Source organism: Setaria italica, chromosome V, assembly GCF_000263155.2.
Source record: "Setaria italica strain Yugu1 chromosome V, Setaria_italica_v2.0, whole genome shotgun sequence".
Lineage (NCBI taxonomy): Eukaryota > Viridiplantae > Streptophyta > Magnoliopsida > Poales > Poaceae > Setaria > Setaria italica.
In genome coordinates, this window is record NC_028454.1 from 45,576,961 (window position 1) to 45,683,366 (window position 106,406).

At 46.9% G+C, this 106,406-nt stretch overlaps 15 protein-coding genes and 1 long non-coding RNA gene across 19 annotated transcripts; 6 read left to right on the forward strand and 10 right to left on the reverse strand.

Moving 5' to 3' along the window:
- Positions 1–14,935: 14,935 nt before the first annotated feature.
- On the reverse strand, positions 14,936–16,078 carry LOC101766395 (tropinone reductase homolog At5g06060). Its single transcript, XM_004971109.4, has 2 exons — positions 15,860–16,078; positions 14,936–15,789 (listed from the first exon to the last, which is right to left on the reverse strand). The coding sequence occupies exons 1-2, from the start codon at positions 16,042–16,044 to the stop codon at positions 15,042–15,044; spliced, it is 933 nt and encodes a 310-aa protein (XP_004971166.1). The 5' UTR covers positions 16,045–16,078; the 3' UTR covers positions 14,936–15,041.
- A 12,496-nt stretch (positions 16,079–28,574) lies between these two features.
- LOC101766810 (tropinone reductase homolog At5g06060) lies at positions 28,575–29,865 on the forward strand. Its single transcript, XM_004971110.4, has 2 exons — positions 28,575–28,819; positions 28,890–29,865. The coding sequence occupies exons 1-2, from the start codon at positions 28,635–28,637 to the stop codon at positions 29,635–29,637; spliced, it is 933 nt and encodes a 310-aa protein (XP_004971167.1). The 5' UTR covers positions 28,575–28,634; the 3' UTR covers positions 29,638–29,865.
- A 2,352-nt stretch (positions 29,866–32,217) lies between these two features.
- LOC101767625 lies at positions 32,218–37,623 on the reverse strand. Its single transcript, XM_022826751.1, has 18 exons — positions 37,065–37,623; positions 36,839–36,983; positions 36,561–36,755; positions 36,182–36,447; positions 35,708–35,802; positions 35,103–35,446; positions 34,699–34,836; positions 34,405–34,486; positions 34,238–34,314; positions 34,033–34,148; positions 33,830–33,947; positions 33,608–33,724; positions 33,434–33,525; positions 33,183–33,249; positions 33,005–33,086; positions 32,814–32,905; positions 32,549–32,692; positions 32,218–32,467 (listed from the first exon to the last, which is right to left on the reverse strand). The coding sequence occupies exons 1-18, from the start codon at positions 37,418–37,420 to the stop codon at positions 32,321–32,323; spliced, it is 2,673 nt and encodes an 890-aa protein (XP_022682486.1). The 5' UTR covers positions 37,421–37,623; the 3' UTR covers positions 32,218–32,320.
- An 827-nt stretch (positions 37,624–38,450) lies between these two features.
- On the forward strand, positions 38,451–40,780 carry LOC105914337. Of its 4 annotated transcripts, none has more exons than XR_002677761.1 (3): positions 38,451–38,785; positions 39,151–39,211; positions 39,536–40,780. It is a non-coding gene; the product is annotated as an uncharacterized LOC105914337 (long non-coding RNA). The 4 variants fall into 4 exon arrangements; XR_001164007.2 differs by lacking the exon at positions 39,151–39,211 and having other exon boundaries at positions 38,454–38,785; positions 39,536–39,743; positions 40,190–40,780; XR_002677759.1 differs by lacking the exon at positions 39,151–39,211 and having other exon boundaries at positions 38,455–38,785.
- A 177-nt stretch (positions 40,781–40,957) lies between these two features.
- Positions 40,958–47,731, reverse strand: LOC101768024. Its single transcript, XM_012845741.3, has 11 exons — positions 47,452–47,731; positions 47,225–47,321; positions 46,353–46,425; positions 45,396–45,497; positions 45,070–45,319; positions 43,527–43,645; positions 43,383–43,448; positions 42,935–43,132; positions 42,210–42,328; positions 41,926–42,031; positions 40,958–41,847 (listed from the first exon to the last, which is right to left on the reverse strand). Exons 1-11 carry the CDS (start codon positions 47,594–47,596, stop codon positions 41,293–41,295), a joined length of 1,830 nt encoding a protein of 609 aa, XP_012701195.1. The 5' UTR covers positions 47,597–47,731; the 3' UTR covers positions 40,958–41,292.
- A 4,031-nt stretch (positions 47,732–51,762) lies between these two features.
- Positions 51,763–52,731, reverse strand: LOC101756389 (protein LURP-one-related 11). The gene has a single exon (XM_004972266.3). It carries the CDS (start codon positions 52,678–52,680, stop codon positions 52,072–52,074), a length of 609 nt encoding a protein of 202 aa, XP_004972323.1. The 5' UTR covers positions 52,681–52,731; the 3' UTR covers positions 51,763–52,071.
- A 2,556-nt stretch (positions 52,732–55,287) lies between these two features.
- Positions 55,288–56,226, reverse strand: LOC101756798 (protein LURP-one-related 11). Its single transcript, XM_004972267.2, has one exon. It carries the CDS (start codon positions 56,159–56,161, stop codon positions 55,556–55,558), a length of 606 nt encoding a protein of 201 aa, XP_004972324.1. The 5' UTR covers positions 56,162–56,226; the 3' UTR covers positions 55,288–55,555.
- Positions 56,227–63,693: 7,467 nt separating this feature from the next.
- On the forward strand, positions 63,694–64,439 carry LOC101757603 (protein LURP-one-related 11). The gene is made up of 2 exons (XM_004972268.1): positions 63,694–63,942; positions 64,059–64,439. The coding sequence occupies exons 1-2, from the start codon at positions 63,694–63,696 to the stop codon at positions 64,437–64,439; spliced, it is 630 nt and encodes a 209-aa protein (XP_004972325.1).
- A 3,137-nt stretch (positions 64,440–67,576) lies between these two features.
- On the reverse strand, positions 67,577–68,519 carry LOC101768822 (protein LURP-one-related 11). Its single transcript, XM_004971115.2, has one exon. The coding sequence runs from the start codon at positions 68,465–68,467 to the stop codon at positions 67,862–67,864; it is 606 nt and encodes a 201-aa protein (XP_004971172.1). The 5' UTR covers positions 68,468–68,519; the 3' UTR covers positions 67,577–67,861.
- A 2,790-nt stretch (positions 68,520–71,309) lies between these two features.
- LOC101758004 (protein LURP-one-related 11) lies at positions 71,310–72,030 on the forward strand. The gene is made up of 2 exons (XM_004972269.1): positions 71,310–71,558; positions 71,647–72,030. The coding sequence occupies exons 1-2, from the start codon at positions 71,310–71,312 to the stop codon at positions 72,028–72,030; spliced, it is 633 nt and encodes a 210-aa protein (XP_004972326.1).
- A 1,378-nt stretch (positions 72,031–73,408) lies between these two features.
- LOC101758416 (potassium transporter 6) lies at positions 73,409–77,844 on the reverse strand. Its single transcript, XM_004972270.1, has 7 exons — positions 77,665–77,844; positions 77,077–77,545; positions 76,906–76,956; positions 76,529–76,789; positions 76,349–76,401; positions 75,858–76,227; positions 73,409–74,232 (listed from the first exon to the last, which is right to left on the reverse strand). The coding sequence occupies exons 1-7, from the start codon at positions 77,842–77,844 to the stop codon at positions 73,409–73,411; spliced, it is 2,208 nt and encodes a 735-aa protein (XP_004972327.1).
- Positions 77,845–79,069: 1,225 nt separating this feature from the next.
- On the forward strand, positions 79,070–84,298 carry LOC101769242. The gene is made up of 13 exons (XM_004971116.2): positions 79,070–79,472; positions 80,336–80,519; positions 80,607–80,675; positions 80,818–80,916; positions 81,378–81,457; positions 81,536–81,764; positions 81,919–82,314; positions 82,395–83,053; positions 83,420–83,504; positions 83,579–83,630; positions 83,726–83,775; positions 83,837–83,884; positions 83,969–84,298. The coding sequence occupies exons 1-13, from the start codon at positions 79,201–79,203 to the stop codon at positions 84,143–84,145; spliced, it is 2,400 nt and encodes a 799-aa protein (XP_004971173.1). The 5' UTR covers positions 79,070–79,200; the 3' UTR covers positions 84,146–84,298.
- A 667-nt stretch (positions 84,299–84,965) lies between these two features.
- Positions 84,966–85,680, forward strand: LOC101769644 (major pollen allergen Art v 1). The gene is made up of 2 exons (XM_004971117.2): positions 84,966–85,097; positions 85,191–85,680. Exons 1-2 carry the CDS (start codon positions 84,998–85,000, stop codon positions 85,508–85,510), a joined length of 420 nt encoding a protein of 139 aa, XP_004971174.1. The 5' UTR covers positions 84,966–84,997; the 3' UTR covers positions 85,511–85,680.
- A 1,521-nt stretch (positions 85,681–87,201) lies between these two features.
- On the reverse strand, positions 87,202–87,549 carry LOC101758827 (rapid alkalinization factor). The gene has a single exon (XM_004972271.1). The coding sequence runs from the start codon at positions 87,547–87,549 to the stop codon at positions 87,202–87,204; it is 348 nt and encodes a 115-aa protein (XP_004972328.1).
- Positions 87,550–88,900: 1,351 nt separating this feature from the next.
- On the reverse strand, positions 88,901–89,644 carry LOC101770049 (rapid alkalinization factor-like). Its single transcript, XM_004971118.4, has one exon. The coding sequence runs from the start codon at positions 89,472–89,474 to the stop codon at positions 89,136–89,138; it is 339 nt and encodes a 112-aa protein (XP_004971175.1). The 5' UTR covers positions 89,475–89,644; the 3' UTR covers positions 88,901–89,135.
- Positions 89,645–91,468: 1,824 nt separating this feature from the next.
- LOC101770451 (heavy metal-associated isoprenylated plant protein 35) lies at positions 91,469–93,431 on the reverse strand. The gene is made up of 3 exons (XM_004971119.3): positions 93,275–93,431; positions 92,963–93,038; positions 91,469–92,692 (listed from the first exon to the last, which is right to left on the reverse strand). Exons 1-3 carry the CDS (start codon positions 93,299–93,301, stop codon positions 91,809–91,811), a joined length of 987 nt encoding a protein of 328 aa, XP_004971176.1. The 5' UTR covers positions 93,302–93,431; the 3' UTR covers positions 91,469–91,808.
- Between the last annotated feature and the right edge of the window lie 12,975 nt (positions 93,432–106,406).

Sequence of the window (106,406 nt, forward strand, 5' to 3'; positions counted from 1 at the left end):
CCAGGGCCATCTTGGCCTAATTCGAGGTGGGTGGTGATGACTTTCGGTTTAAAAAATGTTGGTGCTACATATCAGAGAGCCATGAACTACATTTTTCACAAACTCATTGGCCTCCTGGTGGAGATCTACATCGATGACGTTGTGGTCAAGTCCAGAAGCCACGAGGAACACCTAGCCGATTTGCGACAGGTGCTAGAGTGTACCAAAAAGCATGGTCTCAAGATGAATCCCAACAAATGCGCTTTCGGCGTCTCCGCCGGACAGTTCTTAGGATTCATGGTGCACGAACGAGGTATAGAAGTCAATCAGAAGACCATAGCGGCCATCAACAAAGTCGTCGCTCCACAGAACAAAACTGAGCTACAGTCTCTAATCGGCAAGGTAAACTTCATCAGAAGGTTTATATCTAATCTATCTGGACGGATTCAGGCGTTCACACCGCTTCTGAAGTTGAAGCCAGACCAGGAGTTTGTATGGGGAGAAGAACAGCGCAAGGCGCTAGAAGACATAAAGCGATACTTGGTCTCACCCCCAGTCCTGGTTCCCCCTCAAACGGGCAAGCCGTTTAAACTATATTTATCAGCCGACGAAAAAGCTATTGGGTCGGCTCTAGTCCAAGAGTTTGAAGGCAAAGAGCGGGTAATCTATTACGTTAGTAGAAGACTCCTGGATGCCGAAACAAGATATCCTCCAGTGGAGCGTTTGTGTTTGTGTCTTTACTTCTCGTGCACCAAACTCAGGCACTATCTACTGTCGGCAGAATGTATAGTCGTATGCAAAGATGATGTAGTAAAATACATGCTGTCATTGCCGATATTGAAGGGACGAATCGGTAAGTGGATCTTAGCTTTATCGGAATTTGACCTACGATACGAATCGGCAAAAGCCATCAAGGGTCAAGTCATGGCCGATTTCGTCGCCCAGCACTGTGGGCCGGAGATCGCTTTCGTGGAACTAGCGCCTTGGCAGTTATTTTTTGATGGGTCATCATGCGGAGTCGGATCAGGAATCGGCATCGTTCTCATATCGCCTCGGGGGGCAAGATATGATTTTTCTCTGCCGATAGAAACCGCCGCCACAAACAATCAAGCGGAGTACAGAGCCGTATTAAAAGGCTTACGATTATTGAGGGAAGTCAAGGCCGATTCTGTTGAGGTCTTCGGAGATTCGATGCTAATTGTGGATCAACTAACCGGAAGGGCTGAGTGCAAAGATGACATATTACGAATTCATCACGAAGATTGCTTACAGCTTTTAAAAGAATTCAGATCGGCAACAATCGAGCACGTCCCAAGAGACCGCAACGAGGAAGCAAACAGACTCGCTCAACACGCATCTGGGTATCGGCCGATTCCAGGCGCCATGGCCTTAGAGCTTGCAGCTGGCGATTGGCGTAAAGAAATTGCCGATTACCTGAAGGATCCGGCTAAAAAGGTGGAACGACGAGTGCGCTTTCACGCTACCAAGTACGTATTACTCGAAGATGATCTATTCTACCGAACGATCGATGGTGTTCTTCTTAAATGCCTTGGAACAGAAGAAGCCAAGACTCTAATGGGAGAAATCCATGAAGGGGTATGCGGAGCTCACCAATCAGCACATAAGATGAAGTGGATGATCAGAAACAACGGGTACTATTGGCCTACGATCCTCGAAGATTGTTTCAAATATTATAAGGGTTGTCAGGAATGTCAAAAGTTTGGAAATATCCAGCGTGCACCCGCATCGGCCATGAATCCCATCATCAAACCATGGCCGTTCAGAGGGTGGGGAATAGACCTCATCGGCCAAATTTATCCACCATCGAGCAAGGGGCACAAGTTCATTCTGGTTGCTACCGATTATTTCACCAAATGGGTGGAGGCGATCCCACTAAGGACCGTGACGTCGGCTATCATGGCCGATTTCGTAAGGGATCATATCGTCTACCGATTCGGTATCCCTCAAACTATAACAACCGATCAAGGAACAATGTTCACATCGGGAGAATTTGAGGAATTTACGACCGATATGGGCATCAAATTGCTAAATTCTTCTCCGTATTACGCTCAGGCCAATGGTCAAGCAGAATCTTCCAACAAAGGAATAATCAAGTTGATCAAAAGGAAGGTTGAAGAATACCCAAAGAAGTGGCACCTATGCTTGACCGAAGCCCTGTGGGCATACAGAATGGCTTGTCATGGGGCTACCAAGTTATCTCCCTATCAGTTGGTATACGGTCACGATGCAGTACTTCCATGGGAGTCGAGGGCAGGATCAAGGCGCATTTCACTTCAGGATCAGTTGTCGGCCAATGACTACTCGGTTCTGATGAAGGAAGAACTTGATGATTTGGCCAGCCAGCGACTAAGGGCTCTGATAAGTATCGAAGAGAATAAAAAGAGAGTGGCCAGGTGGTACGATAAAAAGGTCAAAGTCAAGCAGTTCTCCCCTGGAGATTTGGTATGGAAGTTAGTACTACCGATCGGGTCGAAAGATCCTAAATTCGGCAAATGGTCTCCTACCTGGGAAGGGCCGTATAAAATCGGCAAATGCGCTCCAGGGAATGCCTACATCTTGGAAACAATAGAAGGAGAAGAATTCACTAGAGCTCTGAATGGGAGGTACTTAAAAAGATATTACCCAAGTATATGGGTCGATGCCTAAGGAATCAACACGATCATACATGACTGATACGATTCGGTCTTAAGACACACATAAAGTCGACCGGAACGGCCGATTACATTCATTCGGTACGGGCGACGCGTCACATGGCCGACAAAATGTTTAGTCGCCCTTAGAACAAAAAATACAGCAACTAATTATTCTTTTTCTTACGCTCCCTCTCAGCCCGACCTAACTCTATCATGAGTCGGATGTATTCTTCCTCTATGGCCTTCATTGAAATCTCCGCTTCGACTTGACGGGGGAGATCTACGGGAGGGCGCGAAGTCCCCGCTCCCGCATCTTCAAGAACGACTTGCCGAGGGAGTAGATGACTCCTGTCGATAGGAGGTCGCCGGCTGCCGTTCCTCTCCACGAAGTCCAGGATCGTTCGGGCCTCCGTGGCAATATTGTCTTCAAGATCGCCACAACGATCGCTCCTGACAGGTGGAGATTGATGGTTACTTTCACTCACCACGGAATCGAAGACTACGCGAGCCTCCGTGGTAATATGATCCTGGAGCTCCTCTCGGTGAGCCACGATCAGCATCTTGTCCTCCGACGTTAATGGATCTTCGGAATGAATGCGCTCAATGGCGCGCACGAGCTCGGGGTTAAGACATTGAGGCTGAAACAAAGAAGGAATGAGGGGGGATATTCTCTTCCTTAGGGTCTAAAAAAGAAAGGAAGGTAGAGGTCAAAGACTTCACCTGGTTAACAGAGGAAGAAGAAGACGACGAGGCCATGACGAAGAAATTGCACCGATGAGAAGGGGCAGAAAAGTTAAACCGAGAGCCAAGATTGATGCTACCAGGAGTAAGCGCCAAGGTTGGTATTTATAAAAGAATGCGTGGAAATCTGGTAAAGCTACGTCCCATCGGTAATAAGAAGGCAATAAATAGAAAGGGCGTCGCGAGGGGCGGTCAAAGAAGATAGTAAATGATTCGTACAAAACGGTCAGTGTTTTACAGATTACCCAGAAGGGTATCGATAGCCGTGATGGCCCGACGCCGGATCTGATCGGCAGAGTCAAGTACCCGTTGGTCTTCTTCCGCCGACCCAGGAACCTCCGATGCGCTGCGATGGAGTCTCAGTGCCTCGTGAGCAAAGCGTTGCGTCTCCCGTGTCAAATCGGCAATAACAGAGGGTAGCTCTTGGAGTTTGTTCTCTTCGGCACTGATTGCCTTGGTCACTTGCTCCATTTCCTTGGCAAGCTCCGCCCTCCGGCGCTTGAGACGGTCTATCTCACCTATGATCGCCGGGCGGGAATCTTCTAGGACATGGATACGCCGATTCGCCTCTTGAGCCTGACGCTTGAAAGCGTCTTCCTCTTCGCGAGCCTTGGTCAGCTTGGCGCGATCGGCCATGTGACGAAGGGCTCTGAAGACCGGGATCCTCATAGACTCGATGAAGGCCGCCGGCGCCAGGGCCTCCTCCGCCTCTTCTGGTACTCGTCCGCTGACGTCATTGAAGAGCTGCCGAATCGGCGAAGCGTCTTCTACTAATCGGCCGATGTCCCCTTGAAGGAGGGATCGGATGCTGGAAAGTTTGGCTCGGACGTCATCAGGAACGGAACTCAAGGCGACTTGGCGAGAAGCAACTTCTTCGTCGTCAGAGAGGGCGACCGCAAAAGAAAAGAGACTGTTGTCGGGGGTATCCTGTTCCTGAAGATAATAAAGAAAAGAAATAAAACAGCTGTAAGAAAGAGCAAATCAGCTAAGACAGAAGCAGAAACAGAAAAATACCATTTTGAAGCGAATCTCCTCATGTTGCACTTGAGAAGTCGCCATGCCTTGCTCGGGGGCCTGCGCCATGGGTTCGTCAGATGAAGAGGACTCCACGATAATCGGTGCAGTATTTGGACCAGCCTCCTGACAAGAAATCGGCAATCGAGGAGCGATTGATGTGCCGATTGCCTGTGTCAGAAGTTTGGATAAATACGTTACGTGAATGCCCGAAGGAAATCGGTACGAGAAGTTCTATACCTTAACGGAAGGAAATGGGGGCGCGTCAATAGCTGGAGGGGCTGCTGCCGATTGTGGTACTTCTGTAGGGATGCTCTGTGCAGTTTAAGGTTAAAGAAAAGTTAATATCAAAATAATAATCAGAGGCAGCGTAACTCAGTTTTACCTGTATGGCCTCCAACAACAACGATGCGGCGGCCGCCCCAGCTTGCGTCATGGTTTGAGTATCGGCACCTTGAATGACTTGAGAAGGTGGTACGGCCGAAGTTTCTGCCGATACGCGCACAGGAGGATCCGCCGATCCCGTACGAGCCCGGACTCGGCGACTGGTCTTCTTGGTGGTCCTTTTATGAACTTGTTTCAATCGGCCAATAATCACATCAACAGACGGGGCGTTGTAGCCGATAAGGGGATAAGTAGTGTATGGATGACTCTCTATTAGTCGTCCGCTGCGGCTGTGTGTTGGAGGGATCCGATTCTCGGCCTAAAATAATAAAATCATTAGTACTCGATCGTGTTAAGAGGAATAAAAGGGAATAAAAATCGGCTATGTGAAGTACCTCGGCGTTTGGATCAATGTTGGTCGGGTCCAGAAGATTGCAGTATGCCGATGCTGAGTTGCAGAAGAGGAATTGCTTCCAATCAGCCCACCAGAGTTTGAACGGCTGGACAGCAAATGGAGCTACTAGCCAGTCGTTCAAGTTAATTGTACTAGAGTCTGGAATTCGGTCTCGCAACCGACCGTAATCTAGGCCAGATGTGAGATCATCTCTAAACTTGATTTTGCCAGCAAAGTACACCTGAATCGGCAGCTGACCCATGCCGAATTGTCGTGCTGCAGCAGAAGGGTTGTAGAATTCGTACGTAGGGGCATCCTTCCCTGAGAAGAAGTTGGCCGGTAGGATCCCTGGCTTGATCAACCCTTCATAGAGATCTTCATCAAACCGGCCAGAAGTTGAATCAAAGCAGGAAGGGAGCTCGAAGATGGGAATGTCTCGCTGATATGGAAACCAGATAGTTGCGTCCTCATTAAATCCATTATAAAAACACCGAAAGTACTCGGCTACCTTTGTAGCGGAACACGCACAACCTGGAAAAGCTGATGCTGCTTCACCATAAGACATGCATCGGCGGCGCTCGGTAGGGTCTTCTGCCGATTCAATATTGGGAAATGTCATGCGGTCCACTGGCTGCCGAGTGATCCTGTTCATATAAAGGTTCAACCATAAATTGACGAACCACCAAGGCCCACCTGGGTTGCCGATTGGTTCTCCCTTGGAAAGTTTTGTCCCGATTTGGTGGAGCATGTGGTACACAGCACCCAGAAGATGTTTCCCGAGAGGAATGTGGCTTCCTTTGGACAGTGCCTCGGCTAAAGATTGGGTGTTGGTTGTTGGGCCGGCGGCTCTTCCACAGAAGAGGTGTTTTTCGAGCCACATCATCAGGAAAGCGGTGTGCTCCCTGTTATCAACAGTACCGGTCTTCTTATTATCATTAATAAAGCCCTTCCAGCCGCCGATTCTTCTTGTGTCCAGCCGATGCGATGGTACGGTCAGAAGTTGGAAAGGCGTGTCAGGAGAGGATACATCCAGGCCGGTCAAGAGGACCACATCGGCCAGAGTGGGGGTCATGGGACCGTGTCCAAATAAGAATGCATTAAGTGCGTCAGACCAAAAATAGGAAGCCGCCATCACTAGCGGTTCGTTTTTCTCCATTTGCGACAGGGAAAGGTTGATACATTGGCCGATTTTGAGCTCATCCCACGAGACGCTCCTTGATGCGGCTACCCGTTGGTACCATTCCCTCCAACCTGGGGTTTCATTCGGCCAAGATCTAAAAGTGCTGGCCCATTGATCTAAGTTCATATCAGATCGTTTGAAAGGTATCCGATCAGTTTCCAAGTTTATGAGGTCTGCTGGATCCGGGTCTCCCATGGGACCAAGGCAAACAAGGCCAGGACTACCCGTGAGATGAATAGTAATTCTATGTCTAACCGCCTAAAAAAGGAAAAGGGGCATAAGAAATATAAAGAGTAGATCTAAGATAAATACGTTACCGATAGAGGAAAGATTCGGTATTTACCTCCGGTATAAAATTCTGAGTAATCGGTGTGGTCGCCGATGCAGATGCGGATGATGGAGTCGCAATGGGGATCGCCATTGGGATCTCTGATGAAGCTCCTTCATCTGCGGATGGAGTGACGGTTGTCGTCACCGTTACCGAAGGTGCTACCTCCACCGGGGGCATTGTCCCTGAAGCATCGCGTGCTGGGGAATTACCGGAGGGAGTCGCCATTGAAGGGAAAGGGGAAGAAGTGATTGGAGCTGAAACTGGAAGACTTCGATGGCAAGATTGAAGAAAGAAGGAGGTGCGCGCGCTGGAAAAGGAGATGCGAGCTTGAAGATGAGTTGCGGTGAAATGATATTTATAGGGTGCCTGAAGAAAGGGTAAAGATGGAATTTTCACCGCGCCGGCGCATCGAGTTTTTCGGGGTAGTGGCTGTCGTGGGCGCCCGTTTCAAAAAATTGCAATGATCAGCCGGGAGACCGCGAAACGGAAGGATATTTTCACTGCGGCCGTTTCGGAGGAGAGGTTATAAAGAATTTCGAAGTAAAAGATTATGTTTTACTCCGAAACTGGGGGGCATGTGTTGACGCCGGATTTCGTCATCAGTAGAATCGGCGCCAAGGAGGAAAAAAGTCGAAGAAGTACGGATGAAATCGGTCAAAAGATGCTATAATGCGGAATCGGTCAAAAGATGCTATAAAGCAGAATCGGTCAGTAGCTCTTACTTCGCTTCAGGGTGAACGCGCTAGATTCTCAATCGGCAATCCTTTGCTGATAAGAAATCGGCCGATCAGGAAGGTGGACTAAGGTGGGCCTGTATGGGCTTGGAAAGATGGAGGGATAAGGTGGAGTTCAGCCCACGAAGCGTGGAGTAATTAGTTTAGCACGGATTGTGCTTGTAGATATTTGTTTTCTGTTTGAATTAGAGATAGAGTTCTAGTCGGTTAAGAAGATTATTTGTACGGGGCTATAAATAGCTACCTTTGTAAATCTGTAAACACAACAATCAATCAATACAACAAGTTACTTTATTCTTCATACTTACTTTCGAGCAGGCGACTTCGCCATCACTTTTCTTTCTCACGAGTTCGTGCGGGTTGGCAGGGCTGCATCATCTTGATCTCCGGCCGATTCTGTAAGTTCCGTTTATCGAGTAATATCTAAGCTTTAACTTCCGGCGCATCGCTGTTGTTTCGTTTAGATTTATTCATCAGTTATCGATATCGACTAGATTCATAGGTTTTTACCTGTTTTCCTAGTTTTTATCACCTGTTATCCCGCTAAGAAATCGGTAGTATCGGCTTTTATTACTTTCTATTGTCAGATCCATCTGTTGCCGATTAAATCTTTTTCTAGTGTTGTTATTACGTGCTTTGTACCGATTACTTTAAGTATTTTTCTACCTACAAGGCTACAGGGATCGTGCTGTCTTATAGCCGATTTCATTATCATAGTAAATCGGCCGATCTGCCGATAAGCTTCCCTCGATCGGAAACTTAGCCGATCGTAGTTACTGAATTTGACACGTGTTCTTCCTTGCCAATCAACAGGTCAGATTGGCTGGCACGCCGCGCGAACCGCACCAGGGCATTCACCCGAACAGGAGCTAAGCAGATTCTCCCGGGTCGTGTGTCGGTCGCTGGGATTCGGTTTGCCGATTTCTAGCGCCAACAAAACCATAGATTGAAAGAAACTTAACAGTGCAAGTTAAACCATTACTAAGAGTTTAAAATATAAACCAGTCCGAGGCAAGTAATTAAACATCTAAGTTTATTCGGGGGTATCATGAGACTCATAAGATACCCTAGTTCTTTGGAGCTTCCTCCTCGGTGGGTCCTTGCTGGGTTTCTGGAAATAGCAACAAAGGATCCCCTGAGTACGAAGTACTCAGCAAGTCTGACCCGTCTAACCAATATAAATACTTTTTGTATACTGTATGATAGCTTTATGGTGTATTGGCTGACTCACATTTTACAGAAAGAGCTTACTATAAGTGAAACCTTAGTTTTATCTTTTACTTCAGTTTGAGTTTGTTACCTGACCAGTCTAGATGACAAAAAATATTTTAGCAACCAGATGGAACTAAGTCATACAACATATTTATTCAAAGCAAACGGTTCCCTTCTCTTTCTTACAGTACGATGCTTAAACAATGATCAAGTGCATTCATATCCGAGAATTGCGACGATCCGGACCGATTTATATCCTGCAAGAGATACCCGACTACCAGCTATGTACAACTGTACCGGTTGTACATAACTACCTTTCGATTAGCTGTACCCAACAATCGGAAATATGACTACTCGAACCCAGGGACGCACCCCCACATGGGACCCCACGTCTGGCCTGATCTCCAATGTGAGTTTCAGGCAACGCCACTGCCCTTCCACTGCATGCCAAGCACGGGTACGAAATATTTTCAATCAGAGAGCCAACTAACCTACCGGGCTTGCTGGTTCCCATATGGCAGTAAGTAACCAGGTAATATCACTTGATCACTGGTTAAAACAACGAACGATCCTTAATCAAATTAACCGAGTAGACGGAACTATAGAACTCAAGACTCCTTTCTTGGTTCCATCCAAGCTTCCGTCCACTACCTTCCAAAATAGGTCATTTCCTTGATATACATATGTATGACAATGTTACCTTAGGTTGCTGAGTACCATAGGTACTCAGAAAGGATAAAGGTAGCGCGACTATGCTTTGCTAAGCATCGGATACTTACTAAATATTTGGAATAGGTGGCAAAGATATCCTTAATAACAAGGTTGGATTATGCATAAAAGTAAGTTTTCAATCAACTCCTAGACTTAATGCATTCATAAAGAAAATAACCAATAGTTGGACACGTGAAATAATAACTCCAAAAGTAGATAGGCTTAATGCACCGGGGCTTGCCTTGATCCACAAAAAAGTTAGTATCTCCAGACGATCCTGCTTCACAAGGGACCAACTCGACAACCTCCTCAAACTCCAGAGGTTCTTCAGAAATTTCCAGAAATTCCACTTCTCGACCTTCAGTGTCTACGATAAAATGCATGCATGAGTCAGAGATGCAAATTTTTTCTAAGCACAAGACTATACAACTTCCTTCATGATAAAGTTGTAAGCCAACAATGACTTAGGCAACATAACTTCATAATAAAGTTGTAAGCCAACAAAACTCTACCCATAACGACTAACCCACGATTTAAACTTCCTTTATTTATCCCATTTTAAACCTTTTCTTTTTATTTTTGAAAAGCATTTGAATTAATTTCTAATGTAAAATAAAATGCAAAACTATAGATAACCATTTGTTTGGAATTAATAAAAACATTATTTAGAATTTTATTTATTTATAAAGCTTAAGCATTTACTTAAATATTTTAAGGAAAAGCATTAAATCAATACTTAATCTTTATCTTTTTATTTAAAAACGTAAGCCTTTTCTTTTATTTTTGAAAAGCATCATAATTATTTTCTAATATTAAACTTCTAATTACTATACATTATGGTTTATTTGTAATTAGAAAAGAATTATTTCATATTTTATGTATTTTGGAATTATTAAGTATTTATTTAGTACCTTTAATTGAAGGCACTAAATAAACACCCAAAATTTTTCTGGGTGAAATTAAGTTTTAACAATTTTAATGTATAAAGGAGATTAAAACAAACTTAGTAAAATTTATTTCACTATTTTTGGGTACTTCTACGAATTTTGGTGAATTAAATGGTGTAACAGGTAATTAAATCTATTTCTAAAATCAAAAATTCCAAAGCTTATCCGAATAAACCCCCCTGAATTCTTTTCTTACCGGCCCTCCCCTACCCACTCTCACAAACACGTGGGGCCAGCCGGCCAGGTCTTCCTGCCCGACGCCACAACAGGGCGCCGGGGCGGGCAAGACCGGCGGCTCGCCGGCAACAGGGCCAGGCCTGGGCGCACCCGCGGGAGGCGGCGGCCCCCTCGGAGGCGACTTGAGTCGGGCCCTCCACGGGCATTGGCGGCCATGGCCGGTGGCCGGCCGGCTCTGGGTGCAGCGGCGGCACCCTACAGCCTCTACATGGCCTAGATAAGCCCCGCAACCCAAGGAATCGAGCAAAAGGGGCAGCACAGAGAAACCCACCAGAGGACAGTGGTGGCAGCCAGGTGGACAGGAGATGCGGTGGGTGTGGGCTTGCCGGCGGGGAACTGATGAACGGAGCGGCGTGGGGCGTTGAGGAGGAGCTGGCGGAGCTTTGGGCGGGTGGAATTGCGGAGAGGAGCGGCGGCGTGGTTGAATCGGCCGGCGATGGCACTACTGCCGTGCCCTGCTTCGTGGTGGTGAAATGGCGGCAGGGTAAACAGATGAGGATGGGAGCGGTACAAATACAAGTTTTCACTGCGTGCATGAAGGCCACATCGACGAGCTGCAGGCGTGCGTGGCGCGGATGTGGCCATCGCGCTGGCCGGTGCTCCAAGATGCCGGCGGCGGCATGTCTCTACTCCTCTGCTCGTTTCCCTCTTTCTTCTTCTTCTTTTCGTCTGAATTTCAGACCTCAAAATCGACCAATCCGAATCCAATCTCTAAACTAACCCTTAAGAAATCTTGTAGAGTAATCCAAGAACTTCAATTGATAGATTGGCCTCTACCCGAGATGAGCACCCTAACATCGAGATTTTGAAGCTCGAAGTTCGGCCAAAATTTCCTGTAACTGAACCTCGACGATTCAATTTCGTCAGGTTCCGAAACAGGGACTTCTGCCCTAATTTGAGCTCGATTTAAATTGCACAAACTCCTTCCCTACAGCTTGAACCTTGCCTATCCTTGTTCTACAACTAACAAAGATTCTATTTTGCACAAGAACCCATATAATGTTTACACTGGATGTTTCTGAAATTTGCTCCAAACATTGCTAATCGATGTTGTTTTTCAGACTTAGGATTATTTCGGCGAGAAGGCTGAAATCTGCTCATTTGCTGATTTTGGGCTTCATTTTAAATATTAAACTTCTACTTTCTCTGGCCAACAATATTTCATTTTCCTTCTCCATAGACCATATTTCACTAATGTCCAAAAACATCTGCTCACTTACAAGAAAAATTCTCCAGAAATTGGCTCCAAAGTTGTGTACTCAATATTATTTTCAGATTTGCGTGTTTTCGGACGATGCATAGTAACTTCATCGATTCCATCTTCGATTATATTTCTGAGAGGTTTATGACTTGAATTAGACTTCAATATTCATTCCTTTGAGTTCTGAATACTCTCAAGACTCGATTTCATATTTTTATCAAATTTGTCTAAATTTGCAACTCCAATTTGTAGATTTGGTCAACTTCGGCTTAAAGTTGACTTTGGCTCAAATCAACTTCCTTCAATCCAAATTTCACCATTAGCTTCTTAATGTCATACTTAAGTTGTCACTAACATTGGGTGTTACAGCCATCTAGTTCTGGTTAGAAAAAAATGCTTGGGATAATATTTTTCAAGTGGTGGTGATGCTCATGTATCTGCTTTCAGACTTGGTGATGTCCCTGGTACTTCTTTCTCCACCCCTCCTCCTGCTTTGCCTCCCGCTTTGTCAAGAAGATCATCTGCAAGTGCTTCGCTGCAAGCAGCAAGCACTAGTGCAACTAGTATGGGTATTGGTTCTGAACTCTCTATCTACTTGGACAGTGACACTGTCACCCATTTTGATGATAGCTTCAGTATCTTGAATTGGTGGCATGAGCATAAATGAACTTATCCAGTTCTATCAATCTTAGCTAAAGATGTTATAACTATGCCTATCTTTAAAGTATCATCAGAGTCTACTTTTAGTACATCTGGCAGGATCGTTGAGGAGAGGCGGTGTCAATTGAGCTTTGAGATGGTGGAGATGATCTCTTGCGTCAAGGACTGGGAGGCTGCAGAAGCAAGAATTCAGAACCTGGTCAGGAACTTGAAGATAGTTTTGCTAATTTGTATCTAGATGTTCTTGATGATTCATATGTGTAACTCAAACTTGACCTGTAATAACTTTGTACTACTTTAATGTTTATTTAATTAAGTTGGGCTGCACTCTTTTTCCTATCTAGGATTTTTCACGAGGTGTGAGTTTTACATAGATAGATTTTTAATGAGGTACCCATTGCACCAGCTCAAACTTTTGAAATTGTTTCTCCTACCTTTGGTTGTGGATTGGATTGTGGTCTAAATGTGTTATGATGTGAATTCTGCGTTGATGAAAATTTTTGCATCTTCTTAACTTGGAGTTTTGGTTGAGTGGTGGCTGGCCTATAGTGCCTGGCCCGGCACTAACACGGTAGTGCCAGCCGTGCTAGCGGGTCGGGCTGGCACGAAAAAGTCATCAGGCCTAATAGTGCCGGATCTATTCGGGTCGGGCCAAATCAAGCTAGAGCCGAGCTAGTGCCGGGCGGCAAAAGGAGATTCATGCATGAATTCTCGCTTGTGCTACGTAGAGCTAAACCTAGCCTTCTTCCTCATATGTCTCTTTGCCTCCAAGCCTTGTAATTTTCCTTTTGATAGTTTCTTCTGGTCTGTTTCTTTCTTTTTTTGCCTTGTTGTTTCGATCTGTCTGAACATCTGTTTTTTTAATATAATCTTCAGTAGGGGCTTATTGAAATTCTAATTGTCTCAAAAACCCTACACAGCTGCCTATCATGTGTTCTGAACTCCGCTTTCCTACTTGTTGGTACTTAGAGGTTCATTTAGGCAAGTTTCTATTTTCATTGCCAATACGTAAGAAGACGGGATCTTGGAACAGTGTGTAACGGCCCAAAAGTGGCAGCCAACAGTATTGACTTGGAATTTTCAATACCGTGAGCAGCTATAGTTGGAAAAATTATCAGAGCTGAGGTGTTCTTTTGCAACTTGGTAGTTTTTCGTGCTGAACTGCACCGTGGACTTGACTATTCTTTGTCGAGCAGTATCGGTTGGGGCCTTGGGGGAAAGCTCTTTGTGATGGTGGCATGTGGAATATACCACCCGCAACCAGCATATGGATTCCTCGAAGGGATTGACAGCCAACGCTTGATGGGACAAGATCTTTGACCATGTGCACAAAAGTCTTGGCAACTAAAAGCTGCTTCTAGAGTTGGTTGACTTTCCAAGTTTGTAGTCTTTTCTTACTACGTGTGGCATGGCCAGTGGATTAAGAAATAATAAACGCCATAATTATAGTGCTGTTAGCTACACTATAATTCCATTGTGAGTTCTGCCATGGTAATTGTCCTGGTTAGTGCCTGTTGTCATTGTCAAGGATTAGAAAGGACGTACTTGGATGAGCTCTGTCAAAACTCATATTGACGATGCAGGTGCCAAGGACGTACTTGGTAGGTGCAGCCTATGCAGCATTCTGCTACAAGACTTCTGTGGTGATGAGTTGAGTGCCTTGGCATCTTTCTCCTCATTTTTCCAATCTGGGTCCGGAATAAAGCTGCACTTGGAAAAATTAGTGACTGCCTTGCTTTCTGTTTAAAAGATATCTACTTTGGTTGGTACAAATCAAGAACCGGTGCGTACTGCGTAGGCTAGCTAGACATGCTCGGCGCCTGTTTTTGACGGGTTGTTCGTTTGTTGGTCGTGTGCATGAATGATGCCATAAATGCTCTATGTCATCCAGTCCCCTTTCCATCCAGTTGCAACCATCCTTCTTGAACCTTGACCAATTTTCTTTCTTCTTTTCCCGGACGCATGGCTAGCCAATGACATATATGAGATCTTGCCGTACATGTCATTGACACAGTCTGCAGTGTAGATGATCGAAAAATGTATTAGTGATGTGAAAATGAGTAATGAAAGCAGGCATATGAAAAAGAAACCCTACGCTGTGAAGAGCATTTAACAACTATGGCAGTTGGTAAAATTTGTTGAACTGTATATATATCGTCATATTGAATCATAACATTAGCTCGAGCATTGTACTAGTTTATATGGTATACAACGAGTTTAATTTCATCAAAACGCTAAGCAGTTTAATTAATATAAAAACCATCAGTTCCTGTCAACGCAGGGTTAGGCCCGGAGGTTTCGGCGAATACATGAGCGTGGATGTTGGTAGGTGCTACCGTAGTGAGTGGAGTGGTGAGGATGAGTTGGTGTCCCAATCCAACCGGTCGGGTGTGGCAGTTTTGAGTGGAATGACTACCCACGTTGATGTCCCAATCCATTCGGGTCAGTCTATTTTGTTTTTATTTTGTTTTTTTCTTGTAAAGATCTTTATTGGAACTCTTTCTTTTTAATATATATAATCGGCAACGGTCGTACCGGTTCGATTCGAAAAAAAGATAATTTAAAAACCGAAACACTGAAGAAACTGAAAGGACACAAGCAGTGTAATCAAGCGAGCCAATTCAAGCGCCGTCGACGCAGCTACTGCTAGTGCTACCAAGGCCTAGGCGGCTATGGTGCGGCCACCGTCGGCGCAGATGACCTGGCCGGTGATGTAGGACGCTGCCGGCATGCAGAGGAAAGCGACGAGCGATGCGATCTCCTCCGGCTCGCCGCTGCGGTGCATGGGGACCCGCGCCATCTCCGCCTCCCCCATCTTCCGCGCCACCTCCGGGTCCAGCTTCAGTCCGCTGCTGGCGGCGAAGTCGGTGCGGACGCCCCCCGGCGCGACGCAGTTGACGCGAACGTTGTCCTGCGCCCACTCGACGGCGAGGCTCCGGGTGAGCTGGTTCATGGCGGCCTTGGTGGTCGAGTACACGGACAGCGCCGGGTAGGAGACGAGCCCGCCGATGGAGGACACGTTGACGACGCTGCTCGCTTCGCCGCCCGGCGACGCCGCCGCGGCCGCTACGAGGAGCGGATGCGCGAGCTGCGCGAGGTGGAAGCAGGACTCGAGGTTGGTGGCCATGAGGCGCGCGTAGTCCTCCGCCGTCGTCTCCGTGGCGGCGCGGAACATGGCCTGCCCGGCGTTGTTGACGAGGATGTCCAGCCGGCCGCTCAGCTCCTCCCGCGCCGCGGCCACGAGCCGCTCCCGGTCGCCGCGCGCCGCGATGTCGCAGGCGGTCGCCGTGACGCGCGCGAGGCGGCCGTCGGCGCCCCACCGGCGCAAGCACTCCTGCAGCTCGGCATCGCCGCGGGCGCAGGTGTGCACACGCACCCCGAACCCCGCGAGCTCCTCCACGATCGCGCGCCTGCAGGACCGAAGCGAAGCATCAGCAATACGGCGAACACGCACTCACGAACGCACGTGTATAGACTTACCCGATGCCCTTGCTTCCTCCGGTGACGAGCGCCGTCTTGCCGGCGAGGCTCCACCTCTCCTCCCTGCTCCGGCCGCTCGCCGCCATGTTCAGAGCTTGCTCGCACACGATTTCGACTTGTTTTTGTCTGAGGCGAAAGGATACGTATATGGATCGCCGTCGTTGTCCGACGAGTATATATCGCATTCGTGAGCGGTCATCAAGTAGGCATGAGCCGATCCCAATTCCACTGCGTTGGATTCTCCTCCACAGGATGCGTCTCGGTGGATGCCGGCCGGCTCATGTGGCTGGTGCTTTCGCTCATTGTTTTGTCATGGAGCCCTGAACCAGGTGCAAGCAGGAAATAAGCTGATTTCTGTTAGGTTTTTTTAAGGTCAAATTGGTTTTCTAATTTTTAGAGGCCCTACACCGTATAGATGGCCAGATGGGCTAGGCCCGCTGGGCGGCATGAGGCCCGACCCTAACACAGCCCGGCATAAGGTTAAAAGTGCCTGGGTCGGCTCAACCCTATGCTCGGGCCAGTGCCTGGGCCGCAACCTCGGCACGCTAGGCTAGCGCAAGCTATGCACAGTTTTTGGACCGACCCGATACACCAACCACCCCCCCTCCCCAACCGTTTGATCAGCCAATCAGGTCCTCCCGACCATTGGGGGAGGGTGTATATAAACCGACATCGGTGCCTTCCCCGACCAGAAACCCTAGCCTGCCCATTCCTCTTTCCCGTCTCTGCCTCCCTCGACTCTCTCTCACCCTCTCACACCTCTCTTGCCCTCTCGTCTCCTCCCACTCTGACGATGGGAAGCCGGTGTTGGCCGCCACCCTTGCAAGAAACCCTAGCCTCCCAGCTTGCCCGCCCACTCCTCTCTCATGTCGCTGCCTCCCTCGACTCCCGTCGCTCTCCGCCTCTCTCTCTCGTCCTCTCGCACCTCTCTAGATCTGGATGACTAGATCCACTCTCCAGCCGCTCTCATCATCTTCTTGCTAGATCCGTTGTTCGTCGACCTCACCGGTCGCTCTGGTGCTCCGGAACGACCTCTAACCCTAACCCTAACCGTAATCTGCTTCTTGCTCTGGTGGGTGGTGGCCGGTCTTTCTAACTTTTTGTTTCTACAGGTCGTCACATCCGCCGTCGCGAAGCTGTTGAGGGACTAGAGCTCCGGTAAATCGATCGTTCGTCAACCTCGCTGGCCGTTCTGGGGCTCCGAATTCGCTCGTTCGTTGAGGGACCAGAGCACCGGCGACGGACAACGACAACGAGTTCTAGGGCCACACCTACAATGATGAGCTTCGGATGTTGGGCTAGCGTCCAGATGACGAGAGTGACCTAGAGACAGAGCAGGAAGAGGTGTTCGGTGGCAGCGCTGCCGAACCAATCGACATCGCTAATGGCGGTGACGATGGTGATGGTGAAGTAGAAGCTGCTGCTGATCCAAACATGGTGAGCAGCAGCACCAAGAGGAGCCGTTCCACCACCTCTAAATGTTGGAAGGATTTCGAAAAGATCTTCAAGGACATCAATGGTAAGAGGGCAAGGGTCTCTGCCAAGTGCATTCATTGTGGCATTGTACACACTGCTCGATCTACTATTGGCACTAGCCATCTAAACCGGCATGTTGAGAAATGCCCAGCGAGGAAGTCAAATCTTCGTGTTTTCCAGTCTTTGCTCCAGTTCAATTCAGATGGAAGTATCCGTCACTGGGATTACAGTTCTGAGGTAGCTCATACTCAGCTATGTCGAATGATTGCTAGACTTGATCTTCCTCTTAGCTTTGGTGAATCTGCTGCATTTGAAGAGTACATTAAGCTTGCTTAGAATTCTAGATTCTCTACTGTCTCTAAGCAAACCACCACTAGAGATTTTAGCAAGTACTTTAATGATTGTTGTGCTAAGATTATTGAATCATTAACTAGTGCTTCATCTATGTCTATAACTTCTGATATCTGGTTTGGTAATGCTAAGGAAGATTACCTTAGTGTGATTGCTTATTATGTTAATGTTGATTGGCAATTAGAGAAGAGGATAATTGGTTTTAGGCTCATTGATGCATCTCACAATGGCCAGTTGATTGCTGATCGTGTGACTGCTGTGCTTGAGGAGTATGATTTGATTTCAAAGGTGTTTTCTGTTAATTTGGATAATGCCTCTGCTAATACCAATGCTATTGAGAAACTGAGTCCCAAATTGTCTGCTTATATTGGTAAAGTGTTCTTGCATAAACTTTTTATTTGTCATATCATTAATCTTATGATTAAATCCGCCTTGCATTAGACTAAGCGATATCTTGAAGTATTTAGAACTGCAATTTCTTTCATCAATTCTTCTAACCAATGCATTGCTGCATTTAAGAGATTCTGCCTTGCTGTGAATGTTCGTCCTAGAAAGTTTGGTTTGGACATGGATGTCAGGTGGAACTCCACGTACCTCATGCTTAAGCATCTGATCCCTTACAAGCAGACATTTAATGTTTTCATTGATACTAACTATCCTAGGAGTGAAAAAGATCCTTTACTTTTGATAGAAGATCACCGAACTGTTGCAGAGAGTAAATTATCATTCCTTAAATTGTTTTATGATTCTACTGTTCTACTTTCTGGTGTTTATTATCCTACGTATCCACTTATATTGCATCAGCTTATTTTGATTGCTAACCATCTGAAACATTATGAGAATGATAAATTGATTAGGCATGTGGTAGTTCCTATGAAAGATTACTATCTTAAGTACGCTTTATTCTGTTACATTCATCTGGGATCCTGAACTAAATTGAAAGGTTTTCAAAATGTGCTCAGGTTGTTATCTAGTCTTATTGGTACTGATTATTGTGCTTACTTTACTGATGTAAGAGCTAAACTTTCTACTGCATTTAAGCTGTATGATGACAAGTTTGGTGCAGTTAAATTGCAAAGGCCTCCACCGTCATCTAGTTCTGGTTAGAAAAAATACTTGGGATGTATTTTTTCAAGTGGTGGTGATGCTCATGTATCTGCTTTCGGACTTGGTGATGTCCCTAGTACTTCTTTCTCCACCCCTCCTCCCGCTTTTGCCTCCCGCTTTGTCAAGAAGATCATCCACAAGTGCTTTGCTGCAAGCAGCAAGCACTAATGCAACTAGTATGGGTATTGGTTCTGAACTCTCTATCTACTTGGATAGTGACACTGTCACCAATTTTGATGATAGCTTCAGCATCTTGAATTGGTGGCATGAGCATAAATAAACTTATCCAGTTTTGTCAATTTTATTTAAAGATGTTATAACTATGCCTGTTTCTACCGTATCATCAGAGTCTGCTTTTAGTACATCTGGCAGGATCATTGAGGAGAGACGGCGTCAATTGAACTCTGAGATGGTGGTGATGATCTCCTGCGTCAAGAACTGCGACCTCATCGAAGTTCTTCCCCGCAGCAGCTAGAATCACCTCCCCGCTCGCCGGCGCCTCTCCTCCCGGCCTTGCGTTTTCGCGCGCCGGGAGCGGCCCCGGCCAGCGCCATCCGCCCCTGCCCACACGGCCGCCGCCTTGTTTGGAGGCAGCGACTCCATGGCGCTGAGGGCTCCGTTCCCGAGCTTCGCCTTCTCCTCCCAGTCTCGTGCGTCCAGCTTCGTGGACTCGAGGTGCCTCTGCTGACGGGCGACCGCGCCGTGGCCTCCGCTGCCTCGTCCGGCACAGGTACGGACGCACGGTGAACCGCGGCATCACCTGCGAATGTTTTCACGGACACAGAGTGTCGACATGAATCTTAGAGACGCTCAGCATTTAGGTGTGAGGGGAGTGGTGGAACATTGTTGTTTTTAGTCAGTTTCTTTAAATCTTTGTGTATATGTCAACTTGGTGATGATATCATTCCAGTACAACGATTTACTCAAATGTAAAACCTGGCGGACTCTATGCTATCAGCTCCCATCGAAAACTTGAGAACACCCTGAATTTCAAGTTCTGGTTTGCACTGTAGAATTGGGTTCTTCCGATTTTAGTCTGTTAGGCTCAGGCATCCTATACAAGCTCTGTTGGAGTCCACAAGCTGCAAGAACATGCCATGATCAAGTTAACTGAGATAAAGAAAGAAATAACCTTCAGAAGAGATGCAGTCTACTCTGGGATCAAGTTTCAAAAAATCTCTGTTGAAGCAGAGGAAGGAGACAAATGGAAAATCTTGAGCTCTTGCTGATGCCTAAACAGAAGCTCCCTACCTAGCACCAGCACCTTTGTGCTGTACAAAATTCAGCAGATGTCAATGAAGTAACTCAAGCTTAATTCGGTCATGAGAATATGATGTAGAAAGGGATTGTTTCTATATAATTTTTGTAGTTGGATATGACCTTGGCACACCATTCAAAAAGAGAATATTTTCGGTTTTTATGTGTTTCATTCCTGACAGGAAACACATTTGGAGCCAATTTCGGCAAGCACTCTAACAGTTCGAAAAATGATTGTATGTGTTTACTAAGCATTACCACTACATAACTGTTCATCTCCATCAATAATCCTCAGACATATCTGGTGATGAATATGTAAATCAACCTCCATAAGCGCATATTAGTTGTTTGCTGCCATATACACGTGGTGATTTCGGGAATGGCGCAAAGGCATTGCCGGATAAAATGAGTGAAGACTCTAATTTCAGTTGGTAAGTGGAGTCAAACTTGATCGACACTCATCATGGTGTTTTGGTTTCCTCCAATACTTCAGTTCCGTGGCTCACACATAGGATCCTTGGAAGAGAAACACAAGCTAGTTAAACTTTGCATAAGGCATGAGAGTATATATAACAGTCTCTGGTAGCTGCCCTTGATCTAGTTGTAAACTGCATTTGTTACTGCAAGTCATCCGAGAAGTGCTTATATATCATTCATCTATTATGAGTGCACTCCAGAATCATGAGGTTCATTTCATATGCACCACCGTCTTGTTTGCCTATGCCTGGTGCCAATCATGTGATCTGCACGAAACGGGCTGCACTGGTTGCATTGTGCGTAACAACCATGAGTAAAAACCTTGAAATGAACTAAATTAACTGTAACCCGATGGCTCATGCTCTCTTTTAGTGGACTTTGTCTCCGAACCATCCAAGATCAACATCAGAATTTGTATAGCGAAACCCTTATGCAAATATATTTCATTTTTTCCCTTACCCACCTGATACAGTCTATTTTTTTTTTCATGGACCCATGGCCTAATGCACATACATTTTCCATTCACAACTGAACAGCGAACAGCATCAGTGTCGGTTCTAGTGCTGAACTCGAATTTTATTAACCTTAAACATCCGGACCAAACAAATTTCAGCCACATGCCTTTGGTTGATATTTGAATTTACATGTCACTTAATATGCGTAACAACCCCCGTCAGCAATTGATAGTTTGCTTGTTGTAACGTCCCGTTTTGAAAACATGATCAAATCAACATAATATGTTGGTTGTCGTCAAGAGCCGTTTGTTGGCTCTAATTTCAGTCGGTAAGGGTAAAATAAGGATTTGAACTGCCGGAATCATGGAAGAACGTGGCCAGATACTTCACAGAATTACTGGGATTCACACAGCTATACAAGTCAATGCTTAGTATCTTGATTTCCTCCCATACTTCAGGATTACACATGTTGCTGGAACTCGTGCAACATTTTGAAGCGCTTCCATTAGTAGTTGACAGCTAACCCCTTTATTTGTTGAGTTCGTCCTAGCTAGCCTGTAAAAACATGCTTTAGTTGCTACAAATCATCAAGGAAGTGTTCATATATCATTCAGTTATCGTGTGAGTGCACTCCAGAGTCCAGAATAAGAGGTCCCTGATGCTGCTGCTGTTTTGCAGTATAACATCCTGATCCTTCTAGCACCGCTGCCCTCATGCAGTTCGCCGGCCGGCGTCGCAACCATGGCGGCTGCTTGTGCATGTCTGTCGACAAATCGGCGTCAACGCCAGGACCTAGGCCGTGTAGCAACGGCGGCCTCCATCCCAAAGAAAAAGAGTGGGCTAAGTTAACTGTGCCGGCCCAGGGAGCGCTCGTACTACAGACGCCGCCAGGTGAAATCTCCACCGCAGGATTTAGATCCAACGGTCTGGATGACCCCAGGCCCGGACGGTAAACGAAATACCGTCCGGCCTGGACGGTAAATCAAATACCGTCCACCCCGACCTGGGTGGCGGTGCCGCCGGTACAGTTCGCCGGCGCGCTTCGCCGCCGTTGGCGCCACCAGCGACCCAACTGCTATGGAAAATCGCTACTTCTTCCTCGTCGTCCGTCCTCCTCCTGTCCGCGCCCATCTCCGGCTCCATAGCCTCCGCTTGCATTGCCCTGGACAGCGCCCTCTCGCCACTCGCCACGCATGTGGCGTTCCCGGCACTGCACAGTCACAGTTCGCCGGCACTGCACAGTCACGGTGAGTGAGGTTCGCCGTTCCCTTGCCTTGAACCGCGCCCGTATACGGCGGCGGAAGCAGATCTGCTCGTCGTTGAAGATCGCCTTGAATCCAATATCCTCGCCGAGGTGCAACAAGGGCTGCGCTCCAGCCCCCTTGAGGGTGGTGACCGCGCCCAGGCGTCTGCACCCATCTGGCCATCTACAAGCTCCCCATGCACGGCGACGGCGCGGCTGCAACCACGCGCACCGTTTCAACATGTCTCTTTCCATGAAGATGGAACTCATCTGTCGCTGAAAGGCTGAATTCTTGGCTGGATACAAGATGAACATGACTCAAGTTGTCCATCAGTATGCGAATTAAGGGTAGTGTGATTTGTGAAGATCAAGCGAAAGATGCCTCGCCAGTGGAGTCTGTCTCAAGTCGTGTCCAACAATAAGACCATAATTTGTTATGCAAAATATCACACTTGAACAGTGAACAAAAGTGTCAGATAATGGTGCTGCGCTAAGTATTATTACCATTTGACATCCTGATAAAAATAGTTTTTTAGGTATCAAACTTTATCATCAATTCACAACATATTTATCAGCTACTGCCATGGCTAATTTTGCAAACAAAATATGAGTGACCTAGCATTGCGAGTAGAGCCGAGGGCCACGTTGGGTGAGTGCAAAAGAGGATTTGAACGATACATTGTTCATTCATCATTGAACTCTACAAGCCAATGCTCGGCATTGTGTTTTGGTTTCCTCAAATGCTTCAAGTTTACAGAAACACAGGTTGCTCGATCTCCGACATGAATTGGATCCAGGGCTAGGACTATGCATAATGGTAATTGGTACCTGACTCCCATGTTGAGTTCATCCTAGCTATCCTAGCTACTCCCTCCGTCCGAAATTACTATTTATTTTAACTTTTCTAATATGTACATAGATATATACTATGTCCAGATACATAGTAAGATATATGTATCTAGAAAACAGAGGGAGTAGCTTTATAAAATCATGCATAATAATCAGTTATCATGTCATGGGTTCTTTTCGCATGCCTTGTGCTCCCTCTGTCTCAAATTATAGGTCGTTTTGACTTTTCTACTCCCTCCGTTCTAAGGTCATTTTGGCTTTTTTAGATGCATAGATGTTGTTATGTATCTAGACATAGGGTATATCTAAGTGCATAACAAAGTCTATGAATCTAATAATGTCAAAACGACCTATAATTTGGGACGGAGGGAGTAGATACATAGATATTACCCCCTCTGTCCTAGAAAGAATGCAACTCTCGCTTCCCGAGAAATCAACCAATTTTAAATTTGATCAAATTTATACAAAATAGTACTAATATTTATCGTACAAAATAAATATCAATAGATTAATCATGTAATATATTTTCATACTAAATCTATTTGGAGACGTGAATGTTAGTACTTTTATTTATAAATTTGATCAAATTCGAAACTGTTCAACTCATCGAGAAATGAGAATTGTATTTATTTTGGGACGGAGGGAGTATTATGGATTTAGACATAGAGAATATCTAAGTACATAATAAAATCTATGAATCTAGGACAGAGGGCCTTACTGCCAATGTACCGATTTCGATCATGTGATCTGCAGGAGAAGGGGCTCGATTATTAGAGCTGCACTTTATCTTGTCTCATCAGCTTCAGTCTGTGCACATCGAATTATCTTATAAGAAATGATATCTATGTAGAGTTTGACAATTATTACTACTTGTTCACGTTAAAATACTGAGAACATAAACTCTAGACATCAAACTCTGGTACTGTCACATTTTTTTTGAAACACTTGGATTGGCTGCAGCGCTTTGTTGTTGAAAATTCTTCTGTTTCTCTCCTTCCAGATATTCCAAACCACGTACATTGCTATCGCTGCCATTGATCTTCTCACCTTGGTTGGAATTGGATTCAGATTTTGTTCCAACAATTCTGAAATTCAGTCATAGTGGCATCTGGTGTACTGAATACTGGTGCAGCCCAATTGACCACCAGATACCAAACCTCTTTAGCATAACAGCATTGCAGGCAGACGTGATTAGCTGTTTCGACCTCCTGATCACATAAGGGGCAAATTGCAGAGCAAGGCCAATTCCTTGCTAGAAGCTTGTTAGCTGTGAGTATTTTCTGGTGCATTAGCAGCCACGTAAAGAATTTTTGCTTTCCTTCAGTGTGTGCTCGCCATATGTCATTCCCTGTAAAAGGTGGATGGGTACTAATGAACTGTGCTTTATATGTAGATTTTGCTGTGTAATCTCCATTTGATGTCCATTTTCAACGAATGCAGTCTTCTTGATCATTGAGTTGGTAATCTTGTACAAGGTCCCAAAGGTCCACAAATTCTATCATTTGTTCAATTGTATTCATCCTCCAGAGCCCCCTAGTCCAATTTTGGTTGTTTAGTTCCTCATTGACCTTTCTGTTTTTCTCCAGGCCAATTTGAATAAGTTGGGTGCAATATCTATTGCAGCTTTTCCATTTAGCCATGAACTGTGCCAGAATTTTGCTTTGTTTCCATTGCCGATAGTTACTACTGTAGAAGATCTGAAAAGTTGTTTGTCAATCTGATCACTAGGTGGTTGAGTTCCCACCCAAGGTCTTTCTTCATCTGTCCACTCATACCACAACCATCTCAACCTCAATACTCTACTGAACCTTTCCAGGTCGAGAATGCCCAATCCTCCTAGATTTTTGGGTAGCATCACTTTCTTCCAAGCAATGAGACAGTGACCCCCATTTGCCTGATCAGTGCCTTTCCATAGGAAATTCCTTCTTAGCTTGTCTATTTTCTTAATTTCCCATTTCCTAAGTGCAAAAATAGTTAGAAAGTAAATGGGGATTGAGGATAGGATTGTCCTTACAAGGGTCACTCTTCCTGGCCTGTCAATGAGTTTCCGCTTCCAAGCAGGCAGCTTATTTGCAATTTTATCCAATAGTAGCTGAACTTGCACTCTTGTGAGCTTCCTGAGGCCTAGAGGCAGGCCGAGATAGGTGCATGGAAACGATTTCAGAGGACAAGGCATGTTCTGCAAAACATCTTCCAAATTGAGGCCTTGGCATTGAATTGGGTATGCTGCACTTTTAGCCAAGTTAATATTTAATCCAGCTGCTATACCAAAAGAGTCAAAGATGTATCTTATGGTGTCAATGTCTTCTCTTGTTGGGTGCAGAAACAATGCAACGTCATCAACATAGAGGCTCAATCTAATTTTGGCTGCTCTGTTGTTTAGTGGTTTCATCCATTGATTTTCTTGTTCCATTCTAATTAACCTTTGCAATGGTTCCAATGCCAGAATGAAAAGAAAAGCATAAGGGACAAAGGGTCCCCCTGCCTGAGTCCTGTTCTGTGCTTAAAAGACTGTGTTCTTACTCCATTAACCATTCCTGAGGATGTGGCAGTGGAAAGTAGAATGGATACCCAATTCCTCCATCTGGCTCCAAAACCCATTTGTTCCAAAACTTCCATTAGATAGTCCCAACATACAGTATCAAAGGTCTTGGCAATGTCGAGCTTGAGAAAAATTGCTGATTGTTTCCTTCTGTGCAGTTCCTTATGAGATTCTGAGTGTATAAGAAATTATCATGTATGCTTCTTTTCTTGATAAATGCACTTTGGTTTCTGGACACCAGACTTGGTAAGTACTGTGACAGCCTTATAGCTAGAACTTTAGAGATAATCTTTGCCACACTGCTTGTCAAACTGATTGGCCTGAACTCTGAGATTTTGGAAGCTTCAGTTGTTTTTGAGATCAGGGCTATATGGGCTGAATTAAGTAGTTGGAAATGTTGCCCATATAATATATAGAAGAAGTTGACAACAACCATCAAATCTTCCTTTATAATTTCCCAACACGTTCTATAGAATTTCTCTATGAAGCCATTAGGTCCTGGAGCAGCCTCCTGTTTCATTTCCATTACCACTTTCTTCACCTCCTCTTCAGAAAATTCTGTTTCCAGGTCCTGCAGATCATAAGAGGGCATGTTGATAACCTCCCAGTTCAAGGTAGCAATCCTTAGTTGCATATCTCCAAGGAGCTTAGAGAAGTGCTGTTGGAAAGCTCTTTCTTTATCTTCCTGCCTATGCAATGCCCCATAAGAAGCCATCTGTCACAGTCCATTGGCTTACATGTTCTTAGTTCATTCAGAAATTGCAATTTATCTGCTTCACCTTGTGGCCCATACACCCCTGTCATGCACCATGTAACAGGCGTGGTCCTTGCTTCCAATTTAACGGTTACAGTATTATATCCAAGATGATGTGCCGTTATTGTATAGTAGTCTTCATTTGCAGCTATGAGAACTCCCCCTCTAGTATCCTGTGCTAGCAAATATGCATAATTTGTTTGGAATTGCATCCCCAAGGTTTCTGTGACCATTAATGGATCAATCAACTGCATCTTTGTCTCTTGCAAACATACAATAGTGCATCTGTGTTCCTCCACAAGGTCCCTGACAACCTTTCTTCTTGCCCTGTCATTTAGCCCCCTTACATTCCAGTTCAGTACTAGACAATTTTGTTCATTCATCGGCAAACAATTGCTCTCTTTGACAGAAACTGCTCCATAGGAATGCTGACAATTCCCTTTCTGTGTTCAGGGTAATCCCTCTGTTGGCGACGAGAAACCCCTCCGGACACTGCTCCTACCTAGCAAAATAGAGAAAGAAACCGAAGACAATATCTAACACTGAAAGAAGGATTACAGTTAGGCTAGTCCCAGTGCAAGGTTTCATTGCACTATTTCCAAAGATGCCACATCATCCCATGAGGTGTATTCTCATGAATGAAACAGGGAGTCCCAGTGCACAGTTTCATTTCACGATTTCATAGGATGCCCATGACATCTAATTGTGAGGCATGTGATTGGATATGGTTAGATGAAATAAAACTCTATAGCCCCCAATGCAAGTTTCAATAGGTTTCATAGTCTTGGAAACAGTGTATACACAGTTTCATCCTGATAAAACTCCTTTCCTCTCTCACTTCATAATACCATGTCATGTCATCACATATGCTGATGTGTCACCGTATTTAATGTGCATGAAATCTCTATAAAACTCCCACTGAAATTAGCCTTAAACATACAGACACCCAACGACCACAAGCTACAGACACCAGTCCAAACTGAAAACGAACTACACCACAACACACAACATAGCAGGTACAGGTACATGGATACAGCCCCACACTCCCCCCCCACCCCCACCCCCCCACCCCCCAAGATGCTGTTGGAGAGGTGTCTATTTATGCCTCTAATGCCAGCGCATGAAAGGCCCATCTTCCATATTGTTCAGATCAAAAGCTTCTCTGAATCCATTCACTGTAGTTTTCACCAGTGGGTCAACAAATTGTGTCCTGAATTGGATGCTGTCACTGTCATCAGCTTTCTTTTTCTCATTGAGTATCCCACACTTCTTCATTAGTGGTACTGTCACATTAAAGGTTGAATATTAAACCATGATACTAGAAGAAAAGAGACAGTATCGATCATGTCTCATGTATGTTCCTTCATCTAGCACCGGACGACGGTTGGGGATCGCGACGGCTGCGGCCAGGTCTCGTCGTGGCCGCACTCCACCAACGGTGCAGAGCAGAGCACCTCGTTCAGGGACCAACGCTGGCATCGTGACTCCTCGCCACGCGGATTCAGTTCAGCGTCATTGTCGCGTTCGACGCCACCAGCTGTCGCCTCCGCGGTCACGGCCACCGCATTGGGGACCGACGCCTTTGCCGTCCGCCGCCATCATCCCCTGCGCCGCGCTCCGCTCAGCGGTGGCCGCCACATCCTGTCCGCGTCCTACGCTGCCTGCCGGCGGCGTGGCACGGCCCTGTGCGCGCGGCCGCCAACCACGGACTAACAGTAAACATATTCAACGGAAGACAGTCACAGCCACTTAAACGAGTGATCAGCTAGGAATCGGTGAAGAGGACGATGACGGGAACACGAACGATCGGTGAAGAGGCGTCTGCACGCCGCTCGCGGAAGAGGAATCTGATGCTGCGCACCGCCGACTGCACGAGGGAGAAGACCTCGAGGAGGACGACGCCCTCCGGTAAGGTTGCGGCCCAGGCACTGGCCCGAGCATAGGGTTGAGCCGACCCAGGCACTTTTAACCTTATGCCGGGCTGTGTTAGGGTCGGGCCTCATGCCGCCCAGCGGGCCTAGCCCATCTGGCCATCTATACGGTGTAGGGCCTCTAAAAATTAGAAAACCAATTTGACCTTAAAAAAACCTAACAGAAATCAGCTTATTTCCTGCTTGCACCTGGTTCAGGGCTCCATGACAAAACAATGAGCGAAAGCACCAGCCACATGAGCCGGCCGGCATCCACCGAGACGCATCCTGTGGAGGAGAATCCAACGCAGTGGAATTGGGATCGGCTCATGCCTACTTGATGACCGCTCACGAATGCGATATATACTCGTCGGACAACGACGGCGATCCATATACGTATCCTTTCGCCTCAGACAAAAACAAGTCGAAATCGTGTGCGAGCAAGCTCTGAACATGGCGGCGAGCGGCCGGAGCAGGGAGGAGAGGTGGAGCCTCGCCGGCAAGACGGCGCTCGTCACCGGAGGAAGCAAGGGCATCGGGTAAGTCTATACACGTGCGTTCGTGAGTGCGTGTTCGCCGTATTGCTGATGCTTCGCTTCGGTCCTGCAGGCGCGCGATCGTGGAGGAGCTCGCGGGGTTCGGGGTGCGTGTGCACACCTGCGCCCGCGGCGATGCCGAGCTGCAGGAGTGCTTGCGCCGGTGGGGCGCCGACGGCCGCCTCGCGCGCGTCACGGCGACCGCCTGCGACGTCGCGGCGCGCGGCGACCGGGAGCGGCTCGTGGCCGCGGCGCGGGAGGAGCTGGGCGGCCGGCTGGACATCCTCGTCAACAACGCCGGGCAGACCATGTTCCGCGCCGCCACGGAGACGACGGCGGAGGACTACGCGCGCCTCATGGCCACCAACCTCGAGTCCTGCTTCCACCTCGCGCAGCTCGCGCATCCGCTCCTCGTCGCGGCCGCCGCGGCGTCGCCGGGCGGCGAAGCGAGCAGCGTCGTCAACGTGTCCTCCATCGGCGGGCTCGTCTCCTACCCGGCGCTGTCCGTGTACTCGGCCACCAAGGCCGCCATGAACCAGCTCACCCGGAGCCTCGCCGTCGAGTGGGCGCAGGACAAGGTGCGCGTCAACTGCGTCGCGCCGGGGGGCGTCCGCACCGACATCGTCGCCAGCAGCGGACTGAAGCTGGACCCGGAGGTGGAGCGGAAGATGTGGGAGGCGGAGATGGCGCGGGTCCCCATGCGCCGCATCGGCGAGCCGGAGGAGATCGCGTCGCTCGTCGCTTTCCTCTGCATGCCGGCCGCGTCCTACATCACCGGGCAGGTCATCTGCGCCGACGGTGGCCGCACCATAGCCGCCTAGGCCTTGGTAGCACTGGCAGTAGCTGCGTCGACGGCGCTTGAATTGGCTCGCTTGATTAGACTGTTTGTGTCCTTTCAGTTTCTTCAGTATTTCGGTTTTTATATTTTTTAAACTTCTTAGCGTTTTGATGAAATTAAACTCGTTGTATACTACATAAACTAGTACAGTGCTCGGGCTAATCTTATGATTCAATATGGCGATATTTATAGTTTAACAAATTTTACCAACTGCCATAGTTGTTAAATGCTCTTCACAGCGTAGAGTTTCTTTTTCATATGCCCGCTTTCATTACTCATTTTCACATTTGAGAGATAATGATATTTTCATTTTTTTACTACTAATCCATTTTTCAATCATCTACCTGCAGACTGTGTCAATGACATGTACGACAAGATCTCATATATGTCATTGGCTAGCCATGCGTCCGGGATCTAGTGCTTCAATGATTAGCAGCTAGCAACAACATTCTTTTTCATAACGAATACGACATGCTTAGTATAATTTCATTCAGATAGAAGGAACACACATCCTAATATCATTTTGTTCCACATATCCTAATATCCTATCAAGCTCAAACACTTTTTTTTTCCCGATATAGGTAGTTCTAGTTTATTACTTCTTAAAACCAAGCACAAACACTGGAAATTATTTGTTCGTTTAGCAGAAAGAAATAAGATTGTCCGCCGACAAGTGCACATAGACATGGCCATACAAGAACAGACGACGATTGGATGCAGGAGCGTGCAAAAAACCGGGCGGTCAAGCAGGGATGTTCATCCAAACTCTGATGATACCGTAGGCCAGAGTGAGGATCTCCTTGACGTTGTCAGCGAGCCGGAAGAACCAATCGTTGCCGTAGTCGCTCTTGCTTTTCTCGATCACCCCCGTGAAATTGAGGAGCTGGGTAACCAGGTGAGCCACCTGGTATCCACGAGTCGCCTGCAGCTTCGTGAGCTGCTCGATCACCCAAGCGATATCGATGGAATACCAAGGTAGTTGTGCGGCGCCAGACCCAGCGCTGGATTCCAGGGCGGCCGAGGCAAAGCTCTCCTGGCAGCTAGAGCTACTCGCCTGGGCGCGGTGGTGGTAGTGACAAGGGTATCCAGGAGCATACGGGTAGCGCCAGGTCGTTCCCTGATGCTGCGACATCCTCCAAGCACACCACTGACAGTAGCGGAGTGGCATGGCGCTGCAGCATTGATAGATCGTCATCGTCCTTCAAAGAGATGGAAGGAGAGATAAAGATGAGGAGAATGAGTGTACTTATATTAGGCGCAGGGGGAAAGCGCGTGCACAAATTTGGTCATCAGTCAAGTGTTAAACAAAGGGATTACGCGCAAAACCTTCAACTAACTACTGTGCAGTTTCCTGGAAACTTCGTTCCGGCAAGATTTGGAAGTACATTACTAGCATTTGTTATCAACATTGTCATCTTTCCAATTTGTTTTTCTTTCATTTGAACTCTTGTTGGCAAAATTTAAAACTATTCGAAAAGATGTTGCTTCAAATACTAATTATGGATCAGGCCGGCATTCAGGCTTACGGTAACGACGTAACCGCGTGGAACAAGAGAGACATGCATTGGAAGAATGACACAGCATTCAAACCACGCAATGCCTCATACTGATGAGGCAATACAGAATGGACATCATCATCTAGATAATTTCGTAGCAACTCATGAGAGAATGGAACCTTCCCATGTAACGTAACCGCGTGGAACAAGAGAAGGCAATACTGAAAGGTCTTGCTCGCATCGGTTGGTAGGTATACGAAAGAAGGATTCGAACTGCAAAAAGAAAGGAGCCATAGCTCAGATCGCTTGTAATTTGGTCCTCTCATGAACTGAACTGAAAGAAATGAAGTGCAGGTTCGTCACAATATAATCTCTTAACCTAGCTACCAGCGTGCTCTTGGTCCACCCGTTCAGTTCTACAGGAAGCCCTCGAAGATGTCTTCCGCGGCCATCGCGTACATGCCGATCCATCGCAGCGGCACGAAATCCTGTCGGATTTACCAAAAAAAAAACCGAAATCCAGCCGGTTCCGTCCGCAAATCGTTTCCATTTCGGTGTCGGAGTCCGATCACGATGTTGTTGATGATTTATGGCCGTGCTTGTTATGGCACCATAGCAGCAGTGAAACCGCTTCTCCAACAGCCAAATTCACCCATGGCTATGGCGGCGCTCAGGCCAAGCCCAAGCGGGTACGACATCACGGCCGAGACGACGGGGCTACACCTGAAGCCCCGGCGGCCCGGCGGCCAGCCGAGCGTACTGGTCCTGCGCTTGGCGGTGACGGAGACCCACAACTGGTTCGGGATAGGAGGCCGGAGCGGGCGGCTCCGCCGTCCCCGGCGCCTGAGCAGAGACATACGGCTGCCCTTGGCCAGCTCCGGCCCCGACTACCTCCGGAGCGGCGACGACTGCCGCCGCCTCATCGCCCGGACGACGATGCACGATGTGCCGGCGCGACAAGATTCAGTTTCTGCCACCGGATTACAGGGCCGTGCATGACATGATGCTCTCTGACCCTGAGAGCTCATGCTAGGCTCTCTCAGCTGGCAGCCACGGGGGCAAGCATGAACACTGACCAGCTACTGTCAAATTCAGGGCCTGCGAAACTGCAATTCAAATCTGATTTCAAACAAATTTGGACAAACGGAGGCACCGTGTCTGTACACTAAATTAGAGCTTCCAGTAGAGGCCGGCGCGGTGGAGGACGCCGGAGACGAGGGCCCAGAAGAGGATCTGCGCGAAGAGGACGTAGAGGAGGATGCCGACCCTGGTGGAGTGCCATACCTTCACGAACACGTGCTTCCTCACCCAGTAAACCTGCAGGCGTGCGTTCGTTGCTCTCATCAGCTGAACTGAAGAAACCAAAGCTTCAGTTCCAAACTGCAATCTCAGCTTTACCAGCGTGTTGTTGGTGCCCTCGTAGTACCACCCGTTGAGGAACCCCTCGAAGATGCCCGCCGCGGCCATCACGTACACCAGCATCGCGTTCATCCCGATCCACCGCAGGGGCGCGAACGCGTAGCCATGGTTCAGGATGTCAACCTGCAAGAGCAATTTTCAGGTTCTGAAGAATGCTACTTATCATTCAGGGGATGGTTTGGATGTTTTATTTGTTTTTCTAAACAATTTTCAGACCCCCGATGTAAGATATCGATTTAATTACCAGGAAGTAGAATATGGAGAACACGACTCCAGCAGCGCCGGCAGTGACGCAGATGTAACTGAATGTGTAGAGTTGTTTATTAAGTGGAATTGCTGCAAAGGAATGTGTAGAGCTGCTTGTCAAGCAGGATTCAGATGTAATGTCACTCACATGAAGATGAAAAACATGAGTTATTATTATGCTTTTTTTACCATGTGAGAAATGTAGAATGATTCCAAGAACAAGAAGAGCTATGCCCATGGTAAACCACTGCCTCAGCCTCTCTGTATGACTCTGAAATTTCAGAAACAAGAACGCATGCTAGTAAGCGTGTTGCAGTCTCTGCTTTCTGACACCACAATATAGATCTGAAACGAGAAGCATAATCACCTTCATATGGACAAGCACATGCCCGTAGTGCACACCAATGATCGTACTCAATACCGCAGAAAATGAGCTGCAAATTGATGAGATAGTAGTGTTAACCTGAATCAGCAGATGAGAATTTCCATTCAGCAGGCCATACAGGCAGGTTTATCTTTCACATTCAGTTACTACTTACTATAGTCATTTTAAGAAGTTTCAACATTGAACATGCTAAAACAACAGATGTAGCATGAATCTGACATAGTGACAAGTACCTTAGTATCCCTTCAGGTTCGAATGGCGCAACACACCATGCTGGGGCATCGTTCTTAAAAGGCCCCTCATGTGGGGAACTATCAGTACAGGCCTGCATGGACCAGGACAGTAGTTGATAAACACTGAAAATAACAGTAAAGCAACAGCAAAGCGTTTAGTCAGAAAACACAAACCTGGTGCCTTCTCCATGCCGGTCTCTGGTACAAGTGATTGATGCCAAGAATTTTGCGGTCAATGTAACCAACAGCATTGCAAGGAGGGCTTAATATCCCCCTTGTACCACAAGTCACCTAAACATTAGGGAACATTACAGTGAGTTGCAGTGTTTCACAAAACAATTGGTAATTAGCTCATTTCTGAAGCGCAAGAAATAAATTATGAGAAAAATCCCATACTGTTAAAACTTTGCCGTAGTTTGGGCTGTCAACATTTTGCACTCTGAATTCCCAGTCAGGAACATAAATTCCATAAACAAGAGATAGGTAGACCACTAGAATGCAGCATGCAACAATCCTTGCAAATGCACAGATCATGCAATTAGCATGTAGAAATGAAACCTGTCAGTGTGAGAACTAAAAGGAAATAAAACCTTGCATACCATTGGGAAAGGTACATTCTGAAGATAGAGAAGCCTGAACTTGACTGATCCTGAATCTTTGCATCTTTTGTAACAATCTCTAGAACTGCAGCTACCAAGTATGCAAGAGCAATCCTCTGGAGGAGCAAGAACCGGATTACTCTTGATAGCACACAGCCTCCTTTTGATTCAGATATTATGAAATTTTACTGGGTTTCATTGATACCTGGAGAATTCCACCCCATCTTACGTGCTTCATGTCAACTCCATATGTCAGTTTATCCGGAGCATGCGAGTAACCGCCTGAATGTATTCATCAATTGCTAGTCAGCTTTGTTGCTAGAGCCTAGAGACGTGCAATTGTGAGGATTTGAAGGACATTTGCAGAATAACCTTGCAACAGGATCCCCCAAAAGAGCAGCTTCAGTGTCCTGATGACTACTCTCCTGATGGCTTGACCACGGTCAGGAATTCTCTGCGTGTTTGTGGCAATACAGGTTATACCAACGAATATTGAAACAGCATCAGTGAGGAGCAGCTTTCAGTATGCGTTTATGTTGATCCGTGTTGAATTCAAACTTGACTGATGGCGTCGTGGCGTATAAGAAAGCGTCGAAAGGGACATCGATTGATACAGACAGGCCATGTACACAGTACACCAGTAATGCGAGAGAAACAGGATGGAACCTTGAGGGAGAGGGGAATGGCCATGCCGACGATGAAGAGGAAGAAGGGCATGACGAAGTCGGCGAGGTTGCAGCCGTCCCACGGCGCGTGCCCGATGACCGGCCACTCGCCGCCCGCGCCGTCCACCAGTATCATCAGCTGCACACGGACGAACAGACGTGCTGACATGACATCCAGAAACACTAAACACTGACAACTCATCACTCATGACTGATTCCTTCCTACAATCTATCCATTGCCCCAGATTTCCAATAAGAATTCTCGATTCTGTCAGTTAGAAATAACAGCCAGGGGCTAATTCTGACTTGCAATTGTCAGTAATTCCAGAAACCTTGTTACTACTACGAACTTCGCCGCAATGAGGCAGCCTGAAGGAGCAAGTGGAGAGAACGAAAGCCACTTACAGCGACGGTGAGGCCTCGGAACACGTCGAGGGAAGCAACCCGCTTGCTCCGGCGAGGCGCCTTCTGGTTGCCGTCGTCTTCATCCACCAGAGCAGGCTGCCGTTCAGGATCCTCCTCGGCGGCATCGCCGTGCGGCCGCTCAACCTTCTTGCCTCCGTCCATGGATCCCCCACTACCCAAGCAGCCTCCAGTCCCACTGCGTCCGTCCAACACGAACAGGGCGGGGGCAGCACCCGCCGTGCAAGTACTAGTAAGCGGCCGAAAGCTGCGTGACGCCGACGGGGCTCGGATATATTGGATAAGAGGAGGAGGATCCCCGATTCCTTGAAGCAATCGCTCACTCGCTCATCAGCTGCCGAACGTGCTCGCATGTCGTGCTCCGGTGAGCCAGCGAGTGTCGCCGAGGCACCAGACAAAACCAACCAGCCTTGCTCTCTCACACGGCGAATCATTGATCCATTGGGCACACTGACAGGCTGACAGGTGGGGTCACGCACGTGCTGCATCTTTTTCTTTTCTTTTTCTTTTTGCCGTGCCGGGTTTTTTGGCCGTTGCGCAGAACACGCCGAGCTCGGTGGAGGGCGTCGTTTTCGGATGGATGCGACAGGTTTGGCGATCGAGAAGATTGGGGTTGGCTGGGGTTTGCCGGATGAGCTCGGTGCCCATCTCAACGTCACTGGCCCATCGGAATGCACGAGTCCTTTCAGTAGACAGTGAAGTGAGTGAATGCTGCAGGTTTTAGGAGAATTACATTTACTTCTGAACCTGAATTTTTCTCCCCTGTGCAGTCGTTTGCCATTCCACTCGATCGTAGTGTGTGCGTGTCCGGACTTGAAACTTATGCTTGATGTTGCAGGCACTAATGCACTATGGTGCCATGAGATAAGCCATGTGAAATCGATATGTTATTACTTCATTACTTGCAGTAACCCAACGGGATAAACAGAACAAAGCATGCGAGATAGCATGTATAAACGACCAAACGAATCAGCAACAAACTAGTAAAGCGACGGCTAAAATGGGTTCTGATCTGAACCAGCCGAGCCCAAGGCTAGCAACGCAGCAATACGCGTGGCTACTGCGACGACGAGGCGATCTTGACGACGGCCTGCGCGGAGATGGGCGGCAGGCTGAGGGAGCAGAGGCTCTCCCAGGAGGCGGCCACGGTGGGCGCGTCCGCCTCCTCCTCCTCCCCCCTCGCCGCGGCCTCCTTGGCGAAGGCGCCGTGCATCGACCCCACCACGCTGCGGGCGGCCTCCCTGGCTTCCGGTAGCCGGTCGTTCAGGAGCTCCGCTGCCACCTGGAGGAGCGCCGACATCCCGAACTCCTTCATGGCCTCGATGTCCTGCGCGAGCACCAACCACGCAAAAAGGAAGGATTTTGAATCTCTTCTCTCCGAATTGTGTCTGTGTTACACTCGAATTGCGAAGGATTAATTTGATTTGAGTTGCGGCGTACCATCCTGGCGGCGCAGTGGGAGATGGCGACGGCGGCCTTGGCCCTGACCCTGAGGTTGGCGTGGTGGACGTACGCCTTGAGCTTCTTCAGCAGGGGGAGCGGCGGCATCGACGCCGCCATCGCGCGCATCGCCTTCTCGGCCTCCTCGCACACGAACCGCTTGTCCTGGGACGCCTTCAGCAGGAGCTGCAGCAGCTGCAGGCAGAGGCAAACTCAGATAAGCTGCGGCAAACAGATAAGGTGCTGTTCCTTTGTTGGGGACGCGACGCGACACGTACCAGCTTGTCGAAGGCGTCGTCGGAGACGGAGGAGAGGAGGTTGCCGCAGGAGTTGAAGATGTCGGTGCAGGCCATGATGGACGTCTTCAGCACCGCGCTGCGCGGGTTCTTCATCGTCTTCACGATCGCCAGCATCACTTTCTCCCTGCCAGATTAGGCACGGATCAAGTCAGGGATTCCTCAAAATCCCACGAAATCAAACGAGAATGTGGGTGCAACGGCTTACAGGATCGGGTTCAGGAGCGCGGAGTGGTGGATCGCGAGGCGGCGCGCGTCGTTGAGCGCCTCGCACGCGCGGATCCAGTCCTTGGAGTCCAGCTCCGCGACAAGCCCCGCGGCCTTGGCCTTGGGGTGGGCCGCCGCCTCCAGCTCCGCCGACGGGATGTACTCCACAGCCTGCTCCCCCGCCGCGGCCGTGGCCCTGGGCGCCGAGTTCTCGTCGTTCTTCTTCTTCTTCTTGCCGCTCCCGGGGGAGGCGGCCTTGACGGCGGCGGCGGGGGCGGGGACGGCCACCTTAGCGACCTTCTTGGGCCGCTCCTCGACGACGGCGGGCATCGTGTTGTCGAGCGCGCGGAGGGCCATGGGTTCCTGTTGCTGGTCAAGCTCACCGGAGGCTGCTGCTGCTGCTATTCTTGGAATGGTTCTCGGGGATGGAGATGGAGACGGGGAGAGGTGGCGGCGGCGGCGGCGGCGATTGATGCTTGTGGAGAGTTGGGGGATGGAAAGGTCGATGAGACGGATTGGAATTTTAAATGCGGAGGGTGGGGAGAGGGGGGATGGAATGCACGGCTGTGTCCAACGGCTATAAAATGTTCAAACCCGCGAGTGAACGTTGGGAGCTTGTGAAGTTGTGATGATGTTTTCTTTACCGTTGCAAAAAAAAAATGGTAAACGAATTTTTCGAAATAAAAGGTGTGGTCAATTGGCTCACTCAATGACAGAGTGGGGTCATCTGAGTCACTGAATGTGGGCCAGAATGGCAAATGGATTGTCATCCACTTGAATTAATTAGAGATCTGCAGTTTTTGATATATCTGTTCGGTAGTTTTGAATTCGTGCCTACTGTGAGAGAAATAGCCAGTGAGAGCGGATAAATGGCGCAACTGAACTGCTGAAAAAGTGAACGACACCGACATGAACAGCAGGGATCACGAATGGTCACGGGATACCTGAGCTGGGAGAACCTGCAGAAATTACTAGCCGAGAGAACACTTGGTATTTGCTAGTGGAGTTTCCAACCCTTGTCCCGTAAGAGCGTACTTCCTCTATCTCTAGATAACTGTCGCTTTTAATTTTCATACCACAAATTTAACTGGATTTGTAGAAAATACGCGCACCATTTTGTATCTCAAATAAATTTATTAAAAAACTATGTTCAAATATCTATGATATTAATTTTGTATCATAAATATTAATATATTTTTATATATATTTAATTAAAATTGTTTCTCAGAAAACGAAAAAGACAGTTACTTAGGTCGGAGGGAGCAGGCGAGGTTTGGAATGCCATTTTACTGGAGAGGCTTCAATCCATTTTCTACCGCAGTGTGCTAGCAAGTCGGTCGGTGCCCAAAGGACCGTGGGACCTGTCTCGAATAAAAAACAAAGTCCGGCCCAACCACCACTTCATTCGCGCGAGAAACAATTCCCCTCCCCTGCCCCGTCCCTTTTTCCTCCTCGACGAACCCTAGGACAAAAATCTCCCAAATCGATCTCTTCGCTTCCACGTATCTCACAAAATCGAGACCCCCTCTCCCAGATCTTGGCTTAGCAAGCAATTCCGCTCATGAATCCGGAGGGAATCGGATGGAATCTCAGCGTTTGGGACCGGTCGCTAGCGGCGCCACGGGGCGACGCCTGGCCGCGGGCGGCGCCACAGGACGAGGCCTGGCGCGCGCGGCGCTGCTTTGATTCTGAACGGCAACGCCATGCGTCAAGCTAGCTCAGGTTCGTTTCGATTGCCTCACAGCTGTGTACAGGTAGTTGTTTTTTTTTTTTACCTAGGAGCACTGAATACGTAGAGATAGATAGGTGCTAGAATAGAGCAGGACTCACGAGATACACATACACACATGAAGGAAACTGAAATCATTAATATAGAGTAAACTAGTACAATTTGACTGCGATAAAATGAAAGTACATCAATTTTATTGTCAAAATAAAAGATAGCTAAGATTGATTTCCTCTAAATCGCTGCCATATGTGCTCAACCAAGTCATCCTTCAGTCGGCGATGCATATCTTGATCTCGAATGTCTTCTTCTATCTCCAGTACTTTGTAAAATTCATGAATGGGTCCATGTCCATATCCAGATAATGGTGCAGTTGAGGTCTGGTCATATTCGCTGTTATAGTCATGATCGTAGCGTACTTTGTAAGTATCCCTTTCATCCTCCACAATCATGTTATGTAATATAACACATGCATACATGATCTCAGCGAGTGATCGCATTTGCCACATACGTGCTGGGTTACGTAAAATGGCAAAGCGAGCTTGCAAAACCCCAAATGCTCGTTCAACATCTTTCCGTGCTCCTCCTTGATGTTCAGCATACAATTTATCTTTTTCACATTGAGGCAACTGGATCGTTTTCACAAATGTTGCCCACTCAGGATATATACCATCTGCCAAATAGTACCCCATATTGTACTCAGTTCCATTGACCATGAACTGAACTTCTGGAGCTCTTCCTTGCAGTACTTCGGTGAATAGAGGTGATCGATTTAGGACGTTGATGTCATTGTTTGACCCGGCTGTACCAAAAAATGCATGCCATATCCAAAGGTCTTGCGAGGCAACGGCTTCTAGCATTACGGTGGGTACTCTATGGTCACCACGAGTATTCTGCCCCTTCCATGCCACTGGACAGTTTTTCCATTGCCAGTGCGTGCATCTCCTGAACTGGGTGAGATTGTCTACTCCATTTCGGTTGGTCCTTTACTGCTCTCCACCAATGTTCAAATGGAAAAGGTCTTTTCTTTTTGGCAACCGTTTTGTACTTTGCACGAACCTTGTCCATGAGTTGATCTTCAGATTGACCGTTAGAATATGTGCTGCAGATATCGTGGTACACTCCATTAAACTTGTTAATATGAGGGATAGTCTTGTTCCAATGTTCTTTGCACTGCATAGCTGTTCTCTTTTTACCTCCAGGTGCATGCTTGTTGTACTCATCTGCAATGTCCTTCCAAAAGCGGCATGACTTCTTCCCATTGCCTGAAATTGGGTCATTTGAATTTTTTAACCAACAACTTACTAGGCATAGGTCATCCTCTTGATTCCAAATTATACGCCCTCCTTTCTTTTCAGCTTCATCTTCACTTGCATCACTCCACTCTTCTATGTCAACAGGATTTGAAGGCAATGTTGGTGCTGAAGTTGAGAAAATGAGGTGATTGGGCTGCTCTCTCCGCTGCCTAGAAAGAAGGCCATTGATCCCACCAGAGATGCTGGACCATTGGCCACGAAACCTCCTACACCTCCTGGCAGGTACTGCCCAATATTGACTGGGAAAGGGCCTCCATGGTAGCTTACTGGTGTGGGAGACAAGCTCTGATAGCTTGGACCTGGAAATGGGTTGACATTCTGTGGGTAATGACCATGGAAATTTGGATGAACATGTGGAGGCAGGTAGTTCAGGGGATAATGGTGTGGCCAAAAATTCTGGTGCTGCTGCTGTGTGTGTTTGTATCTTGTGGATCTGAACTAAAGATCGAGGAGTTGAGAAAGTTTGTGAGGCTCCCTGAAGATGACTTATCCATGTCAATGGCTGGTTTGGTCGTTTGTAGTATTCTAGTGTGTATGCACAAGTGAGAAGAAGTTCATGTCTATTTGTATGCAAAGAGATGTCTGTATGTGAATTGTGACCGTTGCTACGAACACATGAAGCCAACGGTCGTATGCTGAAACAGTGTTGAAATATTATTCTATTTGGTTGGAGAAGTTGAGCACCGAGAAGAGTACTGACGTCGGTGCCAGATCTTTTTTACCAGGCATCGGTGGCTGCAGTGGGAAACCCGTTGCCTGGAAATCTCTCTCCTAAACCAGGCATCGGTCTCCTACCACACTGCGGCTGCTCTAAGATGTTCATAGTTGAAAAGTAAACACGGAAGTCAAAAATTTCCATAACAACAACCTATTCGGTGTTTCCGGTAATTGTGTTTCCGGTACTTGAAAGCAACTCGCGTATCAAGTCTATTAAAACAATTCGGTGTTGCCCATTTGGGCCATTTCCATCGAGTAGATGGAAGATGTCATTTACCTAAAAAGTACAGTCAAGTGCCCAAAACCCAAATGGCACTTGCAACCTCTGTAAGACTTTGTGTTGTATGGTGCTGACTGCTGGCAGTCGATTCATCACCCTATCTCCAATTTCCACAACTCCACGAAGGAGAGAAATTGGAATCTATCAAAATTGTCCGCAACTTATGTACAAAGGAAGGGTGAGGCCTCAGTCAGGCAATGCTCCATCTGGGCACAGCATTGTTGGCCTGAGACCACCACCAGGTGTTCAATGTAGTTGGTTCTTGGAGTTCCCTGTAACCTTCCTCTAACTTTCCATTCTTGATCAGGCCACGGGCAGCAAACCCCATGAGCTCCGAAGGATCCACGTGACGCTGGAACCAGTTTGGAACAGCAACATCACTGGGGGCTGGAGAAACGCTTTGTTCCACTTCCAGGCGCAGTTCAGGCTCAGCTTCCTTTGATTGCTCCTGGACAGCTGAAGGTTCTGATGATAACATGGAGTTCCCTATGCCAAATCCTTCCCAATCAACCTGCTGCCACAGACGGTATCCATCATCACTCACATTGTGTATGTTATGATTTTGGAGTTCAGATTGCTGCTCTGCTGCAAGTCTGTCAACTTCAACCTTCAGTTCTTGCAATCGCTGCCCAATTCTTTGTGTTGCTTTGTCATACAGGATCCCTCTAGAGGTATGTTGAGTGTCATCGCTGTTGTCAATGATCAGATCATCGAAATTGATTGGGTCACCCACAACTACAATCACCTAGAAAACCAAATAAATAATTTAGAATCCCACAAAGATTTTATGATAGCACTCAATATGAGCTGCATAGGCACTCACCCTTTTCCCTGCTCTTGGGATACGCTTTCCAACAGGCATTATATCCTGCATCCCAGTATGGACAAAGGGTATTACAACTGGAAGGCTGTCAGTGTCCATCACCAACCTGGTAAAACAAGAGCAAATTGAATTGAGTAAAACTCAACATCGATCAATAGGAACCTTATTGGAAAAATTTGTATGCAAAAGTAGAATGCAGGTTTTCCAACGAAAACAGAAACAAATCAACGGTGGCTCGGTATTCTTTAGAAAAAGGACAGTATTGAAAGAACCAGTTTTCTAACCTTCCAACACCTCTCTTGGCAGGAGCAATTGTTTTCCCTCCATCCCTTGAACGGCTTCCTTCTGGAAATATATGAACCCATCCACCACTGTTCAGCTTTGAAAGAGCCATATCCATTCCCTGAACAAAGAAAAAAAAAGAGAGAGGCTATGAGAGAAGGCCATGCCTAGTGGTACATCCGATTCAACACATCCAAATGCAATCAACTATACCCCATGATCTTGGATCAGAAAGAGATGACTTGAGATATTAATGCATGAAGCACTAAAATTATATAAGGTAAGAGGGCAAAACGAAGTACATTACAAACTCATGCACCACCAAAATACATAACTACCCTTAGGGTTTGGTGTAATACTTCCTTATGGAAAGCCAACTACCAGAACCTGTTATTCCCCTCGTCTTCTAATTCCTAATATTCAACCAAGGAATTCTCTATAATAATTTGCAAATCCACATCTGCTAATTGTCCTCTTGCACCTGTTGCAAATTCCCATTCTGAAATGTTGCAAAGGCTAGGGTTTAATTTAATTATGTACTTCCACCATTATTCCCCAGAAGTCATGTTACTAAAAGGTTAATAACATTGCAAATTGCAAATCATTGACGGGGCCCATGAGATGAAGCAAAAGCACATCAAGTATATCTAATAGCACTTTAATAATACTAATGCTTTCACAATATTTAGACCATTCATAGAGTACTTGATAACCACAAGATGGATACCTTTTGGTAGATTCCATCACCGCGAGAAACAGGTAACACCTTAACAGACCTGAAGAATGTAGACAGGACTGGATTTGTAAAGCAACGATCAGTCGCACAAAGTGTCCATCTCAGCTTTTGTGCTTCCAACATAATAGATGGTGGGAGAAGGGAGGCAATTACAAAGGGGTCATCCATTGCTGCCACATGATTGCTGACCTGTAAATGAAAATTACAAATAAGATAGAAGACCATGTGACTAGAAGAATGCATAGTTGAGAAATATACAGTAAAGAAGGCATCTAACGTGTTTGGAATATCTCAATGGAGAGTTATTGCAAAATCCAAATCAAATGGTGCCAAAAGTCATCTTAAAGAGAACACATGCTACAACCTAAGAGCCTTTAGATTTGTTGAGTATTACTCCAAAAATACACAATAGATGTCCTGCAATTAAGCTGTTCCATACCGTTAGAAGAGGCTTGCCTTTAGGTCTCTCTTGTAATGCCTGATGAAGCTTCTCGGCACCATAAATCTGCACACCCTCTCATAGTTTAGACAAATGAAACAACCAGACTAAAGTATTTGTGTGTTCTGTTTTCAGCTAGAATACCTGGACAGAGTTAAGGCCATGCATAAAAACATAGCAGGCGTTGCCAATAAGAGGAACAGCCAATGCTTGAAGTGAACGGAAAATAACAGAGTCTTCAATACCATCAACTTCTTTGCCCACTGATAAACAAAAAATGATTCATCAGTAGGATCTCTTTTTATTTTTGATGATTCATCAGTAGGATTTCTTTTTATTTTTGTTATGAGATGATAAAAAAACTTAAAACTAGTAAATAATCAGGCTTCACGTGGGACTACTTCAATACAGAAGTGAATACACTAGCTCGAAATCAACGAACCGATAGCTATACAGTATCAACTCATGGGCATCACTGTGACACATTTGAACCAAACTGGAGCAAAGCCCGCCATTATTTACCTTTCTTCCGGTAGAATCTCAAAGCACTGGACGAAGGCTTCGCCGTCGCCCCAGTAGACGTCCCCGTCGAGGTGGAGCTCTGATCCGCTCCCCGGTCTCTCTGCAGCTGGGCCCGAACGCGATCCGACCAGCGCCGGACCGCCTCTGTGGCGACGCTTCCGTCCGGCCGCCGCCACAGCCACCGGCGGTCCACGGGCGCCACGCGGAACCTGTTGCGGATCTGCGCCCCCACCACCCGCGCCCGCTCCGCCCACGGAGCCCCGCCGCCGGCCGCCATTGGGGGCTAGGGTTAGGGTTTGTGCTCGGTCCGAACACTGGAGGGCGTCGAGAAGAGATTATTTTAGAGTTTCGAGCTTGCGATTGCTGTTGCATCAAATCAAACTAACGGAAAATTTACTCGCGGCCTTGGTAAGGAAGAAAGCGAGGGAGGAGAGGGTGACGGGACCCAGGTGCAGAGGAAGAGTCCCCGAAAAATATCAGGTGTGGGTCCAATCCGATGCACAAGTAGGGCCCAGTGACAGTGAAAGGATGGTGGCCATCGGTTAGGGTGGGATTAGGACATTCCTAGCACGCAAAAACGTCGGCGAAGGGTCCCAGGTGCTGATGCAGGCTCCTTATCCAGAAATATCCGATGATCCGATCCGAATGCATCTAAAACTGCCAAGAAGATCATCTTAAAAAAAAATACAAAGATGTTTCAATCATGAACTTCGAACTATCGGTGAACAGATGCCCAACCCGTTGATTTTTTTAGAGGGGGGGGGGGGGGGGTGCATTTAGTGAGGCCTTCATAAAGTGGAACCGTCAATTATGAACAAGAACTTCACACATATATTGACATCTATCCGGCTGCAAAAAGCAGCGGAAGACAGCACACCACGCTACAGAATATGACCTCGATCCATGTAACAGTGAGGCGACAAAATTTGGGCATGGAACCACGCTAAATTATGGCAAATTCAGCTCAATGCCGAAGAGATATCGTCCAAATCAGATCAGAATCTGAGGTCACAGTTACTTTATCGTCATCCACGATGTTAGATGTGCTTACCAATCCACCATAGCTCATACTGGTGTTATCTGGAGAGGAAAGTGGAGCATAACTAATTAGATGTTGGCATACAACCATACAAGAAAAGAGGATTATAAGGTGTGATGTTTTTACCCAAATTCCACCGAAGCCCGGTTGTTGTGGTGCTAGTGGACGGTCCGCCAATGGGAATCAAACCACAGTGAGGACCTTCGACCGATTTCTCAATATGGATCTCATGGGTATACGTCTTGGGGAGCAGAAAGATTGAACAGTCATCTGACAGGAGGACGATCTTGGTGTTTGAGAAGCGGTATAATACATTGATGTTCCCCATCTCATGATCAAACCTTCCTCCAAGTGCACCAAGAACAAGAATACACAGCTGCAATCACCGGAAAATCTGTTAAGCTGATGTTGCATAGTTGTAATGGATGTTTATGATCAATTTAGTTGAGTACGTTAGACTTGTCTGAGACAGGGAGATCTCTTGTGATAAATGATACACATTTGTGCAAGTCAGTTGTGTCCTGATCATGTGATTCATCAACTATGTTTGTGCCCTGCAATCAAACAAAAAAAAGTATCAGTTGCTAAGTTCACGAAAAGTTCCTGTCATTGTCAACAAAAAAGCTTCAAGTGTCAGGTTGTAGGAATCGGGAGGCTGCAATTTAAGTAAGGTAACACTGGGAATGGTCCAGCAGAGAGAGGATCAGGAAACAAGCACTTCCTCAATTTACCAGTGGCCTCTATGAATTTTCTCAAAAGGTTAATCAGAAGCAGCAACATACAGGGGATATCGAAGTGCTCAATTTCTTTAGCCCATGAGCTTCCTGAGGATATTCCAAAACTTATATAGCAGGAAAATTAAAGTGCAGAATTCAAATTTTGGACAGTCCTACAAGCATTATTACATTTGCACTTCTTAAATGCTCTTTTCTCTTGATTCAAAAATCTCTGGACAAGAATCTACAATAAAACAAGGCATTGCACGTTCCTGACTAGGAAGTTTGGACAGTCCATATGCCTAATGATTAATAAAACTACCTCTATCTGATTACAACTGCAAGCCTTTAGGGCATTGACATGGTTCCAAATGCGAAACTTTGACTAGTGATTTCTATGAACATTTGTAATCTGAAATAAAAACAATTATATGTTGTAAAGGTATTTTCAATGAATCTAGTAATCAAATTTATGTTCTCAATCTACATAATTGTTGATATATTGATGGTCGATATTAATTGACCAACAGAGGTCCCAAAACAACTTGCGTTTGGAATCAGAGGGAGCAAAGTGGTTTGATATACAGTTTGAGCTTGCCAACAAAAACCAGACAAGGAGAATTTCAAACATATTCAAGTGGAGCCAGGGGCAAAAGCGTTGATATGTTATACATGTGCACTGGAAGCACTTACCGAATTGGAATAATATTCCTTCACTTCTGGCCTTATTGAATCCATATCCCCTTTAATTACATCTGGCTTGTACCTGCAGGAAGATAAGATTACATTAAGTGGTCCTGAATCCTTCCCAACAACCAACAAACCAAACTGTCTTAAATCTCTTCTAACTAGTATCAGGCATGACAAACCAACCAACCATGCTCCTTTGCCTGATGGAATATACCCACATAAACAATATCCTCAGCTGATTCATCATGATTGAATTTAACAATTATCAAATCTGAGAAGAAATGCACAAAAGTCTTCCAAACTTATGGCAAACTACCAAAGCCCAAAAAGTGCCTGTAAACACTCTGAGACACATACGTAATATGAGAAAACAAGCATACTCTAACATCACTAGTGACTTCATAGAACTGAAAGAGCAATTTGTTAGCTTAAAGTAGTTGCTTGCTCGTATCAAAGAAAAGACAACCCAAACAAACAGCCCCCAACAGTATTCCATGGCAACATATAGCAACTACAGCATAATGGTGAGGGGTCAATTTTATCAAAAGTGAAAACGATACCAGCCATGTATTCCAAAAAAGTGGCATACTGGCATTGCTGATGCACACGCAATGAACATATTTTGGAATCAACGCAACTAGAAACCGGATTCGGCAAGGCACTCTTTGGCGCCATGGTAACAGCTACGTCGCTCTCATGGTGCATCCGCACGCAAACAGACAAGTAGAGCAGAACTCATCATCGTTGTCTCTGGTGCATTCCATCGAGCACATGATGATCATTTACATTTAGCCAAACACACAATCACGACTCACGAGATACGACGTACGGGGATGAGCAAACGGAAGAACAGGCAAAGTTGGGATTCCCATCACCTGGAGCGAACCTCGGCGGGGTCCTCGCCCGGCAGCAGCTCCGGCATGCCGTCGAAGACGCGGTTGGCGCCCCCGTCCGCGCACACGCGCACGCGCGCTGCCCTCGAGCAAAACAACAGCGCACGAGTCAGGCACGGCGAGAACCGATCAGGCGAACCGGAAGCCAGCTAGCAATGGCAAAAGGGGGGCGAGGGAGGGAGGGAGGGAGGTAGGGAGAGGGGCGTCACCGCGGGCCCAGATGAGCGGCGCGAAGCGGGGGAGGCGCTGGTTGAGGACGACGAGCGCGTAGGTCGTCGTGGCGGCGTCGTTGGACGGGGGAGTCGAGGCGGGGAGGAGGAAGGCGGAGGAGTGGGTCATCGCCGGCAGCGGCATGGCGGTCGGCGGAGGTGGGGGTGGTGGTGGTCGGTGTGGGGCAGAGGAGGAGCGAGGGAACTGGGGACAGATGGGAAAAGAGCTGCGCCCGCAAACTGGGTGAGGGGCTTTCGAGAACGACCCTCTGCTGGCTTTTGGATGGAGTTCGAACGTGGAACGAGAGGTCAGACTCGGCCTTTTGCTGCCCGCTGCCGGGGCATTTCCTCCCACTAATGCTACTACGGTATAGAACTGATTATTTGTCGGGTCGGATTGGGTTCTCTCGAAGTTTGGGTCAAAATATTTTGGCCCGTGCCCGATCCGAGCTGACCATCGGGTCGTGTTTTTTCTGCGCCTGACCCGTCATACGGTGTCGGGTTGGATTCGGATCGGGTCGGGTTGAACTCATATTTTTTACGTAATATTCGGGTTAGGTTGGTGTTTTTTCCGGATTTCGGGTAAAATGGTGTTTTAGATCGGGTCATGCCTGCCCAGATCAGGTTGAGTTGGGTGGGTCGGGTCAGGTTTGTTGGATCGGGAGATCCAGGTCTACTACGGCAACAAATAAACAAAAAAAAATCTATGCAGACGTGATATAATACCACGTTAGACTTCTCAACCATAGAATCTATTTTTTGACGTCAGTTGCACCACTTAAATGTTTTTAAAATTGGTGACCACCTAAATATAATTGGTAACTTGTTTGAACATTTTACAGGAAGTATGACTACATGTATCCACCGCACAAATTGTTATACTTGGCATATCATTTATTATTTATACTAGTTTGGTGTCTTGTCAACTTAATTGATTGCTAATTGTCTAGTTTCTATAAGGAAGTGTATGAGCTTTTAAGACAAGTATTTTAACAAGTTCTCATGATAACCAACATCAATTAACTTCCACATTGATCTTCCTTTAAATGGAAAGAGTATACATATAATAAAAATCACTCAAAAGTAGATGTCATTTACTATTAATATCATATAAGTTCGTGCTATACCAAAATTCTAAAAAAAAGGGTCAGCACAAGGATACTTTACATTTGTTGATTTGGATCGTGATAATTACGTTGCAGAGCTTAAGTTCTTCGCCCTTAATCATGCATGTATACTAACGGGTACATCTACCATAGGGGCAAGTGTCCCCCACCTCCCTTCAAAATCCTTACTTATAACTTACAGCTTAAGTTTATACATGATTCGCTAACTTGTGGCGTAAGGTAAAAACTTGATTCACAATAACCGCGACAACGATTATACTGACAGTGGTAAGTTGGAGAAATTTAATAGGTTATCTGGAGTTTCGAGGCTAGTTTACACGCAAATAGAAGGCACGAGAGATTATTGAAATACTTTGTATGATTATAAAGAAATGAAGATCAAAATGTTGAACATTTTCTTTGGATGGATTACTCCATACTCCTCCGGACCTAAATTATAGGTTGTTTTAATTTTTCTATGTTCATAAGTTTTACTATGTATTTGAACATAATGTATGTCTAATTCTACAGTAAAATCTATAAATTAAAAAAAAGCAAGAATGGTCTACAACTTAGGACGACGGACATGCTGTGATGGTCGTATGAATCGTGGCAAAACCAGTAAGGTCGAAACTTGATAATTTTTTGATAATCAGCAGACGACATTTGGAGCTACTACCGATCCTAATAATCATGCAGCCCGACACAGCAATGGCCAATATGCATGATCCTAATACACTTGCAGTTTAAACTGGCGTGCTAATTGCCATCAACACATCTCATTTAAGCTCACACATTAATTGGCTAGTTTATGTAACAAAGAGTGTGGGTTTTTAATTGGAGCTGAAGACGAGTATTTTAATAAATTCTCACAACTAACATCAATTATTTAAGTATATTTAAATCATTTAACTTTCACATTAATCTTTATAAAAGTCTGAAGGGAGTACTTATATAATAAGCATCATGAATCAGGTAAACTCATGCTACACCAAAATATTACAAATCAGCACATAAATATTTTGCATTTGTTGTTGTGGATAGAGATAAGCTTCAGAGTTTCGGTTTTTCATCACTCAAGCCACTGTGACATTTTCTTTGGATGGTTGACTTCGTACTTTAAGGTTCATGTTCTAATAATCGTATGAACCGTGGCAAATCATCAAGACCAATATTTTTTTGACAACCAGCAGACGGCATCTGGAGCTACTACCGAATACCGATCCTAACAAGAGAATGCGATCGTTGGGGGGCGAGGAGGCAGCCCGACACGGCGATGGCCATCATTCATCGGCAAACGGGCTAGCCTGGTGCTGGCGTGCGCCTTTCATCGCGTAATATAGTAACCAGCAGCCATTGAATCTCGCATCGACCAGCTCGTATGCGCGCCGCTCGTGTTGCGGGCAGGGGCGTTGCGCTGTTGCACTCCGATTTCATTCTCTCTAATAATAAACTGATCAGTATATACGCCGATGTGGACGGGCAGGAGTAGTGTGTGTGTGTGTGTGTAGGATATGACAGCGACGCGTTCATTTCTTGGGCACCAAATTAGTTAAAGCGTTTGCTCGTGTGCCTTGTTTTGTTGGTAAACTTTGTGGCGTATTTACTACAACTATATATCTTAGCTTACGTATGATAAAAATTCTCTGTATGTATAATTGCCATGCGCCTTCACACCTTTTAATCATCCTCATATAAACTTGGTCAATGTTATATTTCTTTATCAAGATCCGAGCTGAGCTAGCAGACTTTTCTTTAACGAAATCTGCACCGCGTGGTGCTTGGATATGTGAAATTGACACTAGGAACTAACTTATACATGTAATAAATCGCGCAGACGAGGACGAGCAGAAGACGGCAGACGAGGACGACGACGATGCAGCGGCTGCAGGCAAGGGGCTTGACCTTGGCCATTGGAGGGGTCGGGGAGCTGACCGCTCGCCCCGCCACCCCGCCACCTCCGTTACTCGCGGCTGCTTGTTGATTGAAGAGGATGGGGGGTGCAAGTTGCTCTGCTAGGTCTTCCGTATGTGTATTTATACGTGCTTGCTGTATCTCCCAATCTTTTCCACTTTCGGGAGACCTAACTAAAAAACTCTGTTGGACCATTGGGTACTTAATTGTACTTGCTCATCATACGCGTCATGCGATACGATACAATCGTGTAGCACGAATTCGACGGTTGTTCGTGCTCAATTCAAGCTTTGTCCGAGTCAGCAATGAGCAAAACTAATGAAAAACATCACGTTCACCTGGTGTGCCTATGGAGTTTAGACTGATAACCTACTGGTGGTTCATGCAATGCAGGTTGGGCAAACGGTAGGATTTGTGGAAGAGTGCCTTCTGGAAAGAGTATAGCATATATGCATCCCTGGTAACACAAGTTCAGTTTGGATGCCTGCATACAGTTGACTGAAAATATACACCAACTAACTTCTTGCTTCCTCCAATGCAGTTTAAGATTACGATCTAACATCAAAGGCAAGCAACGGCGAAAATGCATGTGCGATGAGATTTCAACATCAATCTAAATGTCATCATTTCAGGAAACGCCATCCTCTGGTGACGGAATAAGACATATGTGTAAGTGCAAAAATGAATTTGCTAATTATCTTACAGCTCGCCAGGATAAGATAAGATGATCATCAGATTAAACAACGGAAGGGCTGTCGCGGAGAATTCGGAGAGCTGGCTTGTGCAGATCAGCAACCGCGCGCGGTCAGAATGCAGATGAAGCTGTACCGGATACGATGCAATAATATTTGCTGGAATATCTTCTCCTGGGCATGAAACCCATGCTTGCATTTAAAATTTTCTCAAGACAGAAGGAACCTTCGGGGAGTTGAATGTCAGCATGTAGACAGCTGCGAAGACAAGTGCCCTGACGGGCCACCTCCAGGGGCTGCTGGGGCACGAAGAGCTACGATGCCGACGACAACAAGCTACGATGTGGATGCCGGCTGGCTGACCGAACCCTTCACCGAAGTGGAAGCACGCGCGGCGGTGAGAGCAATGAACCGCATCCAGCTAATAATTAGCAGTTAGCTATTTTCCCCTGCTGACACAGCTAATAGCAGCTAGCTCTAAGGGATCCAAACAGGACCTTAAGCTCATCAATAATCACTTTTTTTCCAACTTTCAAGCACAGAGCCTCATATATTGCTCAAGCTAAACTTATGATCAAGTAATGTCTTAACAATAGCAATGAAGGCAACAACAAAATTGAATTTAAAAAAGTCTGTTTCATAGGTTACCACCTTACAATCTTGCAATATAGGATCCAGAAAAAAACCATCCACCAAAAGAGAAATCATCCTCAGATTGGTGGGGAAAAAGGATCCAAACTGCTACATATGAAACAAACTCTCCCTAAAATCACCATGTATCCTCCTAACAATCAAGCAATATCTGCAAAAACCGCACTGGAAAAAAGAACAAATTCGTTCTTGACGCCTTTGTGATGCAGCACTTCCATGGATGATCCTCAGCTGTTCCCAAACTTCCCGTCACAACTTCACAAGCACCGGTTCATGAGGCCACAGACGACCACCAAACCCAAGGCGAGCAGATGATCTGTGCCCGACCCCACCGTCAGCGTCAGGACGTCTTCCCCCAGCACAACCCCGGACGCCGTCTGCTTCCGCCCGATCGCCGCCGCGACCGCGCCGTCCGCGCCGGTGATTTTGTAGTCCGATTTGCGCGCGCACCCGTCGACGGTGTACGTCCTGCCGCTGCCATGAATCGTCACGGCAGCTTCGTTCTTGCCAGCCTTCTGCACTCTGAACCACGGCCTCGTCTCCTCGCCGGAGCCCTCGCCGGCGTCGAAGTACCGGCAGGCTTCCCACCTCCTGAACATCCCAAAGCTCCTTCTCTGAATCTTGATGAGGGTCTTGCCGGCGCGGTCCATGAAGAACACCTCGCGGCCGCCCCGGCAACCGTAGTTGTCGACGCGGAAGGCGACGCTGCCGTCGGCGCCGTACACCGTGCAGCCGTTGCCATTGAACACCAGCGACTTCATCCACACCGTGTACGCTGCCTTCTTCTGCAGGATCTGGGACTCATCCCCGGAGGGTGAGCAGGAAGGAGATGATGAAGCTACAGGCAGGGGCTGGATCTTGGCCATTGGAGGGGTCGAAGAGCAGAGCTGGTTGCTTGTTCTGCTTCTGTCCGTAGCTGCAGTGAGATGATGAGGGTGGGGAACCAGTTCCTGGTCACCCACATATATTTATAGGTGCATCAATTTTTAAAAAAACTTTCAGAGACCTGATTAAAATTTTAAGCGGGGTTTTGGGTACTTGTTCTTATACGCGTCACGCGGTCTGATATAATAGTGCCGTACCAGTGTTGTTTATGCTCAATCCTAGCTCTGTACGAGTCAGCAATGAGCAGTTTAGCATCACGTTTACCTAGTGTCTCTGGAGTTCAGAAAAATCATGGCATGCCAATGCCATAGTAGGTAACGGAAGCATTCAGGGATATACTATTACAGGCAAGTTTGGCTTAGCATGCTAACCCAGTGATTTAGAGTTCATGTTTGACGTTGCTAGCTGCTGGTGATTCATGGATGGTGTGAACGAACGCACAGTGAACAGTTGGATTTGTGGATGCACGCTTTGTGTGCTCATGCGTCCGGTAGCATCAGTGCACAAGTCCAGCTTAAGTTCTTACTCCATATACAAGTCAAAAACAACCGGTGCACTTCAATACTTGCTACTTTAAGTTCAGCAGTATCAGTTAATTGGTAAAGCAGAGTAACAGATTTCGACTTCATTTCTCCAGAAGCAGTTCAGGATTTCGATCTGACCTCAGACCAACGTGGAATTTAACATGCGCGTGTGATCAGATTTCGAAACTGAACATTGTTCTATTCAGCGCTATATACAAAGCAAGCATGTTGAAGGATAAGTACTGACACTGTCACACCTAAGGGTGCGTCATGCTGAAGGATAAGTACCGGTACTGTCACACCTAAGGGTGCATTTGGCAGAGCTCTTAGAGCTAATTCTCTGCATATTCTGGCAGGAGCTCTGTCAAATAGTTTTTCAGAGAGAAGTGATTCCTTTCTGATTTTGTGAAGTGATTCTCTGAAATAAATTAAAAGGCTGGGAGATGAAAAAAGTAGATTCTCCTGATTCTGTGAAGTGATTCTCCATCCTGATTTTAAGAGTTTATACTAGAGAATCAAAGAGAATCACTTTCAGCTACAATATCATTCTCTTAGAGAATCAGCTCCCATAGAGAATCAGAATCAGATAGAGCTCTACCAAACGCACCATAAGTAGTAGGTTTGGATTTCTGGCCGCTTCGCCTCCTCGAAATGATGTGGCGGCCGATTTATATTGTTGGACATTCTACCTTCTCTCTGATGTCATGTACAGGGACAGACACCCATAACTTAGTTTACATTACAGATCACTTATCCACACATGGCGAGTACCATAACAATAAACAATCTCTATTATATTCCTAATAATCTGCTACCTAGACTCCTAGAGTGCATGCACTTGTGTTTTTGAGATGAAATGTCCTGCTTTTGGTAAATGGGCAGCTTCTGGCGATGGCATAAAATGGATGTGTGTGTGTGGAATTAATGTGGGTACTGAGTTAGCTAACTGATTAGTTTCCAAATGGCAAGGACAAAATGAACGTAAGAGCCATCAGATTAAAGTTTAAACAATGGAGAAGCTGACAGAAAATTGGGAGCCTTGTGCAGATTACCAACTATGCTAATAATGCGCGTAAAGTATTTGCAGATGCAGTTGTACCCGATCGATCGATGTGATGCCTTGAAAGTTGGAAGACTTCTGAAGATTATTTTCTCCAAGGCATGAAACCCATGTTTGCATTGTGTAGTTGTCTATACACAAGACAGAAGGAATCTTTTTGCTGATTGAAAATTAGTAGGTATAATATAAGGAGTCGAGAATTCAGTTTGAATAATAAATAACAAAATAACTTCTTGTGAACTATAAAAGAGAAATAAATTGGCGCACCAACAACAAAGGTATCTCAACGTTTGGATGGGAACAAAAGTACACTATGCACAGTTCTCCGTACATATGTGCTTTGCACGTTTATGATCAAAGTCTTCAGAGGCTAGCAGCAATGTCTTGCTAGTTTGGATTCATGCAGCAACAGCAAACTTATTAAGAGTTCTACATGAGTTTTGTAGAGAAAAATAGGTCCTACTATTTTTTCCTTGCCAATCCTGTACCTGAAATATGTTCTCATCTTTAATTAAACCGCCTACAAGGGTTTTTGGATACTGCTTTATGAAGTCAGAGCTATAAATATTGATGGTCTCATACAACAAACAAAGCAAAAAAGAAAAACATCGTATTCATATATTGTAAATCATCTCATGCATAAACAGTTCACTGCAACGAAACACATGTAGGTCTACTCTGTTCCATGAACCAATTCTATAGCATATTTGAATTATGATAAAATGTTGTTCACCGTCTCTATATAACTTCCATACGTGTCTACAATCCATCAATTTTTCATCTTGAACGAACATAGCGAAAATTATATTTGATTATATTAAGGTCCGATTTTATAGAGTATATGTTTATGCTTTCTTTGCTAGTAGCTCCTAGTCCTCGATATGCGAATAAGAATTTACATGTTGAACTTTGTATTGCTCATGCTAAACTTATGACCAAATGATGCTCAGAAAAAAAAATCAATATCAAAGAGAAAACAGTCAAACACAGATTAAAGTGCGTAACAAAAACAAGTCTGCTTCACAGATTATAGCCTTACAATTGTACATCCGTAGGACCCGGAAAAAAACATCCACCAAAAAGGGAAAATCGTCCTCAAATTGGTGGGAAAAATGACCGGCTATTACCGATACGAAACAAACTCTCACCATGTATCCTCCTAAGAATCAGTCTAACTGAAAAAAAATCGCATGAAAAGAACAAGAACATATTCGTTCTTGTGAATTGTGATGCACGCTCTCCTGGAGAATCCTCGACCGTCCTCGTCAGCCGTCACATGCAACGGTTCATAAGGCCACAGACGACCACCATTCCCAGGACGAGCAGATGATCCACCCCCGACCCCACTGTCAGCGTCAGGACATCCTCTCCGAGCACAACCCCGGACGCCGTCTGCTTCCGCCCGATCACCGCCACGACCGCGCCGTCGTCGGTGATCTTGTAGTCCGCTTTGCGCGAGCACCCGTCGATCGTGTACGTCCTCCCGCTGCCATGCATCGTCACGGCAGCTCCACCGCTCCGAGCCTTTTCCACGGTGAACCACGGCTTCGTCTCCTCGCCAAAACCCTCGCCGGCGTCGAAGTACCGGCAGGCCTCCCATCTCCTGAACATTCCAAACCTCTTTCTTTGGATCCTGATGAGCGTCTTGCCGGCGCGGTCCATGAAGAAGACCTCGCGGCCGCCCCGGCAGCCGTAGTTGTCGACGCGGAAGGCGACGCCGCCGTCGGCTCCGTACACCGTGCAACCGTTGCCGCTGAACACCAGCGACTTCATCCACACCGTGTACGCTGCCTGCTTCTGCAGGCTTCGAGACTCATCCCCGGTGGGTGAGCAGGAGGGAGACGATGAGGCTGCAGGTAAGGGCTGGATCTTGGCCATTGAAGGAGGTCAAGACGCTAATTGCTCTCTGCTGTTCTTGTTCTTGGTGGCAAATCAAGGCTGCAGATGAGGATGGTGGTGTGGCTGTGGCAGTGACCTGGTAGCCCATATATATTACGGAAACCTAATTAAAAAAATAAACGGGTCACTGGGTACTTTGTTCTTATACGCGTCATGCAATATGATATAATAGTGCTGTACTAAAGTTGCTTATGCTAATCTAGCTTTGTACGAGTCAGCTATGAGCGAGCAGCTTCATTAGCATCACGTTTACCTGGTGTGTGCTGGGAGTTTAATTTGATTAATAGTAGCATTTGGTATTAAAAGGCACAACAAGACCTTTCAGGGTTATACTACCACTACAAGCAGGTATAGTATACTGCTCAGTCTCTACGCACTAGGAGCTAGTAGCCTAATGTTCTTGAGTTCTACTGGGAGGAGCAGGCAGGCATACAGAGACAAACCATCAGAACACAAGTTCAATTGAGATTCTTATATAGTCATATGCAAATACAATTATATATAAATATCAACCTTGTATTGAGCTTCATAAGAGCATGTCGTTGTTTGCGCAAGAACAGTTATGTGTAGTAGGTAGTAAGTAATCTGCAGCAAGATGCTTCTGGGAAGCGGAGGAGGTGAGGCTCTCCATGTTCTCTTGCACTACATGGACATGAGTAGTTTCATCCAATGCAGTTGAGGATTCCAAACTAACATCAGAAATTGGCATCCATCTGATCGTTCTATTCAGCGCAAATAAACAAAAAGAAGCTCTTGAACGATATAATAATGGATTAATGCATGAAGGATAAGTACTAACAGCTAGGTTTAATTTCAATTCGTCTTCCATGGAGTGATGGATATGCATGGCGGCCGATTTCTATAGTTGCCTTGTTCAGTTGTTCCTCCTCCTTCCTCTGATGTCAGCTACAGGGCCACCTCGAGCTTAGTTTACAGATCACTGGTCATGGCTACCATAACAATAAATAAAGTCTATTATTTCCCTAATCTGCCTAGAGTGCATGCATGAACTTGTGTTTTTCTGGATGAAGTGTTTCCTGCTTTTTGGGAATCGGCAGCTTCTGGTACTCTTGATGAACACAAAACTGATTTGATGTGGAATAATGAATTAGCCTCCAGCTCGACAAGATGATCAAGAGACCTCATCATATTTAACAATTGGTGGAAGGGCTGCCAGAAATTTGGGAGGTTCGTGCAGATTAACATCTGAGCTAATAATGCTCATAAACTATCTGCGGATGCAGTTGTACCCGATCGATCGATGTGATGGCATCGAAGACTTCTGAAGATCATTCATTCAAATTGTTTTCTCCAAGGCACGATCATCACGAGTGGACTGTAATCTCTGTACTGTGCAGGACAGAAGGAATCTTTGGGGTGTTGAAAATCAGCATCGTTTTTCTAGTTGAGAGTATTGAATAACATGCAGCAATCTTTGGGGTATTGAATAACATGCAGCAAAAACAATGTTGACCGAACAATATGCTTTTCTTCCAAACTTCTCGCTAATAAATAGAAAATAAATGGCGTATGTATTTTCTTAAATAAAGATACCTCAAGGTTCAGGTGAGAACAAAAGTGCAATATGATGGAAGTCTTCAGCTCGCTAACAGCTATAACTGTTTTGTTTGGATTAATGCATGGATTTTTCTTATATATATATACATATATATATATATTATTTTGCCAATCATCCAGTGTAAGCAGGCTCTTATCTTCAAAAACAGGGGATAAATCTGGCACTGGTGAATCATCATGTGTGTTTCGTGCTTGCCAGTGAATCAACTAGTCAAATGAAAATGCGTGTGCCGCTTCAAAAAAAAAAGTGTTTGGACTACTTTTACATAAAGTTGTGGCCTCTTATTCAGATGTAGATCACAGTGACCTCTTTTCACAAAGGCAGGAAAAAGAAAAAAAACGAGTTTGAAAATAAAGGCAGATCTATGACCGAGCAGCTGGACAAACAAAACAAGGCATAGAGCATAGCAACTACGGGTTAGCTTTGTTGGATACTCTCCTCTGAGCTCTGAAATGTAGATGCTCTGCTAAAAATACATTAAAGAAGAAGAACTACTGATAGATGCTCTCCTGCTACAAAAGCCAAGAAAATAAAATTTATCGGCTGACAAATGCACCTCAACAAAAACATGCATATTGTAATGAAAACATCACATTATGCATGTTGTAACGAAAAGATCATAATATGCATAATGTAATGAAAAGATCATAACGGCATGTGACACCGTCGTGCACAAAGTGTATAACGTACATGAAGCATCACTTTCCAAAAGACATAAAAGAGAGACAATTCAGCATCTGATCCCTGACTATTGCATAAACAAATATTGTTAAAATTAACCTTGTGAAAATTGCATGCGGAAGCAAAACAGAACCTGTGAAAGTTCAGAGGAGCGGAGGAGAACACCGACGCCCTATCTGGGTCGTGCGATGATTACGTGTTGATTAGATGCAGAATAGCCCCGCATGTAGCAGTTACATATAGGCGTTACAACTTGAGGGCTAAGCCAAGAGATCTTTTCTAAATATAAACCTTCTATACGTAGATGATCTATTCCTGTACATAGACAATCTATATCTCTTGGCTTTAGCACAATATGGTAAGGTAAATACGCATGCATCTAACCTTTCTATCTAACAGCCTCCCTCAATCTTAACCGCTCTAGGTTCAGATTGACTTTGAAATTTTCTAACAGCCGAACAGACAAGGCCTTTGTAAAGCCATCTGCAATTTGATCTCCTGATGAAACAAATTCAATCTCTAGTAATTTTCGAGCAACTCTTTCTCTGACAAAATGATAGTCAACTTCAATATGTTTTGTTCTGGCATGGAAAACAGGATTAGCAGACAAGTACTTTGCACCAATATTATCACACCAAAGTCTTGCTGCCTTTGGACTAGGAATACCCAATTCACGCAGTAAAGTTTGTATCCACATAACTTCTGCAGTAGCATTAGCAATTGCTTTATATTCTGATTCTGTACTAGATCTTGAAACAGTAGCCTGTTTTCTTGCACTCCATGATACAAGATTAGAACCCAAGAACACAGCAAACCCTCCTGTAGACCTTCTGTCATCAACACTGCCAGCCCAGTCTGCATCTGAAAATGCACTCACCAAAGTCGAAGGAGACTTCTGTATTTTCAAGCCCAATTCTGTACATTGCTTCAAGTACCGTAATATTCTTTTAACTGCTGCCCAATGTACTGTGGTAGGTGCATGAAGAAATTGACAGACTTTATTAACAGAAAAGGCTATATCAGGTCTAGTGAGGGTTAGATATTGAAGAGCACCAACAATGCTTCTATACCGTGATGTATCATCCGGTCCCAACAATGATCCTTCATGTAATGATAATTTTTCACTAGTGGATAATGGAGTATTAACAGGCTTGCAATCTGACATACCAACTCTTTTTAGAAGATCAGAAGCATATTTTCTTTGAGTGAGAACAATGCCATCTCGCACCTTGGCAACTTCTATACCGAGAAAATAATGCAGATCTCCCAGATCCGTTAGAGCAAATTCCCCCTGCAAATCTTGAAGTAACACTGTGGTAGCATGTGGTGTAGAGCTGGCTATAATAATATCATCAACATAAACAAGGAGATACATGCTAACATCATTCTTGCGATAAAAGAACAAAGAGGTATCAGCCTTTGAAGATTGAAAACCGAGTGATATCAATTTAGCACTTAGTCTAGAGTACCATGCTCTGGGCGCCTGTTTCAGACCATATAAGGCTTTATCTAGGCGACAAACAAAGTTTGGTCTTGAAGGATCTTCAAAACCAGGTGGCTGTTGCATATATACCTCTTCTTCAAGATTGCCATGGAGAAAAGCATTTTGTACGTCAAGTTGTCTGAGAGTCCATCCTCGAGAAACAGCAAGAGATAGAATAATACGAATAGTAGCAGCTTTAACAACAGGACTGAAAGTTTCCTCATAATCTATTCCATATCTCTGCTTAAAACCCTTTGCTACCAATCGAGCTTTATATCTATCCAAGCTACCATCAGATTTTCTCTTTATTCTGTATACCCATTTGCAACCAATAATATTTCTACCCTTTTGAGGTGGAACAAGGTGCCAAGTTTTATTCTTCATTAAGGCATTGTACTCAAGATCCATTGCATTTTTCCAATTACTATCAGCTAGAGCCTCGTCAGTACTACTAGGTTCCCCTGTAGTTGTCAAAAATCCATACCTGACAGTACCATCTGTGTATATTTTCTCCTTGCGTATGCCACTTTGAAGTCTGGTTACAGGTCGGGTTGCAGCTGGAGGTGCCTCTGTTGCCGCAGCAGCAGTCTGGCCTGCCTGGCCCGGCGAATCTCCCGCGCGCGGGGAAGAAGACGTGGCCGCGCCTGGCTGGTGCGGCGCGGTGTCCGAAGACGTGGCCGCGCCTGGCTGGTGCGGCGCGGTGTCTGGATCAGGCGCCGTCGCGAGAGGAGAAACCGGAGATAGCGTGGCGTCCGGCGGTTGGCCAATGGACGCACCCGAACCAGACTCCGATCCCGAGCCCGCATGCGAATTGCCTCCGGAGTTTGCATCACCGGTTCCTTCCGAATTGTCACCAGCGTCTCCCTGATTCTCATCATGCAACTCAGAGGAAACATTAGAAGAATTAGATGAACCATTAGCACACTGATCTACTGCATGTTCGCCCCCTACATACGGATAAACAAGATCAGAAGGAAGACATAAGATCTCGGAGCGAAGACGGGCACCGGCATTGGGATGCAGCTCAGTGAAGGGAAAAATATTTTCATCAAATATCACATCCCTGGAGATGTAAACACGGCCAGTGGAGACATCAAGGCACTTGTAGCCTTTGTGCAAGGTGCTATAACCAAGAAAGACACATCTTTTGGATCGAAATTCTAGTTTGTGCTTATTATAGGGATGAAGATGAGGCCAACAAGCACATCCAAAAACTCTCATCGAGGAGTAATCTGGTTTTTGATTAAAGAGACGCTCTAGAGGCGTAGCATGACCAATCGTTTTGCTGGGTACACGATTGATGAGATAAACTGCTGTTTGGAAGGCTTCATCCCAAAATTTTAGGGGCATAGCCGCATGAGATAAAAGAGAGAGACCGACTTCAACTATGTGACGGTGTTTTCTCTCAGCTGACCCATTTTGCTGATGAGTGTGTGGGCATGAAACAAGATGAACGATGCCAGCTTTATTAAAAAAGGAATTAAGTGTCTGATATTCGCCTCCCCAGTCAGTTTGCATGGCAAGAATCTTACGATCAAACAAGCGTTCAACAAGAGTTTGAAACTCTTGAAATTTTTGAAATACTTCAGACTTGTGCTTAAGAAAGTAAATCCAGGTGAACTTGCTAAAATCATCAATGAAACTAACATAATATCGTTTTCGACCAACTGATTCTGGTGCATGACCCCAGACATCAGAGAACACAAGTTCTAAAGGAGACTTGGAAATACTAGAAGACTTGGGATAGGGCAACTGATGGCTCTTCCCTTGCTGACAAGCATCACAAACTGACTGACTCAACGACTCATCGATATATGGGAGACTATTATTACTGACAACTTGCTTAACAATTAACGAAGATGGATGACCCAGCCTACTGTGCCATCGAGACAGGGGCAATCTGTTGGAGTTGTAGGCTTGCTTTATTGTTGGTGCAGGTAAAGGATAGAGACCCCTGTGACACCTTCCTCTAAGGAGTATATTCTTCGTTTCCTGATCCTTAATCAGAAAGAAATCAGGGTGAAATTCTATAAAGATAGAGTTGTCAGCGGTAAGACGATGAACTGAAACAAGATTTTTCTTGGCTTGTGGAACATAAAGAACATCATTTAATTGTATGTTACGAGTGGGGGTACGAACTGTAGTACGACCAATGTGACTAATGTTCATACCTGTTCCACTAGCTGTGTGGATCTGATCACCACCATGATACTTTTTCTTGAGAGACAGCTGCTCGAGATTGCTTGTCATATGATCCGTAGCACCGGTATCAGTGTACCAGTTGGTGTCCACGCCATACGAGTTTGTAGCTGCTGCAACAAGACGCTGATCTGGCACAAAGTTCTCATCGAACCTGTGCCAGCATTCAGCGGCTGAGTGATTCATCTTGAAGCACACCTGGCACCTGTTGTCATCTGAATCAGGCGCACCACCAGATGTCCCGCGACTATTGTTGTTGTAGAAGCCGCGGGAGTTGTTGTTGTTGTGGGAGCCACGACCTCCTGCAGGAGGCTCGCGACTGGACCTGCCGCGGCTAGACTGCGCGCCCCCACGCGAGGGGCCTCTCCCACGCGCGTGATTCTTCCCGCGCCACGAGCCACGACCACGAGATGCCGAGTTTGCCGATCCAGACCCAGGGCTGCCTCCATAGATCAAGTCCATTCTAGTTTCAAAATTGAGAAGTTGTGAATAAAGCTCACCAACGGAGATGGGTTCCACTCTAGCGCATAGAGCAGAGACGATGGGCGAGAAATCTTCGCCCAAGCCGGTGATGATGTACTCCACCAGTTCTTCATCTTCTAGGGGCCGTCCTGCAGCCGCCATGTCGTCGCCAAGAGCCTTCATCTTGGCAAAGTACTCGGCAACGGACGAATTTTCCTTCTTGGTCGTTGCCAGAGCAATCCGCATGTTAACGGATCGCGCTCGCGTCTGTGACGCGAACATGTCTTCAATGATCTTCCAGGCGTCCGCCGCGGTGGCGCTGGTGGCCACTTGTGTGAGGACATCCTTGGTGACCGATGCGAGGAGGTAGCTAAGGACCTGTTGATCCGTGGCCTCCCAGTCTTCGCGCGCTGGATTGGGAACCCTCACTTCCTTCCCATCAGCGCCCTTCTGCACAAGCTCCGCCGCAGGTATAGGGGTGGCACCCGTGAGGTACCCCTGAAGACGAGCACCACGGATCGCAGCACGCACCTGTGCCTTCCACAGGGCGTGATTGTTCTTGCTAAGCTTTTCCGTGACAGGCTGGGCGAGGAGAGGATTGGAGGAAGCAGATGATGACGCCATTGTAGTTGCGAAGAGGAGATGCAATCTACTCAAAAGCAATGGCTCTGATTACCATGTGAAAGTTCAGAGGAGCGGAGGAGAACACCGACGCCCTATCTGGGTCGTGCGATGATTACGTGTTGATTAGATGCAGAATAGCCCCGCATGTAGCAGTTACATATAGGCGTTACAACTTGAGGGCTAAGCCAAGAGATCTTTTCTAAATATAAACCTTCTATACGTAGATGATCTATTCCTGTACATAGACAATCTATATCTCTTGGCTTTAGCACAATATGGTAAGGTAAATACGCATGCATCTAACCTTTCTATCTAACAGAACCCACCCTAATTCTTAAGAATTTTATATGACATATCTAATCCGAGTACTATAGCACGCATGTAGGCCATGCACTTCTGAATTATGGGCGTGATGAGGCCGGCCATGCCCTGCTTGTATAAATACAGCAGACCACTGCACTGACGCTCATCTCATCAGAAAACATGGCCATCACTAGGATCCAGCCGCTCTCTTCTCACCTGCATACTTGTGCTAACCCAGCTGATCCTATCCCTGAGAAGCAAGTTTACACGGTTTGGATGAAATCCCTGGTCTTCAACGGCCACGGATGCACGATCTACGGCCAGGATGGTCGCGTGGCCTACCGTGTCGACAACTACGCTTGCAGCCGCAGACGAGAGGTGTATATCATGGACAGTGGCGGCAAGACGCTGATCAAGCTGCTCAAGAAGGTAACTTCTACTGTTAATTCTGCACATCCATGAGGATTTGACATGCCATTCCCATCTCTGAAGAAACCGTAGAAGTAGCACTCATAGCTTTTGGTTCTTGTGATTTTTTGCTGCAGAATTTTGGGGTGTTCAAGACATGGAAGGGCTACTCCTATTGCAATGGCCCTGCTGGTCTGGAACAAGAGGAATCTAAGCCATGGTTCAGTGTTCAGAAATCTCATCGAATTCTGAAGGAGGAAGGGCCGTACAGTAGTTGTGCTATGGTAACAGTCTGTGTCAGTGGGAAGGTGTACAAGATCGAGGGCGTGTCACACAAATCCGAGTACAGAATCAGCGACCCAGATGGAGAGGTCGTGGCCGAAATGAAGAGGAAGCAGACGGCCTCAGGGGTTGTGCTGGGAGAAGACGTCCTGAGCCTGACAGTGAACCCCACGGCGGATCGCCTGCTTGTCGTTGGACTTGTGGTCGTGTGCGGCCTCCTCAGCCGTTGCATCTGAAAATACACAAAGGGTACAAATATTTTTAGGTTCTTTACAGCGTTTACAGATATATTTTTCCCAGCTAAGGATAAAACATTTTTGAGAAAGAAAGTTTTCTTTCTTTTTATTTTTTATTATCATTCAGTTCATCAGTTGTGGACATGTGCTGTGAGTGCTAGTATTTCTCATGAGAGCAGAATGGCAAGATTTTTCTTTGTTTTTCACCAATGTTGGTCTCAAAGGGATTCGACACCAACAGTAAGTGCTCAAAACAATGTGTCCTCCTTTACGATAGGGTAGGGTTCCCCTTTTATAGTGACTCGCGAGCCACTTTACATCCCGAAAATGTCATTTCTCAACTACAACATTCCTAGGATATGCCGTATATAAATTATTGGAGTAACGTGTACAAATTAAATTCCCCTACGTAGTCACGCTTCTCACGCCCTTGTGTAGTCACACTTCTCACGCCTTGGTGTAGTCACGCTTCTCACGCCTTTATGTAGTCACGCTTTCATCCTCTTAGCCTCGGAACTTCTCCCCCATGCCAGATCAAGCTTTCAGCCTCGCATCATTGCCTTCACGCCAGACGAAACCTTCAACCTCGTGCCTTTATCCTTGGCTCGAGAAAGATGCCCAACCTCGTGGCATCTTAGGCCATGTTTAGTTTCCACCAAAATCCCAACTTTGACACTATGCAAAAAGAAGATTCCCCATCACATCAAACTTGCGATACATGCATGGAGTACTAAATGTAGATGAAATCAAAAACTAATTGCACAATTTTGTTGTACTTTTCAAGACGAATCTTTTGAGCCTAATTAGTCAATTTTTGGACAATAATTCACAAATACAAACGAATTGCTACAGTTGCGCATTTATGACAAACTCCCAACTTTGACACTCCCAAATTGGGAACTAAACAAGGCCTTAGTCCAGATCCGATCCTGAGTAAAATGTAGAGGAGTTGAAAGTCCGGTGTTCAAAACTAGCTTCGAACACTCAAGGGCAAGTCAAATTATAACTTAATTATCAGCAATAGCTGTTAGCTTCGAAATCTCTAAGTAGCGAAGAAGATGCAAAGTTAACCGGGTTTTGTTCGCTGGTACACAGCTTGCGAGGTTAACCAAGTTTTGTTCACTGGTCCAAAAGTTGCAAGGTTAACCGAATTTTGTTCGCTGGTCCAAAAGTTGTGAGGTTAGGAAGTTTCTACCTACGAACGACGCTCGAGGTTGTGTAGTTTTTGGACGATCCCAACAACCAATATCCATAAAAATCTTGTTGTACTGCCAGTGTACTTTTGCTGACTATTATGCTCCTTGTTATGCGTGCTTTTATGTTACGCGTGCTTCCTGCTGTCTCATGGCTTTAGATTAAGAGTAGTCAAAGTCCAGCCTCCCAAGTGTTGTTAAAAGAATGAGAGATTAATCATCGGTATTTGTAATTAAGCCACACATTACTGAACTTCGTCTCTAGGAGGCACAGTTAAAAAGAATTCGAACTTTTAGCTCGTCTTGGACTCTGAGGACGTTTATATAGAGAGCAGAGATGGAATCCTTCTATTCTGACTACTGTGTTATTAGACCTGAGCAAAATGCAGGTTGGGCCGGTTTGGCAAAAGCCCGGAATATTTCAGGTTAAAAAACGTGACCAAGCCCGCCCAGAACAGCTTTCGGGCCGACCTTTTTCAGGCTTTTTCAGGCCAAGCCGAGCCACCCGATCTTTTTAAGTTGAAAAATAAATAGGAAAAATAATCGGGCCGGACTTAGCCCGCCTAGATTTTTTCGGGCTGGCAAAATGTACGCCACACCCGGCCCTATAAAGACCACAGGCCATGGAAAATAAAAATAAATATGTTAGGTCGATATCATCTCTGTTTTAGAGTCTTTTCCTCGTTGCTAGTTTTCAGTTGTTCTTAAAAAAGAGTATTTTCAGTTGTTGATATAAAGCTCTTTTTCTTTCCTCCTTCTCACCCTTGGTTTGTTGTTTTTCCCTTTTTCTCTTCTAACAATATTCATGGCAAACCTCGTGCTGTCCGTTAGAAGAGCATCAACATATTGTGGATCACCTCAGGCTTGAAAGCACCTCAACAAAAGCATGCCTGAAATAAGAAATTATTTCACAGTTCTCAAGGCCCTACTGAATAATGCATGGATATCACACGTCTACCCCCTTCAATCCAATGTCGAGATTCATGAGTATGTAGCTCTCTGGGAGAAGATTAACCTACTAGCTTGAGATGATGGAGCAGAAGATCGGATCATTTGGAGATGGACGTCGGATGGAGAATACACGACTAGCAGTGCCTATCGTATCCAATTTAAAGGAAGATTCAAAAAATTAGCAATTACTCCAATTTGGAGGGCAAAAGTAGGGCCAAAATGCAAAATATTTGCTTGGATCCTGCTCCAAAGGAAGATCCTCATAGCGGATAATTTAGAAAGGAGAGGTTGGCCGCATGATCCCATATGCAAATTGTGCAACTCTGCACCGGAAACACCCATTCATTTATGCAAGAACTGCCCCTACACGTGTGCAGTATGGACACAGGTGACCAGCTGGTTTGATCTTCATCAAATACCGAGCAGAAACTCTAACAAGCTCAATTCATGCCCGGTGGAAGCAAGGTCGACGGGGGTTTGACAAGAAGCACAAACCTTTCTTCGACGGTCTTGTCTTGTATTTTTGGTGGAACATCAGGAAGGAGCAAGCGAGGTCGACAGGGATTTGACAAGGAGCACAAACCTTTCTTCGATGGTCTTATCTTGTATTTTTGGTGGAACATCTGGCCGAAGAATTTTTCAGCAGGAATCTAAAGAAGTTATGGACGTGGCCTATCTGATCAAAGAAGAAGTTCAGCTCTTTCAAGCGGCCCGAAGATTGAGAGGATCGTCAAATTAGTCATTTTAATTTCTTGCGTCGTGCCTCTTTTGGGTCGGTTCAGTTGTGGAGAGCGTTGAGTTGTTGTTTTTCAATTGTTTGGTCTGTTTGTTTTTTCTTTTTAGCTTTAAACTCCTTCTAATAAAAATTACGGCAAATCTTTTGCCATTCAATTAAAAAAATAAGAAATTATTTTGTACGACTCCGTATATAAGTATATAACTTTGATGCACCTTCACGCTCCATCGCATTTTCAGCCTAAATATAGTCAGCTATATTCGGTTCTTATGATCGGAGTTTATTATAGAGTAATAGTCGGTTTCATACAGGCTACAACCTTGCAATTGTACACTGGTACAACGGGGGAAAAACATCCACCAAAAGGACAAAGCGTCCTTATAGCTTGGTGGAGAAAAAAATTCCAAGTTATTACCTATGAACAAATTCTCACGAATGCATATGCTCCTAGTAAGAATCAGATTAGCTGGAAAAAAAAGGCCCTGAAAAAAAAACCAGTCTAGCACTCTCCTGAAGAAGTGGAGAATCCTCAGCCGTTCCGATCACAAGCGACGGTTGATAAGGCCACAGACAACCACCAAACCAAGGACGAGCAGATGATCCACCTCCGGTCCCACCGTCAGCGTCAGGACGTCCTCTCCGAGAACAACCCCGGACGCCGTCTGCTTCCGCGCGATCGTCGCCACGACCGCGCCGCCGGCGCCGCTGATCTTGTAGTCGGACTTGCGCGAGCACCCTTCGACGGCGTACGCCGCCCTCCCTCCGCCGCGCATCGTCACGGCGGCCCCGCCTTTTCTAGGCCTACACACCGTGAACCACGGCCTCGCCTCCTCGCCGCCGTCGAAGTACCGGCACGCTTCCCATCTCCTGAAGATCCCAAAGCTCTTCCTCCGGATCCTGATGAGGGTCTTGCCGGCACGGTCCATGAAGAAGACCTCGCGGCCGCCCCGGCAGCCGTAGTTGTCGACGCGGAAGGCAACGCGGCCGTCGGCGCCGTACACCGCGCAGCCGTTGCCGCTGAACACCAGCGACTTCATCCACACCGTGTACGCTGCCTGCTTCTGCTGTGTTGGGGATTCATCCCCGGAGGATGAGCAGCTGAGGGAGGGAGACGACGCGGCCGCAAGCAAAGGCTGGATCTTGGCCATTGAAGGGGCCGAAGAGCTAACTGCTGCTGTCGGTCGCTAGCTGCAGAATGAGGTGAGATGATTGTGGATGGGGACCAGTGCCTGGTCAACCGTTCGTATTTATAGTGCTTGCATTTTGTTTACCATATTTTCAGAGGCCTGATTAAAAAATTAAGCGGGGTATTGGGTACTTCTTCTTATACGCGTCATGAAATGTGATAATTTAGTGTCATGGTAAAGTTGTTTATGATAACCTTAGCTCTGTACGAGTCAGCAATCTGCAGCTTAGAGTAGCACCACGTTTACAAAGCGTGTCTCTGGAATCTGGAGTTTATACTAAACTCTTTGCTTGCTATAGTAGTAGGTAACAAAAGTCTTCAGGGATATACTATTACAGGCAGTGGTGTTCTAGAGTCTCTTACTCCTAGCTGTCGGTGGTTCATGAAGGGTGTGAAACTGTGAATGAGTGCGTAGATGAACAGCTGGGTTTGTGCATCCTTCAGAGCACAAGTTGAGCTTAGATTCTTACTCCATATGCTTAAGTCTAGATAACAGAAGTGGTAAGTATCAAACTTGGTAAGTAACTGAGAAGAAGAGTAACAGATGAGTCTCCCCATGTTCTTCAACTGCAGTTCAGGATTTTCAAAGCAACGGGGAGCATGCGAAAACAAATTTCAACACGAGTACTACCTCCGATCACTAAAACATGACGTTTCAGACCAGCAATGCAGCTTGTTCTTCTATACTGTTGCTTCTTGTCAGAACGTCAAGCTTTCTTGATGGGAGGTAATATTTAGCACCGACACCTACACTTTTTTTTTAGAAAACATCATTGCACCATATTAGTATGTTACATTTACTGCACCTCTTATCTTGTTGGAGTGATGTGGCGGCAGATTGCTATTGCTTTTTATCCTCCTTTCTCTGATGTCATCTACAGGGACACACCCAGAACTTATAATTAAACTTAATAATTACTCCCTCCGTTCCAAATTATAAGCCATTCCAACTTTTTTGGAAAGTCAAAGGATATCAAGTTTGACCGAATTTATACAATAAAGTACTAACATTCATGATACCAAATAAGTACTATTAGTTCCTTCATTAAATATATTTTTATAGTATATCAGTGCCATAAATATTTGTGATCCTCTTTATAATTTTGGTCAAACATAAAATGGTTAGACTCCAAGAAAATTGGAATAACTTATAATTTGGAACGGAGGGAGTAGTTTACAGGCCATATCGCTTAATCAAATATGACAGTGTACCATAACAATAAATAAGTAAATAAACTCTGCTTTCTTTCTGGGCGATGAAGTGTTTCCTGCTTTTTGGGAAATGGCAGCTTCTGACGTTCATGTGATGATATAAAATGTGGGAGCATGTGGAATATTGAATTGGCTACCTAATTATCTTCCAGCTCGACGAGAAGATCACGAGAGGCGTCGGATTTAATAAGGAGCTCCACAGTTCGATGTGATGGCAATGGTATGCAGACTTCGGATCACTGTTCATCCGAATTATTTCCTACAAGGCACGGAAAGCACGAGTGCATTATAAATCTACACTCCACAAGGCAGAAGAAATCTTTGGGGTACTGAACATTAGCATACCTCCCCTGTGGTTTGGAATTGAGATTGCATAATGTATACCGAAAAAATTGTTGGTCTAATCAGACGATTTTGTTCCGAACTTCATGCAAATAAAAATAAAAGGAAAATGACACATCAACGTATGCTTTGAAAATTGAAAGAAAGACGTCTCAGCGTTAGGAAAGAACAGAAGTGCAGTATGTAGCACTATCCTCCCTGGATGCATATGAGCTTTGCATGTTTATGACCAAAGTCTTCAGCTCACTTTTTCAAACCAAAAAAAAAAGGTCTTCAGGTCACTAGCAAGTTCAGTTAAATTTTGTTTGGATTGATTCTGGAAATTTTCGGGGAATCCTACTATTTTTTTACAGAAAAAGAAACTCCTAATGCAATTTCTTTGCCAGGCAATCCTCCGGCCCAAACATGCTCATGTGTTTGAAAAACAGAGGATGATTTTTGGCAGCAGTGAAGTTTCAAGTAATAAAGAACCACCTTTTTGTGGGGTACATGGTTGCCATTGAGTCAACTGGTCAAATGAAAATGTGTATGCAGTACTTTGAGAAAAATTGCGGCCTCTTTTGGCATAAGCATGAAATAGAAATAGAACTTGAAAATAAAGGCAAATCTATGACCTGCATCTTTTGAAAGTAGGCACACAAAGCTGCGCTTGAGTCTTGTGCTCAACAGTCTGCTATATAAACTACTGAATTATAAAAAGCTATATTCTCGGAAAAGGCAGTGTAGAGCTACTTCATAAGCATAACGACATCACACACATGCAAGATTGAAAAAGGTCGGTTGGGGGATACTGCCTCTGAACTCTGGAGTCTGAACACTGAACTCTGGATGCTCTCCTGCTACAAAGCAAAAACAAATCAGAAAATATATCCCCATTGCGACACCACACGCGTTCTCAACAGAAACACGCGTGGAGAAGACCAGAAAATACTTGAGAGGACATGTGATACCATCGTGTACAAAGTGATGTATAATGTACATGCATCATCACTTTCCAAAAGAGAGAAACAAAAGAGATGTAGAGTTGGGTATCTGATCCCTGCTGACCACTTAAACAAATTTCGCTCAAATTAACCCTTGTGAACATTGTTGATCACCTAACTCTTAAAAAATTAAAAAAATGACGCGTATCTAACGCCGAATACTATAGCATCTGGAACGCAGGCTTGGTGAGGCCGGCCATATGGCTGCATGTATAAATGCAGCAGATGATTTGCAGTGACGCTCATCTCATCAGAAGTTCAGAACAAATGGCCATTACAAGGGTCCAGCCGCTCTCTGCTCACCTTCTGAAACCTTGTGCTACTCCGGCTGATCCAGCCGAGAAGCAGGTTTACACGGTGTGGATGAAATCGCTGGTGTTCAACGGCCACGGGTGCACGATCTACGGCCAGGACGGACGCGTCGCTTACCGTGTCGACAACTACGCCTGCAGCCGCAGCCGCGAGGTGTACGTTATGGACAGTGACGGCAAGACGCTGCTCAAGCTACTCAAGAAGGTAGATGCATGAGATGCTACTGTGTTTCCTTTCTCTGATGAAGTTTCAGCATAACTCTAACACTTTGGTCGTGTGTTCTTCCCTGCAGAATTTTGGGGTGTTCAAGACATGGAAGGGGTACTCTTATCGCATTAATGGCCCTGAAGGCCTGGAACAGGAGAACTCCAAGCCATGGTTCAGTGTTCAGAAGGCTCATCAAATCCTGAAGAAGGGAGGGCAGTGCAGTAGGAAAGCTGTAGCGACAGTTTGTATCAGCGGTAACGTTTGCAAGATCGACGGCGTTTTATGCAAATCGGAGTACAGAATCAGCGACGCAAATGGCGAGGTCGTGGCGGAGATGAAGAGGAAGCAGACGGCCTCAGGGGTGGTGCTGGGAGAAGACGTCCTGAGCCTGACAGTGAGCCCCGCGGCGGATCGACTGCTCGTTGTCGGGCTTGTGGTCGTGTGTGGCCTCCTCAGCCGCTGCATCTGATGAGTGGGGATTGGAGAAGGATGCTGCCATGCTGGCGTCATTTTTTTACGCTGCTTGCAGTGTTTAATCGCTGAGGAATGGGAAAAACACTTTCAGAGTTTACTGGGTCAGATTTAGAAGTAACCTTTTTTCCCCAGCCGAAGGGTAAAATATTTTTTGAGAAAGGAAGTGCACCTTTCTTTCTTTATTTTTTATTTTTATTTCATCCTTCGGTTGCGGATCTTTTGAAGTATATGTTTGTGAGCGACAGTACTTTCAATGTTCTTTTAGCAGTGAAGAATGCTACTGTACGGTTTTTCTTTGTTTTCCCCTTATAAAGATATGATCACAGTTTCGGTCACTACTGGAGAACAGGCCATCACTACCGGCCCTCAAACTCCATCACCGCCGGTTTTGGATCCGTCGTATCCAATTCGGCAGTGATGGGTACCCCATCACCGCCGATTCTAGCTTATTAAAAAAACAAAAAAAAAATCCCTGCCGCCCCACCGCCGCTACCCCTGCCGCACACCCCCACCCCACCATCGCCGCCACCACCCCGGCAGCACGCCCCACCGAAGCCCCGTCGCCAATCGAGAGAGAGAGGGAGGGAGGGTGGGAGGGAGGTGGTGCACCTGGATTTGAGAGAGGCGGCCCCGCCACTGCTGCGGCTCCGCCGAGTGAGAGAGAGAGAGAGAGCGGGTGGGGAGTGGGGCTGAGGGGGCCGGGGGGTGAGGGTCGGGGGGGGGGGGGTGGCGGACGTGAGAAGGGAGTTAAGTTAAGTGGGTTGAAAAGTTTTTTCGGATCCGCGTCTTGTTTCACCGCCGGTTGGTGTTAAAAACCGGCGGTGATGCCGGTGGTGAAATTGAGCATCACCGCCGGTTATAAGTGTTATTGTCCGTATTTGCTTCTAAACCGGCGTTGAAAGGATATTACTGCCGGTTTACATAAAACCGGCGGTGATGGTTTGTTCTGTAGCAGTGAGTTTACTTTCATTTACTACATTCGTTGTCAATGTGCGTGACTTTGATCTTTATCTTTTTCCACGCGCTACCTTTTACCTCTTGGATTCATTCACCGATTCCAAATGGTTGGTAAAAGAATGAAGCCGATCGGTTTATAAGTGTAGGTGTAGGAGGAGAGAGAGCTGGAGAAGAAATTGAGCTTTTTGCTCGTCTTGGAAATTGTATTCAGCTGAAGTGCTGGAGTTAGATAGAGATGATATCCTCCTGCTGGTTTCCTGCTTTCAAAATGGAGCTCAACCATGCTAAACACACTATCACGATGGAAAAAAAAATCTATGAATTAACTAAAACACTATGCTGAATTTCTCGTCATGATCTACCCCTCTCCGTCAAAACAGCATGGGGGAACAAAATTCATTTTTTTTCTACCCCAGTTAAATCTCGTAGAGCATTCCAATCTGCAAGGTCTTGGCATGGTCAATTTTGAGCATGGAGACGCTGGACCTGAAGTTCTTCTGCAGGAACCTGTAGAGGTGATTGATCACGAACCGCTTGAAACAGTTGTGCTCGCCGCCCATGTGCAGGATCGTCCTCCCAAACACGACCACGTACCCATCCCCGAGAGCCGAGTCCATCGCCTCGGCCTCCTCGGCGCTCTCGGCGGCGCCCTTGAGCGCGGCAACGGCGGACGCGACGAAGCCGTCGCCGACGAGGTCGTACTTGTCCATGTACCCGTACCGCACGACGCAGCGGTACACCCCCGCGGGCCCCAGCTCCTTGGCGACGAGGAACCTCTCCTCGGGGAGCACCGACCGCACCGGCAGCTCCCGCACGGTGACGAAGAGCGTGAGCTCGCGGAGGCACGCCGTGTGCTCGGCGTAGCGGCGCACGATCGGCGGGAAGCCGTTGACCAGGTCGGTGAGGAAGACGCAGGCGCCCGGCGCGCGCCGGGCCCTCGCGCGGGTCGCCAGCGCGCCGAGCTCCGCGGCGTCCAGGGCGTGGCGCGCCTCGTACCCGGCCTTGAGCTTGCGCCCGTACGTCCACGACAGCGTGGGCACCAACAGCAGCGCCGCGATGGCGAACGGCACCCAGCCGCCCTCCCGGAACTTGTTCATCAGCGCGCTCCCGTACACGCCTTCGATGGAGATGAAGGCCACGGCGAACGTAGCGATCCATACGGCGTTCACGCGCCAGATGACATCCATGACTATCGCCATCAGACTAGTGGTGATGAGCATGACAAAGATCACTGCAACACCTGCAAATCAAACAGAAGCAGCAAAAGCAAAGCTCTCAGATCATTCAAATACTAAAGCAGCGAAGTACCCAGAAAAAACACGGAGTGAAGCCCCGCGTCGTCCCCGCTCGGGTGACACGGGCGGTGCCCACGACCTCGGCCTCCGCCTTCGCTGCCCCTCCCTCTCCTCCCCTCCCCTGCCACCACCGGAGGGGCTGCCGGAAACCCGCGTGGGCCCCATCTTCCTCGCTTAGGCTGCGTGTGCCAGTACTGGGCGGGGACTGTGCGGAGCAGCTCCGCCGTCAGGGTGACGGTGGCGGCAAGGGGTGGCGGATCCGGAGCCCTGGTGGCCGGATCCGACCATCCCGGTGCCTGATCTGCGCGGAGAAGGAGGCTGCGGGCGAGCGGTGCGGCATGCGGCAGCAAGACGGCGAGAGCAGGTGGCGGTGGAAGGGGAGTAGGTGGCGGTGGCGGTTGCGGCCATGGAAGCCTTCCCGGCGTCGGCGAGGAGGTGGCCGTGGCTAGCGGGAGCCGAGGAGCCGAACGTGCTGCTGCTCGGCAGAGGTAAGCAACGAGAGCGGCGATGGCGAGGAGCTCCAGGCCGGGTGCCCCCCCTCCCGCAGGTGGCGGCAGCGGTTGTGGCCATGGAGGCCTTTCTGGCACTGGCGAGGAGGAGGTTGCGACCGACGGGAGCCGAGGAGCCGAACGTGCTGCTGCTCGACAGAGGCGAGCAACGAGGGTGGCAATGGCGGGGAGCTGCAGGCCGGGTGGCCGTCCCCACCCTAAGCAGGTGGCAACGACGGTTGCGGCCATGGAGGCCTTCCTGGCGCCGGCGAGGAGGAGGTCGCGATCCGCGGGAGCTGAGGAGCCGGATGTGCTGCTGCTCAGCAGAGGCGAGCAACGAGGGCGGCGATGGCGGGGAGCTGCAGGCCGGGTGCCCCCCTCCCCCCCAAACCCTCTCTGGTGGCTAGGGGGACCGAACAACTGGCTATGTGACGGCATTCTTCGGCTCCTAGTGGCGGCTGTGATTTCTGGGGAGGGAACGGGGTGTAGGCGAAAGCCTTGTGCCTGCTTGCGGGTCAATGACAGCAACGCCCCCGGGCGCCGCTTCTCTTCTTGAAGGTGTCATTCATTCCCCCTTCTCCCTCCCCTACGGCGAGCTTCCGGGTGAAAGCCTTGACTGTGTTGGTCGGACGACGACGGTGCAAGTGGCGTCGCCCCTTCCCTTGAGGCGTCGTCTTGGAAGCTCAACGGGTTCTTGCTACCGTCACTACAAGGATCGTTGCTGAACGCCACCCTAAGTCATCTCCGGTCGGGTGCCTGCCTTCACTTCGATTCGTCCACCTCACCCGGGTTGCTTTGGTCATCGTCGTCTAGCAGATGTTTTGCCGCCCCCTCTTCTCTGGTGGATGCTTTGTCATCGTCGTTGGTTGCTTCGGGCGGATGCTTTGCCGCTCTGGTTGTACTGGTTGGGTGGATGCGTTGCCACTGTTATTCAAATCGTGTGCGTGTGCTCGGTTAGCCCGTGTTGTAACGTTTCGAACATTCTCTTCTTCTTAATACAAAGATACGCAGCCCTCCTACATATTCTAGAAAAAAAATGCTTAAGCAAACTGAAAATGTTAATGGCTTGGTGAATTGGTTACCAAAGGCGCGGCCGATCTCGGGTCCGCCACCGAACCCAACAGTGATCACGATGCACACGACCATCAGGAAGAAGTTGATCTCCGGGCAGTAGACCTGCCCTTCGTACTCCTCCGAGGTGTGCCGAATGGTGACGCGAGGGAAGCAGCCAAGAGCCATGGACTGACGGATGATGGAGAAGCTGGCGGATATCAGCGCCTGGCTCGCAACAATGGCGGCCAGAGTGGCGACCACGAACATCGGCCAGAACAGAGGCCCCGGGATGCTGCTGTAGAACGTTGTGCTCAGCTCGGAGGGGTGCTTGATCAGGTATGCTGCTTGCCCGGAGTACGCGAGGATCAGGGATGGGTAAACTACAGTCGAAAACGCCACCTGCAGGGAAAGGAAAAACATCAGTACAAGCACACATGTTTGAAATGCATGAATTTGTAAGAAACGTTAAATTTTTTGTGGGAGAACTCGGAAACAATTCTATACAGTCAGTCATGTTTACCTGGATTGATGACTTGTTGAAGTGACCCAAGTCAGCAAACATAGCTTCAGCACCTGGTTATGATCACAAGCATTCAGTCATATACTCGTATGTTCAGATTTCATCAAATATGAACAGGGAAAAATTGTCAGTTCCTCAGGAATTTGAAGCTTTGCAGCAAATGTAGATTATATTTCTCACCTGTGATGCACAGGATGATGGCTCCAAGTTGCTCCCAGCCGACCTTTTTGTTCCTGGCGAAGTAGTAGTATATGTAATGCGGTGATACAGCTTTCAGAACAGGTGGATAGTACTTCGCTATGTTGTACACCCCGATCACGGCGATGGATCCAAACCACACGAGCATGATTGGGGAGAACGAGGCGCTCACTTTGTTCGTGCCAAATCGCTGGACGAGGAACAGCAGGAGCAGAATCACCACGCTCAATATGACAACATGCTCTGCAACAGCGAAACAGATTGCCAATTGGACAATAAAACAATTTCTGTCAGAAGATATCAATACAGCAGAAAATAACCAATCAATCTTTTGTGGTAAGTAACTGACTAACTGTTACCTTGTTTGATGTTGGGAGACCTCGATTGAATTCCTTGGACGGCCGAAAGAACTGAACAAACGGAGCATGAAACATTCAGAGAAATCCGAATGAGAACTGATCTGCTGCTTGAATGCACTTCAGAATTCAGACGAACAGAGACGATTGAGTAGCAAGACGTGTGTAAATTACCTGAGATGGCTGGAGTGAGAGCCCCATCGCCAATCATCATGCAGGTCCCAAACAGCACGAAGCAGGTGACAGTGGCTTGCAGCAGCGAGCTGCCCTCGAGCCACCGGTGCAGCCTGGACGGCGACCCGCTCCTCTCGCCGTGGAACCTGAGGCCGGCGTCGGAGGCATGCCGCGTGACGGGCACCGGCATGTCGCCCTTGAAGTTCACGTGCTGGCGCAGGAGCGAGTAGAGCGCGAACGTGCCGCCCTCGCCGTGGTCGTCGGCGCGGAGGACGATGAGCACGTACTTGACGAGGCTCATCACGGTGAGCGTCCAGAGGATGAGACTGAGCACGCCCAGGAAGTCCGGCTCGCCGGCGCCCGGCAGGACCAGGGACGAGAACACGTACAGCGGCGACGTGCCAAGGTCGCCGTAGACGATGCCGAGGGACTGGTACGCCAGCAGCATCGTCTGCAACTTCGTGAACACCTGCACGCCATTGCCATGTCGTGCGATGAAGAACGAGTCGGGGGAATCCGCAGATCACGTCAGCCGTCACAGATGAGAACAGCCATGGACGGACGAAGGAAACTTAGATGACGACGTACCATAGGTTCGCGGTGCCTCATCTTGTAAGCCTGGCTGAAGCTGAAGGTTTGACGCCCGGCGGCGCCGCTAGCACTCTCGTCACCGGCGGTCTCATCGTGCTCTACCTCGCCGGCCGGACGGCTCTTCTCGGCGCCGACCTCGAGGATGAGGTCGTCGTCCGCGAGCCGCACCGCTTTCATCGGCCTAAGTTGCAGGTGTGCCCCTGATTAGCCCCTGCAATCCAGGCTCATCCGCCGTTTATAAGATCTGAAAATCGAAGCCTCGTTTCTTCGTCTCTCATCAACAAGGTATTGTTTGTTTTACGCGTTTCGGTTGGACAAAATCTTTGTATAAATCGGGATCATCAGCTGTCCTTTTACGTAGGCAGATTTGTTTTCACAGCTGAAAAACGTACAAATCGTTACGCCTTCCCACTTATCTATCTACATGCATCCTGACATCACATGAGATCTACGTATTGTTCAGGTGGGATCCACGTATTGTTCAGGTGAGATCCATGTGTACCAGTAGTGGGATCCACATGCTCATCCGCCATTTTATAAGATCTCAAATCATTTTTTTCTCAATTTCATTAGAATCTTCATTAAAAAATGTACATATTTTTTAAAAAAACAAGAATATATTATAATACGTTTCTTAAAATCTTAAACCTGGTATTGATAGCAAAAGGTTGTAAGATATGTTTTAATTTTTATTTTTAACATCATAAGGTAACCAATGCTCTCAAAAATCAAATTGTGAGGGAACGAGGCACACCATTAGCATCGAATCTTGCTGCCATATGTTTGATTCGGACCATGCCAAATAAAATACTCTATTTACTAGAGGGAGAGAGAATGAACTATAGTTGCAACATCTGAAGAGAGATTGGGAGTGAAAACTTGCATTTTCTACATTTTTAACTCCATACGCGGACCTTCTAAAATAGCTTTTGCACTGGAGCAATCGAATGTTACCGTGTCACCGAACAAACTTATGCTCTCTATTCATACCAGCACTGATGATGCTCTAATGGCATGCTAGTAAATGAGAGAAAAAAATGTATGATCCTACACATGTACTGTCGTAATAAAGAGATCAAGTTCACAAATATGTATTTAAAAAATTTGCTCGTTCAGTTAACTTACGATCATCCGCTTTAAGATTTTGCACCATTACATGAAATTAATACTATTTTATCGAACACAATTCATCAAACACTATCCAACAAATTATAGCACACGCCATTAAAAAATAAAATACTTTCTATTTATATTGTTTGGTTTTCTTTACCTAAACATTGTGGATCACTCAAAGAAAACCTCTCTTGTTGGGCAAGGAAAAAAAATAGAAGAACATGAAACGTCTCGCGATTGTAGGCAATAACAGTGGCGCATTCCCCGAAAGCCGAGAGATCGCCTTTTTCCTCGTTCGCCTTTCTTCAACCTCCCGACTCGTTCGCCTCTCCCCACCCCTGCCCCGCCTCATCACTCCCCCATCCCACCGACACGCGGCGTGTCACACGCCTCCGCTAAAACCCTAGCCCCAGGCCCCCGATGGCCGCCCCACCGCAGCCGCTCCCGCCGGCGGCGGAGGAGGGGGCTGCACCGGCGGCTCCCCTCCCCGCCGCCCCGCCGGGGCCGCGGCCGTACGAGGTGGCGGTCGCCGCGGCGGAGCTTCGGCCGGTGGACTGCAACCTCGCGGCGCTCTGCGACCACGTCCAGGCGGAGGGGTTCGGCTCCGGGGCCTTCTCCGACGTCGTCGTGGAGGCCATGGGCGCCACCTACAGCCTCCACCGCCTCATCCTCTCCCGGAGCGCCTACTTCAGGTGAGCTCTCGAATGCAGAGCCCTGGCGCTCCTCCCGCCTTCGATTCGTTGGGAATTGAAGTGTCTGTTGCGATCTGATCGTCTGCAACTGCCTAGAGTACTTAATTGCATTTCTAAGTGACATTTTTGTCTGTTTCGTTGGGACGTCTCGATCCCTTCCCTAAGAAATTTTCATGTGCTTTGATCCCTACCGAAATGTTTAATAAGAATCCGACCTTATCCATTGTGCAAATATCATGTCGATTACAGCCTTAAAATCCCCAAGACCTTAATTTGTACTATTTGTTATGGGTAGGCTGGCATTCTTGTTGATATCATATTTAAGCCTTTGGTACAATTGAACCTAGTTTGCTTCCTTTAGACTTCCGGATTCCCATTTAAGCTGTGAATCATTGTTGAAGCTAAAAATGATTTGACAGAAATCGGTTACTAGCTAGTGTTTCCCTTGAGATTTCAAGGCCAGAACTTGTGGATGGGGGCATAGGCATCAACCAGTACTGTGGACTGTGGTACATTAAAAATGAAATCATAGTTTCCTCCCTTTAGGGATCCTATCAGATTTGTGCACACATATTTCCCTGGTCACTCTTAGGAGAAAAATTAGAGACCTCTTTCTTCTCCTATGTGATACAATTCAACTAGATGTTATCCTGATGGTTATGGTCTCTGCACTTTGGCTTGATGCTACGTTTATTTCTACATGATATATGCAAAACCAAAGTAAATTCGAAAGGAATCTTGCTCACTCCATTCCTACACCTTTTCCCTTTTTTCCCTTTTCTCACATTTTTTCCTACTAGGACATACAAGTAATTAGAGATGAGTAAAATACTAACAAATTCTTTATAAAAAATGACTGGCAGGAATATGCTTCATGGTCCTTGGAGGGAGGCTGGAGCACCTACAGTGGTCTTGCACATAGATGATGCTAATGTTGATTCAGAGGCAATCGCAATTGCACTGGCATATCTTTATGGGCAGCCTCCCAAGCTTAATGATAACAATGCATTTCGGGTGCTCGCAGCCGCATCATTTCTGGATCTTCAGGTGAAAGTTTAGCTATTTAGTTGGTAATTTTCCTTTGTGCCTCATTCCACTTTGTTGTTTTGACTCATATGATATGTTCAATTGCAGGACTTATGTACAATATGTACAGATTTTATTATTTCTGAGCTTTGGACATCAAATTTTTTACAATATCAGGCAAGTTCATTACTATTATGTAGCTTTTCTTTGGATCTGTATACTTTGATGATTGATGAGATCAACTTTATTTTACAATAAACTATTCGCTTTCTTCTCCTTGATCATTCATCTTCATATTAACTTTTTCTTATTCCAACAGTTGTTTGCTGAAAGTCAAGATTATGGTAGTCATGGAGAACGTGTCAGAAATGCTTGCTGGGGTTATCTTTGTCAAAGTGCCACACTGGAACTACGAGAGGCACGTATCATTTAAGAACTTTTTCTGGTCAAATCCAGGATATTGTTGTTTACTTTTTAATTCTTATAGATCTTTTTAAAAAAAATTGGTATTTAAAGACCATGTCACCCATGCCTTAAGTTCTATAAATTTCTTGCTGTGCATTACATGAATTGACTGAGTATTTGTTTTGGTATTTGAATCGAGTAGCGTGGATGTTATATTGTAGTAAATGGAGATTGTACAGGCCATTGGTGTACCAAAAATGCTAAGAAAACTATTCTTTTTTTAGAATTCACTAAGAAAACTATTCTATGTTGTATTATATGAATATGTTTAGTTTTTTCTTTTCATCAACACAAGTGCTTACATGTTTGGATGGTCTTGGCTGGGATTTGTTATTCAATATATATTCTATGTTAATTGTGAATTGCTGGGCCTTTTTGTTACTCACAATATTATTTTTGTTTTGTTCTTGAAAGGTGCTACCAAAGCTTTCTTCACAAACTTTGCATGCTCTCCTTACGTCTGATGAATTGTGGGTACCGAATGAGGAGAAACGGTATGCTTTATGTTTATCTGTGCGCTGAATGATATTACAAGCCCCTTTTGTGACAACAACTTATCTTGGTACTTGAAGGTTTGAACTAGCATTATTTACTCTACTTGCAAAGGTTACCATGTTTGAGTTACAAGTTAGTGGGAATGAAACAAGCTCATCAAATGCTGATCATTCCATGAGGAAGGGGAAGACTCCAATGGATGAACCTGGCGAGGAACAGCTAATTGAGTCTGAATTGCAGAACTTAAAGTTGCATGATAACTTGGGGAATGAAATTGCCCATAACATTATTGCTATTTCAGACACGGTAATACCCTGGAATATCATACCATACCCCCATTGTACGACTAAGATGACACCCAAAATTTCTGCTTTTGTTCGATATGCTATGCATTTTTTCCTTGTCATCACAAATAACTATATTTAGCTGAAGCATGACCCTGCTGTTTTTCTGAATTTAGAATGGTGAAGCTTCCAAGAGGATGGGGAACGATTGTTCTACAGGAGGACCATCTGGAGAAAGTACTTCATATCAGTTTAATGAAAACATCTGGCTTTCTAGTGAGCAAACTAAGAATTATTTCTCAAGAACTTCCAGTAGTGGGGTTGTTCCTACTGAGTGGGGAAGGCCCAATGCACCACTTTGGGGTGGTAGGGTCGTTGGACGGCGGCAAGTTAGATGCATTAGGGGAGGCTCTTGTTTATCTAGTGATGAATATAATGCTTTTATGAATATATTTGAGAGGGGTTCTCTTCTCTACTGCAACATGTCATTTGATGCGCTGTTAAGCGTTCGAAAGCAACTTGAAGAATTCGGATTCCCTTGCAAAGCTGTCAATGATGGTCTTTGGCTACAGGTTTGTAGTCTAATTTCTGCCTTGTAGTACAGTGTTCCTTTTATGATGGTTTATAGAACTTGATGCTTTTGTTACTGCAGATGCTTCTGTGTCACAGAGTGCAAGCAATAGTTGCTGATACTTGCAGAAACTGTTGCCTTACGAGTAGTTCTTGTGCTTGCAAGCAAGCATATGTGAGCTCGCATACACACTACAGGCAGGAAAATGACCGGAGCAGTGCTTCTGGTACCATAGGTAATATCTATCTCGCAGATGCCCAGGGTGATGGCAATGGTGGGCTTGGGCCTGTCCGTGTTAATGTAAGAGGAGCAGTCGATGGACTTGCTGGTATTGGGAGAGGGAACTCAAATGTGCCTGGTGCAGCTTGGGCTCCTACACGTTATGTCTTCTCCCGTGTCCCTTATGGGCTTGGTTCAAGAAATGGTCAGCAATTTGCCAATGATGAATCAGAACCTAGAATTGACCGCAATGGAGATATTTCAGCGGATGGCCTAACTGCATTGGTTAATCTTAGCCAAGAAAGCAATGTTGTTCATCAGCAGGCTGAAAGCATATTTGAGACCAGCGTGCAGACGAGATATCGCAGTGTTGCATCTGTTTCTACTCCAGGTGGTTCTTCTGTCCAGATGCAGGAGTCAAAGGAGCATGAACTTGGGTCGGATTGGGAAACTGCAGAGGATGCAACTATATCATTAGACATGAAAACACCGCTTAGCCATTTTCCTCCTTTCCGCTTTGGGTAAGGTTACTTATTTTTCTGTATCTGCAATTCTATCATCAAACAACACCTCATTGAACAGTATTCCAGGAAAAACTTGAGTTATTATTTATTTCGTTTTCCTGAATGTCAAGTAATATCTCTCAAGCTATCTAAAAGCTTGAGTTTATTTCTAGGTTACCAGTTGGCTTGTTGCCTTGTTGATAAATGTGCCATGGCAGGAATATGAAAAAGAAAATAAATTTTCTCATGAAAAATGATAAGGCTAGCCAACAAATGTTCTGCTATTTACCTTTTATCATCTTTAGGCAGTAAAGGCTTACAATTAGATGTGCACATTGATTCCTTGTTTCTGGCATGGCTTGACCAGCTTATTGCTGTTCACAGAGTTGAGTTCGAGGATGTGCACAGACTTGCTGATGGTCAGGTGAAACATTCGACTGAAGTGTTTTATGCAGGCTCTCTGTGGAAGGTTGGCTTTGTTGTCTTAAATCTATACATCCTTCTAATGGCCTAAATCTAGTTAAGTGGTATACCCATTTGCAGGTGAGTGTTCAGGCATTCAATGATGAGGATCCTCATGGACGACGCACCCTTGGTATTCTTTTTATTACCATGTCCTCACAAGCTTACCTCTTGCCTGACTGTCCAAGTATAATAATATGCCTTGTACAAATTTAACTGGCAATACAGGACTTTTTCTCCACCGACGCAAGGCTGAGTTTTTAGACCCCTTGAGGAAGGTGAGTGATTTACTGAATTCATTGGTTTATGGTCAAATTAACTGATAAACTTATTCCTTAGGTCCACATGTATGTTGACCCTCGGGAAAAGGTTACTGCTCGGTATCAGGTGCTTATACCCACTTTTCATCAACTCATCTTCTATTGAGGTATTGTGTATGTCCTAATTTGCAAAATTGTTTGTTGCTCGTAGCTCATCTGTCCATCAAAGAGAGAGGTCATGATATTTGGAAGCCTGAAGCAGGCTGGGACGCTGCTACCAAAAGCCCCAAAGGGCTGGGGCTGGCGCACTGCTATATTGTTTGATGAGCTTGCAGATCTTCTCCAGGCTGGCGCCCTGCGAATAGCGGCAGTAGTCCAGCTTGTCTAAAACAACAAGTTGCAGAAAAGAATAACCTGCAATGCTGGTGATATCACAGCATGACAGCAGTGTATGTAGTTAATACCTGGAATATCTCTATATATTGTTCTGATTAAAAAAAACTCAATATATATTGTTTAAATGCTAAACTTCTTAGTCATGCTCTGAAAGTGTGCAGTAAGATCTAAATATTGGGACAAAATCTTTGGCTATAAATCTATTTATTTGGCTACAAATCTTAATATTTTGGGACAAAATCTTTGGCTGCAAATATATTTATTTTGACGACAAATCTAAATATTTTGAGACAAAATCTTTGGCTACAATTCTGGTATTGTAATAACTGAAGTATAATAGTTCCTCAAGAATAACAAATTGGAATGCTGCAGTACCAGAATTGAAGTGTAATAACAGTATAACACACAGCAATTGAAGTGAATGGAAGTCCAAGAACAAACTGGACTACTGTAACGTGCAAAACCGACAGGTCGTGTGTCTAGGAATTACTCGCGCCTTGTCATGTTGTCGGTGTCTCCGGAAATCAGTACACCGAGCATATTTGACTGTATTTGGACTATGTTGCGTGCATTTATATTTTGCGTATCCATTCACCAGTTGCTTTTCCGTATCCAGAGGAAAAAAAACTACTACTTTATTATATCCACAGGAAAAAAAACTATACTATTTATTTTGACCATACAGCAAAAAACTACTACTTTATTATATCCACAGGAAAAAACCATAAAATATTTCATAAAACAAGGGTAGTAATAAATTGTATAGTATCCAACATTTGGGTTTTGCCGTTTTGCTATCCACAGGATAGGCCTAGGGCCAAAGCAACCCCTCTAAATCTTGAACATGTGTATGCCCTTTTCTCCGCACCAAACTGCCATGGCGTCCAACAGGAAAGTAGCAGCTCCTGCTGTCTTCGCCCTGGCCTTGCTCCTCGTGGCCTATTGTAAGTAAAACAACCCTTGTTGTTTTCATATATTCTCGCGAAATTTCTGCGAATTTAAATTTCCTGACAAGGTTTATGTTTGTACGTACATAGGTGCGGAGGCATACATGTGCACAACGCAGAACAGGTTTTTCCATGGCAGGTGCGTGAACAATCTGAACTGTGCGAGCTCGTGCGTGCACGAAAGGCTCGGCACCGGCGGGCACTGCGCGACGAGGAAGCGCAGCGCCGCCGACCCCGGCGTCGACATCGACTGGGTCTGGAATAGAAGAATCTGCGTGTGTGTCTTCCAGTGCAGGTGGCCATCGCCGCCGGGAGAAGAAGAGCCGCCGTCCGGCGGGGAAGAGCCGCCGGCCGGTGGGAGACAGCCACCGTCCCTCCGTCACACCCAGGAAATCCAACCGAATTTTTAAGGGTAGATCCACGTTCGACGGAATAAAAGCAGAACGTACTGTAACTGCAATCGCATGACAGTAATTTAGTAAGTTTTTATCCATGAATATTTTCATGGCGAAGGCCCAGCGTCTTGTTTAAATGCGAGAGCATGTGCTTTCAATCGACAATACGATCTGGACATGCTCAGTTTCCTGCTCAGTCCGGCCAGTTGCCTGTGATCGATCGATGATTTGCCCATTACTCCAGTAGGAGCTTGGAGCTGAACTACACAGATTCCTGCTCGCCCTCGGATCACGGTCATGCCTTTCTGGATTAGTCCAACAATGGTTGGAACATGGGAAACCGATCGCTGCTTTCTAGTCAGGCCTCCTGGCCTCGAAAGTCAGAAACCACCTTCAGCTTTCAGTCTGTCACCACTCCGATCTGGACTTCAAAAGGAATGCACAGCACGAATGCAAAGAGTGTCGGTGCAAATACTGACAGTAGTGTAGTGGGCTGTAGCTGCAATGCTGCATCCTGCGTGTGAACAGAATCCCAATGATTTCACTCCTCCGCTGTGTCAGTGACATGTGGGGGGGCACTTGGCACTTGTTTATCGAGCGCAGCCTGTCCGAAAAAGGCTCCGCTTTTCCCAACACTCGTTTCAAGTATTTTCCCTCTTAGGATATATCCCTAAGCCCTTATACAAATAATAAAATGTTTCAAGTCTTCCTTATAAACTGAGCTACCTTCAACTCGAATTTGCATTACAAGAGTTCTTATATTTTCCCAACATTCTTGTGTGGTGCTTGAGCCTCCTTCGACTCAAAATGGTTCCTGGTTGTATACTTGTATCCTAACATGGATAAGATTATTAGACCACTTCCTTTCTACAGAAGCAATTTTGCACGAGGTTCATGCATTGTGTCCGTACTTCTAACATGGCAGAACCCTTATAGGTCGATCCGCCTCCTGCCACCTTTTTGACTATCTTGTCCTATAACCTCGATCGAGGGAAGAAGCTTATAGGCTTACCGTATTGACCTGTTGGCCGGAATCGTGCTTAGTTATTGCGTTTAGCGAAAACGTCCGCTGTACCTTCAGCATTTTCATGTATACAGCTTGAAACATATGACACTACAAAACGGCAATTGTTCTTGACAATTGACATAATGTGCAAGCGTTTCTTTTTTTTTTAAATAAATGTGCAAGCATTTCATTGTTCCAAAACAGAACTCAGTATTTCAGATAAACTAACCTATATATGTCTCTGTTTAACCCTCCCTTTTCTTTTAGCAAAACTTGATGAATTCCTAGCCGTTTGCAAACTAATGTTGACGAGCCGCTGTTGACCATCAAAAATTCAAAAGTTCAAACGAAAGACTGGTAGCTCGTAGTGAGAGGAACTATATCGCCCGAAACAAGAAAAAGACCAAGCTGAGAGCCATGACTGAGCATTATATTACACGAACGAATCAGGTATTCGTTTTGCCTACAAATGCCAAATACAACAAATGAATTATAGAGCAAGAATCGTCTCGCTCCATGTCAATTGATGGATCTCAATCCAGCTACAGAAACCACCACCAAAAATCAAAACTGAAACAAAAAGGGGAAAAAAAAGAGCTAGGAGGCTTTGTCTTACAAGGTGCAAAAGTACGTGGAGCTAGCGTTCATGAGACCGTGCCGCCATGAACCCGGCCAGGTCACCTCGCCTGCTCGACGGCCGCTAGCCCCTGCACTGGGTGATGGCGGAGCAGCCCCGGGAGTAGGGGTTGGCGGCGCCGCTCGGCCGGCAGTTGTAGTAGGACGCGCCGCGGTACGAGCACGGCACGTTGCCGGCGCTCATCGCGCCGTAGCCGATGTAGCCGCTCCCTCCCAGCTCCCTCCTCCTGCCCATCGCGCACTCGCCCACCGTGCCCGTGCTGCAGGCCATGCCGTGGGCGGCGGCACCCCGCGGCGGGCTGGCTGCGACGAGGAGGAGCACTGCAGCGACGACGGCCGCGAGCGCCACGCGGCTCCGTGGCGGTGGCATCGCGTGCACCCGGCCGGCTGCTTGCTGCTGCAGGCCTTGCATTGTCTGCGTCGTTTCTGCCTGTGTGCCAGTGGCAGCGCTAGCAAACTTTTAAAGATCCGAGGAGTTGGTTAAAAAGAAGAAGAGAAGATTCGCTTTTGAACAAGGTAAGGGCATGTGGAAATTCGCAATTAATAATCTTAACCCTCTTTACACGCAGCACCTCCAGATCTGATACTGGTATCAACTACCTACCATCCCTAGTATCAACCATATAAAATTACTGGGAATATTCAATCATTTCTAACTCAAATGTAGGTGTGCATATTATTTTCTTTACAACTGAAAACATAGGATGAAAGGGAAATGGTGCTGCAATACAGAAAATGAAAACGATCAGGTTAGGAATTTTTCCATACTTATAATTTTAACAAATAAGTACGAAAACGATACCGAACGATACAGGAATTTCCCGTCCGAACGATATGGTGAGTTGTGATTTACAGCAAATATATACACCTAAAATGTGTTCGCAGAAGCCATGACCCTATCTGTAAACTACCTGGTCTTGAGCCAAAAACACCAACATGTTTTTGTAAGGACTTGAAGGGATTGCCTATTTGTAAACTCTGGTGGCACTGTATTGACTTTTTTTGGCCTGGAACCTCTAGGGGAGGAGCTTATAGGCTTGTTACAGTTGACTTGAGAGCTGCAATCGTGCTGACTGCTTTGTGAGATGGAGAGAGAGGGCGTGTCTGCATGGCCGAGCCCAGTATTCTTGCCAATCCGGCCCACATTGTTTGCTGTTGAAAAACATGGCCCAGAAAGACATTCCGATAACCGCACATCGGGCGCGATGGGTTCGGTTGAAACGGGGATAGGAATTGCACGTGGGCTGGGTTTGTTTTAGATTGGGTCTCAGCCCACTAGGCCACATGACGACGGGTTCTTCGGTTCAGTCCTGCCTGCTGCATGGAGGACGCGCTGCGGAAAGAATAGACCTGCGCAGCTCGATGGAGCAACGCTTAATGGCCCGTAGATAATTACTTGGGTTTCACTGGAAAATGGAAAATAGCAAAATTTGAATCCGTTCCAGCAAAAAAGAAAATAAAATCGACGAACGTTGCAGCAAAATTCGAATTCAACTTCATATCCAGGGGTCACGGCAAGCACTCCGCTTCTCGAGCTCTGCAAAGCATGCTACTGCTGCTTCTGAATCTGTCTCCACTCTCTCTCTCTCTCTCCCTGATCTGTACAGGAAAAGAGTGTCGGTGCACGAACTGATCAGATCGATTCCATGTGAAAGGAATCGTGCCTGTGCATAACAGGACAAGATCAGGACCACACTTGCGTGTCGATCAGATTCCATCTGAATTAATAAGCAACCTAGAAGGGATCGGATCAACAAAGCTAGTATGGGAGCTTGAACAAGCAATTTGTATGGACGAAGAATGTAATGAGAACGAAGAGGAGCTCTCACATGTCGCCTACCAATGCCAATTACAAGAATATATGGGAGCAAGAAGAAGCTTGATCCACCTCCCAAAACCCAGATGCTATAGAACAAGAAAGGAGAAGCGAAGAAGAAACAGGTTTCCCTTACAAGCTAGCTGCTGCTGCAAGAACCTGAGACGATGAAACCCAAGCCGCTAGCCTCTGCAGCGGGTGATTTGGGAGCAGCCTCGGGAGTAGGGGTTGGCCGGCCCGCCCGGCCGGCAGTTGTAGTAGGACGCGCCGCGGTAGGAGCACGGCACCCGCCCCCGGCTCATCGCGTCGTAGCTGATGTACCCGCCGTTCCCAAGCTCCCTCCTCGCCGCGCCGCCCGCGCACTCCTCCACCGTGCCCGCCGCGCCACGGTCGTCGGCGGGCACCACCCAGCTATCCGGATCCACCACCGCCGTCGTCTGGCCGGACGCTCGCGACGCGGCCACGGCCAGCAAGAGCGCCACGACCACCGCAAGCGCGGCGCGGCTCGGCGGCGGCGGCATTGCCGGCTCGGTGGCCGGCCGAAGCGCGCCTGCTGTGCTGCCTCCCCTTCGCTGCAGCCGGCGGCGGCCCTGCGCTCGCTCTAGCTCTTTCTCCCTACTCGTGGGATTTTCCCAAGGAGGCCAAACGGCTAATGAATGTGGGCGGCGATCGTGGACGATGAGGACCCCGATCCCAGGGGCAACATGGCAACATGGCACGCCTGCCACGCCGGCACTAATATACGGGGGAGGCGCCTTGTCCGCGCCCGCGCGCGCCGCACATGACATGAGGCCGGAGCTGCACCTGCACCGGTCGCGCCTGGCACTGGCAGGCACGTCGGGGGCCGGGAGCACGTGCCGGCGCCCCGTTTCTTACCATATCCTGCTTGGATGTATGCTTCCAGCTCCAGCTGAGCTCTGGGGTATGAGTACGAACGGCTAGCCCTAGTTCCCCTGTCTCATCTGCTCATCAGATCTGCTCATCAGTCACCCCCCTGACATCTGCATATGCTGCTGCTTAGCTAGATTCGGTTATTCAAATGGGACTGCTGGGACATGCCCGGCTGGCCGTTGCGTGAATCTTGGACTGCTCATTATTCGAAAAAAAAAACCTTGGCCTGCTCACTTCACCGCAGTGATTATACGTATTGAAGCATTGCACTAGCAACAACAGCTCGTGCTCATCGGTGCGAAAGAGGAAAAGGTCAAAGATCCTATGTTTCAGAATGAGTTCATGATGCGCCCTTTTAAGAACAGCATAATGCGCCATTTTGCAGTTGTGGAAGAAGCCCAGAGTGTTAAGCCCATCAGAGGCCCAAATAACCGTATGTGTTGAGGAAGCCCAGAGTGTTGTTAGACTGCTGATCTTTTTCTAACAGCCCAGCACTTCAACGACTACACCTTTTTGGGCTGAGCCTAAATTTCAGATCAGGTTCGCTATCTTCTGGGCTCCACTTTTTGGGCCCGCTCCTTACCTTTGCCACGCGGCCTGAATGAGAAGATGTTCCTAGATTATGCGGTTAACTTTACTCTAATTCCAGAAGAATATTAGTATAAAATATTTTTTCCGTTTAAATTTCCGGACCGCAGGCAATAAAGCTACAATGACGACTGCCGAAGCTCATGACAACTAGAACTTTCATTTTGAAATAAGTAGCACTATTGTTGATGTTCTGAGTTGACTCATGCTTATTCAGCGAGAGGGGAAAAAAAATTTGGCCCTGTACTTCTCAGACAGTGACCAGCTGACCTCCCTAATCGAGAGCAGCTAGGCCTTGGGCACCATGCTTACAAGCTTAAACTAGCTTTCCCTGCTGCCTAAATGGCAGACTAGGACAGCAGTTTTCACGCCAGCTTTGCTTTGTGTTAAAGAAACGCTTATGTTAACGTACTAGTAGCCCGTTTGCTTTCACTTCGCTTTCATGGGGATGGTGAAGAAGAGCGCACAACCATCGGTATCAGTTAACTAACCGCACTCTGGAATCCATAATTGGTGTCCCTCGGGCAATTCCAAAGCAGAGGCCTCTGCTCCACTCCAGTATCCTATTAGTACTAAGCTGCCAAGAATATTCAGAGATCACAGGTCCCTGTGCTTTGGTTTCGGCCGCCATCTAGACCCCACATCAGGCTCGTCTCATGAGCCTGCTTGCTGTTGTTTGAGCCGCCATCTCTTTACTGCATTCTGCATGGTACTTGCTGGGGGCAAGCTTATCCGGGGTCACAGCTTGTCTGCCGCTGTTGTCTTCCATTCAGGTCGGTTCAGGGTCAATGCATCATGCCCGAAGCCCAACGCTCTGAAACAAATATTAGGAGCAGTAGCAAGTTTCAAATGAAAAAGTTAAAGACTGCTCGTTCAGTTCTTTTGAGCACTTCGAAGTAACTTTAAATTGGAGTTAACTGAGCTATCCTTTCTCAAAGGGATCTTTAGACAGAAGCATCCTACTTCTGAAACATACTCTGTTAATTAGCCTGCTGGTTGATTGACATAGGATAATATCATACGCAAGTTTCACAGGTTAACAAAGATGCATACTAGATCGTGTCTTTGCTCGTATTTTCTGTACAAAGTTCCCAACTGGAATTTAAGAGACTGAATATCTCCAGTTTAACCAAGTCAAATGTTACAAAATTGCTCTGATGTGTAGCACAACACACCAGAGCTGTTCCATCAGCCCCTCACGCTCTCCCTCTCGTGCGTCAAGCATTCAAGCTCCGCTCATCTTATTGTAGCGCCATGAAGCCCGAGCAGTGCTACTACATTGGTTACGTCTACTAATTCTAACGTCTAAAGACATATTACACATAGCCGTGCTTGATTACGGAGCAGTGAAACTACAAGCTTCTTCTTTCCTGCCTTCACATCACGCTGCAAGAATTGGCGTTCTCGTCGTTGAACATGTCGCCGTAGCCGTCCCGCGGCGGCGAGAAGGCGCTCCTCTGCGGCGGCGCGCTGTAGTAGTAGTAGTCCTCCGACGACGGGGTAGGCTGGTACTGGTAGCGATACGGTGACGGCTGAGGCGGCGGAGGGTTGTAGTAGTACGGCTCGTTCGAAGACGGCCGGCCGTAGTAGGACGGCGTGTAGTGCTCGTCGATGTAGCCCTGCGACGGCCCCGGCCTCGCCATCGGCGCCGGCGCCGGCGCGGGGGCGTAGTAGGACGCGCTCATGCTCGGCCGCGCCTGGTTGTAGCTCATCACGACGTGCTGCGGCGCCGGCATGTGGTTCCCGTAGCCGCCGCCGACGCCCCGGTCGTACTCCACCGTCACCCGGGCGTCGACCGGCTGCTTCTCCAGCTCCGGCGGCGGCGGCTGCTGCCTCGCTTTCCCCTTCACTTCACTGGGTTGATGGTGATGCTGCGGCTCTGCTGCCGGCGCGGCCTCGCCGCCGGCGTTCGCATTGGCGCCGGAGGCTTCTTTGCTCTCTGGCGCCGGCTTTGGGGTCTCGCCTGCGGCGCTCTGCTTAAGCTCCGGTGGAGGCTGGGGATTGCTCGGCTCTGCCGCGGCGGCCTCGTTGTTGTCGGCGCCCGGCTTCTCCGCAGGTTCGCTGTGTTTGCTCTGCTCGTCGGGTTGGTTCTTGGGCTCTTGGCTCTCTGCAGGAGGCTGCGGCTGCGGCTGCTCGGGCCAGAGGTCGGCCTGCTTGCCGGACTTACGCAGCTTGGCAACGATGATGTAGGGATCGAGCTTCGTCGATGCCGTCACCGAGACCTTGTTGCTCCTGGCATCGATCTCGCATCGGTACACGCCTTCAAGATCAAAAGAACACGATTTCAGGATGGCCGTCTTCGCTTTACTGTCATGGATTCTGGATGTTCATTTCGTAGAAATAAACGAGGCACTTGCTTGCTAACAAAGCTACCTAGTATCAGGTACTCAGTGTGATGAAATACCAATTCAATTCAATACAGCAAGCTTTTGCGACATGAGGAATTTTTCTGGAAGGCGGCTGAAAAATGCGCAACTGAATGGTAAGAGAGACTGTTCTGCATACAATTCTGAGATCAAACAAGACTTACCATTAATATTTTGGAGCACTTTCTTCACCTTCTTCTTGCATCCCTCACAGTGTATGGACACCCTCAGCACCACGACCTGGAACAGGAGACATCACAAACCGACAGAGTATGAGCACGCTGAGATGATCAATTGAAAGAACAGACCATGAACCACTAGCCCTAAAGAACACCATCACGACAAAGAAGAAGAAAAGATCAGTGACCCAACAGCGATCCTCTGAGCAAGAATCAGACTGCTGACCACAAGAATTGCTCTCAAAGGTCAAAACATTTACTGAAATTCAGGCCCAAAGAGAGAGAGAATATTGGTACCTGGCACTCTATAGGCTCTGAGGCCATGAGAGCGAGGCGAAGGTGCTCGCAGGAGGCGAGAGAGCTGAGGAGGGGAAAGTGTGTGTGGTGGAGTCGTGAACTGTGGGGAAGGGCTCGGCGAGATTTTATACCACCCACTAGTTTAACGAGCGAAAGGAATCGGAACAGCCTCCCTACAGAGAAGCGTAGTGGGGGTTTCGTTGGCCCTGTGATTTTTTGAGTCGGTTCGTGACTAGGAGAGGCGGCTTTACAAATGGACACGGCACACCACACACACACACCCTTTGAGGCTTGGAGAGGAGGTAAAGATGGCTGTCAAAGTGAAACCAAACGTATGGAGGTGGTGATGGTTCGGTGCTAGTGCTCTTCCTTCTTTCTTTCGTTCTTTTCTTTCTTTCAGAGCTCATCATGAGCTGTGCAGTACAGCTGAGATTTCGATGATGGCAACTAAAGCTGCTTTTTGTTGGGAGAATTACACTTGGATATATCTCTTTCGCTGCCTGTAAATAGGGAGAGATTTTCCTTCCTTTTCATTTCATAAGACTGATTGAGTAACAAAGACAAACACTGCATGCACGGACTGATTCATCTAATCTTCATTTACGCCTCGTTTGGATACCAGGAGCTGTCACATCAGATATTCGGATGCTAATTAGGAGGACTAAATATGAGCTAATTACAAAACTAATAGCAGAACCCCTAGGCTAAATTGCGTGACGAATCTATTAAGTCTAATTAATCTATCATTAGCGAATGGTTACTGTAGCACCACATTGTCAAATCATGGACTAATTAGACTTAATAGATTCGTCTCACAATTTAGCCTAGAGGTTGTGCAATTAGTTTTGTAATTAGCCTATGTTTAATACTCCTAATTAGTATCAAACACCCGATGTGACCTGTCTCCCAAATACCCCTTTTTTTGCAAGTTCAATCGTCATATGGTATTTGCAGAGCCAGACTCTGTCGATATGTGTGCTCAGAGTCAACAAAGATTTCCCCTCTATAGAATGGACACATTCGAAAAAGAAAATTAGGTCTATCTGTGTCTGGACAAAGACAAGTTCACATGCAATTTTTCTTTGACATACTTTGACATCCTATAAACGCCAACCTTATCATATGTTATCCCTCTTGTCCGCACATGCTCTTCTCCTCAAAAACTACATGACACCAATCACAAAAACAAAATGCGTCCCTATCCCTTGTACGCTTTGGAACCATTTTTCCATACCACAGTGGTCAAAGTTTCACGTCTTAAACAAGCAAAAAGCGATGGCAACTCGTTGAAGGAGACGGCACTATAGGTTACAAACAAAACAAGCACGACATGACTGGTGAGGGTAAACACCTCCCATGGAGTCTTGCTGAGATTCGTTGCCCTCCCATGGAGTGTTCAAGCGTTGCAGGCAAGGGCAACCGCGTGGTTAGTGGCCGGCTTCGTCACGCCAGATACCAAAATACTGCATGGCCGCTGCTTTTCTAGGGTTTTTTAATCTCTCTTGGTTTGAGCAGAAACTTTTTGTAGGTTTGTTAATGTGCATTTCCCCCGGCCGTGCGAAGGAATTGGAGGGTTTTTGCGTTGTTTGCCTCGTCAGAAAGTGGAAAGGCACTGACGAACGAGTGTGGCGACGCCTTTGTTTGCATGGAGGAGCGGAAGAAAGCATCGATTCGAGGGGACGGAGGAGAACTTTTTTGACAACTACTCTTGTTGGGTGTCCGTGGGGGTGTTTAGTTAATTGCTTTGAGCCATCATTAGGCGCAAGTTGATGCTTGTGCTATGGCTACATTTGCAAAAGGTGAATTCTGGAGTGATCTGGAATTATGCCTGCTGCTGTGTTCCTAAAATATGACTCTGTTTGGTTATCGATGCATTGTATTGCATTGGTTGGCAAAGTTACTGTTAGGCGATCACGCACTAGTTGTTTTGGGACTCTTGAGATCAGATGCAGATTGTACTGAATCTGAATGAGCTCTGTCAGGTAGTGGATTATCGATGAACAAAATTCAGTTCCAAAAACAAAAAGTTCAACAAAAGGTGGAAATAAACGCATTGCGACGTCAAGAGATTGTGACGCCAAACCGTGCGTCTAGCAGTTCATCACGAAAAGTAAACGAAAGCGCCAAACAAATGACAATGAAATGGTGACTCTTTGATTCTTTACGAGCCGTTGAGTGCTTTCAGTTACTCTTTCGATCTACATGGAAGAAGCACAGCTTTGTTAAGGTGACGAAGTTCTTCAGCGGTTAGTTATGATGATGAGGTACCTTACGACATCCTAATAAGCACGTGTATATAATAAACAGATTAAAGCGCCAAACAACTTCCCCAGAAAATCGGATTCCACAATAATCGACGCATATCTCTTCTCTCAACTCTCAAAGGTTTCTGTTGTTCCTGTCACGATCGAACACGGTGACACTCTCAAGAAAGATGCCGGATCAGCAGCCCAGCATTGGTATGACCGTCCTTTTCCCGAGAGTTTCTTCCACCTCTCGCCTTCCTCCTCCCATCACCATTCACCACAAACAACAAAAGCTTCCTCCTCCTCAACTATTAGCTGTAAAAAGGAGAGAGATACAACGACATCGACGGCACAGACTGCAGAATGCTCCGCGAAAGCGAACTAAAGGCGGACGGAGCGCGTGGGAGTGACGAAAGCAACAGTGTGGATGCGCTCCAAGGAAAAGCGATCGAGGAGACCAGAGAGCGAGAGAGAGATAGCCATTTCCTTCCTCACGCTTTTCCGCAAGCCGTTTGAGTCGCCGTCGTCTTTAGGTTTTGCCCCGGAGGGAGGAGCGAGGCAGGAATATGGCCACCGTTTTGTCGTGCCTAAAGCAGTGCTATGGACTATACCATTGGGTCCATCCAGTATCAGGTCCATCCCCCAAGTCACATCCCAAGAGCAAGTCAAGAGATGACTCTGATCTATGCACATCCCAAGAGAAAGTCAAGAGAGGACTCTGATCTATACAAGTAGCTGCTCGCGGAGAGGAAAAAAACAGAAATGAGAATTCAGAATTGAATCGGGTTTCCCTTCACGTTCGTCCTCGGCGGCGACCGATCTGACGTCTCGGTGATCCCTTGTCGGCGGCGACCGGTGTCGGTGTTTAATACCCGGCAACCTACTAAGAGATATTCTAAGGTAGTAGATTGGTTGGTGGGGGACTGCCGCCTGGAACTTGACGATAAAAATGAGAACACGAGATACGGATTTATACAGGCGTGATACCCTACGTCCTATTTGGGGTGTTGTATTGTATATTGCGCCCTGAGCTTTGGTGTTATTTTGCCTTAGGTTAGGCTTGAGGATTTGGTCCTCTGTTGTGGATCTATGATGTCATGGCCTACCGATCTAGGGATCCTTGCCCTCCTTTGTATACTACAGGGGGCGGGATTACTAGTCGGTTATAAGGTAGGAGTCCTAGTAGAATTATAATGTATGAGTCCTAATAGAAGTCCGTCTTCTTCCTTCCTTTCGAGTACTAGGGATCTATCCCCGACAAGCCCCCGAGCGCTTCGTAGTCGAATGCAGCAGTCTTCGAGTACTTTTCAGATTCTCACCAAGTAGTTTTAGTGCTCTTTGAGTACTTTGTCTGGCTGAATCTTCAAAGTTCCTCAAAACTGCCATGAGACTATGGTGTGCTCAAGCCCTTAATTGTCTTGATTTTGTATTATTCATCTTTGGATTGTGATATGGAGGGCGGCGAAAGTCGCCCTCCATATGGAGTAGCTTCTGATCCTTATGTTGAATCGAAGAATTAGACTGAGGGTCAGTAAAATCTTAAATTTTCTTCTTTCATCTTAAAAAAAGCAATTGTTGGGTGTAGTTTATCAACCACCGAGCCTTGTAATGATTATAATCAATTCGAGGGTCTTTAGTCTTCACACAAGTCATCATTCGAGTAGTTTTGTGGCGTCCAGCCCCCGAGCTTATGAACCACGTGAGCCGTAGGAGCCATGTTGAGTAGCTATTTGGCGCTTAGCCCACCAGCTTGGAAGGTACCTGAGCCATTGGAGATAGTCCGAATAGTAATTGACGCTTAGTCCCCGGGCTGGGAGCTAGCGGAACTATTGAAGGTACGCTGAGCGTTCTAGTGAGTCGTTGCCAAAGTTTGACCTGCAAAAAGAGATGCATACATTGTGTAGCATATTCGTAGAATTTTGAAACTACTGAAATTTATTTAGTGATGAATGTAATGTAAATGTTGTGTGTCATGCTCTTGTTTCGCCATATTTCTCCTAAGTAGTTAGACTGCTACCATTGTCATTGCATGTGAGATTTTTGTCCCCTGTTTAGCCGTTGCCATTGCGTGTGAAATCTTTGTCTCATGTATGTGTACTGGCACTGCTGCTATGGAGATCTTTGTCTCGCGTCCTAGCATTTAGGCATGACAGAAGATCCGAGGTTTTCACGAATTAAGGTGTATTCTACTCGAATAGATTAGTGACCACTAAGAGAAGAAAGTAAAAATAAGTAGTCAACGTTGCGATAAAAAGACTGCGCGATTGCGCGTAAAGTAGTCTTTGAGATTTCTCTACCTTTTGGCAAGGAGAGTGCGTGTTTGCCGCGCATAGAATTTGTGCCTCACTAGAGTGTAGCCACTGTGAACCTCCAGGACTCAATGTACCAAACTTCGTGGCAGAGCCTCCTAATTCAGTGTACCAAGCCTGTGGCGGAGCTTTCGTAACTTAGTGCACCAAATCCGTAGCGATAACCTCCGTAATTCGGTATACCAAGCCCATGGCTGTCGAATAGTCGGCGAAGTGTAGCTCTGGAGGATAATTACCGTCGAGAGGCGTACACAAATTAATACTCGGCACATTAGTCAATCATGCTGAAAACAAGCCAAAGAAAAATAATTATTAAAAAAATGACTTAGCTTGATTAATGGATGATTGTCGATGAAGCCGTGCCAGTTGTTCATGAAGCTGACAAGTTAGAGTTTGATTCCGACTGGTTGTCGACGGTACGAGACCCACCCTCGACTAGTTTTCTAGCCGATACGATTAGTTGAAGTAGTCATTAGCGAGCCGGCGTAGACGTCTTGCTCTTGCAGAAGTAGTCGATCGCATCATTAGAGATTTGTTAATATTGCCACGCAAGCTGAAGTCTTTTTGATAGCTTTTTTGGGGTGCGTATAACTGAATACACCATTGATTTCTAGCAAATTGAATTCTTCACGCACCACAGCAGCATGTTCTTGTTACTTAGTTGCAGCTTTTTCTTCGCATCCAACTCGAACACGACATTCAATTGGATGTGATTCCAACTGGCCTCCGATTCCTACTCTGGCTCGGTGTGCGCTCAGAAAAAAATTAATCCGAGCACTGCTTTCGTAGATGGAGCCGCCAACGCAGGTGAAGCACTCCACCTTCAGCGACTTTGACTTAGAAGCTTCGCACCGTGCTAGAAATCGGAGCAAACACGGAATCGGATCCATTCGCTTTGGCTTTGATGCAGTTGCAGGTTGATTTCCCGACTGATTTGGCGCAAAATCAACCATACCGCGCGTGACTAGATTGATGCTCAAGATGAGGTCGAAGCTCGCCCGATGATCTCGACGATCACCCCTACCTGGCGTCTCAGATGTCGGTGTTTTATATCCAGCAACCTATCGAGAGGTATCCCGAGGTAGTAGATTGGTTGGTGGGGGATCGCTGGACCTGGAACTTGACGGTAAAAGTGTTGACACAAGATACCGATTTATACAGGTTCGAGATGCCAGTGTAGTGTAATACCATGCATTATGTTTGGGGTGTTGTATATTACGCCCTGCGCTTGGTGTTTTTTACCTTGGTTTATGCTTGAGGATTTGGTCCTCTGTTGTCGTTCTATGATGTCATAGTCTACCGATTTATGAACCCTTGCTCTCCTTTGTATACTACAAAAGACGAGATTAATACTTGATTTTTAGGTAGGAGTCCTATTATAATTACGATGTATGAGTCATAGTAGAAGTTCGTCTTCTTTCTTTTCTTGCGGGTACATCTACCCGTGACAACGGGAGCATCTACCGGTGAGAGCATCCTCGTCCTCCTCACGCTCCGGTTCTCACCACCGGTGGCCACGGGGCATGATATATGGTATTCAGAGCTATCGATCCTCGGCGTCCTCTTTAGGTTGGTCTGGTCGAGGTCAGCTTGGAGGCAACTCGTGAGATGGCAGCGCAGTCGGAGTGGTCGATGCAGCTGAATCAGAGCACTCCTCTGTCGGCGACACCAACGCCACCACAGAGGTTGGGGTCACGAGCACCAGGCGTGCTGTTTCATCCAACAGATAACACATCCACAAGCCTTTCGATGGGTGGTCTGAAGCACGGTCACGAGGAGATGGACATGGGTCGCTCTCATCCTCAACTGTCACCAGGTGATCTCTTTTTGGGTGAGGGTGGTGTTGATTTGTTGCCGCTGAGCCATGGTAAGAATGGTGCCCACAACATGTTTGATAAAATGCTTGTTGAGAGGGTAGTCTGGGATGCAGATTTGCAACTTGGCTTCGATTCACATGGCCTATTGCAGTAGCTAGCTCATAGGGTGGGTGACCAGATGCAGCACGAGCAGGATGGTGTGGTGCCTGATGTCCCCTAGGCGTTTGATAGAATGTCACAGCAAGGAAGTGTGCATCCAGTTTTAAGTGAAATGGGTCATAAATTTACATGGGATGAAGAGCTCTTTGACAGTCCTGAGTCGCAGAATAGTTTGTTGGACCAACTAGCTTGGTTTGGAGGGGACTCAGTTGATGAGGAGTGGAAACCAATTGCTGAGCTGGCCACTGATGACAAACTAACTTATGCCAGTGACTCTTCTTTTTTCTCTGAACTTGGCATGAATTTTGCAGAGCAGGTGTGCATTGAAATGCAGAACACAGTTGTGGTGTGGGACGAGGAGATATCTTTCCATCTTGGCAGCAATGACGACTTATTGCACCGGCTAATGTTGGGAGGAGAATTTACAGATGAGAAGATTGGGTTGATTGTTGAGTTGGACGCTGGTAAGATGCTTATTGATGTTAATGGCTTATCGAAAATTCTAGTACTAGATGAAATCTCAGATGCTATGTCACATCAATTAGTTTGCAACCAGCACGGCCATTCAGTCAATATACAACAAACTCTAGAGCCGAGTGTATTGGATTGTGACAAACTAGACTGTGAGATGTTCATCAAAGCCAATGGCAACTTGCAGCTGGAAGAACGTGTAGTTGGTTTGGGTACGGTGATGCCATCTGCAAGATGTGTAATGGACCACTTCTCTCCAGGTTATAACCAGCACCTTGAGCATAATTTCTTCCTTGTTTTCTATGGAGCCTATTCTGGTTATCACACAAACTGCACGATTGTTCGCCATGGAGAACACAGGACTAGGCAGGAATTTAAAGACATATCACTAGGAAGTTATGGAATTATTGGCTGTGTGAATTCGAAAATTAGAGGCACAGGATGTGTGTTCAAAGAATCACCGTCATGGAGAAGAAGTGCCTTTGACCCTGGGAAGTACAGAATAGAAGCTGATTGTTCATTTCTCGGTGAAATGCCATCATGGCAACAAGGTGGTTTCAGGCCATGGAGTAAAGGTGCTATGTCCCAGGAGTTAATAAATTTTGCTGAAAATGAGCGTGCTGTATTTTTTTGTCTTGTTTAGCACTAGACCATTGGATCCTGGAGTGCATCCTTTCCAGTTTCTTATTAAGTTCAAAGTTGCTTGATGTGTCGTAAATGAGGCGCAACCATGTGCAAGAAATGCTTTTAGTCCTGGACAAATTGAGCAGCCACATCAATTGCATAGGGAACATTTTATTGTGCAAGGTTTTTATGCTAACAAAAGGGTATGCAGCTTCAGCTTCACATCATCGTGGAAGTGGAATGATTTCAATCCTAGCATGAAGGCTGCTTTGATGACCAAGGTTAAAAAGTTACATCAAGAGAACGATGGTTTGATCTATAAGGTTCAATCAGTAAGATATGTTACTCCAGAAAAGCCGTGGGATCCTGGTATTCCAATGAACATAGATCTAAATATGACCGAACTATCGAGATCAGTTCAGTTAGTTCAGAAATTTTTTGGGCGCATGATACAGGTGCACGACATGAAATTCAAATAGTGCAAACAAAATTTAGAAGGCGAGCACATGCCTTTGCTTGGGGACAAGCTAAATTTTCAGGGGCGGTAATGTTATGCTTGAAGTAGTGCCATGGACTATACCATTGAGCCCATCCAATGTCAGGTCCATCGATCCAAGTCACAGCCAAGAGCAAGCTAAGAGAGAACTCCGTTCTATACCAGCAGCTCCTCGCGGAGAGGAGAAACACAGAAATGAAAATTCAGAATTGAATTGGGTTTTCCCTTCGCATTCGTCCTCGACGGCGACCGATCTCACGTCCCGACGATCCCTTGTCGGCGGGGCCACGGGAGCATCTATGAGAGCATCCTCGTCCTCCTCACGCTCCGGTTCTCACCACCGGTGGTCACGGGGCATGACACGTTTCGAGCAAGATGACGCGCGTTGAGCTGGGGCGGGCACGTACGCGGCGGCGGCGGTAACGGAAAGGGAAGAAGGTGATGAGGATTGGGGTGGAATGCGGCAGGCCGGCCGGCAGCGGGCAGTGGGATGGGAGGAGGAGAAGATTCAGACGCAAGAAATGGACACGTCGCAACTCGCATGGCGGGCCACGAGCAGCGGTGCGCCGTGCGCGTGAAGCAGGTGGCAGCGGCGCAGGAAAGCAGAGAGGCTGCTGGCCTGCTGCCGCTCAAGAATGAGACCTGTGCCACTATTATTTTGTGCGCGTTGGTGCGCTTCTGGTGTTATCCTGATCTCCCTTCAGATTCCAGAAGAAAGGAGGGCAAAAAAAAGGTGGTTTTTCCATCATACGCATTTGGAGGGGATAAAAAGGAGATGTTGATGGTAATAGACTCGCATCGGAAATCGGAAGCGATGTTGCATAACGTAACACAAGAGATGTTGCATGTACAAGTGAACAGTATAGCCTTACTCCATAACAGGCACTTACTTCTGGACAAAGGCAGTGGCCGATCTCGCAATGTGTGTAGGACATTCCCCTTCACATCCTTCACTTTGGATGAAAACTGTCAATTCAAAGGTCGAAATGCAGTAACGAGCACCTTCCGGCGGCGGCCTTCTTCCCCCGGGCCAGGTTATCGAGTAGCCCACAACGTTGCAAGCCCGTCAAGTCAAACAGTCCCCGTCAACTCAACATGATGACAGGCCCCACCGCACATCAAAAGTCCAGTAGGCCCATGTGACTCCAGCCCACTGCACACGCAGCAATGACACAGGCCCCAAGTGAATGAAGCCGCCTTGAAAAGCCAGCCCTTTTAGTAAACGGCCTGCAAAATCCTCTCCGACCGAACTGTACAAATTATTGGTGCACGCATGGTATTTTTTTTTTATTAGGAGGAGAAAAAAAACATAGAGGAAGGAGGAGGATTGTAGCGGAAGCTGGGCGTGCGGTGCTCGCAAGCATCTCCTCACATGGCCGTGTTTTCATTTCATTCATCCGCAGGGCTAATCCGGAATAGCGATCGATGGGATAAGGGATGAGGATTTCGATTTCTGCCGCCGTAGGAAACGTAACCTCAGCCATTCATCATCCATAAACCATGGATAAACAATATATGCACATCCTTTTTCCAATGAGGAAAAGTGCTGGTATCACGCCCAGCCTTTTCCCGAGCGGGGCGCGAATCGGTTCCGGATCCCCCACATGCCAAGCCGCATTTGCATTTATGCCTCCTTTTTAATACTATTTTATCTCGCGAGATGGAGAATTAATAAAGAGGACGGATGGATGGAGGATTTGTTCTTGGTGCGAGTAAAGCATTAACATTTTCTCCCTTTGGTTGCAACCTTAGAGATTTTATCGTCACTGGGTGCGCACGATGTATGCTGCTCATGCACACGTCGTTTTCGTCAATCATCATCGCTGCCTGGCTGCACAGTGTCCGGGCTACGTGGTACACTGTTGCGAATTCTTTGTGATCTTGGCATTTTGCCGCCGGACTGATCCGGCATTTTCAGCTGGATCTAATCTAAGGGAAATTAATGACGGGCGTTGCCGGTGGATCGTCGGTCCGGGCAGGATGCATGACGTGCCGTAGCGTGGTGACCACGCGCGAGCACGCCGCAATGCTGCTGCGCATCGCGCGGCTGGAGTATAGGCCTGTACTAGCCGCGATGAATAATAAATTCGACTGCGACCGGTCGGGCTCTGGCTGCGCGTCCGCGGGCACAGCAGCGCGGGCGGCGGCATTAGCTGTCACGTCAGCGGACAGCGGAGGAGGAGGGCCAAGGCCTCCGCCACCGCCGGCGCCACGTACGACGGCGCAGGCAGGCAGACGGAGACGACGGCCGCGATCGGCCCGTCGGTTGGGGCGGCCTGGACTGACTGGAGTAGTAGCCTGCTCTGGTACCTGCATGCATGCACGCTGACAACCGATCCATCATCCATGGGGTTGCCCGGCCCGGCCCCGGCCGGCCGGCCTTGACGACGGCGGCCGCGCGCGCGGTCTCACTGACCCTAGCCTGAGCTGGTGGGCGCAGCAGAGCCGAGGGCGCACTGTGCGCGGCATGTGGGACGCTGGGCAGAGCAAGAGCAATCATGAAGGATCCAGGCGGGGGCAGCAGCCGCAGCGGCGGAGGTCGGTAATAGTTCTGATCGTGGGTCACCTCAGATATTTAAATACCAGTTAAAAAAGGATTAAAAGAATTAAACGTGAACTAATTATAAAACTAATTGATCGTAAGTCATGGCTAATTCGCGAGACGAATCTATTAAGCCTAATTAATCTATAATTAGCATATATTTATTGTATGGTCAAATCATGTACTAATTAAGCTTAATAGATTCGTCTCGCGAATTAGCCTTCATTTATGTAATTGGTTTTGTAATTAACCTATATTTAATACTCTAATTAGTATTATGTGATAGGGATTAAACTTTAGTCCTACGCTGCTGTAAGTGGGGTGACGTACGTCCATCCCATGATCGCAACCGCGGCCCAACCTGCTAGGCTCGCGTCCTCCACCGGTGCACTTCTAAATTATACTCTACTCCTTCCATTTTAAATTATAGATCGTTTTGATTTTTTAGATGTTTGTATGCATATGGACATACACTAACACGATATGGATCGAAATAAGAATCATTATGGCCTACATGCTGGTTGTTCATGTAGAGGGATGAGAGTCTTCTTTTCTTCTCTTTTTCCAGAAGAAAAATCCGCCGTTGGTTTTGGTGGACAACGATTGGCTCAACTGTTGCACTTGCACTGTGCATGCACGCGTGCCCTGCTCCGTCTTGGCCAATGTTAGTACATCGGAACCCTTAGCCCTTAGCCAAGTGGGATGGGGAGGCGGTAAGAACGGCAGGCGGTGGCCCACTGCCAGTCTGCCAAGCCCGTGAGGCCGGCTGGTGGCAGGAGGCAGTGCACTGGGGCACGGGGAAAAGGCTGCCGCATATTCTGTAACGCACGTACATACGCTGAGTCGCAGGCCACAGATCGGGGATCGCCCATATTCTCACTCAACTACTTGGTAGGTCGCTCCCTCGGAGTAGGGATGGCGATAGCGAGGTGACGACGGTGAACCGTTCCTGCTTGGCTTGGATATGAAGCAAAAATGGGCGATCCGTGCATGGGATCGGATCCTGATTAGTTTCCTTTTTGCACGAGCCATCGCCTCCAACTCCGTCGCCCGGCGGCCTCGATCATTTGCCAGGGCTCTCGATCAAGAAGAGCACAACCTGCATGAACAAGCATCGCTCACCCTAAAGGCACCAAGATGATCGATAGCAACAGAGAGAAGAGATGAGACGAGAGGGGAATTCGCATCACCAATCGATTCGTTTCACTGCTTGGGAGACTCCTTCAGTACCGGTTTCTAACCCCATTTAGTACCGGTTGTGCAACCGATATTGCTATTTCGGTACTAAAGGGGAGTCCTTTAGTACCGGGTTAAATAACCAGTACTAAAGGGCTATTAAAAATAAAAAGAAAAATGAAAATTCGGCCAGCCGCCCGGCCCCGCATCCCGCCGGCCGTGCGCGGCTGCCCCGCCACCGCGCCTCGTCAGTGCCGGCTGCCCCTCCCCAGCGACACGCATCCCACCGGTTGCACCTCGTCAGATCTGGCCGCCGCTGCCCCGCCGACCGCCAACATCCGCGGTCCCGCTGGATCTGGCCGGCTGCACCCTGTTGCCTCGCCGCTACCGCCACCACACTGCCCTGCCAAATCCAGCCGCCGCCGGAACCCAGAGCGCTGGAGGCTGGACACAGTAGGAGGGAAGGGAGGGGAGGGAAGGTGCGGGAGAGGGAGAGGGAGAGGGAGAGCGACGTGGTGGTGCCACAACCGTCAGCCCCGGAGAAAAAAAAGAAAATATCTGTGCCCCGCCGCTGCACCCTTGCGTCCCGCCGTCTCCGGCTAGCAGCCGCTCCCCCGCGCACCGCTGCACCCCCACGTGTCATCGAGCACCTCCACACGCCCCACACCTCACCCCGCCACCCAAGCACTGCCCTGCACCTCACCCCGCTACCGCTCCTCACCGCCAATGAGGGGCGAGCAAAGGGGGAAGGGGAGGGGAAGGGGGCGGTGACGGGAGAGGTAGGGGAGAGAGAGGGACGGGAGAGGGAGTGGGAGGGGGGTGGAGAGGGGGAGAGGGCGGGGGAGGGAGGAGCAGATAAGGAGGCGCGAGGGTAGGTGTGACTGGGGTTAGTACCGAGTGGAGTCTCCATCCAGTACTAAAGACCCTCACGCACATTAGTACCAAGTGAGGCTCCACCCGGTACTAATGGGTGACCTTTAGTACCGGTTGGAGCTCCCGCCGTTACTAAAGGGGGTTACGGAAGGTTCCTAGGGAACTACCTGACCCTAGAACTAATGTTTATTTTTTTTGAGGGCGTTTGGTTTCCTTTACTTATTTTTAGCACGTGTCACATCGAATGTTTAGATACTAATTAGGAGTATTAAACGTAGACTATTTACAAAACCCAGTACATAAGTGGAGGCTAAACGGCGAGACGAATATATTAAGCCTAATTAATCCATCATTAGCAAATATTTACTGTAGTAACACATTGTCAAATCATGGACTAATTAGGTTTAATAGATTCGTGT

Excerpts from the sequence above, each read along its gene's own strand:
- LOC101766395 (XM_004971109.4), bottom strand. The coding sequence starts at position 16,044 with ATGCGATATATACTCGTCGGACAACGACGGCGATCCATATACGTATCC. Across the intron at positions 15,790-15,859 it reads GGAGGAAGCAAGGGCATCGG|GCGCGCGATCGTGGAGGAGC; the intron begins GTAAGTCTATAC and ends TCGGTCCTGCAG.
- LOC101766810 (XM_004971110.4), top strand. The coding sequence starts at position 28,635 with ATGCGATATATACTCGTCGGACAACGACGGCGATCCATATACGTATCC. Across the intron at positions 28,820-28,889 it reads GGAGGAAGCAAGGGCATCGG|GCGCGCGATCGTGGAGGAGC; the intron begins GTAAGTCTATAC and ends TCGGTCCTGCAG.
- LOC101767625 (XM_022826751.1), bottom strand. The coding sequence starts at position 37,420 with ATGGCCCTCCGCGCGCTCGACAACACGATGCCCGCCGTCGTCGAGGAG. Across the intron at positions 36,756-36,838 it reads ACGACGCCTTCGACAAGCTG|CTGCTGCAGCTCCTGCTGAA; the intron begins GTACGTGTCGCG and ends CTCTGCCTGCAG. Across the intron at positions 32,468-32,548 it reads AGGGCACCAACAACACGCTG|GTTTACTGGGTGAGGAAGCA; the intron begins GTAAAGCTGAGA and ends GCACGCCTGCAG.
- LOC101768024 (XM_012845741.3), bottom strand. The coding sequence starts at position 47,596 with ATGCCGCTGCCGGCGATGACCCACTCCTCCGCCTTCCTCCTCCCCGCC. Across the intron at positions 47,322-47,451 it reads GCCGCTCATCTGGGCCCGCG|CGCGCGTGCGCGTGTGCGCG; the intron begins GTGACGCCCCTC and ends GCTCGAGGGCAG. Across the intron at positions 45,320-45,395 it reads CTGTCTCAGACAAGTCTAAC|CTGTGTATTCTTGTTCTTGG; the intron begins GTACTCAACTAA and ends CGGTGATTGCAG.
- LOC101756389 (XM_004972266.3), bottom strand. The coding sequence starts at position 52,680 with ATGGCCAAGATCCAGCCCCTGCCTGTAGCTTCATCATCTCCTTCCTGC.
- LOC101756798 (XM_004972267.2), bottom strand. The coding sequence starts at position 56,161 with ATGGCCAAGATCCAGCCCTTACCTGCAGCCTCATCGTCTCCCTCCTGC.
- LOC101757603 (XM_004972268.1), top strand. The coding sequence starts at position 63,694 with ATGGCCATCACTAGGATCCAGCCGCTCTCTTCTCACCTGCATACTTGT. Across the intron at positions 63,943-64,058 it reads TGATCAAGCTGCTCAAGAAG|AATTTTGGGGTGTTCAAGAC; the intron begins GTAACTTCTACT and ends TTTTTGCTGCAG.
- LOC101768822 (XM_004971115.2), bottom strand. The coding sequence starts at position 68,467 with ATGGCCAAGATCCAGCCTTTGCTTGCGGCCGCGTCGTCTCCCTCCCTC.
- LOC101758004 (XM_004972269.1), top strand. The coding sequence starts at position 71,310 with ATGGCCATTACAAGGGTCCAGCCGCTCTCTGCTCACCTTCTGAAACCT. Across the intron at positions 71,559-71,646 it reads TGCTCAAGCTACTCAAGAAG|AATTTTGGGGTGTTCAAGAC; the intron begins GTAGATGCATGA and ends TCTTCCCTGCAG.
- LOC101758416 (XM_004972270.1), bottom strand. The coding sequence starts at position 77,844 with ATGAAAGCGGTGCGGCTCGCGGACGACGACCTCATCCTCGAGGTCGGC. Across the intron at positions 76,957-77,076 it reads TCTCACTCCAGCCATCTCAG|TTCTTTCGGCCGTCCAAGGA; the intron begins GTAATTTACACA and ends CCGTTTGTTCAG. Across the intron at positions 74,233-75,857 it reads CGAGATCGGCCGCGCCTTTG|GTGTTGCAGTGATCTTTGTC; the intron begins GTAACCAATTCA and ends TTTGATTTGCAG.
- LOC101769242 (XM_004971116.2), top strand. The coding sequence starts at position 79,201 with ATGGCCGCCCCACCGCAGCCGCTCCCGCCGGCGGCGGAGGAGGGGGCT. Across the intron at positions 79,473-80,335 it reads TCCCGGAGCGCCTACTTCAG|GAATATGCTTCATGGTCCTT; the intron begins GTGAGCTCTCGA and ends AATGACTGGCAG. Across the intron at positions 80,520-80,606 it reads CATCATTTCTGGATCTTCAG|GACTTATGTACAATATGTAC; the intron begins GTGAAAGTTTAG and ends GTTCAATTGCAG.
- LOC101769644 (XM_004971117.2), top strand. The coding sequence starts at position 84,998 with ATGTGTATGCCCTTTTCTCCGCACCAAACTGCCATGGCGTCCAACAGG. Across the intron at positions 85,098-85,190 it reads CTTGCTCCTCGTGGCCTATT|GTGCGGAGGCATACATGTGC; the intron begins GTAAGTAAAACA and ends GTACGTACATAG.
- LOC101758827 (XM_004972271.1), bottom strand. The coding sequence starts at position 87,549 with ATGCAAGGCCTGCAGCAGCAAGCAGCCGGCCGGGTGCACGCGATGCCA.
- LOC101770049 (XM_004971118.4), bottom strand. The coding sequence starts at position 89,474 with ATGCCGCCGCCGCCGAGCCGCGCCGCGCTTGCGGTGGTCGTGGCGCTC.
- LOC101770451 (XM_004971119.3), bottom strand. The coding sequence starts at position 93,301 with ATGGCCTCAGAGCCTATAGAGTGCCAG. Across the intron at positions 93,039-93,274 it reads CAGAGCCTATAGAGTGCCAG|GTCGTGGTGCTGAGGGTGTC; the intron begins GTACCAATATTC and ends CTCCTGTTCCAG. Across the intron at positions 92,693-92,962 it reads AGTGCTCCAAAATATTAATG|GCGTGTACCGATGCGAGATC; the intron begins GTAAGTCTTGTT and ends TTGATCTTGAAG.